This window comes from Trichomycterus rosablanca, chromosome 12 (genome assembly GCF_030014385.1).
Source record: "Trichomycterus rosablanca isolate fTriRos1 chromosome 12, fTriRos1.hap1, whole genome shotgun sequence".
NCBI lineage: Eukaryota > Metazoa > Chordata > Actinopteri > Siluriformes > Trichomycteridae > Trichomycterus > Trichomycterus rosablanca.
In genome coordinates, this window is record NC_085999.1 from 38,078,364 (window position 1) to 38,222,542 (window position 144,179).

The 144,179-nt window shown below is 41.7% G+C and overlaps 3 protein-coding genes and 1 long non-coding RNA gene across 6 annotated transcripts in view; 3 read left to right on the forward strand and 1 right to left on the reverse strand.

Moving 5' to 3' along the window:
* Positions 1 to 2,897: 2,897 nt before the first annotated feature.
* LOC134324622 (uncharacterized) lies at positions 2,898 to 7,076 on the reverse strand. The gene is made up of 4 exons (XR_010014201.1): positions 6,774 to 7,076; positions 4,472 to 4,580; positions 3,628 to 3,679; positions 2,898 to 3,547 (listed from the first exon to the last, which is right to left on the reverse strand). It is a non-coding gene; the product is annotated as an uncharacterized LOC134324622 (long non-coding RNA).
* Positions 7,077 to 25,403: 18,327 nt separating this feature from the next.
* Positions 25,404 to 102,119, forward strand: fstl1b (follistatin-like 1b). 3 transcript variants are annotated; one of them, XR_010014183.1, is made up of 12 exons: positions 25,404 to 25,487; positions 25,626 to 25,682; positions 50,582 to 50,683; positions 50,964 to 51,093; positions 51,231 to 51,263; positions 52,332 to 52,462; positions 54,714 to 54,832; positions 55,577 to 55,689; positions 57,114 to 57,224; positions 98,845 to 98,936; positions 99,481 to 99,597; positions 100,130 to 102,119. XR_010014183.1 is itself a non-coding variant. In XM_063006343.1 (11 exons), exons 2-11 carry the CDS (start codon positions 25,626 to 25,628, stop codon positions 99,520 to 99,522), a joined length of 930 nt encoding a protein of 309 aa, XP_062862413.1. In that variant the 5' UTR covers positions 25,404 to 25,487; the 3' UTR covers positions 99,523 to 102,119. The 3 variants fall into 3 exon arrangements, 2 of the variants coding, with proteins under 2 accessions (XP_062862413.1, XP_062862414.1); XM_063006343.1 differs by having other exon boundaries at positions 99,481 to 102,119; XM_063006344.1 differs by lacking the exons at positions 25,404 to 25,487; positions 25,626 to 25,682; positions 50,582 to 50,683 and adding an exon at positions 50,699 to 50,781 and having other exon boundaries at positions 50,905 to 51,093; positions 99,481 to 102,119.
* Positions 102,120 to 103,944: 1,825 nt separating this feature from the next.
* Positions 103,945 to 113,280, forward strand: lrrc58b (leucine rich repeat containing 58b). The gene is made up of 4 exons (XM_063005619.1): positions 103,945 to 104,505; positions 108,817 to 108,945; positions 110,246 to 110,523; positions 110,609 to 113,280. The coding sequence occupies exons 1-4, from the start codon at positions 104,048 to 104,050 to the stop codon at positions 110,800 to 110,802; spliced, it is 1,059 nt and encodes a 352-aa protein (XP_062861689.1). The 5' UTR covers positions 103,945 to 104,047; the 3' UTR covers positions 110,803 to 113,280.
* A 20,366-nt stretch (positions 113,281 to 133,646) lies between these two features.
* Positions 133,647 to 144,179, forward strand: part of gpr156 (G protein-coupled receptor 156) — a 12,253-nt gene continuing 1,720 nt past the window's right edge. The window contains exons 1-8 of the mRNA XM_063005722.1: positions 133,647 to 133,763; positions 135,707 to 135,834; positions 136,013 to 136,148; positions 137,100 to 137,210; positions 137,422 to 137,547; positions 137,769 to 137,864; positions 139,103 to 139,339; positions 141,019 to 141,180. Of these exons, the coding sequence (XP_062861792.1) occupies positions 133,647 to 133,763; positions 135,707 to 135,834; positions 136,013 to 136,148; positions 137,100 to 137,210; positions 137,422 to 137,547; positions 137,769 to 137,864; positions 139,103 to 139,339; positions 141,019 to 141,180 (1,113 nt within the window). The remainder of the gene's footprint in view (positions 133,764 to 135,706; positions 135,835 to 136,012; positions 136,149 to 137,099; positions 137,211 to 137,421; positions 137,548 to 137,768; positions 137,865 to 139,102; positions 139,340 to 141,018; positions 141,181 to 144,179) is intronic.

Genomic DNA, 144,179 nt, shown 5'->3' on the forward strand with positions numbered 1-144,179 from the left:
ATTTATTAGGATTTTATCGTCATGTTTTACACTTTGGTTACATTCATGACAGGAACGGTAGTTACTCATTACACAAGATTCATCAGTTCACAAGTTTAATGTCAAACACAGTCATGGACAATTTTGTATCTCCAGTTCACCTCACTTCCACGTCTTTGGACTGTGGGAGGAAACCGGAGCTCCCGGAGGAAACCCAGGCAGACGAGACCCGGACCGCCCCACTTGGGGATCGAACCCAGGACCTTCTTGCTGTGAGGCGACAGTGCTACCCACTTAGTCACGGTGCCTCCCAGCTTTATTAAGTATGAGGTTTTAAAGCAGCATGAGTAAAATACACCAAAAAGGGTTTAGTAGTTTAATCGCACCCATTAGAAAGGAAAGTCTAGGAAACTCTGGGTGTGTTCGAAAAGCTAGTGATCTCTCTACATAGATGCATTTTACGTCATCCTACACGCTCCCGAAAAGGAGGCTGTTCGAAATCCTAGATGCCTTAATAAGCAGTCTACTGAGGCATCTTAAAATTTCAATGTTATTTTGACTCAAGAACGAGTGAGCATCGGAAGCGTCCTTAGTGATCAAGACAATCCCGGCAGCTCTTCTCTCACAGTTATATTCAAACGTAAATAAATTATTATTGATTTTTAATTTGTATAAAGGTGCACAAGTGTCATTTATTTGCAAGTTCGGGCTTGTCAGCCAGTGATCAGAGGGTCGTTGGTTCAAGCCCCACCACTGCCAAGTTGCTGCTGTTAGGCCCTTGAGCAAGGCCCTTAACCCTCAATTGCTCAGACTGTATACTGTACTGTACTGTAAGTCGCTTTCGATAAAGGCATCTGCTAAATGCCGAAAATGTAAATGTAAATGTAAACAAATGTCTGTCTACCTGGATATGTACACAGTTTCCTAGACCTGTCAATTACAATACATGTGACCTAGTCAAACTACCTTATCTATATAGCCACCGGATTGTCACCCACTGTAATTAATTAAAATCACAACTGAGTAATAAAGTGGCCACAAACTTTAATGAATAATTTAAGATTCTGTATGATCAGATTTAGTCAGATTTTTTTTTTAAACGCAATGATCATATTAAGAAATTCTAATTAAAAAAATATTTATCTTGGAAAACTTCCACCACCTCCAGGACCCAAGTTCAAGCCACCAGTGTAACTTGGATAGTTAACAGACACAGTTAGCTATCTAGTGGAGGGAAGGCTGGATGAGAAATCACCTCCTCCACTGCGACCTTGATCACTACAGAGCATGGTCCTTCGTACCAATAAAAAGAAGACAGCAGCTTGAATCGTGTCTAGGGAAGCATGTGCTGGCCTGCAGTACTTCTTGGCAACCGGCAGAGGTCACCACAGCGCACAGGGGAACTGAATATTGAGCACTGTAAATTGGGACAGTGCTAAAAGGGAAAGAAAATAATACATTGAATTTTAAAATATATAAAAACGCAATTCCTTTAGAATACCTAGATTAATATTCACATGCTCTCTTTAAATGTGTAAGGAAATTCTGTCATTCTTTTTAAGTATGATACATTCTTTCACACTAATCATGTTTTTCTTTTTGTTAGCCCAGCTCAGATGATGTTTTAGCACTGCAGAGACAAAACTAAACAGGTCACCAGTACATAAAAGGACACACACACACACACGCGTGCACGCACACACACACACACACACACACACACGGGCGGCACAGTGCCTATGTGGGTAGCACTGTTGCCTCACAGCAAGAAGTTCAATCCCCAGGTGGAGCGGTCCGGGTCCTTTCTGTGTGGAGTTTGCATGTTCTCCCTGAGTTCATGTGGGTTTCCTTCAGCTGCTCCGGTTTCCTCCCACATTCCAAAGACATGCAAGTAAGGTGAAATTGGAGATACTAAATTGTCTCTGAACTAAATCAGCACTACACAGAAGTACTTTCAACAAAAGACCAACATTTAAATTATTCATGCTAATGGATTTAATTAAAGGACTGGCTTAAAATGTGGAAACCACTGCAGCAAAATGATGTTATTGTTATTAACTGAGAGAGCACGTCAGCGGGAAGGTCCTAAAATACATCATGAGGTGCCATGATCCCAAAACGACTCCTGTCTTGCTATAACGGCGATCCGACTGGTCGCCACAATAATTATGTTACAGAGCTGCCAGTTAAAACATTAATATGAGTGATTAATATGATTTTGTGTTTTTGTGCAGTATTGAGCATGCATCAAGAGATTAATATGAGTGACATCACAAACTGCTTTTGCATCATGTAAGTTCACACTGCACTTGACTTGACTTTCATATTATGTGGGTGGGCAGATCATCCAATTATCGATATTATCGATACCAAGGTTGGTATGTGAATCGATCTAAAGTAGCTTGATGGGATCGATACTTTAGTTTCAATTTATATCCGCTATATTTTGTGCGTTTTTCTTGTTATATCAGAAAAAGACATTGTACCAAACCGTACGTGTATGATATTTATAGTTACTTTTTTACATTTTTATTTAAAGTTGTAGTTTTACTATTTATATATATACTGTATATATGTGTGTTTGAGTAAAATGAACATTTGTTTTTAGGGGTGGCATGATGGCTCGGTGGGTAGCACTGTCACCTCACAGCAAGAAGGTTCTGGGTTCGATCCCCAGGTGGGGCGGTCCGGGTCCTTTCTGTGTGGAGTTTGCATGTTCTCCCCGTGTCTGTGTGGGTTTCCTCTGGGAGCTCCGGTTTCCTCACACAGTCCAAACACGTGCAAGTGAGGTGAACTGGAGATACAAAATTGTCCATGACTGTGTTTGATATTAAACTTGTTATCTAATGAATCTTGTGTAATGAGTAACTACCGTTCTTGTCATGAATGTAACCAAAGTGTAAAACATGACGATAAAATCATCAAACATTTGTTTTTATTTTATAATCTACTGATGGTTAACAGCTGTTCTTTGTCTGTGATCAGTCAGAAATGCCTCAAGCTTACCGTATATAAATACAAACCTCATTTTTGGACAATTTGGGACATTTTGTGAAATATAATAAAGAATCTGTGATTTATTCATTCTAATTAACCTTCATTAAAGTAAAATATTTTCAGTTTTTAACAGGGACAAAACAAGAGTAATAAGTTTATAGAATGTTTATAGATGATTTCTCAGCATTTATAAACGTTCCACAATAACTGGTGAATTGGTAACACACTTTGGGACGGGAATCTTGACTGGTTATAAAAGTAGGATCCAGCAGAGCTTCAGTCTTTGCAAAGATGAATCATGACTCTTTATTACTGAATTGTTCATTCGATCATGGCATGGTGGATAAATGGGTAGCACTGTCGCTGTCACAGCAAGAAGGTCATGGGTTCGATCCCCAGGTGGGGTGGTCCGGGTCCTTTCTGTATGAAGTTTGCATGTTCTCGTGGGTTTCCTCTGGGTGCTCTGTTTTCCTCCCACAGTCCAAAGACATACAAGTGAGGTAAATTGGAGATATTAAATTGTCCATGACTGTGTTCAATATAATCTTGTGTAATAAGTAACGACCGTTTCCTGTCATGAAAGAAACCAAAGTGTAAAACATTATGTTAAAATCCTTATTAATAAGTCAGGTATCAATAAAAGTAACTCACAAGATCATCAGCTGTGTCTCTTTGATCAGATGCCATTTCCTTTTTTATTTTCCTATAATAATAAAACACAGTTTAGTGAAGTGTAGCGGACAGGATATTATTTAGGATTATTTAGTTAGTAATGTTATGGCTTGGAGATAAGGAGAAACCCAATCTGACCTTCCCTCCTTCAGACGTGGTCATGGACATCTCTGAGATTTTAACTCAAAAACTTAAGCTATTATCTGTTCAAATCCCTCTAATTTTTAACCAGTGATTAGTGTAACACAGGCTGATTAGCCACTAACACACTAGGCTGCTTGCTTTACCGAAATGAGAAAGGGTTATGATGTCATTTACAAGTCATTTAAATCTCATAAAGTGGGGCAGATTGGGTGGATCATCTGTCTAATGCATTAATCCACCACTGCAGGGAGTTTGAGTTCAGATCTCAGCAGTGCTATCAACCTGGCCAAGCATCCACCAGGCACAGATATGTCTGAGGAAGTAAGGTGGGCCTATGACGGGGTGGTGAAAACTGTGGTGAAAACGGCAAGAAAACTTCCATAGAGAATTAGACATGACTAGATTGTTAGAGAAAGTAAATTAATAAAATAAATTATAAATAAATAAAGGTGTAGAAATAATAAATAAAATAAATAAAGGTGTAGAAATGATAAATAAAATAAATAAAGGTTGCAACATGGACTGGAAACACTCCGTCTAAAAATCCGAATCTTAAACAGATTGCTGATGAGCTACAAGGCAACAGTGTCCTACTACAAACTGCAGATAAATCATTACACAGAAAAGTATAAATGATTTAATATTACTAATTAAAAAAACAAATGGCATTTATAATCACCTGTGAAAGCACACAGCCAAGACGATTAAGAGACAAACTCCTGTGCATGCAGAAACTGTGTAAAGCAGAACTGTATTGAGTGGAAACGAATCACCTGGATTAATTAGCACTGAAATTAGATGAATAATAATAAATATCTTGCATCCTCAATATACAGTGCCTTGCAAAAGTATTCAGCCCCCTTGAACTTTTCAACCTTTTGCCACATTTCAGGCTTTAAACATAAAGATATGAAATTGTAATTTTTTGTGAAGAATTAATAACAAGTGCGACACAATTGTGAAGTGGAACGAAATTTATTGGATATTTTAAACTTTTTTTAGAAATAAAAACCTGAAAAGTGGGGCGTGCAATATTATTCAGCCCCTTTACTTTCAGTGCAGCAAACTCACTCCAGAAGTTCAGTGAGGATCTCTGAATGATCCAATGTTGACCTAAATGACTGATGGTGATAAATAGAATCCACCTGTGTGTAATCAAGTCTCCGTATAAATGCACCTGCTCTGTGACAGTCTCAGAGTTCTGTTTAAAGCGCAGAGAGCATCATGAAGACCAAGGAACACACCAGGCAGGTCCGAGATACTGTTGTGGAGAAGTTTAAAGCTGAATTTGGATACAAAAAGATTTCCCAAGCTTTAAACATCTCAAGGAGCACTGTGCAAGCGATCATATTGAAATGAAGGGAGTATCAGACCACTGCAAATCTACCAAGACCCGGCCGTCCCTCTAAACTTTCAGCTCAAACAAGGAGAAGACTGATCAGAGATGCAGCCAAGAGGCCCATGATCACTCTGAATGAACTGCAGAGATCTACAGCTGAGGTGGGAGAATCTGTCCATAGGACAACAATCAGTCGTACACTGCACAAATCTGGCCTTTATGGAAGAGTGGCAAGAAGAAAGCCATTTCTCAAAGATATCTATAAAAAGTCACCTGGGAGACACACCAAGCATGTGGAAGAAGGTGCTCTGGTCAGATGAAACTTTTTGGCCACAACGCAAAACGTTATGTTTGGCATAAAAGCAACACAGCTCATCACCCTGAACACACCATCCCCACTGTCAAACATGGTGGTGGCAGCATCATGGTTTGGGCCTGCTTTTCTTCAGCAGGGACAGGGAAGATGGTTAAAATTGATGGGAAGATGGATGGAGCCAAATACAGGACCATTCTGGAAGAAAACCTGTTGCAGTCTGCAAAAGACCTGAGACTGGGACGGTGATTTATCTTCCAACAAGACAATGATCCAAAACATAAAGCAAAATCTACAATGGAATGGTTCACAAATAAACTTATCCAGGTGTTAAAATGGCCAAGTCAAAGTCCAGACCTGAATCCCATCGAGAATCTGTGGAAAGAGCTGAAAACTGCTGTTCACAAACGCTCTCCATCCAACCTCACTGAGCTCGAGCTGTTTTGCAAGGAAGAATGGGCAAAAATTTCAGTATCTCGATGTGCAAAACTAATAGAGACATACCCCAAGCGACTTGCAGCTGTAATCGCAGCAAAAGGTGGCGCTACAAAGTATTAACGCAAGGGGGCTGAATAATATTGCACGCCCCACTTTTCAGTTTTTTATTTCTAAAAAAAGTTTAAAATATCCAATAAATATCGTTCCACTTCACGATTGTGTCCCGCTTGTTGTTGATTCTTCACAAAAAATTACAATTTCATATCGTTATGTTTAAAGCCTGAAATGTGGCAAAAGGTTGAAAAGTTCAAGGGGGCTGAATACTTTTGCAAGGCACTGTATCTGTATGTAGATTACATTTACATTTTCGGCATTTAGCAGATGCAGAGGCAGGGGTGAGGCTTGAACCAGCGACCTTCTGATTACAAATCCAGTATCTTAACCACTAGGCTACAATGTCCCTTTACTACTAAATATTAAATATTACTAAATATTCATCATAAATAAACATTTTGCATTGCATTTGCATCAGACATATAAACCCTCCCTCCCCCAAAGGTGCTAGGCTGTCCTGCCTGCTAAAAAGTATTATCTGCCTACTGAATATTTAAAGCTTTTGGATTAAAATGTGTGGCAGCAATCTGAACCAATAAGATTATATCACAGAGTAAATTATTTTTTAATACTGTTTAATTATTGCTGTTCAGTTCCAGAGACGTGAAGAAGCCATTTCACCATGGACTGAACTAATAACTGAACTAACTGTACTAATGCTTTTTAATGCTGGTTCTCCCTTTAATTCATCACACATTTGTATGTATTTGTATGTGTTTGTTTTATGTCACTGTTATCAAAAAATATAAAAACATTCTGTAAATACTCTTCAGTTACCTTTTACAGTCACTCTGTACTGTGTTTTTCCTGGAAAGCATGAGTACAGTCCTGAATCTGAAGGCTGTGCATCAAATATTTGCAGTTTCATTTGATTTCTGAAATCAATCTGCATCCTGTTTGATGTGTAATTTCTTACAGTTCGGTTTATATGTGGACTGTGGTTAAAAAGTACAGTTCCATCTTTATGCCAGACAAAATCGGTTCCTTTATCTGTAGTGTCCTGGCTTACGTTGCAGTGCAGAACTACAGATTCTCCTTCGTTTATGTTGATCTGAGGAACAGGTATCTCATATGACTCTGTATAATCTGCAGAAAGAGAGACCAGACAGCAAGACATATTCAATATATAATTAAATATTTCATTTTAGAATAAAATATTGTTGTTAGAACCCATTTCCAGAAACTCTGGCACACTTAAATCACTCGAACTTTGTTACACTTACACTGATAAAAGTATGAAGAAAAATAAATACAAAAAACAACAAAATGTGATGTCCGCAAAACACAAAATAAGGCAAAGGTTATACTAGTAACTCTTTTTTTCCCTTTTTCTCCCCCTTTAGCGCATCCAATTGTTCAGTTTGCATCGTGCTTCCTCTCTGTCTATGCCGAACCCCGCCCTGACCAAGGAGATCGAAGCTAACCCATATCCCCTCCGAAACATGAGCAGCAGCCAGATGCACTTTTGCCACCCACACATTTATGAGTTTGGCGCCACCTAGCATTGCATGTGGAGAGACACACCCTAAGGGCACTCTTCCTCATCTCTTGTGCAGGCTTTTCTAATCAGCCGGCAGAGGTCGTAATTGCATTCTGGCAGAGAAAGACCCACATCCGGTTCTTTGTCCCGCCCCCCAACTGAGCAACCGGCCAATCATTGCCCATACAGCCACTTAGCTTCGAATCGGTGAAGCAGAGCTGGATTCGATACTACGTACTCAGAATCCAGCCCTGGTTTGCAGCATGTCTTTTTACCGCTGCACCACCTGAGCAGCATACTAGTAACTCTTAAAGGTTTTACAATTATCAGTTTAACTGATAACAGGTAAGGTTATCAAGATTAAGTATAATAGAGCATCCACCTCAATATTTCCGAGCCTGGATGGGTCATGGGCCAAACTTCATGAGAGAATTGTCAGTCAGTTCAAAGAATTTAAGTCTTTTACCATCTACAGTTCATAATATCATGAAAAGATTCTGGGAGTCAGAGAGAATCTCACTGCATAAAGGTCAAGGGGGGAAACCGCTGGTGAAACTAATTGACAAACTGTCATGCTACTGAGTTCTTCGGAAAATTATTGTCACCTAAGACAGTCCACCGCTGCGTCAAGAAACACAACCTGAAACTTTGTTATGCAAAGACGAAGCCAAGTATTAATAGTGCACAGAAACGCTGGTGAGTTCTCCCAAAGGCATCTGAGATGGAACAAACGCTATCAGAAATGTATTCTGTGCTCAGATGAGTCCACATTTCATACACAAGAAGAAAAAGACCATCCAGACTGTTACCAATGAAACGTGCAATAACCAGCATCTGTGATCGTGCCCACGTTATGAGTTATGAGTTGATCTGCATATGTGTGAAGGTACCGTCGGTGCGGAGGCTTATATTGGTGTTTTGAAGAAACATTTGCTGCCAGTTTTGCTGCATATGCTGCCACATACATTCGTGTGCTTGTAAAATTTAGGGTGCATCATGAAGAGGAGACTCGGACGAAGGTGACTACAGACTGTCAAGAAATTGAAGTCTCATAACTAGCAAGAATGGGTGGAAATTCTACTTGCAAAACTGCAACAGTTAGTATCTTCACTTGCCAAGCACATAAAAAGTATTATTATAAACAAAAGGTGATGGAACACAGTGGTAAACATTCCTCTTTTTTTTTATTTAATTTTTTAATGTGTTTTTTAATCTATCTATTCTATCTACGTCCCAACTTTTCTGGAAACTGGGTTTGTACCTAAAGAAGAACAATATTTGTGGTTTCTTAGTCTAAAATGAAATGAGCTAAAACGTTCTTGGTTAACCAGAAATAAATAAACTTGTAGCACAAAACCACACTCAAGTACATTTGATTAAGATTCCCACACTGATAAGCTAGAAGAGCTAGAATAAAACATGACTTGTCGTTTTGCTGAAGCTCATTTACATGCCACAATAATTCCAATCTCTCCTACATGCCTTCAGAAAATTTAGGATACAGATAAAACCTCCTTAAGAGTAAGCTGCTCCCTTTAATTTAAATGCTTTTATAATGCAGCTTATCTTAAAACACTTACATTAAAATGAATTATTAATATTTATTTACTTAGTTTAGTGTGCTTCAGTTTGAACATGTAAAAATACCACCATGAAATGAATAGTCTTAAAAAATTCATACATGCAAAGACCAAAGTCATATTTGTTTAACTAAGCCAGAAATACATTTTTAATAATCACTCCTTTAGGTTTCTTGCATGTTTACATTCCCCCTTAACTAATATTACAGTGCTGGATAATACCATCACTATACATTTATATCAAAAAGGTATAATAATAAATCTTAATAAGATATCTACAGGTCTCTAGTTTATCCCTTTATGAATAAGAACCAGAGGAAATAAAATCCAAACGCTTGACCTTCTACTGATAAAAGGGGTGAAGATTTAAGTACTACAACACCTACACTTACCTAGAGAGAAGTTTGCTAGGTTATACACAGCAGCATCTTGTGCAAACAGACACAAACAGATATTGGTTACTTTGCCCACACAGTCTAGAGTTGGTAAAGGTCTTCTCCTACAGCATTCTTTTGCCATCACTTTTTAAATTTACTCTTCAGGTGCTGTAGCATTTGCTTGTGTTATTATGAGGACTAATTCTACTTTAATAATCACTACTATCATATGTATTTTGGATAAGGGGAATTTTTTACAACTAGAAAAAGCTCAGATTTACCTTTAAAGACCATTTCACTTTTATGTAATAAATAAACTACACATTAAGTGCAGCAGAATGATCCCTGACTGTCTTTTTAGCAGACAACAGGTATTCATGCAGTTTTATCTTTCTCCATATTAATAATAATGCTCAGGACTCATTATACTTAATACTATATATCAAATATAGTGAATTAGACATCAGAGCTACTTTCAGAAACCATAAACAAACAGACTAGCATGTAAATTAAGTGGGCGAGTTGTTTATGTTGATTCTTGGAAGACTAAGTCCAATTAAGTAAGTGTGCATTAAAAATCACTTTTTACTGTATAAATGCGTTTTATTCACTGGTTTTAATTGTTGTATTAAATGTTTATACTCTATTTTACTGTTTTATGCTAAAGTAAATGCAAATACATGAAGATAAGATCAATCTGTACATAAAATTAGTCCAGCAGATGTATCTTGATTTTAAACACATTTAGCAAACTGCATAAAACTCACTGACCAATCTGTGTTTGCATATTTAATAGTAATATTTTAAATGTTTAATAAATGTACATTATAAATGACTGATTTGCTATCTTTCAAATTTGTAACAGTAAAATCATGATCCATTTACAAATGCACCACAGAAGTAAATCACTTAGATCTCTCAAAGCAGCATGAATAAATACCTTGCAGAGTTAGGATGATGAAATAAGGTCCCAGTTGTGAAAGTAATGCCATAATAATCGTGCTCTTCAGTCACAGGTTATTAATCCGAGACACAGATCTTCGTCTGTCTGGTGTCTTTATGCTGACTAGAAGAAGCAGCAAGAGGAAGTGGCTTTCAAAAAGAACAATCCACGTACATCCAAAAAAGTGTGAGTACTAATCAATTTGTGTGCAGTAACACGTTTTACTACATTTTATATCTCACAGTCAAGAATATAATATAGTGTGCAGGTCAGAAAAGCAGCTGTTAGGATTAAATGTGCATGAATTCTGCTAAATGTTTTTTTAAATGAATTTGAATGTGACAAAACAGGGGCACTTAAAGCACCCACACTCTTGTGTATCATTAAAGACCAGCACTGGGTTCAGATGTCAGATATGCACTGTTGATTGCATTATTGATTACATATCTTTAATATGCATTTCTGTTTAATCCTAAAACACACTCACAGTGCATCAGTCAGTAACACGGGTTTCTTATCATTTCTTAACATTTTAAAGTAAAATCAGGTTTTGAAAAGATGATTAACAACACTTAAACATATATTGTAATGTCCATATTGTATTGAATGCATTTGTTTTTAAAATGAAACACAATTAGAACATATAATATGTAAGTTTGCAAGTTAAACTTTGGGTATTCAATCTTTTTTAAAGCTTTTGCAGCCAGTTGGAGAAAAATCACATTTTTCTATAATATATAACATATAACACACCATAATTATTTACATAACATTAAAGAACAGTATGAAGGTAAACTGACTATGTGTAAAATATTAAACCTGAGTGTATAATAATGTTTATGAAATGCAGGTGTATGTTGTTTATCACAGAATTACCATAACAATAATAGAACATACTTAATATGGTTCTTATATCAACAGCTGTTAAGATTATATTTTAATATTATATTTTATTGGGTTGAGTTGAAAATACTTGGTGTTTTTTTTATTACAGCAACATGTCAATGTCAATACATTTCTGTAGTCTTTACTAGGGATGTAATGATGCACTCTACCCACAATATACCGATACCGGGTTCACAATATGATTTTTTAATCTAAAATTGAAAACAAATTATGACAAAGTTTCCTTTTATTATTTCTCTTAAAAAAGAAAATAAAACATTGTATTTGTGCTTATCTTTTCTATTATCTAAATAATAATTGAGGTTTATGCAAAACAATTTTCAATGAACCCCAATTTGGCAACCAGGCGTATAGCGCCAGTGACGTCAACCAGGTGAGGTGTAGCCAGCGCAGTGTGAATATTATTTTCCCCATGAGCATTTTCCCATTATCAGTACTCATTTGAGAGTAAAATTTAATGTACTAAGAATAAATAAACGCCTAATGCTTGTATTACCTTGTCAGTTTACCGTATTACTACTATTTGAGAGATTACTAAAGCAATATATATATATATATATATATATCAAGGGCCCAACAGCAGCAACCTGGCAGTGGTGGGGTTTGAACCAGCAACTTTTTGGTTACTACTCTGGTACCTTAACCACTAGGCTATGGCTTGTCCTACAATACAATACAATATATAGGAAAATACAAAACACAATTTTATCAAAAACACAATCTGATTTAGTAATAAAGAATAATATATAACACATCACCACTGTGAAAAAGTAATTGCCCCCTAAACATAACTGGTTGTGGCACTTTTTTGAACACTTCAGATAATTGAAGTTCAGTCTTTCACGTTGCTGCTCATTTGAAGGTAAAGTTAAGCCTTTAGATCACTCCAAAACAAAGTTGGGGAACCATGTCTTCAAAAAGTTCCACTTTCGACTCACATGTGAGATAAGCCTTTATGCTTTATGTGGTTAGCAGTGGTTTTTGTTCTGCAGCTCTTCCGTGGATATACCCCACTGTGGTTTGCAAGACGAATTTACAGTACTGTAATCATTTTAGTTCTTAGCTCTTCTGAAATTAATTTTGTTCATGGCATAGAGTCTGTGCAGGTCTGAAAGTAATGGAGACTTGGGGAGTCGAATCTACTTAAACCCAAATATCAATTCCATTTGGTTAAGTGTTTAATTAAGTAAGCACTTAAGGGGGCATTTATCTATATACATTGGGCCAGTTGGTTATTTAAATACCGACCATTTAAAGACTTTATTTTGCTTTTACTCTGATTATCTGCAATTATGATTATACACGCACAATTTCGGAGAGTGAGCAAATTACAACATGATCTACTTTCTGAAGAACAGTCTGCTTTAACATCTTCATTTTACTGTACACCAAAAGACCCGACATTTCCTTCGTGTTTTAATATGAGCATCTTACACCAAAAATAAGTGGTAAGTGGTAGCTGCCTGGATCATGGGGATGTAACCACCCAGGTTCCAGAGGTCTAGCTCATGTTGTAGACTTGTAATAAACAAAAATCAACAAGAAAACATGTTTCTACACTCACTATACATTTTATGTGTGTGGTGTGTTAGTGTGTTATGTGCTGATATGAGTGGATCAGTTTTTAAACACCGTGTCCACTCACTGTCCACTCTATTAAACACTCCTACCTAGTTGGTCCACCTTGTAGATGTAAAGTCAGAGACGATCGCTCATCTATCGCTGCTGTTTGAGTCGGTCATCTTCTAGACCTTCATCAGTGCTCACAGGACGCTGCCCACGGGGCGCTGTTGGCTGGATATATTTGGTTGGTGGACTATTCTCAGTCCAGCAGTGACAGTGAGGTGTTTAAAAACTACAGCAGCGCTGCTGTGTGTGATCCACTCATACCAGCACAACACACACTAACACACCACCACCATGCCAGTGTCACTGCAGTGCTGAGACTGATCCACCACCTAAATAATACCTGCTCTGTGGTTGTCCTGTGGGGGTCCTGACCATTAAAGAACAGCATGAAAGAAACAGATGGACTACAGTCAGTAATTGAACTACAAAGTGCTTCTATGTGGTATGGAAACAAGGAGGTGGTTTTAATGTTATGGCTGGCATTGTATGTGACACTATAGACACAGTAAGACCAAGTGGGGGATGTAAATACTGGTTAACAGTCCGTGTGCTGTCAGGTCTGTTAAGTATGTAATATGTTACATGTCATACATGTGTAATTATCTATACTATTATGTGTATTGTGTGAACTACTGTGTGGACTATTATGTGTATCACCAAAGCAAATTCCTTGTATGTGTAACATACCTGGCAAAATAAAGTGATTCTGATTCTAATGCAGATCACAATTAGAAAATATAGTTATAGTAGCCAGTAGCCAATTTCTAGTAGTTACTGCCCAGCTGACACAGCATGGTTAACTGCTGGTGTGCCTTAGCTGGTCAGTTTACCTGGTGGAGGATGTTGTTCTGCCGGCTGCAGTTAAGCGTCACCGTTGAGGGCACTGGGTTTGGAAGTGGCCCAATTGCTTACAGAGATACAAAATGAAGGTTTTGGAGTGGTTTAGAGAAAGCCAGTGAAATGCGGTGGCCTGACCTTAAACAGCAGCAGAACTGTGACATGTACGGTGTCATTTATAGAAGACAGCGACTCGAGATCAGCAAGAGGAAGTGAAACCAGGGTGAGAGTAAGTGTGAGGGTTATGTTGGTTTGCTGAAAGATTTCTACAGGAAGTCAGTTGTGATCACTGTCACTCTGATCTCTGAGTACCTGTATACTTTGTACAGTATATGCACCTAGATAAAAAAAAAGCTCATCTTAAAGATCTGATGAAAGGAGGAGGAATGTTTTTTACCTTAACAAGTGTATAAAATCAGTTACAACAAATAAATTGTACGCTTTGTACTGTATGGCATGGATGTCTTATAGTGGCTTGCAAAGCTCTGACCTCTACCTTAGTAAACACTCCCGGTAGGGGTCGCCGGCAGATCGTGATCCGCATTACTGATTTGGCACAGTTTTTACGCCAGATGCCCTTCCTGACACGACCCTCCCTATTTATCCGGGCTTGGGACCGGCACTACAATGCACTGATTTATGCATCCTAGCGGCTGGTGGGACAATTCTCCAATTAACGTGACTGCATGTTTTTGGACTGTGGGAGGAAACCCACGCAGACACGGGGAGAACATGCAAACATGCAAATTAGAATGTCGATCTGCGTTATAGTTGCCAGGGGCTGTGAACTACGGTGGCCGAGAAGTGCAAAAGAAAATTACAAAAAACAAAAACAAAATTACAAAAAAACAAAAACAAATTTACAACAAAACAAAAACAAATTCACAAGAGCTGAAACACTTTTACCAATGCCGAAACAAATTTACAGGAAGTGCTTGTTGCTTACATGCTGTCAATCAAACAGTTTCTCGGGGGTGAAGTGAACGGAGTTTGTGATGGTAACGCTAAACAACAGTGATGTGCAGATGAAGCCTCATTAAAGATTTTGAAGCTTTTTTCTGATTGTGCTGAAAATACCTGAGTGGGGGAGGAGGGGGGGGGGGGGGGGTTAGGGTTGCACCTATAAAAAAAATAATATAACGGGTCTTACACTGTCATGAGAACATTATCAAAATGTTTTATGTAGGGTGTTTAACATTTATTATTTTAATTCTTTATTATTTTCATTCTTTACTATATTTTAGGCAGAACAACGGACTCTGCCCACTGCGCTGCTCATACAGCGGTGTATTAAACAGGTTGTATTGCTGATATAACCTGCACACACACACCGTTACTAAGAATAAAAGTGAATACTACTTAATATAATAACCAAACGCTTCCTAATTCCCACGGTAGCAGCAGTTTCCTTCTGTTTCATACACATCACACCGTCTCCCATTGATAAAAATACAGAACAAAGCGTCCTGTATCAGTTTAATACAGAACGCGGCGTTTAGTCTCCTAATAAAGAATGATTCTGTATTTTATGGGATGGTTGGCAACCCTGGTTTGACTGTCTCTTATATAGTCAGTGAAATAAAACACAACACCAAAGCTTAGAATCAGTCCCGCACATTCCTGCTAGTTTAATACGAGCTCCGATACACCAGTCCAGTGTTACAAAAGTGAAACAAGCTTCAAAACCTCGGTATTAAATGTTCCGTCCCTAATAAACAATGTTTTGTCCATTTTGTGTTCATTATTTCAGCCAGTTGGCCGCTTTTGTTTTTCTTGTGGGAATACTTTAGATGTTTATAAGAGCGGACAGTAGATGCACAGGCCATGTTTAAACCTCTGCACAAACAATCTAAGAACTTCCCACAAGAAAAACAAAAGTGGGTCAGCTGGATAAAATGATTTCCACAAACTAGACAAAGCATTGTTTAGCATTACCATCACAAACTCCGTTCACTTTACCCCCGAGAAACAGTTTGATTGACAGCATGTAAGCAACAAGCACTTCCTGTAAATAGTGCCTACCCTTTCCGTCAGATCTGCCGTTTGTAAATTTGTTTCGGCATTGGTAAAAGTGTTTCAGCTCTTGTAAATTTTTGTTTTTTTGTAATTTTGTTTTCTAAAATGTTAATTTGTTTTGCACTTCTCGGCCACCGTAGTGAACAGATTTGTATTAACACCCATAGTCAAACAAGCTCGTGGTCAGGTGTCCACATGTGTGTGTGTGTTTGATTTTCACTGCTCCAGAGTCCAGTGGTGGTGTGCTTTACCCATGCCAAGAAGTTCCTGGTGCACAAAATATTTGCTGATGTTAAAGTCTGTGCAGAGTTTGCATGTTCTCCCTGTGTTTACATGGGTTTCCTCCCACAGGGCAGTTGTAGCCTAGCGGTTAAGGTACTGAACTAGTAAGCAGAAGGTCGCTGGTTCAAACCCCACCACTGCCAAGTTGCCACTGTTGGGCCCTTGAGCAAGGCCCTTTACCCTCGGTTGCTTAAACTGTATACTGTAAGTCGCTTTGGATAAAAAAGCGTCTGCGAAATGTAATGTGCATTTATTAGGTCAGTTAATTTAGAAAGGTCAGTTAATCCCTGCATCCTGCCAACGTGTCAAACGATGGTGGATAAATGCAAACCAAACATTCAGGACACAACAGTGTAGAGTTCATAGTGATTGTGCAATGATTATACAACCCCAATTCCAATGAAGTTGGGACGTCGTGTAAAACATAAATAAAAACAGAATACAATGATTTGCAAATGCTTTTCAACCCATATTCAGTTGAGTACACTATAAAGAAAATATATTTAATGTTCAAACAGATACACTTTATTGTTTTTTGCAAATATTCACTCATTTTAAATTTGATGCCTGCAACACGTTCCGAAGAAGTTGGGACAGGGGCATGTTTACCACTGTGTTACATCACCTTTCCTTTTAACAACACTCAATAAGCGTTTGGGAACTGAGGACACTAATTGTTGAAGCTTTGTAGGTGGAATTCTTTCCCATTCTTGCTTGATGTACAACTTCAGTTGCTCAACAGTCCAGGGTCTCCGTTGTCGTATTTTGTGCTTCATAATGCACCACACATTTTCAATGGGAGACAGGTCTGGACTGCAGGCAGGCCAGTCTAGTACCCGCACTCTTTTACTACGAAGCCACGCTGTTGTAACACGTGCAGAAGCTGGCTTGGCATCGTCTTGCTGAAATAAGCAGGACGTCCCTGAAAAAAACGTTGCTTGGATGGCAGCATATGTTGCTCCAAAACCTGTATGTACCTTTCAGCATTAATGGTGCCTTCACAGATGTGCAGGTTACCCATGCCATGGGCACTAACACCCCTCCCCCCCCATACCATCAGAGATGCTGGCTTTTGAACTTTGCGCTGATAACAATCCGGACAGTCCTTTTCCTCTTTGGCCCGGAGGACACGACGTCCATGATTTCCAAAAACAATTTGAAATGTGCACTCGTCAGACCACAGGACACTTTTCCACTTTGCGTCGGTCCATCTCAGATGAGCTCGAGCCCAGAGAAGCCGGCGGCGTTTCTGGGTGTTGTTGATATATGGCTTTCGCTTTGCATGGTAGAGTTTTAACTTGCACTTGTAGATGGAGCGACGAACTGTGTTCACTGACAATGGTTTTCTGAAGTGTTCCTGAGCCCATGTGGTAATATCCGTTACAGAATGATGTCGGTTTTTAATGCAGCGCCGCCTGAGGGATCGAAGGTCACGGGCATTCAATGTTGGTTTTCGGCCTTGCACAGATTTCTCCAGATTCTCTGAATCTTTTGATGATATTATGGACTGTACATGATGAAGTCCCTAAATTCCTTGCAATTGCACGTTGAGAAACGTTGTTCTTAAACTGTTGGACTATTTGCTCACGCAGTTGTTCACAAAGTGGTGAACCTTGCTTGTGAACGACTGAGCCTTTCGGGGATGCTCCCTTTATACCCAATCATGACATTTACCTGTTTCCAATTAACCTGTTCACCTGTGGAATGTTCCAAACAGGTGTTTTTTGAGTATTCCTCAACTTTCCCAGTCTTTTGTTGCCCCTGTCCCAACTTCTTTGGAACGTGTTGCAGGCATCAAATTTAAAATGAGTGAATATTTGCAAAAAAAACAATAAAGTTGATCTGTTTGAACATTCAATATCTTGTCTTTGTAGTGTATTCAATTGAATATGGGTTGAAAAGGATTTGCAAATCATCATATTCTGTTTTTATTTGTTTTACACAACGTCCTTTGTTGTATAAGACAATGACTGAAAGTGAGACATGTAAGAGTAAGTGAAAGTGTGTGTGTTTTGGTGCATAAGCAGGAAGAATATCAGTGTAATTATTTTGTAACATGGGTGTGAAAAAGACTGAAACGTGAAGGTCAACAAACAACGTGCAACACTAACTTCCCCAATACCAAAACACCCAGACTAAACAAATGAAGAACCGTCAAGAACAAGGAAACGGTGGATGGAACATAAACCTGCCCACGCATTCACACTAACAGACCCCCAGATACCCACAATCTCGGGGTGGGTGTGGCTTGTAACAAGGAACAACACACTCTCTACAAACACGTGAGCTGCAAATACTGAGCTTGTTTTGCCACCTCATTGTTTCTACACTCACTGTCCATTTTATCAGCTCCACTTACCATATAGAAGCACTTTGTAGTTCTACAATTACTGACTGTAGTCCATCTGTTTCTCTGCATGCTTTTTAGCCTGTTCTTCAAAGGTCAGGACCCCCACAGGACCCCCACAGAGCAGGTATTATTTAGGTGGTGGATCATTCTCAGCACTGCAGTGACACTGACATGGTGGTGGTGTGTTAGTGTGTGTTGTGCTGGTATGAGTGGATCAGACACAGCAGCGCTGCTGGAGTTTTTTTTTAACACCGTGTCCACTCAGTGTCCACTCTATTAGACGCTCCTACCTAGTCGGTCCACCTTGTAGATGTAAAGTCAGAGACGATCGCTCATCTATTGCTGCTGTTTGAGTCGGTCATCTTCTAGACCTTCATCAGTGGTCACAGGACGCTGCCCACGGGGCGCTGTTGGCTGGATATTTTTGGTTGGTGGACTATTCTCAGTCCAGCAGTGACAGTGAGTTGTTTAAAAACTCCAGCAGCGCTGCTGTGTCTGATCCACTCATACCAGCACAACACACACTAACACACCAGCACCATGTCAGTGTCACTGCAGTGCTGAGAATGATCCACCACCTAAATAATACCTGCTCTGTGGGGGTCCTGTGGGGGTCCTGACCATTAAAGAACAGCATAAAGGAGCAAACAAAGCATGCAGAGAAACAGATGGACTACAGTCAGTAATTGTAAAACTACAAAGTGCTTCTATATGGTAAGTGGAGCTGATAAAATGGACAGTGTGTGTAGAAACAAGGAAGTGCGTTCCAGCAGCTTTTAATTCATGTTGGTGCTTCTTGGATTGCATCTGAACATCCAGACCAATGTTCTTAAAGCATAAGATCACAGTTTAGGTTTTTCTTTAATAATAATAATACCAAAAATAAATAAAACAAATGCTCAAAGTACATTCCAGTACATCACAACAGTGTAGAGACGTGTTGTAGCTTGTTTATTCCAGCGTTTCATGCTGTAGACCTGAGAGTACACAGTGTAAGCTTAGTGCACTATGCAAGGCACAAGACACATTAACATAAAGTGAAAAGTGTGTGTGTGTGTGTGTAGATCGGGGGTCAGGTGAGTGGGTGTTTTCATGTCGGTTTTGTGAAAACAAACTTTAACAGGAAGTCGTTTTATCTCTGTGGTTTTATGAGTACTTTTACATGTATATACAGTATAAAGAAAGATGAAACCTTTGGGCATAAATATAAAGCTTAAATTGACCTCAAATTGTAGATAAAATCAGTCACTATAATATTATATTTAATCCTAAAATTTAGTACTGAAAAATAAAGCAAGCAAACTGTACTTGTTTAAAAAAAAAATAACATATAAAATTCATGAATTCATGAAAACTTTGGGTAACAACATAAAGCTTATATCTATTTTCTTAGAGCATTAGATGACAGTTCAGGTTTTCTCTTCAAACCCGTTCCAGGCAGTGTGGCTTTGACCATTATCCCACATGAGCTTACTAACAATTGTAATATAATTTTATATACATTTAAAGTTTGCTGCATTCATAATTGTTTAACTACCGCTGGGTGCACTTACTGCTGCAATTACGACCCCTACTGGCAGGTCAGAATCTCTCTAATGGGAGGGGGAAAAATGAGGTTAACCACATACAAATACAAGCAATGCTGAAAGATGAGCACGACTGTATGAGCTTAATTTATGTTATTTATTAGGATTTTATCGTCATGTTTTACACTTTGGTTACATTCATGACAGGAACGGTAGTTACTCACTACACAAGATTCATCAGTTCACAAGTTTAATGTCAAACACACTCATGGACAATTTTGTATTTCCAGTTCACCTCACTTCCACATTTTTGGACTGTGGGAGGAAACCGGAGCTCCCGGAGGAAACCCACACAGACACAGGGAGAACATGCAAACACCACACAGAAAGGACCCGGACCGCCCCACCTGGGGATCGAACCCAGGACCTTCTTGCTGTGAGGCGACAGTGCTACCCACTTAGTCATGGTGCCTCCCAGCTGTATTAAGTATGAGGTTTTAAAGCAGCTTGAGTAAAATCCACCAAAAAGGGTTTAGTAGTTTAATCACACCCATTAGAAAGGAAAGTCTAGGAAACTCTGTTTAGATCAAAATGCTCAGACAAGGTCATCGACACAAACAAATGTCTGTCTACCTAGATACAGTGGGGCCAAAAAGTATTTAGTCAGCCACTGATTGTGCAGGTTCTCCTACTTAGAAAGATGAGAGAGGTCTGTAATTTTCATCATAGCTACACTTCAACTATGAGAGACAAAATGAGAAAAAAAAATCCAGGAAATCACATTGTAGGATTTTTAAAGAATTTATTTGTAAATTATGGTGGAAAATAAGTATTTGGTCAATAACAAAAGTTCAACTCAATACTTTGTAACATAACCTTTGTTGGCAATGACGGAGGTGAAACATTTCCTGTAAGTCTTCACCAGGTTTGCACACGCTGTACCTGGTATTTTGGCCCATTCCTCCATGCAGATCTCCTTTAGAGCAGTGATGTTTTGGGGCTGTCTCTGGGCAACACGGACTTTCAACTCCCTCCACAAATTTTCTATGGGGTTGAGGTCTGGAGACTGGCTAGGCCACTCCAGGACCTTGAAATGGTCTTAAGCAGGGGGACACGCCTGGCACTGCAGGATTTGAGTCCCTCTCGGTGTAGTGTGTTTACTGATGGTAGCCTTTTTTACTTTGGTCCCAGCTCTCTGCAGGTCATTCATCAGGTCCCTCCGTGTAGTTCTGGGATTTCTGCTCACCGTTCTCATGATCATTTTGACCCCACGGGATGAGATCTTGCGTGGGGCCCCAGATCGAGGGAGATTATCAATGGTCTTGCATGTCTTCCATTTTCTTACAATTGCTCCCACAGTTGATTTATTCACACCAACCTGCTTGCCTATTGTAGATTCACTCTTCCCAGCCTGGTGCAGGTCTACAATTTTCTTCCTGGTGTCCTTCGACAGCTCTTTGGTCTTGGCCATGGTTGAGTTTGGAGTCTGACTGTTTGAGGCTGTGGACAGGTGTCTTTTATACAGATAACGAGGTCAAACAGGTGCCATTAATACAGGTAACGAGTGGAGGACAGAAGAGCTTCTTAAAGAAGAAGTTACAGGTCTGTGAGATCCAGAAATCTTGCTTGTTTGTTATTAACCAAATACTTATTTTCCACCATAATTTACAAATAAATTCTTTAAAAATCCTACAATGTGATTTCCTGGATTTTTTTTTCTCATTTTGTCTCTCATAGTTGAAGTGTAGCTATGATGAAAATTACAGACCTCTCTCATCTTTCTAAGTAGGAGAACCTGCACAATCAGTGGCTGACTAAATACTTTTTGACCCCACTGTATGTACACAGTTTCCTAGACCTGTCAATTACAATACACTTGGCCTAGTCAAACTAGCTTATCTATATAGCCGCAGGATTGTCACCCACTGTAATTAATTAAAATCACAACTGAGTAATTAAGTGGCCACAAACTTTAATGAATAATTTAAGATTCTGTATCATCAGACTTAGTCAGATTTTTTTTTAAGCACAATAAACATATTAAGAAATTCTAATTGAAAAAATATTTATCTTGGGAAACTCACCATCACCTCCAGGACCCAAGTTCAAGCCACCAGTGTAACTTGGATAGTTAACAGACACAGTTAGCTATCTGATGGAGGGAAGGCTGGATGAGAAATCACCTCCTCCACTGCAACCTTGATCCCTACAGAGCATGGTCCTTCGTACCAATAAAAAGAAGACAGCAGCTTGAATCGTGTCTAGGGAAGCATGTGCTGGCCTGCAGTACTTCTTGGCAACCGGCAGAGGTCACCACAGCGCACAGGGGAACTGAATTTTGAGCACTGTAAATTGGGACAGTGCTAAAAGGGAAAGAAAACAATAGGCTACATTGAATTTTAAAGAATCAAGGTTGTGAACACAAATGCAATTCCTTTAGAATACATTAATATGTACATGCTCTCTTTAAATGTGTAAGAAAATTCTGTCATTCTTGTTTAAATATGATAAAATCACGTTATATAATAGCTCAGCTCAGATGATGTTTTTGTTTTAGCAGAGACAAAACTGTCATTAATGTTTTTAATTATGCGAAGGTTTTTATTTTATTCCCAGTTAATTAAATGAATTTATTCATTTTCTGTTTTACCATTGATCTGATTCATATAGTGAACGGCATTAAACATGGGCACACACACACACACACACACGTTATCATGACAGTCTATGAATTAATGTTTTAGATCAAGTGTAGTCTTATAGTATTGTTTAACAAAATTATCAAGCATATAAAACAGTATTTGTGTTTAGTTTAGCTTGTGTTTAATACTGCTGTGTTGCGAAAACATCCAGATTTTGATGATTTAGGCTTTGTCGGTTAATAATAAATGTAAACTACTGTACATTATGGAAAGTTGTCTGCCAGCGATGCTATCAGCCTGGCACAGCCGCAGCAAGGATGCCTTGTGTTGCTGGTTGGCAGGGAGCTGTTGGTTGGCATCTCTAGTGAGTTAGCCTACGTTTGGGGGGCTGGTGTGAATGCAGTTAAGCTGAAGGTCAAAGTAAATAATAATAAGTCAGTAATAAATAAATAAGTATAGTATTTTGCTAGTTCTACTTCTGTTTAGTTCTGTTTAAATGCCGCCGGTGCACTGTGTTTGTCTTTACAGTGAGAATGAAATTCTGTTACACATATAGAAACAGTAACTGTCCTCTTTCTGATTGGTTTTGTTACTACTGAACCAATTAAATTAAAAAAGGTTTAGGAACAACTAATCCAGGAGGGCCAATTCATTCTAAAGGTCAGGTTGTACAGAAGTGCATAGTCAGAAGGGCAGTTGTAGCTTAGTGGTAAAGGTACTGGTCCAGTAATCAGAAGGTTGCCGGTTCAAGTTGTCGCCAGTGTTGGGCCCTTGAGCAAGGCCCTTAACCCTCAATTGCTTAGACTGTAGACTGTCACTGTACTGTAAGTTGCTTTGGATAAAAGCGTCTGCTAAATGTTGAAAATGTAAATGTAAATAGTCATACTGGAACAGGACGTGCATATAGTGTAGCTGTCTGTAGCTGCCTGTCATGTTTTTTTATTATAATCTTTTTTGTTTTTACTTAGACAAGCTTTATCTTATGTATCTAACTGCTTGGCAGCCTGGTGTGTATAATGTGGAAGATAGATAGATAGATAGATAGATAGATAGATAGATAGATAGATAGATAGATAGATAGATAGATAGATAGATAGATAGATAGATAGATAGATAGATAGATAGATAGATAGATAGATAGATAGATAGATTTGGATGAATGGATGGATGGATAGATTATTAATTATTATATATTAAATTACAACACTATGTAATTAAATAAATAGAATAAGTAATTGCAGTAAATATTATGGGATGAGATGTGTAATATGTAATATACTAAACTGTTGTAAGGTGTCTTTGCAGTAGTATTAACGAGAGTGTAATGTAATGTAGGCTCCATAAACAGGGAGCCAAATCATGCTCCATGAGTCCATCCTGATAGTGGCTCAGGGTTAAATGATGTCCCGACACAGTGAAGTGTTATACAGTGAGAGCGTTCCTTGCATGATTAGGGCAGCAATAGCTCAGTGGTTAAAATATTGGATAATTAAATAGTTGCTGCTGTTGGACCCCTGAGCAAGGCCCTTAACCCTCAATTGCTCAATCTGTGTTCAGTCGTAATTGTAAGCGTGTGCAAAATACCGTAAATGTAAATGGGAAGAGGTAACACATGCAAAGCCTCCTGATCAGTCAGGTATGATCTTTTTCTTTACAGATCAACAGCTTTTGGATAGAAGACCACAACGTTCACCTCTGGTTGTTTTTAACATGTCAGGACTCGCAGTGGGGTGTGAATCGTCACATTCTGATCTGACATGAGATAATAAAAAGCGTGCTTTGGAAGGGCGATCCTGCCCGGGGTTTATTACCTGGCTGCGGTCTACAATACACTCGATTGAAAGAGATTAGTACGGACAGTGAAACTGACCAGCATCAGCACTTTTATCAATTCTCTTCCATCAAAAATGATGCAACTGAGCATTAATCTGTAATATTGTGCTGCTGGTAACGCTGGATTTATGGCTTTCATCTAATAAAAAAGCTGAAGCATAAGCATAAAACAGGTAATCATATTTTATGGTATAAACTTTAGCCTTTAAAATGACCATATACACCGATCAGCCATATTATTAAAACCACCTCCTTGTTTCTACACTCACTGTCCATTTTATCAGCTCCACTTACCATATTCAGGACCCCCACAGGACCACCACAGAGCAGGTATTATTTAGGTGGTGGATCATTCTCAGCACTGCAGTGACACTGACATGGTGGTGGTGTGTTAGTGTGTGTTGTGCTGGTATGAGTGGATCAGACACGGCAGCGCTGCTGGAGTTTTTAAATACCGTGTCCACTCACTGTCCACTCTATTAGACACTCCTACCTAGTCGGTCCACCTTGTAGATGTAAAGTCAGAGACGATCACTCATCTATTGCTGCTGTTTGAGTCGGTCATCTTCTAGACCTTCATCAGTGGGCACAGGACGCCGCCCATGGGGGCACTGTTGGCTGGATGTTTTTGGTTGGTGGACAATTCTCAGTCCAGCAGTGACAGTGAGGTGCTTAAAAACTCCAGCAGCGCTGCTGTGTCTTATACACTCGTACCAGCACAACACACACTAACACACCACCGCCATGTCAGTGTCACTGCAGTGCTGAGAATGATCCACCACCTAAATAATACCTGCTCTGTGGGGGTCCTGACAGCATGAAAGAAACAGATGGACTACAGTCAGTAATTGTAGAACTACAAAGTGCTTCTATATGGTAAGTGGAGCTGATAAAATGGACAGTGTGTAGAAACAAGGAGGTGGTCATAATGTTATGGCTGATCAGTGTATGTTCGCGTGTGTTGTGACGTCACAATGATGGGCGGAGTTACGCGCCTCGTCCGGATTCCAGAGAGCTGTAGATAGATTTACTGTGTTTGTACAGCGGATTGTAACGGCGTTATTTGTGCTGCTTTCAGACTCTAAACATCGTGAGTATACTCAGATAAATACTACACACACTCGTTTACACTTAAATATCACTATTAATTAGGGTGTGTGTATTTAGAGACTCATTTTATCCCGTTCTTTTTCTCTTCTATTCTCTCCTCCTGGTTCGTGGGTTACAGATGTTGAGGAGCCTCACAGCTGTGCTTCTGCTGGCTGTACTTCACTGCCATGCTCAGGTAAGTCCTGAATCATGTTCTCATGTCTCGTATTCGCAGAAAGAAGTCTGATATTCTTTGCAAGAGATCGAGATGAGAGAACAAACCATCTTGCTTTGCAACTGGGTGAAAGTTGGTGTGTTTGCTCTCAGCCCCCGTGGGTAAACCCTAAATTCCTTTAGTTAACCCAATTTATGCCAATACAATCATCACTGCTTTGTGTACAATAATGAGAACACAAATGGCAGTGAAATAAGTCTGATACTTTAGTGTAGCGTGTTTAAAGAATCTATAAAAACTATAAAACTGTGAAATCCCTTAGTGCCAACAGTCTTGCCATCGGAAAGGGCAGAATCAGAAACATCTGGCTGCCCAGAGAGCACAGACCCTGTGCCCACTGCATCAAATACTTCTCCTTTTTTACATCCAAATTTGAAACTAGTGACCCAGTTTGAGAGCTGTCACCTGAGGATAAACTACCAGTCTCACTCGGGAAGGACACACAGCAGCACACATCAGCACTCGCTGCAAGATAATAACATATATTATATACCATCCCTCCCCTGCACACACACACACATACCTGACTATACCTAGTGCTCCTTTATCCCAAATACCTCCCCACATCCCCACCACAAATTGTATGTAATTGTTAGTCTTGTTTTTGCTTTTTTAAAAGGATTTTATTCTTTTTGTTTTGTTTCCTACAGTAGGTACAGTAGTGTTGGCAATATTGTACCATACAATCATGCTTAAAAAGTGTGTTGATTGATTGATACAACTGATATGCAAGCTCACCCACTATTACCCACCAAAATGTTCTCTTTGTAGTCCAACGTTTACATACACTGCTATTCCAGCTGGTTCCTATCATCCAATCACAATTCATGCACTGTTTAAACCTGAAGCTTAAATCCTCATTACTGGTACGTGATGTAAGATATTCTGTATATGTTTTTAATAGCTGTGCCTAAATTCTCTTGATGTTTGTTTGTTTATTAGGGTTTTAAGAGTCACTTTGGTTACATTCATGACAGAAACGATAGTTTCTCGTTACACAAGATTCATGGACAATTTACATTTTATCCTACTTTTATCCAAAGTGACTTACAGTACTGGGACAGTATACTCGTGTGCCCAACAGTGGCAACCTGGTAGTGGTGGGGCTTGAACCAGTGACTTTTTGATTCCTAATCCAGTACCTTAACCACTAGGCTACAACTGCCCATTTTAGTATCTCCAATTCACCTCACTTGAATGTCTTGGGACTGTGGGAGGAAACCCACACAGACACGGGGAGAACATGCAAACTCCACACAGAAAGGTCCCTGATCACCCCACCCGGGGATCGAACCCAGGACCTTTTTGAGCCAACGTGCCACCCAAATGCTCTTGTGGTTCTTATGAATTTGGATTGGGGTCCATGTCTGATTACTGTACTATATACTGTAAAAGAGTATTATTATTATTTGATTATTAATATTAATATTGTATCTGTAAAGGCACAGACCAGGTCATACCTTCCAGTCTGACATATCTGACATAAGACATACCGAATAGAGATAAGTAGATATTATTGTTGAGTTAGCTGCTGGTAATAGTTTTGTTCTACAGTGCTGATGTGTGCTGCTGTATAGTAGGACTGCATCATTATACACATGTTATGGTATGATTGTGGTTATATGACTGGCATCCAATCAGATTTAGTAATAGAAAGTGATGCTCTATTACTAAATGCATTACTAAAGTCCTCAGTGCATGGAAAATGAAGGATGTGATGTCATGCTTATATGATATAAAATAGAACATTTAATCTGAGACAAGGGCAAATGAATGGTGTCACTTCATCATGCCGTCCGTCCCCACACGCTTGGGGCACTTTAGACTCCTTACACTTTTCCCAGCTCTTGTTAGTCTTGTGAGTTGTGATGATCCATGTTGATTCTGATGCTACCACAGGATCTGAAAGGGTTTAGGCCCAAACGAAATACCCACTTTAATTTCCTCTGTGAGCTTAAATGGTTCCTGCTTTATTCCCAAATCCAGGGAGAGATGGCTTGTCAACTTTGGATAGAGAGAAAAGCAAACAGTGTGTGATGGAATGTAAGATCCGTAAGAAATAACTGAGGTCCAAGGCACCCCATAAGAGAATGGCTGCACATAGTGTAGTGCAATTATGTGCATGAGGGAAAATGGCTGCATGTTTGCTCAGAGGAATGGAATTCATTCATTATGGTGGAGGCTACAGCTTTAAAGTCTTTCAGAATGACAAAAACCCAGGAGTCCTTACATGGATGAGTAAAGAAATATAAATATAAAAGTGTCCAGAATGTTGTGCATCTAATATAATACAAGGATAGGATTAAGACACCATTGCATATTTAGACACAAACTGCTATTTAGACACAAAATCTCTGCTTTTCTACAGCAGTGTTGAATTAAGTGGTGAAATACAACATATTATAAAGTAGGGCTGGGTGGTATTTGTGAAAGAGATTCATTTGTCGTTTAAGCCTTGAAAAACATCTGTATAAACCGTAAAAGCAAGTAGGAAGAATAAATAAATCTGAGTGGATTGGGCTAGTGAGTTGGAGGTTAATAAATATTTTTTGCAATGCAGCGTGGGTATTATGGTTTGGTGTGGACGATAAGGTCACAAATACTGTAAAGCTTGTGTGTGTGCTGATGTATTCTGATAGAACTATATTATGCCCCTGTCCCACCATGGTTTCCCCTCACCCCGTAATTTGCGTTCTCATTGGCTGTAGTTCGACACCGCACTCGCTGCCACTCGCAACCTGCTCACAACGTCTTTCACACTACACAATTTTGAGTCGCCGACTGGTCCAGATATTTAACATGCTGGATATTTTTCCTGAGTCTGTGAGCCACTCGGATCGAGTCGTTGAACAGTTCACACATAGCGATCGAGAGCCGAGTTTCGAACGGCGAGTTGCCTCCGAGCCGCAGGCAAAAACTGTGTAGTGTGAACTCGGCATTAAACTGAGCTTTTCTTTATGTCTTTATAGTCATGCTGGAACAGGAAAGGGCCTTCCCTAAACTGTTGCAGCAAAATTTACACCTCTTAGCAATTATTGTGGTTAAAATACACAAATTCAATAACTAGTTTGAGTGTCTCAAAATGTTTGTCCATACATTGTACCTGTTTAAATGCTTTTACTTTTTGATGCTGTCCTTTACCAAGAACATGTTTTTGGATTCACTTTTTGTTCTCAACTGCGACTGCATTTCAGCTCTGGTTTTATTTAGATAGTTAAAAAATCCTTGTAAGTGTGTGTGAAGCAAGTCTGAGTGCAGTGCAGTGCAGACCTTTTATGCAGTAACGTTTTAAATTGGATTTCTTTTCTTGGAAATCTTAGAGTTGTTTTTTGGCTTCGTGACAGATTTGAGAATTCTGACCTTTTAAAAAAAGGAGTGAGATTTTTATTGCTGAGACATCACAACATCCATTAAATTATTTTAACTTTAAAAGTGCTTAAAATTAGTTGAAAATATGTTTTAAATATTAAGATCTATTTCTGGCATTTGGAGTCACAACATTCGTTTAGTTTGATGTGGTGAAAACAAGTCTGGCCACATTTGACCTACACAGACATAAATCTCCCAGAAACCTCTTGTTGACTTTTACTAGAAGCCCTCGGAGACGTTAGTCTGTGCTTAGGTCAGTGTTGGAGATGTTTGATTGAGCAGAAGAATACATTTCCTCCTGTTTGCTCTCAGAACTGCGGATCAGCTGGCCGGGGTTGGGATTCAGGCTGGAGCGAATGAGGTCGCTGCTCTCGGGAAGTAAATGTGTTTACATGCCGAGCATAAACAGGAAGCTGCATTCGTTTATTTCAAGCCGTTTTTGCCTGGCGTTTTGATTTAAGTCTATAATGAAAACTCAAGGCCATCGTATTGTAATGGGCACCGTGGCACAGATGATTGATGTGTCAGTTCCTCTTGATTGACGATCACCTGTACCTTTTTTCCTGAGGAAATAAATTCAATAAATAAATGAAATTATTGTTCAGAATAAAATAATAATGTTTCTGTATGGCCTTGTTGATACTTGCTTTCTATATCATACAAATTTTTATGTGAAACATACACAGATAGACCAATAGATACACAGACAGACAGACAGACGGAAGGACAGACAGACAGACACAGATAGCTAGACAGAACGATAGATAGATAAGTTAGTATGATAGATAGATAGATAGATAGATAGATAGATAGATAGATAGATACATTAGTATGATAGATAGATAAATAGACAGACAGACAGACAGACAGACAGACAGACAGACAGACAGACAGATAGATAGATAAATTAGTATGATAGACAGACAGATAGATAGACAGATAAATTAGTATGATAGATAGACAGACAGACAGACAGACAGACAGACAGACAGACAGACAGATAGATAGATAGATAGATAGATAGACAGACAGACAGCTGTGACTTTCCAGACTCATCATCATTATTAATCCAACATGATCCAGTCTGAAGTAGGTGGGAGGGTGAAGTGGGATTATAGATCCAACACGTCTTCTTAAATCTGACTCCGGTCTCTGTGTTATCTGTGGAACTTATTTTAACAACAGTTCCTACATACATCACTGAACGGATCAATAATGAATGACCGTGACAGTGTATGATTGAATGTTTTATCTTCATCATATACATTTTTCATGAGATGTGACACGTGTGGAGAATCTCGTTCTGTTCGAGCGTTCATTCAACACATAAATATTTGTACCGACTGAGAACTATAAATATTTAAATGTACTCCAGATCCAGCAGATGAGGACGGCTCTGTGTGTGCTGGTGAACTTGTGTATGAAATGATTTAGCATTAATATTCATGCTTTGCACCATGGCTGAGAGATTATAGCGTGTGAATCCTAATACACAACAGTACCTTAAAACTTAACGTCAGACGGTTCTGGGAGTGGTGTCGAGTTTTAAAGACGTTGAGTTTTAAGATATTTTTTCGCATAATGATGTTTGGGAAACCTGTTAATGTGTCCATGGACACGTAGAGCTGCAGATATTTTAGGCTCATGTGAAATAACGAGGATGTTTTTGACACTTATACACTGAAAATAACACAAATATAATATAAACACACTGAAATACAATAAAAGCTGCACTTTAGCTTTACTTCTTTATTGTTTCCTGATGCTTTTTAATGGTGAAGATGCTTGATGTTGGAATACCAGATTCCCTTCAGCACCGGCGCATTCACATGAGATGTGAAACAATGGCTTTTGTGCTGCTGTGCCGTTATTTCCTATAAAGTGTGACACTGCACAAAACTTGAAATTAAATAAATACATAAAAAAAAGGCGGACCACAATGAATTAAAGGGAAACGTCAAGTTTAAGGTTAAAAATTTCTCCAAGATTTCAAGGGGACGTCGAGTTATAAGGTACCGCTGGAATTAAAATGAACTGATAAGTTGCTCTTCATTTGTTTGTTTATTAGGATTTTAACGTCATTTTTTACACTTTGGTTACATTCATGGTTACACAAGGTTCATCAGCTCACAAGGTTATATCGAACACAGTCGTGGACAATTTTGTATCTTCAATTCACCTCTTTGGACTGTGGGAGGAAACCGGAGCTCCCGGAGGAAACCCACACAGACACGGGGAGAACATGCTAACGCCACACAGAAAGGACCCGGATCGCCCCACCTGGAGATCGAACCCAGGACCTTCTTGCTGTGATGCGACAGTGCTACCCACTGAGCCACTGTGACGCCCAAGTTGCTCTTCAGGAGTGGAAATGGGAGTCCAAAATGAATTGTGCGCTCAGATCCACCGATGCTTCATGCTAAGCTTGTGCCCAGTTGAGCTTACAGATTAATCTTGTGTGTAAAATGAACTTTTTACAGCTGTTTACTTAAAAATTCCAATTGTAATTGTCCATTTGCTATTTCTGGTGGTAAAACCAAACAACCGTCTACTGCACTTTATAGAGGTGCACCAATCTAAACAGCTGCTGACGTAACATCATGTGCAGGATTAAACAAAAATGTTTGTGATCTGCCAAATGAACAAAATTTTGCAAATCTTTTACTACCACACCAGCTAAAAGCTGGATCAGATGTACTGATAACATAACACTTATTATTAGTATTATTATTAATCCCAAAGGGAATTACAGATCTAATGGTAGTGATACACCATTAGCAAGGCAAGCGATTATTTTAACAGCACTCTTTATTTACAGCGTTTCTAACACAGACGCCTCGCAGCTCCACGTCCCATTAAATACGTTTCTATAATGCGCACTTAAAGAGGTGTGAACATGGAGAGAGTAACACTCCTGCCCGGGGCCTTTTCAGCTCTGTGCTCGCTGCAAGAGCCTCATTATAAAGATGTTTTATAACTGTGGTCCCTAGTGCAAAAAAACTGGGCATTGTGGAGAATGTGAGTTCATTCTTCAGCTAACTCCCATCATCCATTAGTGAGCCATTTTCCGAAATGCGACTTCCTCTGAGAGGGCCGCTTTCTGGGGAGCTCTCAGCAAGATTCCAGTCGAGAATTGGTTGGGGGCTTTTTATAGCCTGGGTACCAGTATGTCTAGTACCAGAAACTTTTGCATTTTTTATTGGCCTTCAATCCAGTACCAAGGTTACCTGTTGTTAAATGCATTTATTGTGGTTCCCAGTTTTTTAATGACTGGGCTGCAAAGTGGTTAAACAGTGGTTTACCCAGTGCAAGTATATCAAACTTAAAGAGGTTTTGTACCATCTTCTATCCTCCTTTGACACTATTTAATGGACAGTCATCCTCATTATCAATGGGTTTGACAGTTAAGATAACTGATTCCTGCTTTCTGTTCTCTTTATCCATGGCAATGTTGATTTCTTGCTGCTCTTGCAGCTCTTGCAGAAATCAAGAAATCTTCTAGATTCCACAGCCTTTATGCTGTGGAATCAATGAGTCTTGGCTACCCAACGACCTGCCTGTAGTTTAATGACTTGCCCCTTTTAGAACCACTGTTCCTTGCTTTTTTGAAGACACTCAAAATGTCTTTATGCTCGATTATCTGCTGCATTCAACACGTGAACTATGAGTAATCATATCAGGCCAACATTTTATAGATTCCTGACTGTGATATGCACAATTGCTATAAAATAGGCATTACCATGCATATTTTTTCACGTGATCCTAATGTCTTAAGTCAAATGAAGTCAAATATATATGTTTTCACCTTGTACGTTGCAGTGAACACTGTCTTAAAGCAGTTGTACAGAATCCAGGTCCAAATCCCATACTGAGCAACCTCATAGAGGCAGAGGCACGTGGCAGAAAACAGACTCAACAGATAGTTGGATTAACATCACAGTCAATAAAAGCCAGTTAACCAAACAACAGATCAGATAAGGGAACAATATCAGTCTGAGCTTTTTTTCCAGTGTTGAATCCCTGTAGTGTTGTCCCATCCTGATTTAACATTTACATTACATTTACATTTTCGGCATTTAGCAGATGCTCTTATCCAGAGCGATGTACAGAAGTGCCTCCATAGTAAACATTACCTTACTCTAGTAAAAGTAAACACCAGTTCAAGAACACAAATCTGCTGAAACCCTGATAGAACCAAAGTGTTTTTTTCTTTTTTTTTTGTTGCAAGAAATGAATGAGTGTTAGTAAGAAAGTAAGTACATGTCAGCTTAAGTGCTTAGTAAAGAGGTGATGAAGGTTTTTAATCATTTTTTAAAGACAGCGAGAGCCTTGATGCTCGTCTTCCTCGAGTCCTAGGTGGAAGATCAAGTCAAGCGAGACTAGAGGCTTGGAGGTTGCGTGGTACAGAGCGGGGTTTGATTAGACCACGAAGGTAGTTTGGAGCGGGTAAATTTTTGGCTTTGTAGGCGAGCATCAGTGTTTTAAACTGAATGTGGGCAGCTACAGGAAGCCAGTGAAGAGAACACCGCAGTGGGGTGATGTGGCAGTGTTTAGGTTGGTTAAAAACCAGGCGAGCAACTGCATTTTGAATGAGCTGCAAGAGTTTAATAGTGGACATGGGATCTCCTGCCAGGAGGGAGTTGCAGTAGTCCAACCGTGAGATTACGAGTGACTGCACAAGAATCTGAGTAGCTTCCATGGAGAGAAATGGCCGAATATTCCTGATGTTGTACAGGAGGAACTGGCACGCTCTCGTCATGCTGGCTACACATGGAGAGAAGGTCAGTTGGTTATCCAGGACAACACCAAGACTTCTTACATTATCAGATGGTCTAATCTGGGAGTCATCAAGGAGAAGAAGGTCTTTATTTGTCATTTCACTGCTGGGGTCAACTATTGTACAGGGCCTTGTTCAAGGGCCCAACAGTGGCTGCATATCAGAGCCTGGATTTGAACCGACCTATAGCCAAAAAAGCTCTACCCACTGGGTTACCGCTGTCTCCCTAGTCCTGTACTGTCTGTAGTTGAAAATAAAGTGGAACCATAACCATTCTTGTTAATCAATGTGTAGTAAAAAAGGACCGTTAAACAGACTGCGAGTTGCTAAAATGGCAGACGGATTAGTACTTCTGGCTAAAGAGAGAAAACAAGTGACAAAAGCGTGAGAGGATAAAAGCAGAGAAAGATGGATGAAGCCACTAAGAAAGATCGAGCAAAAGATTAAACATGGAAGGAAAAACTACAAGAGAATAAAATCTTGGACGGATGAAAAACGAGCGTGTAATTAAGCAGATTTGAAAGGAGGAAATATTGAGCGAGAGAGAGAGCGAGCGTCTCATTATCAGCCCACACTTTGGCCGCCTGCCTGTTGTTGGCTGTCTAAAACCCGACACCTAAACGTAGGCTGTGCGCGGCTGCACATTCAGACGAACGGCCTCCAGCTGGAACCAGGACTTTTAGATTCGTTTAGGGAGGCTGAATAGTGTTTGTCGCTTCTTTTTTTGTCTCTTGCCGGCAGCTGCTCTGTTTTTAAGGAGATTGGAGCAATCCAGATCCCTATTTTTCCAGATTTTTTTAGCACATCCAATTTTGTTATACTGGTGCTGACCCCCACCCCGATTGAGGAGAGCAAACTGCATCTTTTCACCTGCACAAGGACAGGTAAACAAGAGCAGATTAATGTAAAAAATATTAAAGCACAGGGATGTACAGTACATTGTCAATGCCCTCATCAACCCCTAAGTGTCCCTATCAGAAACTAAACTACACTGAACTCAACTCAACATGCACCATTAGGGGACTTTGTTTACATTCGCCTTCAACTTGATCATATTTAATCTGTTGTTTTTCTAACCGTCTACGAAGAATCATGTCTCTCTAATCCATCGTCACGCTGCACAAATCATGATTCTTCAGTCTAAACAACTCTGCTGAACCACTCTGAATCAGACTTTCCATTCTCTCCCACAGATTCATTCTGTCCTTGACGAGTTTTTTAGACAGCAAAGCCGTTTTAGCACATCACAGACAGAAAACCTCGAACAACCTCCTGCTTATTGTTCTCTCATTTTCTGAGGTCTTGGTTTCTGCTGACAGTTTCTTTAAAAACTGTGAATCTTTTCATGAAATGATGTTTGCGTATGAGAAGACTAAGTGACTGAACCCATTTCCAGCATTTTCCTCCCAACAGTTCACTGCAGCAATGAGAGGTGATGAGCAAATGATGGACCAGTTCCAATTCCAACTCTGAATCCTCAGGGTTCCTCATTAGTCGTATACAACGTCAATGCCCACATCAATCCCTAAGTCCTCTGTCCCTACCAGAAACTAAACCTTTACTTTCTCATAGATTTTTAAAGTCTTGACAAAGCTTAAGGCCTTCACATGCACCGTTAGGGGACTACATTTACCTTCGGCTTGATCATATTCAACCTGCTGTATTTCTAACCATGTCTATGAAGATGTTACGTTCAATGGTCCATCGTAGGGCTGGGCGATTTTGCAAAAAAAAAAAATCTCGATTATTTTAAAATTATAACCGATTGTCGATTACGATTTCGATTTTTTTTGTTCTTGCATAATGCAATTGAAACGTTCTGCTTCTAACTATATGGACTACAAATCCCATGCTCTCACGGACTGTCACGTGACTGTCACATGTCCCGGCCAGCCAATCCTGATCGCGCTCACCGGAGTTTTGATTCAGTTCAGCGGTGTTTGATTCAGTGAATCTTAATTAAACTCTTCTGTTTGTGTCTCGTTTTGCCGATCGTGTTTGCGCTCCTTATTACTGAATCGAACCGTTACCGTGTTATAATCCTTGTTGTCTTCCGTTTACTGTGTAGTTTATCCTCTGGTTTTGGACTCTGACCTGGTTTTGTACACTGTTTTCGCCCTTTTTATATTAAACTTTCCCTGATTTATATTCCGAGAGCGTCTGGTCAGCCTCGTGACATGTTGGTATTTTAATGAAAATATAAAGTATGTAAACAATCGCGATTGTCACATTCTAACATCGGGTGAAAACGCTCATGCGAATTAACCGAATTAATCGTGAAAATCGCCCAGCCCTAGTCCATCGTCACGCTACACAAATCATGATTCTTCAGTCCAAACAACTCTGCTGAACCACTCTGAATCAGACTTTCCATTCTCTCCCACAGATTCATTCTGTCCTTGACGAGTTTTTTAGACAGCAAAGCCGTTTTAGCACATCACAGACAGAAAACCTCGAACAACCTCCTGCTTATTGTTCCTCCTGAAAGACTCTTATTTTCTGAGGTCTTGATTTCTTTGAAAACTGTGAATCTTTTCATGAAATGATGTTTGCGTACGAGAAGACTACAAGTGACTGAACTCATTTTCAGCATTTTCCTCCCAACAGTTCACTGCAGCAATGAGAGGTGATGAGCAAATGATGGACCGGCTCCAATTCCAACTCTGAATCCTCAAGGTTCCTCATTAGCCGTATACGTCAATGCCCACATCAATCCCTAAGTCCTCTGTCCCTACCAGAAACTAAACTTTTACTTTCTTATAGATTTTTAAAGTCTTAACAAAGCTTAAGGCCTTCACATGCACCGCTAGGGGACTACATTTACCTTCGGATTGATCATATCCAAACTGGGCATGGATTTCTCCAAAGCTGCTTTGTGGCCAAACTAATTTAAATCGCAGAAATGTAACCTTGTTATGTATACCTCGTTGGTAGGTACCTCATGTTTATGTTTAATTCTAAGGCAGCTGCCAAAGTAGCTACATTCTTGAATGAATTCATCAAGCAACATCTCAACCGAAATGTAACTGTGGCAGAGAGACATTTGGGACATTTTATTGTCATAAAAAAGTCAGTAGAAATTTGAATGCAGAGCTAATTAAGGCCGACTAGCAAGTTATGCCACGTTCACACTCGGGAGTCTTTTAAGTCGGTGTATATTTCACACTACACGACTGATCGGTGATAGGGGGTCTCACACTACACCATCTACCACCAACTGGAATCGCATGCGCTGATGTGCAGCATAAAAACAAAGAGGAAAAATAAATGAATCTGAGTGGATTTGGCTACGCGAACAGCATGGATTGTTCTGTAGTGAGTTGGAGGTTAATAAATATTTTTGCAATGCAACGTGGGTGTTTTGTAGAGAACGATAAGGTCAGAAATACTGTAAAACTTGATTGTGTGCTGATGTATTATGATATAAACTATATTACGCCCCTGTCCCACCTGTTTACACTCCTCCCCTGCGTTTCCCCTAACCCCGTATCTTGCGTTCTCATTGGCTTTTAGACATAGCACTCATTGCCAGTCAGGCAAATCAGATCCAGATATCTAACAAGCTAGAAATCTCGCTTCGGTTGCCGAACGCCGAGTTGCTCCCGAGCCGGCAAGTCTAGTGCCGACCAGTCGCCGAGCGAAAATCCGGGCAAAAGTCGTGTAGTGTGAACTAGGCATAAGACAGGCAAGTTAGTCATGTTGTGGTTGCCAGATTGTTTGGCAGAACCTGTAAATTCATCTTTATTGTCACTGTACAAGTACAATAAGACGTTTGTTAACCACAGAACCTCTGTGTCTCCCCTTCTGAATGTTAAACAACCCCAACACCCCGAACCGTCTTGTTCCGGCGTGTAATAGTTCTCTTTTGGTCTCACATTCTCACTTACACATTATCTTCATCTATATAAACTCCCTCTTTCATACAATAAACTGGAAGCTTACTCATGACAAATGACACCAGAGTAGAAGATCAGAGCACCAAGATTGCTTGTTTGTGCTTTAAGAGAAACCGGTACGTCTCTTGTGTTATGAGGCCGTGTCTGTGGTAAAGGAGGACAATATAAATGTAGATATACGTTATAAATATACAGAATAAATTTGGCATTTTGACACCAAACACAGAATTTAGCCTCCAAGAAAAACAACAAATTGTCCAAAACTTAAAAGGCAGAGAGCAATCACAGCAGGATACGTTACAATCGAGTTTGACACCCCTGAGCTAGAGTAAGAACCTTATGGCAGATCATTACTGTAAAACAGTCCAATCCTACAACTCTTCCATTGAGCTGTTTAGAAAGAGTTGACCCACCAAAATCCTGACCAGGATGACCCAGGTTGTAGAAGTTAATGCATTCCTAATGTAATGCAGAAACAATCTGCAATAACGTCAACAGAAACGATAGAAAGACCATAAATCACAATTATTTGTATAATAATCATTTACCAAAATGTAATGACTAAATAGAATCCAGAGGATGAACATGAACTAGATGGGAAAAACCCAAATTCATACATTTTTATTCCATTCTGTGACTCTGTCCTCCTTTCACCTACTTCTCCCCCTCCACCCTTCCCATAATTCTCTCAATATGAAGCACATGTTTCGAATTTGGAGCAGCATTTTTGTGAAACACAATGACGCCCTTGTTGGGAGCGTTTACATCCTCCGTCAGTCCTGGAGTTTGGTCCCCAGGAGCAAAAAGAATTTTTTCATGATGTCACGTCTGTGCCTTCTCAGAACCTCCATTACCTACCTCCACTGACATCATTCTGTAGAACACATACACACTCGTCATGCTTCACCTCCAGACTTTACAGCCGGATCCAATTTCACTGCCTGGGCGTCCCGGCGAGATGGAGACAAAATGGCGTCTCTGCAGGACTCGATAACTTCAGTCTGTTGGTGTTTTACAGCAGGGGGCCTGAGGAGCAGATTGTTACTCAGACTGGCACAATTATCTCAAAATAAACCCGTTAGAGCTGTGGATATTAGAGCAGATTCTACATATTTTCACCGAGGGCCACGTCAGCATTATGTTGGCCCTCAAAGAGCCGATTGTAACGTATCCTGCTGTGATTGCAGTCTGCCTTTTAAGTCTTGGACAATTTGTTGTTGTTCTTGGAGGCTAAATTCTGTGTTTGGTGTTAAAATATCACGTTTATACTGTATATTTATAATGTATATCTACATTTATATTGTTCTCCTTTACCACAGACACGGCCTCATAACACAACAGACGTACCTCTTTCTCTTCTTGAAGCACAAACTTGTTTTCACTTTCACATCTTTCATTAAATTTCCTCTTTCTGCTTCAGTTGTCTCTTCTTGTACATTTTGGGATTATTTGTAAATATTTTTCAACATCACTTGTTGGAAAACTGCCTCAGTTAAACGCTGATGTGGAATCACTGCCATCTATTCACTCTGCGGGTCACAAAATTGGCATGCATTGTGGGCAAGGCAGTTCATGTAGGATTTTACACTGTATTTTTAGACAATCGCACGTCTTTTAAGCTCTTGCGGGCCACATAAGATGACGTATCGGGCCGGATTTGGCCCGCAGGCCTTGAGTTTGACACATGTGATCTCTTAAACTTAGTAGCAACAGTATGGGACAGGTCCTTTCCTTTCCCAGTATGATTGTGTTCCTGTCCACAAAATGAAAGGTCCATGAAGATGACAAGTTTAAAGGGAGTAAATTTCAGTAGTCGGAACAGAACTCTGACCCTAATATGATGGAACACCTTTTAAATTAACTATAAGATTAATTATAGTCTGGCCTCCTCATTTTATTTAGGTGCCATCGGTAGCTTGATTTTTGGACTAAATGAGCACAGGTTCCCACAGACACACCAACAATTTTGTTTAATGTCTTTACTGAGCATATCAGTGCCCATGGTTTTGAAATAGGATGTCTAACATCTCACGGTCAGGTGTCCACATACCTTTGGCCATATAGTGTACACAGAACCAGCATTAACTTCTTCAGCAGTTTGAGCTACAGTAGCTCGTCTGTTGGATCCGACCACACGTGCATCAGTGAGCCTTGGCCGCCCATGATCCTGTCGCCGGTTTACCACTGTTTTGACCACTTTTGATAGATACTGACCACTGCAGACCGGGAACACCCCACAAGAGCTGCAGTTTTGGAGATGCTCTGAGCCAGTCGTCTAGCCATCACAATCTGGTCCTCGTCAAACTCGCTCAAATCCTCACGCTCGTCCATTTTTCCTGCTTCTAACATCAACTCTGAGGATAAAATGTTCACTTGCTGCCTAATATATCCCCCCCACTAACAGGTGCCATGATGAAGAGATAATCAGTGTTATTCACTTCACCTGTCAATTATCATAATGTTATGTCTGGTCGGTGTATGTGCATGTAGTCTAAAAGCTCCATTACAACAGTGAGTTTGTGGCTAAAACACATGAATCTAATAATTGGAAGGGTTGTCCCAATACTTTTGTCGATATAGTGTGTTACAGTGAGATTACTCAGACAAATACAAGAAAGTAAAAGATGAAGTAAAAGAAACTAAAAAATCTAGCATTAGAATAAATATAGAATAGAATAATAAGTGTCTATTAAAATAATTATAAAGTTTCTGGTGCCAGGAGCGATGCTGGAGGGAAATTGCACAGAAAAGCTATTGTGCTTAAGGCTGTGTGTGTGTGTGTGTGCATATATGTGTGTGTATAAATCACAGTTCTTTTGTTTTGCTCGAGATGTTACAGTCACAGTTGAGATGTTATTGCACCTTAGGAGGTCGTATATGATATAAAAACAGTCGAGTGCAGTAGAATGTATTGCACGTAAGCATAGGCACACGTGGTATGAAGTATAAAGATGTTGTGCCTGGGGTGGGTCAGATCTTTGCAGATGTTCATTATTGTTCGGATGCAGCAACACTCGTGTAATTGTGGTTTAAGGCTTGGTCATGTCCTCATCCCTAAACTTATCAAGCCATATCTACATCAATACCCTTACCTCATATACACATGGTGTCTAATTACAGCCTAACACACGGCTCTCAGTTGTACTTCATGCTTGGTTAGCGCTGTGCTGTCTGCATCTGCATCTGCTTATTCAGTAACATTATCCTTCACTGATTTACAAACAGCAACAAGCTGAGTTTAATTCCCACTGTTTATTCAGGTCTCGACGCTGCACTGCTGGTGATGTTTCTGCTCAAATCTGGACCTTGACTCGGACATTCCAACACAATGAGGTTCTGCACATTGGTTTAAAACTCTAGTTTATATTTGGAAGTATGATTTGGGTCTTTGTCCTTTTAAAAGTTGAACCTTCAACCCTTCAAGTCTTGGTCTCAGCAACTTGCTGTAAGGCCAGAAACGTACATTAAGACTTATTAGACCAGAACCTCTTTACACATGATGACTTTCTTTCTGACACCCAGTTTTGTTGAGTTTCTGATCTGAACTGCGAATCTTCAGCATCAGAGTTGTACTTGGCTTCTTGGTTGCGTTTTTTTTTACTAATGCCATCGTCATTTGCCTCCTCATGGTTGTATTCTCGTTGTCTTGTTTGTTATTTAATCGTAGATTATAGTTGCTCATAATATCGTCGCTCATCCAAGCGACTTCTTCAGTCTGAGCTGGTTGTTCCATGGACTTGTTTTTAAAGGTTTTTGGTCCTCATGATATTCTTTATTCTTTTTTTACTTTAGCTAAGTATGTGACGTCTTATGGTGATTGGTTGCACCAGAACTAATTTGTGTACTTCATAGCAGTTGGGCTTAATACTTAGGGACTCACATTTTTATGTTAATTATTTGTCTTTATTTAATGCATTTTTCCCATCATTTCCAATCCCCTGATTGCATTTCACTTCCTCTACTGATGCAGACCTCTATTCCTGACCGAAGAGGGTCATAACTAACACACGCCCCCTTCAACATGTGTATTAGCCGACCGTTTTGTTTCACCTGCATGAGGCGGGTTCGTATGGAGAGCCGAATTGCACACGGAGAGTCATGTGCAGGACACATCTATCAGCCAGCAGAGGTCATAACTGCAGCAGTTATGAGGAATCCGTACGGATCCGTACCCTTCAGATGATCCAATCGTTGTCTGTATAGGTGCACGGCCTGCCAGTAGCAAAGTTTGTTAATTATTTATTAAATATTTATGAACTATATTGATTTTCCACTTCAGTATTATGAGCTGTTTTGTTTCAATTCATCACTCGGTCAAAATCAAGTTCTTTTTGATTTTCTGAGTGTGAATCCATACAATACAGAATGTTCCTTTTGCATTACTGTGTTTATATAAACACACACACACACACACATCGTCAAACTAGTGAAAAATGGTTTTTAAAAAATAATAAAATGGTATTTCCTGATCATCTCTGCATCTCTGATATTTTCTCTTCCCTTCTCTCAAACTAATGGGCATCAAAGGCAGGTCGTGCCAGTGTGGCATCACCATGGTAATTACAATGATTTAGTTTCTGACTGGAGTGTTTGTTGTGCTAATGATAGAAACCAGTGATACAGAAAAATATCATTATGCATTACTTTTACACACACACACACACAAATATGTGTATATATGATAAGCCAAAACATTAAAACCACCCTGTTTCATAACAATTGTGATGTCACGGTCAGAGATTTATTTCATTTTGTGCTGATGGTAGTTCATCATAGTTCACATGTTAAAAACAGCAGATCTGATCAGGCATAAAAGACCTGAGGGACTTTGATATTGGCTAAATCGTAATAGTCAGACAGTTAGATTGAAGTATCTCTGAAAGAGCAAGGGGTGCTTACAGGTAATCGTAGTAAGTACCTGCTGACAGTGGTCTACGAAGGGGCAAACCACAAACCATTGAGGTCAATGGTTTTTAGGAGACCAGGACTCAATGATGCCGCAGAACATGAAGGCTTTGTTGCAGACCGGTCAAAGTGCCCATGCTAACCCCAGTCTACCATTTGGGCACATATGCATCAGAACTGGACATTGAGGCACTGTAAGAAAGTTGACTGGTTCAACGAATCCTGTTTTCTTTTAAGAATATCAAAGAAAAAAGAGTATCAGGCTATCCCATACTAAGTTAATTTATTAAATTGTTTACTTCTTGCTAATTGTCTGACCAGTTTTTGCTATTGATACTCTTAAAAGTGAGTATTTTGCAATTTTTCTTTAGCCCATTTGTTGCCCAAATTATTATTATTATTATTATTATTATTATTATTATTGTCAAGTGCAATAAAGTCCTGGCATCCTGGATGTTTCTTTGGGTCTTCAGGCTTCTTAATGGTGTGTTTATAATTCTTTATAAATCATCTATCCATCTTTTGTTGGCCATCCTCATTCTCTTTTACCTTTAACTCTGCCAAAGATACTTGTCTTTCCTTAAGAAAATGAACAGGTACAACAAGGACCGGCCCACCTAAATTGAAAACCTTCCAACGTTCCTAATTCACAGCTTAGTTGACTGGTTAAAAAGTATCTTCACGAGTTCACCACATCTCTCTCTCCTCCAGTCCCACCTCATTTATTTATCCTCAGCCGGTACGTCTTGTCTGATTGTTGAGCCTGACAGTACACATGCTAAATATAAACTGTGCTGCGGCTCTGAGACAGCGAGGGAATGTTTGTGTTCTCGTAGTGTTCCAGTTATTGGGCTTGTCAACAAAATACAAACGTGGCTCTGTCTCCACAAGCTGTGTTTAGCCTGACATTTCCATTAAGCATGAATGCCATTGCTGAATATAAAGCTTATTATTATTATTATTATTGATTGTATTGTTATTATTATTATTCGTAGTAGTAGTACTATTAAACAAACGTCCTGTCTCTAAAATCCCAAAATACGTCCCCACATCAGTGGTACCTTTACACGAATGCAACTCACGCATGCTGTGGCTACTGGTGCACCCCTGTACCTTGACAGATTGTGGCTTTTGCACCTTTCGCTGATTACAGTCCCAATGGTTCTTTTTCATTACTGGCACAGAGAACATAACTTCTATACAGCACACAGCACTCGTTTCCACCATCTTTTGGTCCTCTTGAGATGAGCTCAGGTCCGGAGAACTGATGGACGGCTTTCTCTGTGCATTTCTCGATGCAGTGGTGGACTGTGTTAAGTGACAACGGTTTTCTGAAGCATTTCCAAACCCGAGTAGTAGCTTTAGTTTGGTTATCTGTGCTTTAAGCGACCGGTTGGGTTTATTTGGTGTAGTCAATCATTTATTCATTATTATGCATAAAGTATTCACACCCCTCGGCTTTTCCACACTGTATTGTGTTGTGGATTTGATTTGGAATTTTACTCATTAATTTACATTTAATCAGCCATAATGACAAATTAAACTTGTCGTTAAGTAACAAAAGTATTCATGATGCTTTTGTGGTCTGCATTGGTCCCGTTTTCATAAAACGTCCTGTCACATACTTGCGTATTTGCACCAGTATGACATTAGCAGTCATTTTTAGCTACAGATTTCCAGTTCCAGCTCCCACTGATGTCGATCTCCCGCACAGAATGCTTTTACAGACGGGTTAACATTTGGGCGTCTGTAATGGATACGTAAAAAACCCTGTGGCTGTCAAACATTTAAAATAGATGGAAGCTTTCTCCAACACTTACAGACTCGAACAGCTAACAAGAACTAACAGAAGACAAACTCTGATGCGGAAGGTCGCGCCTGGCTAGAGAGAGAGGGGGCGAGGTGGATCCCCAGGCGCCAAAAAGAGAAGAAAATAGAATCCATACACACAGATATTCAGTCCAGGGCAAAATAACACTGTGGCTAAAATGCCACAAAACTAAATATTAAAGGATCTAATTAATAAATACAAATAACAAAGGAATAATGGAACAAAATACGATACACGTTTCCACCATCTTTAGGTCCATTTAAGATAATTTCAGGTCCGGAGAACTTGCCGTTTTTTCAGAGTAGAATTCATATACGACTTTGTCTTACTATATATGGAACCCGCTACGAAGAAAGGCAGGTAGAAGAGGGATGGGTGTCGCAATATGTGTTGGACTAACATCCCTGCCGCCCGTGACAAGCCACCCGGTTTCTGGGCCTCAATTTTTTATTGATTAAAAAATAAAGTGCACCTAAAACTATTTAGTTAATAAATTGTCTAAATAATTGTTCTAATCCTGGTTTAACAATATAAGCACATTAAAATTACTTTGGCCATTATCATTCAGATCTTGCGCACATTGCATTGATGATAAAGATCGAGACACGTAGGTGATAATGATGATAATTACCCATGACCCTGTCGCCGGTTTATCACTGTTCCTTCCTTGGAGCACTTTATGGATAACATTATGGATATAATTCCCAAAGGAAACTCACACAATCACCATAAAAAGAACATGCGAAACTCCTCACAGTGGCTTCCCGGAACCCATGTTGCTCTGCAGTAGTCTACCTGCTGCGCAAGCACGTTCATAAAACACATTTTATTAATTTATTAAAGAAGCTCTAAGATGTACCCTGCTGTTTAAGGCTTCTTTTAATAAATCCGGTAGCTCTGTTATATTTTTATTTGTTTTATTACAAACAAGTCTGTGGCCCATGTGCACATACTGATGCAGCCCTCTTATTTCTATCCTGGCACGGGACCGGCATTGTTGGCTGTTTCGGCCTTATTTAGTTGTTTTACCTCATTACTAGCTCTAAACTGCCCTTGTCCCATCTTTTTTTCGAACGTGTTTCAGGCCAGAAATGCAGGAATGGATGCGTTCTAACAAATGAAATGTGAAATATCTGAGGTTCATGGGTTCATGCAAACTGTCTGCAATCAAATAAAAGTAAATGTAGGACATTTTTCATACTGTCCTAACATTTTCTGATTTGGAAGGGTGGTAAAACTTGGTCAAGAATGTCTTATTTATCCGGTAGTCACAAATTTGGTGTAAACCCTTAAAACCATCCAACAAAAGCCTAAACGTTGATGACTACGTATGATTTAATGCTGCTGACGCACCCCATAATCACCCCACACCAGCTCTTCAGTCCCGTTATCAGTCATCTGTACATTTCAGAATTGATTTGCGGTTCTTTGAATAAAATATCAAACACATCGGCGGTTCTGTGCACCAGAAAAATGAAATGGAGATATGATACGGTCCGACTCGATCACTCAGGTCATTAAACAGTAATAAACTGGTCATTTGTAAAACTCTGAAGCTGAGGAGCGGGGACACGTATATATATATATATACACACCGATCAGCCATAACATTAAAACCACCTTGTTTCACTCACTGTCTATTTTATCAGCTCCACTTACCATATAGAAGCACTTTGTAGTTCTACAATTACTGACTGTAGTCCATCTGTTTCTCTGCATGCTTTCTTAGCCCCCTTTCACCCTGTTCTTCAATGGTCAGGACCCCCACAGGACCACCACAGAGCAGGTATTATTTAGGTGGTGGATGATTCTCAGCACTGCAGTGACACTGACATGGTGGTGGTGTGTTAGTGTGTGTTGTGCTGGTATGAGTGGATCAGACACAGCAGCGCTGCTGGAGATTTTAAATACCGTGTCCACTCACTGTCCACTCTATTAGACACTCCTACCTAGTTGTTTCACCTTGTAAAGTCAGAGACGATCGCTCATCTATTGCTGCTGTTTGAGTCGGTCATCTTCTAGACCTTCATCAGTCATCACAGGATGCTGCCCACGGGGCGCTGCTGGCTAGATATAATTGGTTGGTGGACTATTCTCAGTCCAGCAGTGACAGTGAGGTGTTTAAAAACCAGCACAACACACACTAACACACCACCACCATGTCAGTGTCACTGCAGTGCTGAGAATCATCCACCACCTAAATAATACCTGCTCTGTGGGGGTCCCCTGTGGTCGTTCTGGTCTTCATATTTAAAAGCACCAAGCGCTGGTCATTTGACCATTGTGACCACCTCCTACAAACTACAAGTTGGTTTTAAACTACTTTTGGTATTGTTTCTTAGTGCTTTTGAGCTGGACTGTATCTCGACTAGTAATAAACTTCTGCAGCCTTTAGCCGACATCCTCCAGCCATGTCTGCCACTTTACATCAAACCTGAAATTGTATTAAAATGGCTTTGTGCTTCATGAACGTTGTACATATCTTTGGACAGTCTGGACCATAAATCCAACCTGTTTTAGTATTAAAACATCAGACGGAGTTTTCTGCATCAGTTTCTGTGTTGAAGTTCGGCAGCTCCGCATCGATTCTTCTTTCTTTTTCCTTCTCCGGCTCTCAATCTGTCCAGCATCCGCCGCTTTTAGTTGCCATGGAAACTCTTGCAGATCAGGGGTTCGATTTGGTTGAGCTAAAACACGTTCTCGGTCCCACTTAAGTTTTAGAAACATAAGAAACTCAGTCCTGTCATCTTTACAGAACGGGAAAATGTTCGGACGTCTTTAATAAGATGATTATGTATGCCACCTGCCTTCAGTTTGTACCTTCTGTTACCCCACTGTTAGTAAATTAGCCCAAAATATCCCCTTCATTGTCAGGACAAAAAATCAAGCCTTGAAGTCCAGAGAGTTGTCAGTGGATCTCTGTGGGAAGGAATAAATCATAAAACCATATCTGAGGTTTGTAAGTGTTCCCAGGATCTCAGTGGCCTCAATAATCCTAAAATGGGAAACGCTTGGCATAACCGAGAACGTTCTGGATTTGGTCATTTAAATGGAATGATTCACGCATTACACAGGGAGAATATGTCCAGAAAACACCCAAACACACCCATGAACACACAAAAGGAAGGAAATAAACAAGAGAAAAACAGTTTAACTGTGTGTTCGGGCAGCATAGATCTAGTGTAGATGCTGCACTGCTTCAGGACCCTGAGATCATTGGTGTGATCGTCATCTCTCATATCCATGTGTTTTCTCCTTCCACCTCCCAAAAACAGCTGTAAGTGTTTGAGCTCAGTCGTGCCGTGGGTGCGGGACACAGGAAACCCCTCGGATAGCAGGAGGGGTCTGTGCATGTGGGGAAGTTGCAGCAACATTCGAAATTTTTACTCCAGACTCAACTTGGCAGTCGGTGATTGGTGAGCATTTTTCTCACATGACCAGTCCAGTACACAGTGGGGGCTGGTCCAGCTCACAGGAGAAGGAAAGAAAGAGCAGAGAAATGAGGGGGGTAAGGAGGAGGAGGAGGAGGCAAGGGACTGTCTGGGATTTGTGTTCATGATACTGTAGATACTGATAATGTAGGACTGGAAACTGAAAATACAGGACAAAATGTTCATATAGAAATCCCACAGTGGAAGCCAAAAGAAAGGAAAAGATAACGGAGAGAAGGAAAAAGAACAAGCAGAGAAAGAAATAAAAGATTGAGTGCAGGAAAGAAAAAAAAGGAAGAAATGAATGAAGGAAGAAGAAAAGAAAGAAAAGAAGGAACAGGAAAGAAAGAAAGAGAAGAAGGAAAGAAAAGAAATGAAGGAAAGAAAGAAAGAAAAGAAAATAATTGAATCCAGGAAAGAAAGAAAAGAAAATGATTGAATGCAGGAAAGAAGGAAGGAAGGAAGGAAGGAAGAAAGAAAGAAAAGGATTGAATGAAGGAAAGAAAGAAAGAAAGAAAAAAAGAAAAAGAAAGAAAAGGATTGAATGCAGAAAAGAAAGAAAGAAAGAAAGAAAGAAAGAAAGAAAGAAAAGTATTGAATGCAGGAAAGAAAGAAAGAAAGAAAGAAAGAAAGAAAGAAAGAAAGAAAGAAAGAAAAGGATTGAATGCAGGAAAGAAAGAAAAGAAAGAAGGAAAAAAGAAAGAAAGAAAAAGGATTTAGTGCAGGAAATAAAGAAAAGGATTGGATACAGGAATGAAAGAAAGAAAACAAAAAAGAAAGAAAGAAAAGGATTGAACACAGGAGAGAAACAAAAAAAGAAAAGAAAAAGGATTGAGTTCAGGAAAGAAAGAGGAGAGAAAAGAAAGAAACAAACAAAGAAGAATAGAATTGAATGCAGGACAGAAAGAAATGAATGGAACAAAAGACAAGTGAGGAATAAAAATAAAATAAATAATAGATAATTTATGAAATTACAGAAATGTAAAATGCATGACAACAAATAAGAAAATAAAATGTATATAGAAGAAATGGACAGAACGGATAACAGATCTTGAAACAATTTAAAGAAGTCTGTAGATAAATTGTATTGGTGGCTCAGTGGCGCCATCTACAGTGCATAAGGTGTAGAAACATGCTATAGGTGGAGGAGCTGCCTTAAATTGCCACTAGAAGTGTGTGTGTGTGTGTGTTGTCCTGAGGATGAAGCAGTTATGAATGAATGCATGTCCACACACATCCATGTCTTACCTTAATTATACCTTGATTGATATTCTTTGCATTACATTATCATCCTCTACTCCTCACCTCCTACTCCAGCTCTGGGCTTCGGCTATTATATTTAGGGGAAAAAAAACACGTGTCTTGCTTTTAAAATGTAGAATTCAGTCGATTGATGATTCTTTTTAGATTGTCTTGCTGGTGTGTATTTTAAACCCTGTCTCTTCTGAACTGCTCCAGTAGTTCCGTTGCTCTGGTTAAAGGCGTGACCGCGCTGTGTGAGTTTAAGTCCTGGTTTCTCCCCTGAAGGGAAACATTTGTTATGGAGCAGCAGGGAAAGCGCTTCACACCACACTGGGCATGGCCTCGTTTTCAAGGAGAACTCGTCTCCTGTCAGGGTGACACTATATATATAAATAGAGATACACACAAGAAGGGGTTAAAAATTTATCTTCAACACACTTCAACAAAAGAAAAACCTGTATAGAAATTAGTTTTAATACTAAACTTAAAGATGGGGGATGAATATAAGTCATCACACTACAGACGGCTACTGTAATTCAGTTCAACTTTAAAGATGTGCACACATTTTTGGCCTCATCTGCCTCCCACCCTGGTGTGATAATGTCAAAAGGGCTATAAAATTGCCTGTTTGGAAAAATAAAAGGTGAAATTATGAAATAAATGTATTCATTTGTTCATTCATTTTCTTATCCGCGTATCCAGTTAGGGTTGTGGGAGGGTGCTGGCGCCTATCCCAGCTTTTCAATGGGCGCAGGGCACACAGTAACACCCTGGACGGGGCGCCAGTCCATCGCAGGGCAGACACATACACACACACTCATTCACCTATAGGGCAATTCAGTGTCTCAAATTAACCTGACTGCATGTTTTTGGACTGTGGGAGGAAACCGGAGCTAACAGAGGAAACCCACACAGACAGGGGGAGAACATGCAAACTCCACACAGAAAGGACCCTGACCGCCCCGCCTGGGGATCAAACCCAGGACCTTCTTGCTGTGAGGTGACAGTTCTAGCCACCGTGCCACCCTTAAAATAAATGTATTATGGTATTTTTAATCTGGGGAAAAAACCTATCAATGAATGAAACGAATAGAATAATAAAATAACTCTTATCAGACCCTGATAGAAATGTAAAAATGATTAAAAAAAATGAACGATCGAAATGGGATTGATGGCTCAGTGGCGCCATCTAAAGTACATAATCTGTATTCACAATGTATTGAAGGACCTCACTGTGGGCAGTTAAGCTTTGCTATGGTCATTATGGTTAATGACAGTTATTAACTCATTTATTACTCATTTATTTATTAGGTTGTTGTATCCTGACTGCAGATATAAGATTTGTAGGTTGGGATCTTTTTAATGTTTTGTGTGTGTGTGTGTGTGTGTGTGTGTGTGTGTGTGTGCAGGAGACTCAGAGCAAGTCGAAGGTGTGTGCTAATGTGTTCTGCGGTGCAGGAAGAGAATGTGCAGTAACAGAGAAAGGAGAGCCGACCTGCCTGTGTATCGAGGTAAGGAAGGCAGGCAGGAACCCCCTTCACCGATTCATCGCAGGGCTTCGGCCACCCCCACATCAGACACACTCATGAATATACACTCATGGCCAAAAGTATGTAGACACCCCTTCTAATTTATAAATAGTACTTCAAACAAGCTCATGATCAGATGTCTACATACTTTTGGCCATATAGTGAATCTAATATGAGTCTTTACCTACATTTTAACATTTCAGCTCCACTAAACTGTTTCTTACATGGAAGGGTTGACGTCCTGTGTGTCTCTGTCCTGCAGCAATGTAAACCTCACAAGCGCTCGGTGTGTGGCAGCAACGGGAAAACGTACCGGAACCACTGTGAGCTTCACCGAGATGCCTGTCTCACCGGACTCAAGGTCCAAGTGGCGCATGATGGACACTGCAAAGGTGAGATGAGTATATGAGTGTATGTTAACTTTTGGTTCTGACTTTACCTATTTTGTCCTTGTACCCAAGACATTTTACCAAGAGACTGTACATTTGAACTGGGGTTTATCTCTTGGACTTTTGTTTTTCTGTTGCAGAAAGAAAAACAGAGAAAGCAGCTGCCAGTCCAGGTAAGTGTGATAATAATAATAATAATAATAAAATAATAACAATAATAATAATAATGATAATGATAATAACAATAATAATACTAACAACAATAATAATCACAATATTAAAATAACAATAAAATAATAATAAAATAATAATAAAATAATAATGATTATTAATAATAATAACAATAATAAAATAATAATAATAACAATAATAATGATTATAATAAAACAATAATAATAATAATTATAATAATAATAAATTAATAATAATAATGATAATAAAACAATGATAATTAATAATAATAATTAATAAAATAATAATAATAATAATAATGATAATAATAAAACAGTAATAATAATAATGATAATAATAAAACAATAATAATAATAATGATAATAAAACAATGATATTATTAATAATAATAATAAAATAATAATAATAACAATAATAATAATAATAATAATAATAAACCAATAATAATAATAATAATAATAATAATACTAACAAAAATAATAATTATAATAATAATATTCTTATTGTTTTTATTATCATCAATGTAACTGCTATTCTTATTCTTATTATTCTTATTATTATTATTTGCAGTAGTAATAGTATTATAACTGCTATCATTATTATTATTATTATTATTATTATTATTATTTATTTATTTTATGGAAGTTTTTAAAAAAATAGTCGGAATAATTATGCTGATTATTATAACATGTATATTTATGGTAATATAAGTCAAAGCCCAGCGATGGGTTGGCACCCTGTTCAGGGTGTGCCTGCCTAGCACCCAGTGTTTCCCAGTGAAACCAGACCCACCACAACCCTGACCAGGATAAAATGATTAATAAAAATGAATTGAAATAAATAATAATAATAGGGCGGTACAGTTTATTACTGGGTAGCACTTCCACCTCAGAGCAAGAAGGTCCTGGGTAAAATTTCTGTATGTTCTCACTGTGAGCCTGTGGGTTTCAGGTGAATAATAATAATAATAATCATAATAATAATAAATATTGGTCCCCCCCTGTTAAACTTGTGTTTCTGTCCTGACCGTTTCATGTTTGTGCCTGCAGTGGTTTGCTACGTTGCCGACCGTAACGAACTGCGCAGTCGTGTGATTGAGTGGCTGCAGACGGAGGTCGTACCGGACGGCTGGTTCACTAAAGGTTCCCACTTCACCGACATCCTGCTCAAGTACTTCAAGGTGAGCGGAGGCACGCAACGAGCGGCTAATACCACTGCTGTCTTTATTTATTTATCAGATTTATCACACATATTAGATGCTGTTCAGGCTGAAACAACTGAATTAAAACATTTAGAAGGGGTGTCAGAACACTTTTATTCTTTTGGTGAAGATTATCTTGCACTATGCAACTCTGGACCTGATTTTGTCCCATAATTGCATTTATTAGGCTTGTTAAGATAGAATTATATTTAAAATTAAATTAAAATGTACTTAATTAGCTTAGTCAGGGCTAAATTGCTAACAAACTCACAGTGGTGGAGCATTTCAAGATAAAAGCACAGCCTTTATTTTAAGTGCAGACAAAAAACCTGCACTTTTTTATAGGTTAGTAGAGATGATGAACCTTCCTGCAGCTCGAGCTGCTGCGTCCTACTAATACAGTGTTACAGGTTTCTTTTAAAACCCAGTTTTTGTTTATTGTTTGCAGTTACATTACTTTATTATTTTCTCATAACGAGGTTTAATCTGCTTGTCTGATTTTCAACCTTCCTGTAGCCGCCCACATTCAGTTTAAACCAATGATGCTCGCTCACAAAACCAAAAATGGACCAGCCTTAAGCTACCTTAGAGAAAAAATAAAACCCAGAGCCACTGGTTTTGATCCTCCACCCAGAACTCAAGGTAGATGAGCATCAAGGCACCCAAGTGGTGGAACAAACTTCCCCTGTCCGTTCGTACATCTTAGTCTCTTAGTGTCTTCAAAAATCAATTAAAGACCTTCATCACCTCTTTATTAAGCACTTAAGCTGAGAACTAACATGTACAGGGGTTGGACAAAATAACTGAAACACCTGGTTTTAGACCACAATAATTTATTAGTATGGTGTAGGGCCTCCTTTTGCGGCCAATACAGCGTCAATTCGTCTTGGAAATGACATATACAAGTCCTGCACAGTGGTCAGAGGGATTTTAAGCCATTCTTCTTGCAGGATAGTGGCCAGGTCACTACGTGATGCTGGTGGTGGAAAACGTTTCCTGACTCGCTTCTCCAAAACAAAGTGGCTCAATAATATTTAGATCTGGTGACTGTGCAGGCCATGGGAGATGTTCAACTTCACTTTCATGTTCATCAAACCAATCTTTCACCAGTCTTGCTGTGTGTATTGGTGCATTGTCATCCTGATACACGGCACCGCCATTGGATGCACATGGTCCTCCAGAATGGTTCGGTAGTCCTTGGCAGTGACACGCCCATCTAGCACAAGTATTGGGCCAAGGGAATGCCATGATATGGCAGCCCAAACCATCACTGATCCACCCCCATGCTTCACTCTGGGCATGCAACAGTCTGGGTGGTACGCTTCTTTGGGGCTTCTCCACACCATAACTCTCCCGGATGTGGGGAAAACAGTAAAGGTGGACTCATCAGAGAACAATACATGTTTCACATTGTCCACAGCCCAAGATTTGCGCTCCTTGCACCATTGAAACCGACGTTTGGCATTGGCACGAGTGACCAAAGGTTTGGCTATAGCAGCCCGGCCGTGTATATTGACCCTGTGGAGCTCCCGACGGACAGTTCTGGTGGAAACAGGAGAGTTGAGGTGCACATTTAATTCTGCTGTGATTTGGGCAGCCGTGGTTTTATGTTTTTTGGATACAATCCGGGTTAGCACCCGAACATCCCTTTCAGACAGCTTCCTCTTGCGTCCACAGTTAATCCTGTCGGATGTGGTTTGTCCTTCTTGGTGGTATGCTGACATTACCCTGGATACCGTGGCTCTTGATACATCACAAAGACTTGCTGTCTTGGTCACAGATGCGCCAGCAAGACGTGCACCAACAATTTGTCCTCTTTTGAACTCTGGTATGTCACCCATAATGTTGTGTGCATTGCAATATTTTGAGCAAAACTGTGCTCTTACCCTGCTAATTGAACCTTCACACTCTGCTCTTACTGGTGCAATGTGCAATTAATGAAGATTGGCCACCAGACTGGTCCAATTTAGCCATGAAACCTCCCACACTAAAATGACAGGTGTTTCAGTTATTTTGTCCAACCCCTGTATGTACTAACCCTTTATAGCACCTTATATAAACAAACAACAATTTATTTGGTTTTAACAGGGTTTCAGCAGATTTGTATCCTCAGACTGTTGTTTAGTATGGTAATATTTACTGTGGAAGCGCTTATGATAAGATCTGGATTGTTCTGGATAAGATAATTTGCTAAATGCCAAAAATGTAAAATGTAAATGTTGTTTTGCAGAACTACGATAACGGAGACTCTCAGCTGGACTCGGCTGAACTGCTGCGCTTCATCCAGCTCAACGATTCAGCGGTGGAACTGCACTCGTACGCCGAGGAGGAGAACAATCGCCTGCTCAGGTAACACACCTACCTGTACGCACGTACACACCCACCAAGCATCTATTTATTTTTTTCACGGATTGACTATACACCTACCATACAGATGAACTGTGTGGGTATACAATTAGTGACTGTAGCCCATCTTTTACACTGTACACTTCCCTGTATCATATTCGTTAATCCAAAGGGACCCCCATAGCACCCCACTGACCATATGATGCTTGGGTGACTAATAAAGTTCTAGAGTCTTGGGGGAAACATACTGCTGGTGGAACATGGGTGACACTGTCTACAGTCAAGCCAGCATTTCAATATCATGGGGTTAGTTTGGCTTGCCTCAATATTTATATAAAAAAAGGGCAATTCTTTTATGTAAATTCTTAACTGCATTGCAACCTTTAGTTCCATGTTGATGTAAAGCATGATCGACTGTGGACACTGTCACTGTGTTCCTGTAGCTTCTTATTAATGTTAGGTTTGTTTTGACCATATGATGCTTTGGTGATGGGCCAGTCTCAGCCCTGCAGTGACATTAATGTGGTAGTGTGTGTGTGTGCTAGTGTGTGTGTGTGTGTGCTAGTGTGTGTGTGTGTGTGTTGTTGTGGTATGATTGTAGCAGGTGCAGAATTGTAGCTGCAGGTTTATTAATTCCATTTAAACAAACCGGTTTCTTTATTAGGAACACATAGCTTTAAGGCATTAAGGCACTGCAAATCTAGTATTGTGTTATTTTACTACTGTGTGTGTGTGTGTGTGTGTCAGGAGCCTGTGTGTGGACGCCCTGATCGAGCTCTCAGATCAAAATGCTGACTGGAAGCTGAGCTTCGACGAGTTCCTCAACTGCCTGCGTCCAGGATTCAACCCACCAGAGAAAAGTAAGAACACACACACACACACACACACACACTCACACACTATGGATATATCTGGGGGAGGCATGACCATGGCCTCATGATGGATTGGTGTTTTGTCCGGGGTGTGGTACTGCATTCACTCAGTAATTCCAGGAAAAACTGGACCAACTGTGACCCTGACGTGAAAATAAAGTGAAGTGAAACGATCCGCACATGTACACACACTCACACACTCAGTAAATCCTGATCCTCTGATGGTCTGAGCGCTGAACCATGTGCTGTTTTGCTTTTCCTGCCTGCAGTGAGAAAAGTAGGTGAGAGTTCAGTGGGAGTGAACTTGAGTTCCTCTGTACGTTCTGAGCTCAGGAACTCACCAAGCCTTCCTAATCACCTCCAGAGATCGTCGTGTTCACTTATTTTAGTGCCAAAATAAAGCTTAAAATAGCAGAATCATGAAAACACTGTAAAGAATAAGAGAGTCGCAAACATTCAGGTTCAGGTCAAAAGTTTGCATACACACACACACGTACAGTCTCGGGATTTCAGTTTCTTTGTTGTATTTTTTTTGTGACTGAATTGGAACACAGTGGGAAACATACTGTTGGTGGAACATGGGTGACACTGTCCACAGTCAAGCCAGCATTTCAGTACCATGATCTTAGGATGGTTGCTTCAATATCTAAAGGTTTGGTGTTGATCACATGATCAATAAATAAGCACTCGCTTACTCACTTTCTTAATCACTTATGCAATTAGGGTCGACCAGTCCTTTGCAGGGCAGACACACACACACACATACACACACCCATTCACCTATAGGGCAATTCAGTGTCTCCAATTAACCTGACTGCACGTCTCTGGACTGTGGGAGGAAACCGGAGCTCCTGGAGGAAACCCACACAGACACGGGGAGAACATGCAAACTCTGCACAGAAAGGACCCGGACCGCCCCGCCTGGGGATCAAACCCAGGACCTTCTTGCTGTAAGGTGACAGTGCTACACACCAAGCCACCGTGCCACCCTATAAATTAATAAGCATAATTCTTTTATTTATAATTCTTAACTGCATGGCAACCTCTAACCTCTCCACGTTGTTGTAAAGCATGCTTGACTCCGGACACCGTCACTGTGTTCCAGTAGCTACTTATTAATTGTTGGTTTATTTCGGACCATCCTGACAATTAGCCTTCCATATGTCTCAACTTGTTTAGAAGTTGGGGTCAGAGTGCAGGGTCAGCCCTTGTACGGCGCCCCTGGAGCAGACCAGGGCCCAACAGCGGCTGCATGGCAGAGCCGGGATTCGAGCCCACAATCTTCCAGTTGACAGCCCAAAGTTCCACCCACTAGACTATCACTGTCCCTAATAACACCCGTAGATTTGGAATGAGGTGTGCGACAAGCTGGTGGTCGAGCGTAGGTGTAACTTCTGTGCCATGTGTTGCAGAGTGTGCTCTGGAGGACGAGACCTACGAGGACGGGGCGGAGACTCAGGTGGACTGCAACCGCTGCGTCTGCGCATGCGGCAACTGGGTCTGCACGGCTATGACATGCGACGGTAAGATTAAAGTCACAAAATACAAATAAAGAAATTATTAATTAATTATTAAATGAAATATTAAAATGCAACACATTTTATTTCAAGTACTTTTGGTAGATATTTGTGTAAATAAATATTGTTTTGCAAAGCAGTTTAGCTCATTTGATGGGTCCAGAGTTAAATAACATAATAAAAAATGTCACATTTAATTCTGTTGTATTGTCAATATACTGATACAAATATAAACTAGAGATGTGCATTTCCGGAGAAAATGCGAGTGTGATTGCCGTGTGCCGGTCGGGCAGGAGCGTATCCTAATGCTTTATCCAACTCGGGGTTACATCAGTGAGCTTTACGATATAGAGTTGGAACGGCGTTGATATCTCGAACTTTTAAAAAATGAATGGAAGTGAATAGGCACAAAACCGGGCGTGGCAGTTGGGCGTGAGTTCGAATTCCCATGCTGTATCTGAGTCGGGGTTACATCAGTGGGCTTTACGATATAGAGTTGGAACGGCGTCGATATCTCGAACTTTCAAAAAATGAATGGAAGTGAATGGGGACAAAAACCGGGCGTGGCAGGTGGGTGTGGGTTCGAATCCCAATGCTGTACCTGAGACGGGGTTACATCAGTGGGCTTTACGATTTAGAGTTGGAACGGCGTTGATATCTCGAACTTTCAAAAAATGAATGGAAGTGAATGGGACCAAAAACCGGGCGTGGCAGGTGGGTGTGGGTTCGAATCCCCATGCTGTACCTGAGTCGGGGTTACATCAGTGGGCTTTACGATTTAGAGTTGGAACGGCGTTGATATCTCGAACTTTCAAAAAATGAATGGAAGTGAATAGGGCCAAAAACCGGGCGTGGCAGGTGGGTGTGGGTTCGAATCCCCATGCTGTACCTGAGTCGGGGTTACATCAGGGGGCTTTACAATTTAGAGTTGGAACGGCGTTGATATCTCGAACTTTCAAAAAATGAATGGAAGTGAATGGGAACAAAAACCGGGCGTGGCAGGTGGGTGTGGGTTCGAATCCCCATGCTGTACCTGAGTCGGGGTTACATCAGGGGGCTTTACGATATAGAGTTGGAACGGCGTTGATATCTCAAACTTTCAAAAAATGAATGGAAGTGAATGGGGCCGAAAAACGGGCGTGGCAGTTGGGTGTGGGTTCGAATCCCCATGCTATACCTGAGTCGGGGTTACATCAGTGAGCTTTACGATATAGAGTTGGAACGGTGTCGATATCTTGAACTTTCAAAAAATGAATGGAAGTGAATGGGGACAAAAAACGGGCGTGGCAGGTGGGTGTGGGTTCGAATCCCCATGCTATACCTGAGTCGGGGTTACATCAGTGAGCTTTACGATATAGAGTTGGAACGGTGTGGATATCTTGAACTTTCAAAAAATGAATGGAAGTGAATGGGGACAAAAACCGGGCGTGGCAGGTGGGTGTGGGTTCGAATCCCCATGCTGTATCTGAGTCGGAGTTACATCAGTGAGCTTTACGATATAGAGTTGGAACGGCGTCGATATCTCGAACTTTCAAAAAATGAATGGAAGTGAATGGGGACAAAAACCGGGCGTGGCAGGTGGGCGTGGGTTCGAATCCCCATGCTGTATCTGAGTCGGGGTTACATCAGTGAGCTTTATGATATAGAGTTGGAACGGCGTCGATATCTCGAACTTTCAAAAAATGAATGGAAGTGAATGGGGACAAAAACCGGGCGTGGCAGGTGGGCGTGGGTTCGAATCCCCATGCTGTATCTGAGTCGGGGTTACATCAGGGGGCTTTATGATATAGAGTTGGAACGGTGTCGATATCTTGAACTTTCAAAAAATGAATGGAAGTGAATGGGACCAAAAAACGGGCGTGGCAGGTGGGCGTTGGTTCGAATCCCCATGCTGTATCTGAGTCGGGGTTACATCAGTGAGCTTTATGATATAGAGTTGGAACGGTGTCGATATCTTGAACTTTCAAAAAATGAATGGAAGTGAATGGGACCAAAAAACGGGCGTGGCAGGTGGGCGTTGGTTCGAATCCCCATGCTGTATCTGAGTCGGGGTTACATCAGTGAGCTTTATGATATAGAGTTGGAACGGTGTCGATATCTTGAACTTTCAAAAAATGAATGGAAGTGAATGGGGACAAAAACCGGGCGTGGCAGGTGGGTGTGGGTTCGAATCCCAATGCTGTACCTGAGACGGGGTTACATCAGTGGGCTTTACGATTTAGAGTTGGAACGGCGTTGATATCTCGAACTTTCAAAAAATGAATGGAAGTGAATGGGGACAAAAACCGGGCGTGGCAGGTGGGCGTGGGTTCGAATCCCCATGCTGTATGTTAGTGGGGTTACATCAGTGGGAAGTGAGCGTGTCTAAATGCTGTATAGAAGAGCTGTAATGTGGGGTGTCGGGTGGGTGAAGACTCACAGGCGTCTCTATCTGAATCCTAGCTCTCGATTTGAGCCGAAGGCCGGTATAGGAACATGCCATTCTAAAAATGAATGGAAGTCAATGGGACCAAAAAACGCTACAAAAGCGGGCGTGGCACGTGAACGGGCGAGCGGATCGAAAACCTGTATACAAGCAGTCCATTCCCGTATGGGCCGGACGATTTGGCGCTGGAACGGGGTCGATATCTCGAAAACTGCGGACGAAGAAAGGGAGACAAAAAACGGGTGGAATAATAATAATAACAACTAGAGAGTGCATTTCCGGAGAAAATGCGAGTGTGATTGCCGTGTGCCGGTCGGCGGGCGTGCGCAGGTCGGGGGCGCGCATGCGTTTAGAAGTGGTGCGGTGCGTGGGGTGTGAATACTTTCTCCCAGACAGGCCACTGTATCTGTGCACAAGCTGTGGTGTGAGCACAAGTTCACTCTGGGTGTGTTTGAAAAGCCAAACCTGTAAAAAAATGCATTTCTGCACGTTTGTACTGCTTACAAATCAGTACTCATTCATTTACATGTGATTATCACTGCAGGGGCCATGGTATTGCGCAATCTATGATCGGCTGTGTGTCATTTACAGATTTCAGGCATAGTGCACTCAGACTTCGGTCCCTCTTTTAGCATTTAGCAATTCCCATTGATTTCAATGCATCCGTTAGCCTTGAAGCTAACGGATATAAATATCTTTGTTTCTGTTGCAGCGCGAACGATATGACGCTCACTGCAAAGTCTAACTGCACTATAATTTCATTCTGTGCAGCGTTTTCATCTTAAAAATCACTAATACTTTAGTTACAGACCAAAATAAGTCAGATTTTTTGGCGGCCGCCATTTTCTATTCTCAGAACGGCCTGAAGATGCCGTCTACGTCATCACGTTGACGTTCTGTGGAAAGCCAAAGGTGTCAAGATTTTTGTCCAAAAATTCGGGCAAAAACGGGCATAAATGCCACACGGATGGGCGTATCCGGATGATTTTTTGGATTTGGGCGCTAATTAATGACCCGGTCGATCAAGGGTTGGAACGGCGTTGATAGCTCGAAATTCATTTCAAAATGAATGGGAGTCAATGGGGAAAAACGGGCACCTTAAAACGGGCACTGTGCCCACAGTGTTGGTTCGATCAAAAAGTTGTATACAAGCGCTCTATTCCCGTATGGGCCGGACGATTTGGCGCTGGAACGGGGTCGATATCTCGAAAACTGCGGGAGAAGAAGCACGGACAAAAAACGGGCAGAATAATAATAATATATTGAAAACGAAAATAACAATAACAATAGTGTGCTTGCATTCTGCAATCACACTAATAACTAGAGAGTGCATTTCCGGAGAAAATGCGAGTGTGATTGCCGTGTGCCGGTCGGCGGGCGTGCGCAGGTCGGGGGCGCGCATGCGTTTAGAAGTGGTGCGGTGCGTGGGGTGTGAATACTTTCTCCCAGACAGGCCACTGTATCTGTGCACAAGCTGTGGTGTGAGCACAAGTTCACTCTGGGTGTGTTTGAAAAGCCAAACCTGTAAAAAAAATGCATTTCTGCACGTTTGTACTGCTTACAAATCAGTACTCATTCATTTACATGTGATTATCACTGCAGGGGCCATGGTATTGCGCAATCTATGATCGGCTGTGTGTCATTTACAGCTTTCAGGCATACTGCACTCAGACTTCGGTCCCTCTTTTAGCATTTAGCAATTCCCATTGATTTCAATGCATCCGTTAGCCTTGAAGCTAACGGATAGAAATATCTTTTTTCTGTTGCAACGCGATCGATTTGACGCTCACTGCTAAGTGTAACTGCACTATAATTTCATTCTGTGCAGCATTTTTACTTTAAAAATCACTAATACTTTAGTTACAGACCAAAATAAGTTCGTTTTCAAATCGGCAGCCATGTTGCTTTTTCGGAACAGTCCGAGGTGGTTGCCTACGTCATCACGTTGACGTGTTATGGAAGGCCAAAGGTGTAAAAATTTTTCTCTCAAAATTCGGGCAAAAACGGGCATAAATGCCACACAAATGGGCGTATCCAGATGATTTTTTGGATTTGGGCGCTAATTAATGACCCGGTCCATCAAGAGTTGGAACGGCATTTATAGCTCGAAATTTTTTTCAAAATGAATGGGAGTCAATGGGGCAAAACGGGCACCTTAAAACGGGCACTGTGCCCACAGTGTTGGTTCGATCCAAAAGCTGTATACAAGCAGTCCATTCCCGTATGGGCCGGACGATTTGGCACTGGAACGGGGTCGATATCTCGAAAATTGCGGACGAAGAAAGGGAGACAAAAAACGGGCGGAATGGCAATAATATATTGAAAACGAAAATAACAATAACAATAGTGTGCTTGCATTCTGCAATCACACTAATAACTAGAGAGTGCATTTCCGGAGAAAATGCGAGTGTGATTGCCGTGTGCCGGTCGGCAAGCGTGCGCAGGTCGGGGGTGCGCATGCGTTTAGAAGTGGTGCGGTGCGTGGGGTGTGAATACTTTCTCTCAGACAGGCCACTGTATCTGTGCACAAGCTGTGGTGTGAGCACAAGTTCACTCTGGGTGTGTTTGAAAAGCCAAACCTGTAAAAAAATGCATTTCTGCACGTTTGTACTGCTTACAAATCAGTACTCATTCATTTACATGTGATTATCACTACAGGGGCCATGGTATTGCGCAATCTATGATCGGCTGTGTCTCATTTACAGATTTCAGGCATAGTGCACTCAGACTTCGGTCCCTCTTTTAGCATTTAGCAATTCCCATTGATTTCAATGCATCCGTTAGCCTTGAAGCTAACGGATATAAATATCTTTGTTTCTGTTGCAGCGCGAACGATATGACGCTCACTGCAAAGTCTAACTGCACTATAATTTCATTCTGTGCAGCGTTTTCATCTTAAAAATCACTAATACTTTAGTTACAGACCAAAATAAGTCAGATTTTTTGGCGGCCGCCATTTTCTATTCTCAGAACGGCCTGAAGATGCCGTCTACGTCATCACGTTGACGTTCTGTGGAAAGCCAAAGGTGTCAAGATTTTTGTCCAAAAATTCGGGCAAAAACGGGCATAAATGCCACACGGATGGGCGTATCCGGATGATTTTTTGGATTTGGGCGCTAATTAATGACCCGGTCGATCAAGGGTTGGAACGGCGTTGATAGCTCGAAATTCATTTCAAAATGAATGGGAGTCAATGGGGAAAAACGGGCACCTTAAAACGGGCACTGTGCCCACAGTGTTGGTTCGATCAAAAAGTTGTATACAAGCGCTCTATTCCCGTATGGGCCGGACGATTTGGCGCTGGAACGGGGTCGATATCTCGAAAACTGCGGGAGAAGAAGCACGGACAAAAAACGGGCAGAATAATAATAATATATTGAAAACGAAAATAACAATAACAATAGTGTGCTTGCATTCTGCAATCACACTAACTAGAGAGTGCATTTCCGGAGAAAATGCGAGTGTGATTGCCGTGTGCCGGTCGGCGGGCGTGCGCAGGTCGGGGGCGCGCATGCGTTTAGAAGTGGTGCGGTGCGTGGGGTGTGAATACTTTCTCCCAGACAGGCCACTGTATCTGTGCACAAGCTGTGGTGTGAGCACAAGTTCACTCTGGGTGTGTTTGAAAAGCCAAACCTGTAAAAAAATGCATTTCTGCACGTTTGTACTGCTTACAAATCAGTACTCATTCATTTACATGTGATTATCACTGCAGGGGCCATGGTATTGCGCAATCTATGATCGGCTGTGTCTCATTTACAGATTTCAGGCATAGTGCACTCAGATTTCGGTCCCTCTTTTAGCATTTAGCAATTCCCATTTATTTCAATGCATCCGTTAGCCTTGAAGCTAACGGATATAAATATCTTTGTTTCTGTTGCAGCGCGAACGATATGACGCTCACTGCAAAGTCTAACTGCACTATAATTTCATTCTGTGCAGCGTTTTCATCTTAAAAATCACTAATACTTTAGTTACAGACCAAAATAAGTCAGATTTTTTGGCGGCCGCCATTTTCTATTCTCAGAACGGCCTGAAGATGCCGTCTACGTCATCACGTTGACGTTCTGTGGAAAGCCAAAGGTGTCAAGATTTTTGTCCAAAAATTCGGGCAAAAACGGGCATAAATGCCACACGGATGGGCGTATCCGGATGATTTTTTGGATTTGGGCGCTAATTAATGACCCGGTCGATCAAGGGTTGGAACGGCGTTGATAGCTCGAAATTCATTTCAAAATGAATGGGAGTCAATGGGGAAAAACGGGCACCTTAAAACGGGCACTGTGCCCACAGTGTTGGTTCGATCAAAAAGTTGTATACAAGCGCTCTATTCCCGTATGGGCCGGACGATTTGGCGCTGGAACGGGGTCGATATCTCGAAAACTGCGGGAGAAGAAGCACGGACAAAAAACGGGCAGAATAATAATAATATATTGAAAACGAAAATAACAATAACAATAGTGTGCTTGCATTCTGCAATCACACTAACTAGAGAGTGCATTTCCGGAGAAAATGCGAGTGTGATTGCCGTGTGCCGGTCGGCGGGCGTGCGCAGGTCGGGGGCGCGCATGCGTTTAGAAGTGGTGCGGTGCGTGGGGTGTGAATACTTTCTCCCAGACAGGCCACTGTATCTGTGCACAAGCTGTGGTGTGAGCACAAGTTCACTCTGGGTGTGTTTGAAAAGCCAAACCTGTAAAAAAATGCATTTCTGCACGTTTGTACTGCTTACAAATCAGTACTCATTCATTTACATGTGATTATCACTGCAGGGGCCATGGTATTGCGCAATCTATGATCGGCTGTGTCTCATTTACAGCTTTCAGGCATAGTGCACTCAGACTTCGGTCCCTCTTTTAGCATTTAGCAATTCCCATTGATTTCAATGCATCCGTTAGCCTTGAAGCTAACGGATATAAATATCTTTGTTTCTGTTGCAGCGCGAACGATATGACGCTCACTGCAAAGTCTAACTGCACTATAATTTCATTCTGTGCAGCGTTTTCATCTTAAAAATCACTAATACTTTAGTTACAGACCAAAATAAGTCAGATTTTTTGGCGGCCGCCATTTTCTATTCTCAGAACGGCCTGAAGATGCCGTCTACGTCATCACGTTGACGTTCTGTGGAAAGCCAAAGGTGTCAAGATTTTTGTCCAAAAATTCGGGCAAAAACGGGCATAAATGCCACACGGATGGGCGTATCCGGATGATTTTTTGGATTTGGGCGCTAATTAATGACCCGGTCGATCAAGGGTTGGAACGGCGTTGATAGCTCGAAATTCATTTCAAAATGAATGGGAGTCAATGGGGAAAAACGGGCACCTTAAAACGGGCACTGTGCCCACAGTGTTGGTTCGATCAAAAAGTTGTATACAAGCGCTCTATTCCCGTATGGGCCGGACGATTTGGCGCTGGAACGGGGTCGATATCTCGAAAACTGCGGGAGAAGAAGCACGGACAAAAAACGGGCAGAATAATAATAATATATTGAAAACGAAAATAACAACTAGAGAGTGCATTTCCGGAGAAAATGCGAGTGTGATTGCCGTGTGCCGGTCGGCGGGCGTGCGCAGGTCGGGGGCGCGCATGCGTTTAGAAGTGGTGCGGTGCGTGGGGTGTGAATACTTTCTCCCAGACAGGCCACTGTATCTGTGCACAAGCTGTGGTGTGAGCACAAGTTCACTCTGGGTGTGTTTGAAAAGCCAAACCTGTAAAAAAATGCATTTCTGCACGTTTGTACTGCTTACAAATCAGTACTCATTCATTTACATGTGATTATCACTGCAGGGGCCATGGTATTGCGCAATCTATGATCGGCTGTGTCTCATTTACAGATTTCAGGCATAGTGCACTCAGACTTCGGTCCCTCTTTTAGCATTTAGCAATTCCCATTGATTTCAATGCATCCGTTAGCCTTGAAGCTAACGGATATAAATATCTTTGTTTCTGTTGCAGCGCGAACGATATGACGCTCACTGCAAAGTCTAACTGCACTATAATTTCATTCTGTGCAGCGTTTTCATCTTAAAAATCACTAATACTTTAGTTACAGACCAAAATAAGTCAGATTTTTTGGCGGCCGCCATTTTCTATTCTCAGAACGGCCTGAAGATGCCGTCTACGTCATCACGTTGACGTTCTGTGGAAAGCCAAAGGTGTCAAGATTTTTGTCCAAAAATTCGGGCAAAAACGGGCATAAATGCCACACGGATGGGCGTATCCGGATGATTTTTTGGATTTGGGCGCTAATTAATGACCCGGTCGATCAAGGGTTGGAACGGCGTTGATAGCTCGAAATTCATTTCAAAATGAATGGGAGTCAATGGGGAAAAACGGGCACCTTAAAACGGGCACTGTGCCCACAGTGTTGGTTCGATCAAAAAGTTGTATACAAGCGCTCTATTCCCGTATGGGCCGGACGATTTGGCGCTGGAACGGGGTCGATATCTCGAAAACTGCGGGAGAAGAAGCACGGACAAAAAACGGGCAGAATAATAATAATATATTGAAAACGAAAATAACAATAACAATAGTGTGCTTGCATTCTGCAATCACACTAACTAGAGAGTGCATTTCCGGAGAAAATGCGAGTGTGATTGCCGTGTGCCGGTCGGCGGGCGTGCGCAGGTCGGGGGCGCGCATGCGTTTAGAAGTGGTGCGGTGCGTGGGGTGTGAATACTTTCTCCCAGACAGGCCACTGTATCTGTGCACAAGCTGTGGTGTGAGCACAAGTTCACTCTGGGTGTGTTTGAAAAGCCAAACCTGTAAAAAAATGCATTTCTGCACGTTTGTACTGCTTACAAATCAGTACTCATTCATTTACATGTGATTATCACTGCAGGGGCCATGGTATTGCGCAATCTATGATCGGCTGTGTCTCATTTACAGCTTTCAGGCATAGTGCACTCAGACTTCGGTCCCTCTTTTAGCATTTAGCAATTCCCATTGATTTCAATGCATCCGTTAGCCTTGAAGCTAACGGATATAAATATCTTTGTTTCTGTTGCAGCGCGAACGATATGACGCTCACTGCAAAGTCTAACTGCACTATAATTTCATTCTGTGCAGCGTTTTCATCTTAAAAATCACTAATACTTTAGTTACAGACCAAAATAAGTCAGATTTTTTGGCGGCCGCCATTTTCTATTCTCAGAACGGCCTGAAGATGCCGTCTACGTCATCACGTTGACGTTCTGTGGAAAGCCAAAGGTGTCAAGATTTTTGTCCAAAAATTCGGGCAAAAACGGGCATAAATGCCACACGGATGGGCGTATCCGGATGATTTTTTGGATTTGTGCGCTAATTAATGACCCGGTCGATCAAGGGTTGGAACGGCGTTGATAGCTCGAAATTCATTTCAAAATGAATGGGAGTCAATGGGGAAAAACGGGCACCTTAAAACGGGCACTGTGCCCACAGTGTTGGTTCGATCAAAAAGTTGTATACAAGCGCTCTATTCCCGTATGGGCCGGACGATTTGGCGCTGGAACGGGGTCGATATCTCGAAAACTGCGGGAGAAGAAGCACGGACAAAAAACGGGCAGAATAATAATAATATATTGAAAACGAAAATAACAATAACAATAGTGTGCTTGCATTCTGCAATCACACTAATAATATGACTAACGGATAACAATAGTATGATTGCCTTTAGGCAATCACACTAACTAGAGAGTGCATTTCCGGAGAAAATGCGAGTGTGATTGCCGTGTGCCGGTCGGCGGGCGTGCGCAGGTCGGGGGCGCGCATGCGTTTAGAAGTGGTGCGGTGCGTGGGGTGTGAATACTTTCTCCCAGACAGGCCACTGTATCTGTGCACAAGCTGTGGTGTGAGCACAAGTTCACTCTGGGTGTGTTTGAAAAGCCAAACCTGTAAAAAAATGCATTTCTGCACGTTTGTACTGCTTACAAATCAGTACTCATTCATTTACATGTGATTATCACTGCAGGGGCCATGGTATTGCGCAATCTATGATCGGCTGTGTCTCATTTACAGATTTCAGGCATAGTGCACTCAGACTTCGGTCCCTCTTTTAGCATTTAGCAATTCCCATTGATTTCAATGCATCCGTTAGCCTTGAAGCTAACGGATATAAATATCTTTGTTTCTGTTGCAGCGCGAACGATATGACGCTCACTGCAAAGTCTAACTGCACTATAATTTCATTCTGTGCAGCGTTTTCATCTTAAAAATCACTAATACTTTAGTTACAGACCAAAATAAGTCAGATTTTTTGGCGGCCGCCATTTTCTATTCTCAGAACGGCCTGAAGATGCCGTCTACGTCATCACGTTGACGTTCTGTGGAAAGCCAAAGGTGTCAAGATTTTTGTCCAAAAATTCGGGCAAAAACGGGCATAAATGCCACACGGATGGGCGTATCCGGATGATTTTTTGGATTTGGGCGCTAATTAATGACCCGGTCGATCAAGGGTTGGAACGGCGTTGATAGCTCGAAATTCATTTCAAAATGAATGGGAGTCAATGGGGAAAAACGGGCACCTTAAAACGGGCACTGTGCCCACAGTGTTGGTTCGATCAAAAAGTTGTATACAAGCGCTCTATTCCCGTATGGGCCGGACGATTTGGCGCTGGAACGGGGTCGATATCTCGAAAACTGCGGGAGAAGAAGCACGGACAAAAAACGGGCAGAATAATAATAATATATTGAAAACGAAAATAACAACTAGAGAGTGCATTTCCGGAGAAAATGCGAGTGTGATTGCCGTGTGCCGGTCGGCGGGCGTGCGCAGGTCGGGGGCGCGCATGCGTTTAGAAGTGGTGCGGTGCGTGGGGTGTGAATACTTTCTCCCAGACAGGCCACTGTATCTGTGCACAAGCTGTGGTGTGAGCACAAGTTCACTCTGGGTGTGTTTGAAAAGCCAAACCTGTAAAAAAATGCATTTCTGCACGTTTGTACTGCTTACAAATCAGTACTCATTCATTTACATGTGATTATCACTGCAGGGGCCATGGTATTGCGCAATCTATGATCGGCTGTGTCTCATTTACAGATTTCAGGCATAGTGCACTCAGACTTCGGTCCCTCTTTTAGCATTTAGCAATTCCCATTGATTTCAATGCATCCGTTAGCCTTGAAGCTAACGGATATAAATATCTTTGTTTCTGTTGCAGCGCGAACGATATGACGCTCACTGCAAAGTCTAACTGCACTATAATTTCATTCTGTGCAGCGTTTTCATCTTAAAAATCACTAATACTTTAGTTACAGACCAAAATAAGTCAGATTTTTTGGCGGCCGCCATTTTCTATTCTCAGAACGGCCTGAAGATGCCGTCTACGTCATCACGTTGACGTTCTGTGGAAAGCCAAAGGTGTCAAGATTTTTGTCCAAAAATTCGGGCAAAAACGGGCATAAATGCCACACGGATGGGCGTATCCGGATGATTTTTTGGATTTGGGCGCTAATTAATGACCCGGTCGATCAAGGGTTGGAACGGCGTTGATAGCTCGAAATTCATTTCAAAATGAATGGGAGTCAATGGGGAAAAACGGGCACCTTAAAACGGGCACTGTGCCCACAGTGTTGGTTCGATCCAAAAGTTGTATACAAGCGCTCTATTCCCGTATGGGCCGGACGATTTGGCGCTGGAACGGGGTCGATATCTCGAAAACTGCGGGAGAAGAAGCACGGACAAAAAACGGGCAGAATAATAATAATATATTGAAAACGAAAATAACAATAACAATAGTGTGCTTGCATTCTGCAATCACACTAACTAGAGAGTGCATTTCCGGAGAAAATGCGAGTGTGATTGCCGTGTGCCGGTCGGCGGGCGTGCGCAGGTCGGGGGCGCGCATGCGTTTAGAAGTGGTGCGGTGCGTGGGGTGTGAATACTTTCTCCCAGACAGGCCACTGTATCTGTGCACAAGCTGTGGTGTGAGCACAAGTTCACTCTGGGTGTGTTTGAAAAGCCAAACCTGTAAAAAAATGCATTTCTGCACGTTTGTACTGCTTACAAATCAGTACTCATTCATTTACATGTGATTATCACTGCAGGGGCCATGGTATTGCGCAATCTATGATCGGCTGTGTCTCATTTACAGATTTCAGGCATAGTGCACTCAGACTTCGGTCCCTCTTTTAGCATTTAGCAATTCCCATTGATTTCAATGCATCCGTTAGCCTTGAAGCTAACGGATATAAATATCTTTGTTTCTGTTGCAGCGCGAACGATATGACGCTCACTGCAAAGTCTAACTGCACTATAATTTCATTCTGTGCAGCGTTTTCATCTTAAAAATCACTAATACTTTAGTTACAGACCAAAATAAGTCAGATTTTTTGGCGGCCGCCATTTTCTATTCTCAGAACGGCCTGAAGATGCCGTCTACGTCATCACGTTGACGTTCTGTGGAAAGCCAAAGGTGTCAAGATTTTTGTCCAAAAATTCGGGCAAAAACGGGCATAAATGCCACACGGATGGGCGTATCCGGATGATTTTTTGGATTTGGGCGCTAATTAATGACCCGGTCGATCAAGGGTTGGAACGGCGTTGATAGCTCGAAATTCATTTCAAAATGAATGGGAGTCAATGGGGAAAAACGGGCACCTTAAAACGGGCACTGTGCCCACAGTGTTGGTTCGATCAAAAAGTTGTATACAAGCGCTCTATTCCCGTATGGGCCGGACGATTTGGCGCTGGAACGGGGTCGATATCTCGAAAACTGCGGGAGAAGAAGCACGGACAAAAAACGGGCAGAATAATAATAATATATTGAAAACGAAAATAACAATAACAATAGTGTGCTTGCATTCTGCAATCACACTAACTAGAGATGTGCATTTCCGGAGAAAATGCGAGTGTGATTGCCGTGTGCCGGTCGGCGGGCGTGCGCAGGTCGGGGGTGCGCATGCGTTTAGAAGTGGTGCGGTGCGTGGGGTGTGAATACTTTCTCCCAGACAGGCCACTGTATCTGTGCACAAGCTGTGGTGTGAGCACAAGTTCACTCTGGGTGTGTTTGAAAAGCCAAACCTGTAAAAAAATGCATTTCTGCACGTTTCTACTGCTTACAAATCAGTACTCATTCATTTACATGTGATTATCACTGTAGGGGCCATGGTATTGCGCAATCTATGATCGGCTGTGTCTCATTTACATCTTTCAGGCATAGTGCACTCAGACTTCGGTCCCTCTTTTAGCATTTAGCAATTCCCATTGATTTCAATGCATCCGTTAGCCTTGAAGCTAACGGATATAAATATCTTTGTTTCTGTTGCAGCGCGAACGATATGACGCTCACTGCAAAGTCTAACTGCACTATAATTTCATTCTGTGCAGCGTTTTCATCTTAAAAATCACTAATACTTTAGTTACAGACCAAAATAAGTCAGATTTTTTGGCGGCCGCCATTTTCTATTCTCAGAACGGCCTGAAGATGCCGCCTACGTCATCACGTTGACGTTCTGTGGAAAGCCAAAGGTGTCAAGATTTTTGTCCAAAAATTCGGGCAAAAACGGGCATAAATGCCACACGGATGGGCGTATCCGGATGATTTTTTGGATTTGGGCGCTAATTAATGACCCGGTCGATCAAGGGTTGGAACGGCGTTGATAGCTCGAAATTCATTTCAAAATGAATGGGAGTCAATGGGGAAAAACGGGCACCTTAAAACGGGCACTGTGCCCACAGTGTTGGTTCGATCCAAAAGCTGTATACAAGCGCTCTATTCCCGTATGGGCCGGACGATTTGGCGCTGGAACGGGGTCGATATCTCGAAAACTGCGGGAGAAGAAGCACGGACAAAAAACCGGCAGAATAAGAATAATATATTGAAAACGAAAATAACAATAACAATAGTGTGCTTGCATTCTGCAATCACACTAATAACTAGAGATGTGCATTTCCGGAGAAAATGCGAGTGTGATTGCCGTGTGCCGGTCGGGCGGGCGTGCGTATTCCAATGCTTTATCCAACTCGGGGTGTCGTAAGTCGGCTTTACGATTTAGAGTTGAAAGGGCGACATTATCTCAAACTTTCAAAAAATGAATGGAAGTGAATAAAGTCAAAAACCGGGCGTGGCAGGTGGGCGTGGGTTCGAATTCCCATGCTGTATCTGAGTCGGGGTTACATCAGTGAGCTTTACAATATAGAGTTGGAACGGCGTTGATATCTCGAACTTTCAAAAAATGAATGGAAGTGAATGGGGACAAAAAACGGGCGTGGCAGGTGGGCGTGGGTTCGAATCCCCATACTGTACCTAAGTCGGGGTTACATCAGTGGGCTTTACGATATAGAGTTGGAACGGCGTTGATATCTCGAACTTTCAAAAACTGAATGGAAGTGAATGGAGCTGAAAAATGGGCGTGGCAGGTGGGCATGGGTTCGAATCCCCATACTGTACCTAAGTCGGGGTTACATCAGTGGGCTTTACGATATAGAGTTGGAACGGCGTTGATATCTCGAACTTTCAAAAAATGAATGGAAGTGAATGGGGACAAAAACCGGGCGTGGCAGGTGGGTGTGGGTTCGAATCCCCATGCTGTATCTGAGTCGGGGTTACATCAGTGGGCTTTACGATATAGAGTTGGAACGGCGTTGATATCTCGAACTTTCAAAAAATGAATGGAAGTGAATGGGGACAAAAACCGGGCGTGGCAGGTGGGTGTGGGTTCGAATCCCCATGCTGTACCCAAGTCGGGGTTACATCAGTGGGCTTTACGATTTAGAGTTGGAACGGCGTTGATATCTCAAACTTTCAAAAAATGAATGGAAGTGAATGGAACCAAAAACCGGGCGTGGCAGGTGGGTGTGGGTTCGAATCCCCATGCTGTACCCAAGTCGGGGTTACATCAGTGGGCTTTACGATTTAGAGTTGGAACGGCGTTGATATCTCAAACTTTCAAAAAATGAATGGAAGTGAATGGAACCAAAAACCGGGCGTGGCAGGTGGGTGTGGGTTCGAATCCCCATGCTGTACCCAAGTCGGGGTTACATCAGTGGGCTTTACAATTTAGAGTTGGAACGGCGTTGATATCTCAAACTTTCAAAAAATGAATGGAAGTGAATGGAACCAAAAACCGGGCGTGGCAGGTGGGTGTGGGTTCGAATCCCCATGCTGTACCCAAGTCGGGGTTACATCAGTGGGCTTTACAATTTAGAGTTGGAACGGCGTTGATATCTCAAACTTTCAAAAAATGAATGGAAGTAAATGGGGACAAAAACCGGGCGTGGCAGGTGGGTGTGGGTTCGAATCCCCATGCTGTATCTGAGTCGGGGTTACATCAGGGGGCTTTATGATATAGAGTTGGAACGGCGTTGATATCTCAAACTTTCAAAAAATGAATGGAAGTGAATGGAACCAAAAACCGGGCGTGGCAGGTGGGTGTGGGTTCGAATCCCCATGCTGTACCCAAGTCGGGGTTACATCAGTGGGCTTTACGATTTAGAGTTGGAACGGCGTCGATATCTCAAACTTTCAAAAAATGAATGGAAGTGAATGGGACCAAAAACCGGGCGTGGCAGGTGGGTGTGGGTTCGAATCCCCAGGCTGTACCCAAGTCGGGGTTACATCAGTGGGCTTTACAATTTAGAGTTGGAACGGCGTTGATATCTCAAACTTTAAAAAAATGAATGGAAGTGAATGGGACCAAAAACCGGGCGTGGCAGGTGGGTGTGGGTTCGAATCCCCATGCTGTATCTGAGTCGGGGTTACATCAGGGGGCTTTACGATTTAGAGTTGGAACGGCGTTGATATCTTGAACTTTCAAAAAATGAATGGAAGTGAATGGGACCAAAAACCGGGCGTGGCAGGTGGGTGTGGGTTCGAATCCCCATGCTGTATCTGAGTCGGGGTTACATCAGTGAGCTTTACGATATAGAGTTGGAACGGCGTCGATATCTCGAACTTTCAAAAAATGAATGGAAGTGAATGGGGACAAAATCCGGGCGTGGCAGGTGGGCGTGGGTTCGAATCCCCATGCTGTATCTGAGTCGGGGTTACATCAGTGAGCTTTACGATATAGAGTTGGAACGGCGTTGATATCTCGAACTTTCAAAAAATGAATGGAAGTGAATGGGACCAAAAACCGGGCGTGGCAGGTGGGCGTGGGTTCGAATCCCCATGCTGTATGTTAGTGGGGTTACATCAGTGGGAAGTGAGCGTGTCTAAATGCTGTATAGAAGAGCTGTAATGTGGGGTGTCGGGTGGGTGAAGACTCACAGGCGTCTCTATCTGAATCCTAGCTCTCGATTTGAGCCGAAGGCCGGTATAGGAACATGCCATTCTAAAAATGAATGGAAGTCAATGGGACCAAAAAACGCTACAAAAGCGGGCGTGGCACGTGAACGGGCGAGCGGATCGAAAACCTGTATACAAGCAGTCCATTCCCGTATGGGCCGGACGATTTGGCGCTGGAACGGGGTCGATATCTCGAAAACTGCGGACGAAGAAAGGGAGACAAAAAACCGGCAGAATAATAACAATAACAACTAGAGAGTGCATTTCCGGAGAAAATGCGAGTGTGATTGCCGTGTGCCAGTCGGGCAGGCGTGCGTATCCCAATGTTTTATCCAACTCGGGGTGTCATCAGTGGGCTTTACGATTTAGAGTTGGAACGGAGTCAATATCTTGAACTCTCAAAAAATAAATGGAAGTGAATAAGGCCGAAAAACGGGCGTGGCAGGTGGGTGTGGGTTCGAATCCCCATGCTGTACCCAAGTCGGGGTGTCATCAGTGGGCTTTATGATTTAGAGTTGGAACGGCGTCGATATCTCGAACTTTCAAAAAATGAATGGAAGTGAATGGAGCCGAAAAACGGGCGTGGCAGGTGGGTGTGGGTTCGAATCCCTATGCTGTATCTGAGTCGGGGTTACATCAGTTGGCTTTACAATTTAGAGTTGGAACGGCGTTGATATCTCGAACTTTCAAAAAATGAATGGAAGTGAATGGGGACAAAAAACGTGCGTGGCAGGTGGGTGTGGGTTCGAATCCCCATGCTGTACCCAAGTCGGGGTTACATCAGGGGGCTTTACAATTTAGAGTTGGAACGGCGTTGATATCTCAAATTTCCAAAAAATGAATGGAAGTGAATAGGACCAAAAACCGGGCGTGGCAGGTGGGCGTGGGTTCGAATCCCCATGCTGTATCTGAGTCGGGGTTACATCAGTGGGCTTTACGATTTAGAGTTGGAACGGTGTCGATATCTCAAATTTTCAAAAAATGAATGGAAGTGAATGGAGCCGAAAAATGGGCGTGGCAGGTGGGCGTGGGTTCGAATCCCCATGCTGTACCTGAGTCGGGGTTACATCAGTGGGCTTTACGATTTAGAGTTGGAACGGCGTCGATATCTCGAACTTTCAAAAAATGAATGGAAGTGAAAGGGACCAAAAACCGGGCGTGGCAGGTGGGCGTGAGTTCGAATCCCCATGCTGTATCTGAGTCGGCGTTACATCAGTGGGCTTTACGATTTAGAGTTGGAACGGCGTCGATATCTCGAACTTTCAAAAAATGAATGGAAGTGAATGGGACCAAAAACCGGGCGTGGCAGGTGGGCGTGGGTTCGAATCCCCATGATGTTCCCATGTTGGGGTTACATCAGTGGGCTTTACGATATAGTGTTGGAACGGTGTTGATATCTAAAACTTTCAAAAAATGAATGGAAGTGAATGGAGCTGAAAAACCGGGCGTGGCAGGTGGGTGTGGGTTCGAATCCCCATGCTGTACCCAAATCGGGGTGTCATCAGGGGGCTTTACGATTTAGAGTTGGAACGACGTTGATATCTCGAACTTTCAAAAAATGAATGGAAGTGAATGGAGCCGAAAAATGGGCGTGGCAGGTGGGCGTGGGTTTGAATCCCCATGCTGTACCCAAGTCGGGGTGTCATCAGGGGGCTTTACGATTTAGAGTTGGAACGGTGTTGATATCTCGAACTTTCAAAAAATGAATAGAAGTGAATGGAGCCGAAAACCGGGCGTGGCAGTTGGGCGTGGGTTCGAATCCCCATGCTGTACCTGAGTCGGGGTTACATCAGTGGGCTTTACGATTTAGAGTTGGAACGGCGTCGATATCTCAAACTTTCAAAAAATGAATGGAAGTGAATGGGACTCTTATAGGTTAAATAAACGTTATAGAAATAACCATTCAACAACCATTCAAAGAAAATGAATGGAAGTCAATGGGACCAAAAATCGGTACAAAAGCGGGCGTGGCGGGTGAACGGACGGGTGGATCAAAAAACTTTTTTTCAATAAGTGACGCCAATAACGGGCCGGATGATCTAGAGTTGGAACGGCGTCGATATCTCAAAATTTTTTTGAAAATGAATGGAAGTCTATGGGAAAAAAAACGCTACAAAAGCGGGCGTGGCGGGCGAACGGGCGGGTGGATCCGAAAGCTGTATACAAGCCCGCGTCGCACCAACAGGCCGGACGATTTGGCGTTGGAACGGCGTCGATATCTCGAAAACTGCGGGGCGAGATAGCCGGCGACGAAAGTGGTGGAATAATAAAAAGAAAAAAAATAATAATAATATGACTAACGGATAACAATAGTGTGCTTGCATTCTGCAATCACACTAACTAGAGAGTGCATTTCCGGAGAAAATGCGAGTGTGATTGCCGTGTGCCGGTCGGCGGGCGTGCGCAGGTCGGGGGCGCGCATGCGTTTAGAAGTGGTGCGGTGCGTGGGGTGTGAATACTTTCTCCCAGACAGGCCACTGTATCTGTGCACAAGCTGTGGTGTGAGCACAAGTTCACTCTGGGTGTGTTTGAAAAGCCAAACCTGTAAAAAAATGCATTTCTGCACGTTTGTACTGCTTACAAATCAGTACTCATTCATTTACATGTGATTATCACTGCAGGGGCCATGGTATTGCGCAATCTATGATCGGCTGTGTCTCATTTACAGCTTTCAGGCATAGTGCACTCAGACTTCGGTCCCTCTTTTAGCATTTAGCAATTCCCATTGATTTCAATGCATCCGTTAGCCTTGAAGCTAACGGATATAAATATCTTTGTTTCTGTTGCAGCGCGAACGATATGACGCTCACTGCAAAGTCTAACTGCACTATAATTTCATTCTGTGCAGCGTTTTCATCTTAAAAATCACTAATACTTTAGTTACAGACCAAAATAAGTCAGATTTTTTGGCGGCCGCCATTTTCTATTCTCAGAACGGCCTGAAGATGCCGTCTACGTCATCACGTTGACGTTCTGTGGAAAGCCAAAGGTGTCAAGATTTTTGTCCAAAAATTCGGGCAAAAACGGGCATAAATGCCACACGGATGGGCGTATCCGGATGATTTTTTGGATTTGGGCGCTAATTAATGACCCGGTCGATCAAGGGTTGGAACGGCGTTGATAGCTCGAAATTCATTTCAAAATGAATGGGAGTCAATGGGGAAAAACGGGCACCTTAAAACGGGCACTGTGCCCACAGTGTTGGTTCGATCAAAAAGTTGTATACAAGCGCTCTATTCCCGTATGGGCCGGACGATTTGGCGCTGGAACGGGGTCGATATCTCGAAAACTGCGGGAGAAGAAGCACGGACAAAAAACGGGCAGAATAATAATAATATATTGAAAACGAAAATAACAATAACAATAGTGTGCTTGCATTCTGCAATCACACTAACTAGAGATGTGCATTTCCGGAGAAAATGCGAGTGTGATTGCCGTGTGCCGGTCGGCGGGCGTGCGCAGGTTGGGGGTGCGCATGCGTTTAGAAGTGGTGCGGTGCGTGGGGTGTGAATACTTTCTCCCAGACAGGCCACTGTATCTGTGCACAAGCTGTGGTGTGAGCACAAGTTCACTCTGGGTGTGTTTGAAAAGCCAAACCTGTAAAAAAATGCATTTCTGCACGTTTGTACTGCTTACAAATCAGTACTCATTCATTTACATGTGATTATCACTACAGGGGCCATGGTATTGCGCAATCTATGATCGGCTGTGTCTCATTTACAGATTTCAGGCATAGTGCACTCAGACTTCGGTCCCTCTTTTAGCATTTAGCAATTCCCATTGATTTCAATGCATCCGTTAGCCTTGAAGCTAACGGATATAAATATCTTTGTTTCTGTTGCAGCGCGAACGATATGACGCTCACTGCAAAGTCTAACTGCACTATAATTTCATTCTGTGCAGCGTTTTCATCTTAAAAATCACTAATACTTTAGTTACAGACCAAAATAAGTCAGATTTTTTGGCGGCCGCCATTTTCTATTCTCAGAACGGCCTGAAGATGCCGTCTACGTCATCACGTTGACGTTCTGTGGAAAGCCAAAGGTGTCAAGATTTTTGTCCAAAAATTCGGGCAAAAACGGGCATAAATGCCACACGGATGGGCGTATCCGGATGATTTTTTGGATTTGGGCGCTAATTAATGACCCGGTCGATCAAGGGTTGGAACGGCGTTGATAGCTCGAAATTCATTTCAAAATGAATGGGAGTCAATGGGGAAAAACGGGCACCTTAAAACGGGCACTGTGCCCACAGTGTTGGTTCGATCAAAAAGTTGTATACAAGCGCTCTATTCCCGTATGGGCCGGACGATTTGGCGCTGGAACGGGGTCGATATCTCGAAAACTGCGGGAGAAGAAGCACGGACAAAAAACGGGCAGAATAATAATAATATATTGAAAACGAAAATAACAATAACAATAGTGTGCTTGCATTCTGCAATCACACTAACTAGAGAGTGCATTTCCGGAGAAAATGCGAGTGTGATTGCCGTGTGCCGGTCGGCGGGCGTGCGCAGGTCGGGGGCGCGCATGCGTTTAGAAGTGGTGCGGTGCGTGGGGTGTGAATACTTTCTCCCAGACAGGCCACTGTATCTGTGCACAAGCTGTGGTGTGAGCACAAGTTCACTCTGGGTGTGTTTGAAAAGCCAAACCTGTAAAAAAATGCATTTCTGCACGTTTGTACTGCTTACAAATCAGTACTCATTCATTTACATGTGATTATCACTGCAGGGGCCATGGTATTGCGCAATCTATGATCGGCTGTGTCTCATTTACAGATTTCAGGCATAGTGCACTCAGATTTCGGTCCCTCTTTTAGCATTTAGCAATTCCCATTTATTTCAATGCATCCGTTAGCCTTGAAGCTAACGGATATAAATATCTTTGTTTCTGTTGCAGCGCGAACGATATGACGCTCACTGCAAAGTCTAACTGCACTATAATTTCATTCTGTGCAGCGTTTTCATCTTAAAAATCACTAATACTTTAGTTACAGACCAAAATAAGTCAGATTTTTTGGCGGCCGCCATTTTCTATTCTCAGAACGGCCTGAAGATGCCGTCTACGTCATCACGTTGACGTTCTGTGGAAAGCCAAAGGTGTCAAGATTTTTGTCCAAAAATTCGGGCAAAAACGGGCATAAATGCCACACGGATGGGCGTATCCGGATGATTTTTTGGATTTGGGCGCTAATTAATGACCCGGTCGATCAAGGGTTGGAACGGCGTTGATAGCTCGAAATTCATTTCAAAATGAATGGGAGTCAATGGGGAAAAACGGGCACCTTAAAACGGGCACTGTGCCCACAGTGTTGGTTCGATCAAAAAGTTGTATACAAGCGCTCTATTCCCGTATGGGCCGGACGATTTGGCGCTGGAACGGGGTCGATATCTCGAAAACTGCGGGAGAAGAAGCACGGACAAAAAACGGGCAGAATAATAATAATATATTGAAAACGAAAATAACAATAACAATAGTGTGCTTGCATTCTGCAATCACACTAACTAGAGAGTGCATTTCCGGAGAAAATGCGAGTGTGATTGCCGTGTGCCGGTCGGCGGGCGTGCGCAGGTCGGGGGCGCGCATGCGTTTAGAAGTGGTGCGGTGCGTGGGGTGTGAATACTTTCTCCCAGACAGGCCACTGTATCTGTGCACAAGCTGTGGTGTGAGCACAAGTTCACTCTGGGTGTGTTTGAAAAGCCAAACCTGTAAAAAAATGCATTTCTGCACGTTTGTACTGCTTACAAATCAGTACTCATTCATTTACATGTGATTATCACTGCAGGGGCCATGGTATTGCGCAATCTATGATCGGCTGTGTCTCATTTACAGCTTTCAGGCATAGTGCACTCAGACTTCGGTCCCTCTTTTAGCATTTAGCAATTCCCATTGATTTCAATGCATCCGTTAGCCTTGAAGCTAACGGATATAAATATCTTTGTTTCTGTTGCAGCGCGAACGATATGACGCTCACTGCAAAGTCTAACTGCACTATAATTTCATTCTGTGCAGCGTTTTCATCTTAAAAATCACTAATACTTTAGTTACAGACCAAAATAAGTCAGATTTTTTGGCGGCCGCCATTTTCTATTCTCAGAACGGCCTGAAGATGCCGTCTACGTCATCACGTTGACGTTCTGTGGAAAGCCAAAGGTGTCAAGATTTTTGTCCAAAAATTCGGGCAAAAACGGGCATAAATGCCACACGGATGGGCGTATCCGGATGATTTTTTGGATTTGGGCGCTAATTAATGACCCGGTCGATCAAGGGTTGGAACGGCGTTGATAGCTCGAAATTCATTTCAAAATGAATGGGAGTCAATGGGGAAAAACGGGCACCTTAAAACGGGCACTGTGCCCACAGTGTTGGTTCGATCAAAAAGTTGTATACAAGCGCTCTATTCCCGTATGGGCCGGACGATTTGGCGCTGGAACGGGGTCGATATCTCGAAAACTGCGGGAGAAGAAGCACGGACAAAAAACGGGCAGAATAATAATAATATATTGAAAACGAAAATAACAACTAGAGAGTGCATTTCCGGAGAAAATGCGAGTGTGATTGCCGTGTGCCGGTCGGCGGGCGTGCGCAGGTCGGGGGCGCGCATGCGTTTAGAAGTGGTGCGGTGCGTGGGGTGTGAATACTTTCTCCCAGACAGGCCACTGTATCTGTGCACAAGCTGTGGTGTGAGCACAAGTTCACTCTGGGTGTGTTTGAAAAGCCAAACCTGTAAAAAAATGCATTTCTGCACGTTTGTACTGCTTACAAATCAGTACTCATTCATTTACATGTGATTATCACTGCAGGGGCCATGGTATTGCGCAATCTATGATCGGCTGTGTCTCATTTACAGATTTCAGGCATAGTGCACTCAGACTTCGGTCCCTCTTTTAGCATTTAGCAATTCCCATTGATTTCAATGCATCCGTTAGCCTTGAAGCTAACGGATATAAATATCTTTGTTTCTGTTGCAGCGCGAACGATATGACGCTCACTGCAAAGTCTAACTGCACTATAATTTCATTCTGTGCAGCGTTTTCATCTTAAAAATCACTAATACTTTAGTTACAGACCAAAATAAGTCAGATTTTTTGGCGGCCGCCATTTTCTATTCTCAGAACGGCCTGAAGATGCCGTCTACGTCATCACGTTGACGTTCTGTGGAAAGCCAAAGGTGTCAAGATTTTTGTCCAAAAATTCGGGCAAAAACGGGCATAAATGCCACACGGATGGGCGTATCCGGATGATTTTTTGGATTTGGGCGCTAATTAATGACCCGGTCGATCAAGGGTTGGAACGGCGTTGATAGCTCGAAATTCATTTCAAAATGAATGGGAGTCAATGGGGAAAAACGGGCACCTTAAAACGGGCACTGTGCCCACAGTGTTGGTTCGATCAAAAAGTTGTATACAAGCGCTCTATTCCCGTATGGGCCGGACGATTTGGCGCTGGAACGGGGTCGATATCTCGAAAACTGCGGGAGAAGAAGCACGGACAAAAAACGGGCAGAATAATAATAATATATTGAAAACGAAAATAACAATAACAATAGTGTGCTTGCATTCTGCAATCACACTAACTAGAGAGTGCATTTCCGGAGAAAATGCGAGTGTGATTGCCGTGTGCCGGTCGGCGGGCGTGCGCAGGTCGGGGGCGCGCATGCGTTTAGAAGTGGTGCGGTGCGTGGGGTGTGAATACTTTCTCCCAGACAGGCCACTGTATCTGTGCACAAGCTGTGGTGTGAGCACAAGTTCACTCTGGGTGTGTTTGAAAAGCCAAACCTGTAAAAAAATGCATTTCTGCACGTTTGTACTGCTTACAAATCAGTACTCATTCATTTACATGTGATTATCACTGCAGGGGCCATGGTATTGCGCAATCTATGATCGGCTGTGTCTCATTTACAGCTTTCAGGCATAGTGCACTCAGACTTCGGTCCCTCTTTTAGCATTTAGCAATTCCCATTGATTTCAATGCATCCGTTAGCCTTGAAGCTAACGGATATAAATATCTTTGTTTCTGTTGCAGCGCGAACGATATGACGCTCACTGCAAAGTCTAACTGCACTATAATTTCATTCTGTGCAGCGTTTTCATCTTAAAAATCACTAATACTTTAGTTACAGACCAAAATAAGTCAGATTTTTTGGCGGCCGCCATTTTCTATTCTCAGAACGGCCTGAAGATGCCGTCTACGTCATCACGTTGACGTTCTGTGGAAAGCCAAAGGTGTCAAGATTTTTGTCCAAAAATTCGGGCAAAAACGGGCATAAATGCCACACGGATGGGCGTATCCGGATGATTTTTTGGATTTGTGCGCTAATTAATGACCCGGTCGATCAAGGGTTGGAACGGCGTTGATAGCTCGAAATTCATTTCAAAATGAATGGGAGTCAATGGGGAAAAACGGGCACCTTAAAACGGGCACTGTGCCCACAGTGTTGGTTCGATCAAAAAGTTGTATACAAGCGCTCTATTCCCGTATGGGCCGGACGATTTGGCGCTGGAACGGGGTCGATATCTCGAAAACTGCGGGAGAAGAAGCACGGACAAAAAACGGGCAGAATAATAATAATATATTGAAAACGAAAATAACAATAACAATAGTGTGCTTGCATTCTGCAATCACACTAATAATATGACTAACGGATAACAATAGTATGATTGCCTTTAGGCAATCACACTAACTAGAGAGTGCATTTCCGGAGAAAATGCGAGTGTGATTGCCGTGTGCCGGTCGGCGGGCGTGCGCAGGTCGGGGGCGCGCATGCGTTTAGAAGTGGTGCGGTGCGTGGGGTGTGAATACTTTCTCCCAGACAGGCCACTGTATCTGTGCACAAGCTGTGGTGTGAGCACAAGTTCACTCTGGGTGTGTTTGAAAAGCCAAACCTGTAAAAAAATGCATTTCTGCACGTTTGTACTGCTTACAAATCAGTACTCATTCATTTACATGTGATTATCACTGCAGGGGCCATGGTATTGCGCAATCTATGATCGGCTGTGTCTCATTTACAGATTTCAGGCATAGTGCACTCAGACTTCGGTCCCTCTTTTAGCATTTAGCAATTCCCATTGATTTCAATGCATCCGTTAGCCTTGAAGCTAACGGATATAAATATCTTTGTTTCTGTTGCAGCGCGAACGATATGACGCTCACTGCAAAGTCTAACTGCACTATAATTTCATTCTGTGCAGCGTTTTCATCTTAAAAATCACTAATACTTTAGTTACAGACCAAAATAAGTCAGATTTTTTGGCGGCCGCCATTTTCTATTCTCAGAACGGCCTGAAGATGCCGTCTACGTCATCACGTTGACGTTCTGTGGAAAGCCAAAGGTGTCAAGATTTTTGTCCAAAAATTCGGGCAAAAACGGGCATAAATGCCACACGGATGGGCGTATCCGGATGATTTTTTGGATTTGGGCGCTAATTAATGACCCGGTCGATCAAGGGTTGGAACGGCGTTGATAGCTCGAAATTCATTTCAAAATGAATGGGAGTCAATGGGGAAAAACGGGCACCTTAAAACGGGCACTGTGCCCACAGTGTTGGTTCGATCAAAAAGTTGTATACAAGCGCTCTATTCCCGTATGGGCCGGACGATTTGGCGCTGGAACGGGGTCGATATCTCGAAAACTGCGGGAGAAGAAGCACGGACAAAAAACGGGCAGAATAATAATAATATATTGAAAACGAAAATAACAACTAGAGAGTGCATTTCCGGAGAAAATGCGAGTGTGATTGCCGTGTGCCGGTCGGCGGGCGTGCGCAGGTCGGGGGCGCGCATGCGTTTAGAAGTGGTGCGGTGCGTGGGGTGTGAATACTTTCTCCCAGACAGGCCACTGTATCTGTGCACAAGCTGTGGTGTGAGCACAAGTTCACTCTGGGTGTGTTTGAAAAGCCAAACCTGTAAAAAAATGCATTTCTGCACGTTTGTACTGCTTACAAATCAGTACTCATTCATTTACATGTGATTATCACTGCAGGGGCCATGGTATTGCGCAATCTATGATCGGCTGTGTCTCATTTACAGATTTCAGGCATAGTGCACTCAGACTTCGGTCCCTCTTTTAGCATTTAGCAATTCCCATTGATTTCAATGCATCCGTTAGCCTTGAAGCTAACGGATATAAATATCTTTGTTTCTGTTGCAGCGCGAACGATATGACGCTCACTGCAAAGTCTAACTGCACTATAATTTCATTCTGTGCAGCGTTTTCATCTTAAAAATCACTAATACTTTAGTTACAGACCAAAATAAGTCAGATTTTTTGGCGGCCGCCATTTTCTATTCTCAGAACGGCCTGAAGATGCCGTCTACGTCATCACGTTGACGTTCTGTGGAAAGCCAAAGGTGTCAAGATTTTTGTCCAAAAATTCGGGCAAAAACGGGCATAAATGCCACACGGATGGGCGTATCCGGATGATTTTTTGGATTTGGGCGCTAATTAATGACCCGGTCGATCAAGGGTTGGAACGGCGTTGATAGCTCGAAATTCATTTCAAAATGAATGGGAGTCAATGGGGAAAAACGGGCACCTTAAAACGGGCACTGTGCCCACAGTGTTGGTTCGATCCAAAAGTTGTATACAAGCGCTCTATTCCCGTATGGGCCGGACGATTTGGCGCTGGAACGGGGTCGATATCTCGAAAACTGCGGGAGAAGAAGCACGGACAAAAAACGGGCAGAATAATAATAATATATTGAAAACGAAAATAACAATAACAATAGTGTGCTTGCATTCTGCAATCACACTAACTAGAGAGTGCATTTCCGGAGAAAATGCGAGTGTGATTGCCGTGTGCCGGTCGGCGGGCGTGCGCAGGTCGGGGGCGCGCATGCGTTTAGAAGTGGTGCGGTGCGTGGGGTGTGAATACTTTCTCCCAGACAGGCCACTGTATCTGTGCACAAGCTGTGGTGTGAGCACAAGTTCACTCTGGGTGTGTTTGAAAAGCCAAACCTGTAAAAAAATGCATTTCTGCACGTTTGTACTGCTTACAAATCAGTACTCATTCATTTACATGTGATTATCACTGCAGGGGCCATGGTATTGCGCAATCTATGATCGGCTGTGTCTCATTTACAGATTTCAGGCATAGTGCACTCAGACTTCGGTCCCTCTTTTAGCATTTAGCAATTCCCATTGATTTCAATGCATCCGTTAGCCTTGAAGCTAACGGATATAAATATCTTTGTTTCTGTTGCAGCGCGAACGATATGACGCTCACTGCAAAGTCTAACTGCACTATAATTTCATTCTGTGCAGCGTTTTCATCTTAAAAATCACTAATACTTTAGTTACAGACCAAAATAAGTCAGATTTTTTGGCGGCCGCCATTTTCTATTCTCAGAACGGCCTGAAGATGCCGTCTACGTCATCACGTTGACGTTCTGTGGAAAGCCAAAGGTGTCAAGATTTTTGTCCAAAAATTCGGGCAAAAACGGGCATAAATGCCACACGGATGGGCGTATCCGGATGATTTTTTGGATTTGGGCGCTAATTAATGACCCGGTCGATCAAGGGTTGGAACGGCGTTGATAGCTCGAAATTCATTTCAAAATGAATGGGAGTCAATGGGGAAAAACGGGCACCTTAAAACGGGCACTGTGCCCACAGTGTTGGTTCGATCAAAAAGTTGTATACAAGCGCTCTATTCCCGTATGGGCCGGACGATTTGGCGCTGGAACGGGGTCGATATCTCGAAAACTGCGGGAGAAGAAGCACGGACAAAAAACGGGCAGAATAATAATAATATATTGAAAACGAAAATAACAATAACAATAGTGTGCTTGCATTCTGCAATCACACTAACTAGAGATGTGCATTTCCGGAGAAAATGCGAGTGTGATTGCCGTGTGCCGGTCGGCGGGCGTGCGCAGGTCGGGGGTGCGCATGCGTTTAGAAGTGGTGCGGTGCGTGGGGTGTGAATACTTTCTCCCAGACAGGCCACTGTATCTGTGCACAAGCTGTGGTGTGAGCACAAGTTCACTCTGGGTGTGTTTGAAAAGCCAAACCTGTAAAAAAATGCATTTCTGCACGTTTCTACTGCTTACAAATCAGTACTCATTCATTTACATGTGATTATCACTGTAGGGGCCATGGTATTGCGCAATCTATGATCGGCTGTGTCTCATTTACATCTTTCAGGCATAGTGCACTCAGACTTCGGTCCCTCTTTTAGCATTTAGCAATTCCCATTGATTTCAATGCATCCGTTAGCCTTGAAGCTAACGGATATAAATATCTTTGTTTCTGTTGCAGCGCGAACGATATGACGCTCACTGCAAAGTCTAACTGCACTATAATTTCATTCTGTGCAGCGTTTTCATCTTAAAAATCACTAATACTTTAGTTACAGACCAAAATAAGTCAGATTTTTTGGCGGCCGCCATTTTCTATTCTCAGAACGGCCTGAAGATGCCGCCTACGTCATCACGTTGACGTTCTGTGGAAAGCCAAAGGTGTCAAGATTTTTGTCAAAAAATTCGGGCAAAAACGGGCATAAATGCCACACGGATGGGCGTATCCGGATGATTTTTTGGATTTGGGCGCTAATTAATGACCCGGTCGATCAAGGGTTGGAACGGCGTTGATAGCTCGAAATTCATTTCAAAATGAATGGGAGTCAATGGGGAAAAACGGGCACCTTAAAACGGGCACTGTGCCCACAGTGTTGGTTCGATCCAAAAGCTGTATACAAGCGCTCTATTCCCGTATGGGCCGGACGATTTGGCGCTGGAACGGGGTCGATATCTCGAAAACTGCGGGAGAAGAAGCACGGACAAAAAACCGGCAGAATAAGAATAATATATTGAAAACGAAAATAACAATAACAATAGTGTGCTTGCATTCTGCAATCACACTAACTAGAGAGTGCATTTCCGGAGAAAATGCGAGTGTGATTGCCGTGTGCCGGTCGGCGGGCGTGCGCAGGTCGGGGGCGCGCATGCGTTTAGAAGTGGTGCGGTGCGTGGGGTGTGAATACTTTCTCCCAGACAGGCCACTGTATCTGTGCACAAGCTGTGGTGTGAGCACAAGTTCACTCTGGGTGTGTTTGAAAAGCCAAACCTGTAAAAAAATGCATTTCTGCACGTTTGTACTGCTTACAAATCAGTACTCATTCATTTACATGTGATTATCACTGCAGGGGCCATGGTATTGCGCAATCTATGATCGGCTGTGTCTCATTTACAGCTTTCAGGCATAGTGCACTCAGACTTCGGTCCCTCTTTTAGCATTTAGCAATTCCCATTGATTTCAATGCATCCGTTAGCCTTGAAGCTAACGGATATAAATATCTTTGTTTCTGTTGCAGCGCGAACGATATGACGCTCACTGCAAAGTCTAACTGCACTATAATTTCATTCTGTGCAGCGTTTTCATCTTAAAAATCACTAATACTTTAGTTACAGACCAAAATAAGTCAGATTTTTTGGCGGCCGCCATTTTCTATTCTCAGAACGGCCTGAAGATGCCGTCTACGTCATCACGTTGACGTTCTGTGGAAAGCCAAAGGTGTCAAGATTTTTGTCCAAAAATTCGGGCAAAAACGGGCATAAATGCCACACGGATGGGCGTATCCGGATGATTTTTTGGATTTGGGCGCTAATTAATGACCCGGTCGATCAAGGGTTGGAACGGCGTTGATAGCTCGAAATTCATTTCAAAATGAATGGGAGTCAATGGGGAAAAACGGGCACCTTAAAACGGGCACTGTGCCCACAGTGTTGGTTCGATCAAAAAGTTGTATACAAGCGCTCTATTCCCGTATGGGCCGGACGATTTGGCGCTGGAACGGGGTCGATATCTCGAAAACTGCGGGAGAAGAAGCACGGACAAAAAACGGGCAGAATAATAATAATATATTGAAAACGAAAATAACAATAACAATAGTGTGCTTGCATTCTGCAATCACACTAACTAGAGAGTGCATTTCCGGAGAAAATGCGAGTGTGATTGCCGTGTGCCGGTCGGCGGGCGTGCGCAGGTCGGGGGCGCGCATGCGTTTAGAAGTGGTGCGGTGCGTGGGGTGTGAATACTTTCTCCCAGACAGGCCACTGTATCTGTGCACAAGCTGTGGTGTGAGCACAAGTTCACTCTGGGTGTGTTTGAAAAGCCAAACCTGTAAAAAAATGCATTTCTGCACGTTTGTACTGCTTACAAATCAGTACTCATTCATTTACATGTGATTATCACTGCAGGGGCCATGGTATTGCGCAATCTATGATCGGCTGTGTCTCATTTACAGCTTTCAGGCATAGTGCACTCAGACTTCGGTCCCTCTTTTAGCATTTAGCAATTCCCATTGATTTCAATGCATCCGTTAGCCTTGAAGCTAACGGATATAAATATCTTTGTTTCTGTTGCAGCGCGAACGATATGACGCTCACTGCAAAGTCTAACTGCACTATAATTTCATTCTGTGCAGCGTTTTCATCTTAAAAATCACTAATACTTTAGTTACAGACCAAAATAAGTCAGATTTTTTGGCGGCCGCCATTTTCTATTCTCAGAACGGCCTGAAGATGCCGTCTACGTCATCACGTTGACGTTCTGTGGAAAGCCAAAGGTGTCAAGATTTTTGTCCAAAAATTCGGGCAAAAACGGGCATAAATGCCACACGGATGGGCGTATCCGGATGATTTTTTGGATTTGGGCGCTAATTAATGACCCGGTCGATCAAGGGTTGGAACGGCGTTGATAGCTCGAAATTCATTTCAAAATGAATGGGAGTCAATGGGGAAAAACGGGCACCTTAAAACGGGCACTGTGCCCACAGTGTTGGTTCGATCCAAAAGTTGTATACAAGCGCTCTATTCCCGTATGGGCCGGACGATTTGGCGCTGGAACGGGGTCGATATCTCGAAAACTGCGGGAGAAGAAGCACGGACAAAAAACGGGCAGAATAATAATAATATATTGAAAACGAAAATAACAATAACAATAGTGTGCTTGCATTCTGCAATCACACTAACTAGAGAGTGCATTTCCGGAGAAAATGCGAGTGTGATTGCCGTGTGCCGGTCGGCGGGCGTGCGCAGGTCGGGGGCGCGCATGCGTTTAGAAGTGGTGCGGTGCGTGGGGTGTGAATACTTTCTCCCAGACAGGCCACTGTATCTGTGCACAAGCTGTGGTGTGAGCACAAGTTCACTCTGGGTGTGTTTGAAAAGCCAAACCTGTAAAAAAATGCATTTCTGCACGTTTGTACTGCTTACAAATCAGTACTCATTCATTTACATGTGATTATCACTGCAGGGGCCATGGTATTGCGCAATCTATGATCGGCTGTGTCTCATTTACAGATTTCAGGCATAGTGCACTCAGACTTCGGTCCCTCTTTTAGCATTTAGCAATTCCCATTGATTTCAATGCATCCGTTAGCCTTGAAGCTAACGGATATAAATATCTTTGTTTCTGTTGCAGCGCGAACGATATGACGCTCACTGCAAAGTCTAACTGCACTATAATTTCATTCTGTGCAGCGTTTTCATCTTAAAAATCACTAATACTTTAGTTACAGACCAAAATAAGTCAGATTTTTTGGCGGCCGCCATTTTCTATTCTCAGAACGGCCTGAAGATGCCGTCTACGTCATCACGTTGACGTTCTGTGGAAAGCCAAAGGTGTCAAGATTTTTGTCCAAAAATTCGGGCAAAAACGGGCATAAATGCCACACGGATGGGCGTATCCGGATGATTTTTTGGATTTGGGCGCTAATTAATGACCCGGTCGATCAAGGGTTGGAACGGCGTTGATAGCTCGAAATTCATTTCAAAATGAATGGGAGTCAATGGGGAAAAACGGGCACCTTAAAACGGGCACTGTGCCCACAGTGTTGGTTCGATCAAAAAGTTGTATACAAGCGCTCTATTCCCGTATGGGCCGGACGATTTGGCGCTGGAACGGGGTCGATATCTCGAAAACTGCGGGAGAAGAAGCACGGACAAAAAACGGGCAGAATAATAATAATATATTGAAAACGAAAATAACAATAACAATAGTGTGCTTGCATTCTGCAATCACACTAACTAGAGATGTGCATTTCCGGAGAAAATGCGAGTGTGATTGCCGTGTGCCGGTCGGCGGGCGTGCGCAGGTCGGGGGTGCGCATGCGTTTAGAAGTGGTGCGGTGCGTGGGGTGTGAATACTTTCTCCCAGACAGGCCACTGTATCTGTGCACAAGCTGTGGTGTGAGCACAAGTTCACTCTGGGTGTGTTTGAAAAGCCAAACCTGTAAAAAAATGCATTTCTGCACGTTTCTACTGCTTACAAATCAGTACTCATTCATTTACATGTGATTATCACTGTAGGGGCCATGGTATTGCGCAATCTATGATCGGCTGTGTCTCATTTACATCTTTCAGGCATAGTGCACTCAGACTTCGGTCCCTCTTTTAGCATTTAGCAATTCCCATTGATTTCAATGCATCCGTTAGCCTTGAAGCTAACGGATATAAATATCTTTGTTTCTGTTGCAGCGCGAACGATATGACGCTCACTGCAAAGTCTAACTGCACTATAATTTCATTCTGTGCAGCGTTTTCATCTTAAAAATCACTAATACTTTAGTTACAGACCAAAATAAGTCAGATTTTTTGGCGGCCGCCATTTTCTATTCTCAGAACGGCCTGAAGATGCCGCCTACGTCATCACGTTGACGTTCTGTGGAAAGCCAAAGGTGTCAAGATTTTTGTCAAAAAATTCGGGCAAAAACGGGCATAAATGCCACACGGATGGGCGTATCCGGATGATTTTTTGGATTTGGGCGCTAATTAATGACCCGGTCGATCAAGGGTTGGAACGGCGTTGATAGCTCGAAATTCATTTCAAAATGAATGGGAGTCAATGGGGAAAAACGGGCACCTTAAAACGGGCACTGTGCCCACAGTGTTGGTTCGATCCAAAAGCTGTATACAAGCGCTCTATTCCCGTATGGGCCGGACGATTTGGCGCTGGAACGGGGTCGATATCTCGAAAACTGCGGGAGAAGAAGCACGGACAAAAAACCGGCAGAATAAGAATAATATATTGAAAACGAAAATAACAATAACAATAGTGTGCTTGCATTCTGCAATCACACTAACTAGAGAGTGCATTTCCGGAGAAAATGCGAGTGTGATTGCCGTGTGCCGGTCGGCGGGCGTGCGCAGGTCGGGGGCGCGCATGCGTTTAGAAGTGGTGCGGTGCGTGGGGTGTGAATACTTTCTCCCAGACAGGCCACTGTATCTGTGCACAAGCTGTGGTGTGAGCACAAGTTCACTCTGGGTGTGTTTGAAAAGCCAAACCTGTAAAAAAATGCATTTCTGCACGTTTGTACTGCTTACAAATCAGTACTCATTCATTTACATGTGATTATCACTGCAGGGGCCATGGTATTGCGCAATCTATGATCGGCTGTGTCTCATTTACAGCTTTCAGGCATAGTGCACTCAGACTTCGGTCCCTCTTTTAGCATTTAGCAATTCCCATTGATTTCAATGCATCCGTTAGCCTTGAAGCTAACGGATATAAATATCTTTGTTTCTGTTGCAGCGCGAACGATATGACGCTCACTGCAAAGTCTAACTGCACTATAATTTCATTCTGTGCAGCGTTTTCATCTTAAAAATCACTAATACTTTAGTTACAGACCAAAATAAGTCAGATTTTTTGGCGGCCGCCATTTTCTATTCTCAGAACGGCCTGAAGATGCCGTCTACGTCATCACGTTGACGTTCTGTGGAAAGCCAAAGGTGTCAAGATTTTTGTCCAAAAATTCGGGCAAAAACGGGCATAAATGCCACACGGATGGGCGTATCCGGATGATTTTTTGGATTTGGGCGCTAATTAATGACCCGGTCGATCAAGGGTTGGAACGGCGTTGATAGCTCGAAATTCATTTCAAAATGAATGGGAGTCAATGGGGAAAAACGGGCACCTTAAAACGGGCACTGTGCCCACAGTGTTGGTTCGATCAAAAAGTTGTATACAAGCGCTCTATTCCCGTATGGGCCGGACGATTTGGCGCTGGAACGGGGTCGATATCTCGAAAACTGCGGGAGAAGAAGCACGGACAAAAAACGGGCAGAATAATAATAATATATTGAAAACGAAAATAACAATAACAATAGTGTGCTTGCATTCTGCAATCACACTAACTAGAGAGTGCATTTCCGGAGAAAATGCGAGTGTGATTGCCGTGTGCCGGTCGGCGGGCGTGCGCAGGTCGGGGGCGCGCATGCGTTTAGAAGTGGTGCGGTGCGTGGGGTGTGAATACTTTCTCCCAGACAGGCCACTGTATCTGTGCACAAGCTGTGGTGTGAGCACAAGTTCACTCTGGGTGTGTTTGAAAAGCCAAACCTGTAAAAAAATGCATTTCTGCACGTTTGTACTGCTTACAAATCAGTACTCATTCATTTACATGTGATTATCACTGCAGGGGCCATGGTATTGCGCAATCTATGATCGGCTGTGTCTCATTTACAGCTTTCAGGCATAGTGCACTCAGACTTCGGTCCCTCTTTTAGCATTTAGCAATTCCCATTGATTTCAATGCATCCGTTAGCCTTGAAGCTAACGGATATAAATATCTTTGTTTCTGTTGCAGCGCGAACGATATGACGCTCACTGCAAAGTCTAACTGCACTATAATTTCATTCTGTGCAGCGTTTTCATCTTAAAAATCACTAATACTTTAGTTACAGACCAAAATAAGTCAGATTTTTTGGCGGCCGCCATTTTCTATTCTCAGAACGGCCTGAAGATGCCGTCTACGTCATCACGTTGACGTTCTGTGGAAAGCCAAAGGTGTCAAGATTTTTGTCCAAAAATTCGGGCAAAAACGGGCATAAATGCCACACGGATGGGCGTATCCGGATGATTTTTTGGATTTGGGCGCTAATTAATGACCCGGTCGATCAAGGGTTGGAACGGCGTTGATAGCTCGAAATTCATTTCAAAATGAATGGGAGTCAATGGGGAAAAACGGGCACCTTAAAACGGGCACTGTGCCCACAGTGTTGGTTCGATCAAAAAGTTGTATACAAGCGCTCTATTCCCGTATGGGCCGGACGATTTGGCGCTGGAACGGGGTCGATATCTCGAAAACTGCGGGAGAAGAAGCACGGACAAAAAACGGGCAGAATAATAATAATATATTGAAAACGAAAATAACAATAACAACTAGAGAGTGCATTTCCGGAGAAAATGCGAGTGTGATTGCCGTGTGCCGGTCGGCGGGCGTGCGCAGGTCGGGGGCGCGCATGCGTTTAGAAGTGGTGCGGTGCGTGGGGTGTGAATACTTTCTCCCAGACAGGCCACTGTATCTGTGCACAAGCTGTGGTGTGAGCACAAGTTCACTCTGGGTGTGTTTGAAAAGCCAAACCTGTAAAAAAATGCATTTCTGCACGTTTGTACTGCTTACAAATCAGTACTCATTCATTTACATGTGATTATCACTGCAGGGGCCATGGTATTGCGCAATCTATGATCGGCTGTGTCTCATTTACAGATTTCAGGCATAGTGCACTCAGACTTCGGTCCCTCTTTTAGCATTTAGCAATTCCCATTGATTTCAATGCATCCGTTAGCCTTGAAGCTAACGGATATAAATATCTTTGTTTCTGTTGCAGCGCGAACGATATGACGCTCACTGCAAAGTCTAACTGCACTATAATTTCATTCTGTGCAGCGTTTTCATCTTAAAAATCACTAATACTTTAGTTACAGACCAAAATAAGTCAGATTTTTTGGCGGCCGCCATTTTCTATTCTCAGAACGGCCTGAAGATGCCGTCTACGTCATCACGTTGACGTTCTGTGGAAAGCCAAAGGTGTCAAGATTTTTGTCCAAAAATTCGGGCAAAAACGGGCATAAATGCCACACGGATGGGCGTATCCGGATGATTTTTTGGATTTGGGCGCTAATTAATGACCCGGTCGATCAAGGGTTGGAACGGCGTTGATAGCTCGAAATTCATTTCAAAATGAATGGGAGTCAATGGGGAAAAACGGGCACCTTAAAACGGGCACTGTGCCCACAGTGTTGGTTCGATCAAAAAGTTGTATACAAGCGCTCTATTCCCGTATGGGCCGGACGATTTGGCGCTGGAACGGGGTCGATATCTCGAAAACTGCGGGAGAAGAAGCACGGACAAAAAACGGGCAGAATAATAATAATATATTGAAAACGAAAATAACAATAACAATAGTGTGCTTGCATTCTGCAATCACACTAACTAGAGAGTGCATTTCCGGAGAAAATGCGAGTGTGATTGCCGTGTGGAGGTCGGCGGGCGTGCGCAGGTATCCCGACGCCGTTTCTAAGCCGGGAGCGGCATCGACGGGCCAGACGGGTCAGAATCGGAACGGCGTCGATCGCGGTGCGGCAGGTGGACGGGCGTGGCAGGTCGGGGGTGCGCATGCGTTTAGAAGTGGTGCGGTGCGTGGGGTGTGAATACTTTCTCCCAGACAGGCCACTGTATCTGTGCACAAGCTGTGGTGTGAGCACAAGTTCACTCTGGGTGTTTGAAAAGCCAAACCTGTAAATAAATGAATTTCTGCACGTTTCTACTGCTTACAAATCAGTACTCATTCATTTACATATGATTATCACTGTAGGGGCCATGGTATTGCGCAATCTATGACCGGCTGTGTCTCATTTACAGCTTTCAGGCACAGTGCACTCACACTTCGGTCCCTACTTTAGCATATTAGCCATTCCCATTGATTTTAATGCATTCGTTAGCCTTAAAGCTAACGGATATAATATCTTTTTTTCTGTGGTAACGTGAACGATATGACGCTCACTGCTAAGTCTAACTGGCTTATAATTTCATTCTGTGCAGCGTTTTCACCTTAAAAATCACTAATACTTTAGTTATAGACCAAAATAAGTCAGATTTTTTGACGGCGGCCATTTTCTGCTCTCAGAACGGCCTGAACAGGTCGCCTACGTCATCACGTTGACGTTGTGTGGAAAGCCAAAGGTGTCAAGATTTTTGTCCAAAAATTCGGGCAAAAACGGTCATAAATGCCACACGGATGGGCGTATCCGAATGATTTTTTGGATTTGGGCGCTAATTAATGACCCGGTCGATCAAGAGTTGGAACGGTGTTGATAGCTCGAAATTTTTTTCAAAATGAATGGGAGTCAATGGGGCAAAATGGGCACCTTTAAACGGGCACTGTGGGCACAGTGTTGGTTCGATCCAAAAGCTGTATACAAGCGCTCTATTCCCGTATGGGCCGGACGATTTGGCGCTGGAACGGGGTCGATATCTCGAAAACTGCGGGAGAAGAAGCACGGACAAAAAACGGGCAGAATAGTAATATTTTATTGAAAACGAAAATAACAATATCAATAGTGTGCTTGCCTTTAGGCAATCACACTAATAGTGTGCTTGCATTCTGCAATCACACTAACTAGAGAGTGCATTTCCGGAGAAAATGCGAGTGTGATTGCCGTGTGCCGGTCGGCGGGCGTGCGCAGGTCGGGGGCGCGCATGCGTTTAGAAGTGGTGCGGTGCGTGGGGTGTGAATACTTTCTCCCAGACAGGCCACTGTATCTGTGCACAAGCTGTGGTGTGAGCACAAGTTCACTCTGGGTGTGTTTGAAAAGCCAAACCTGTAAAAAAATGCATTTCTGCACGTTTGTACTGCTTACAAATCAGTACTCATTCATTTACATGTGATTATCACTGCAGGGGCCATGGTATTGCGCAATCTATGATCGGCTGTGTCTCATTTACAGCTTTCAGGCATAGTGCACTCAGACTTCGGTCCCTCTTTTAGCATTTAGCAATTCCCATTGATTTCAATGCATCCGTTAGCCTTGAAGCTAACGGATATAAATATCTTTGTTTCTGTTGCAGCGCGAACGATATGACGCTCACTGCAAAGTCTAACTGCACTATAATTTCATTCTGTGCAGCGTTTTCATCTTAAAAATCACTAATACTTTAGTTACAGACCAAAATAAGTCAGATTTTTTGGCGGCCGCCATTTTCTATTCTCAGAACGGCCTGAAGATGCCGTCTACGTCATCACGTTGACGTTCTGTGGAAAGCCAAAGGTGTCAAGATTTTTGTCCAAAAATTCGGGCAAAAACGGGCATAAATGCCACACGGATGGGCGTATCCGGATGATTTTTTGGATTTGGGCGCTAATTAATGACCCGGTCGATCAAGGGTTGGAACGGCGTTGATAGCTCGAAATTCATTTCAAAATGAATGGGAGTCAATGGGGAAAAACGGGCACCTTAAAACGGGCACTGTGCCCACAGTGTTGGTTCGATCCAAAAGTTGTATACAAGCGCTCTATTCCCGTATGGGCCGGACGATTTGGCGCTGGAACGGGGTCGATATCTCGAAAACTGCGGGAGAAGAAGCACGGACAAAAAACGGGCAGAATAATAATAATATATTGAAAACGAAAATAACAATAACAATAGTGTGCTTGCATTCTGCAATCACACTAACTAGAGAGTGCATTTCCGGAGAAAATGCGAGTGTGATTGCCGTGTGCCGGTCGGCGGGCGTGCGCAGGTCGGGGGCGCGCATGCGTTTAGAAGTGGTGCGGTGCGTGGGGTGTGAATACTTTCTCCCAGACAGGCCACTGTATCTGTGCACAAGCTGTGGTGTGAGCACAAGTTCACTCTGGGTGTGTTTGAAAAGCCAAACCTGTAAAAAAATGCATTTCTGCACGTTTGTACTGCTTACAAATCAGTACTCATTCATTTACATGTGATTATCACTGCAGGGGCCATGGTATTGCGCAATCTATGATCGGCTGTGTCTCATTTACAGATTTCAGGCATAGTGCACTCAGACTTCGGTCCCTCTTTTAGCATTTAGCAATTCCCATTGATTTCAATGCATCCGTTAGCCTTGAAGCTAACGGATATAAATATCTTTGTTTCTGTTGCAGCGCGAACGATATGACGCTCACTGCAAAGTCTAACTGCACTATAATTTCATTCTGTGCAGCGTTTTCATCTTAAAAATCACTAATACTTTAGTTACAGACCAAAATAAGTCAGATTTTTTGGCGGCCGCCATTTTCTATTCTCAGAACGGCCTGAAGATGCCGTCTACGTCATCACGTTGACGTTCTGTGGAAAGCCAAAGGTGTCAAGATTTTTGTCCAAAAATTCGGGCAAAAACGGGCATAAATGCCACACGGATGGGCGTATCCGGATGATTTTTTGGATTTGGGCGCTAATTAATGACCCGGTCGATCAAGGGTTGGAACGGCGTTGATAGCTCGAAATTCATTTCAAAATGAATGGGAGTCAATGGGGAAAAACGGGCACCTTAAAACGGGCACTGTGCCCACAGTGTTGGTTCGATCCAAAAGTTGTATACAAGCGCTCTATTCCCGTATGGGCCGGACGATTTGGCGCTGGAACGGGGTCGATATCTCGAAAACTGTGGGAGAAGAAGCACGGACAAAAAACGGGCAGAATAATAATAATATATTGAAAACGAAAATAACAATAACAATAGTGTGCTTGCATTCTGCAATCACACTAACTAGAGAGTGCATTTCCGGAGAAAATGCGAGTGTGATTGCCGTGTGCCGGTCGGCGGGCGTGCGCAGGTCGGGGGCGCGCATGCGTTTAGAAGTGGTGCGGTGCGTGGGGTGTGAATACTTTCTCCCAGACAGGCCACTGTATCTGTGCACAAGCTGTGGTGTGAGCACAAGTTCACTCTGGGTGTGTTTGAAAAGCCAAACCTGTAAAAAAATGCATTTCTGCACGTTTGTACTGCTTACAAATCAGTACTCATTCATTTACATGTGATTATCACTGCAGGGGCCATGGTATTGCGCAATCTATGATCGGCTGTGTCTCATTTACAGCTTTCAGGCATAGTGCACTCAGACTTCGGTCCCTCTTTTAGCATTTAGCAATTCCCATTGATTTCAATGCATCCGTTAGCCTTGAAGCTAACGGATATAAATATCTTTGTTTCTGTTGCAGCGCGAACGATATGACGCTCACTGCAAAGTCTAACTGCACTATAATTTCATTCTGTGCAGCGTTTTCATCTTAAAAATCACTAATACTTTAGTTACAGACCAAAATAAGTCAGATTTTTTGGCGGCCGCCATTTTCTATTCTCAGAACGGCCTGAAGATGCCGTCTACGTCATCACGTTGACGTTCTGTGGAAAGCCAAAGGTGTCAAGATTTTTGTCCAAAAATTCGGGCAAAAACGGGCATAAATGCCACACGGATGGGCGTATCCGGATGATTTTTTGGATTTGGGCGCTAATTAATGACCCGGTCGATCAAGGGTTGGAACGGCGTTGATAGCTCGAAATTCATTTCAAAATGAATGGGAGTCAATGGGGAAAAACGGGCACCTTAAAACGGGCACTGTGCCCACAGTGTTGGTTCGATCAAAAAGTTGTATACAAGCGCTCTATTCCCGTATGGGCCGGACGATTTGGCGCTGGAACGGGGTCGATATCTCGAAAACTGCGGGAGAAGAAGCACGGACAAAAAACGGGCAGAATAATAATAATATATTGAAAACGAAAATAACAATAACAATAGTGTGCTTGCATTCTGCAATCACACTAATAGTGTGCTTGCATTCTGCAATCACACTAATAACAATAGTGTGCTTGCATTCTGCAATCACACTAATAGTGTGCTTGCATTCTGCAATCACACTAATAATAATATGACTTTCGGATAACAATAGTGTGCTTGCCTACTGCAATCACACTAATAAGCATATTCCACTCACTAGCTTTGATAATGTTAGGATCCATAATTGCTCTCATCAGTTGATTTAACAGTAATGACCCCCCAGCACCCGTAGATTTGCCCCCCCAATATTCAACTTATGGCTACTGCATTGGGTGAGGGTATTTTCCTCAGGTTAACATTAAACCAATATCATCATCATCCTCATCATTATCAGTATACTAGTTTACTCTAAACTCTAAACATCAGCATGTTGCTCTTGATCTTCTCATTCATTGATTGGCTGATTTCATGAATAAAAACTGTATTTACAGAGAAAACTCCAGCGCTCGAGCCGGCTGACGGCGATCAGGAGATGACCGAGGAGGAATGGAGCCTGCGAGTGGCTGAACTCAACAAACATCAGGTTCTTTCATTGGCTGTTTCACACATCAGTCACATGTAGTCAATACACCTCAATTTTGTTTCTATATATTTATACACCCTTAAATGAGGTCAGAAATAACTACACAGGTAAATAAAATAAAGCAAGTACAGATATACAACCCCCCAACAAAACAAAAGGCAGCAAAAGAGAAAGAGTATTACACTACTTATTATAGTGACGATTACAGAGTAAGACAAAATTAGCCTAGAGAAAGTAAACAGATTAATAATTGGTGATTAATTCCTAATTCCTCTTAATTATCCTTGAAGAAGATTCTATCACCAGTATAGTCTAGAAAAATAGTCCAAATATCGTCATAGGTTACCTTCAGACCAGTATGTTTCAGAATTTCAGAATCCAGAAGTTGCAGAATAAGTTAGCAAACACAAAAGCTTCCTTTTTTTTATTTATCTGTGTATTTTAACTCAGTAAATTCAGGCCAGAATATCGACTGTTTAGCCAAAAACAATGTTTGAAATTAGAAGATAATGACACTGTTTTAATCATATCGTTTCTCCTTTAGGAGACTGTGGAGAAGATAAAGTCCAGCACTAAAGAGGCTTAAAGGAGCGAAGATGAGAAGGTTCCTCTGTAATCGAAAGATCAGGATTGCTTAATAAAACTAGAAGAACCTCAACATGTATTACTTTATCTTTTATTACTTTGCTGTGTAACCTTAATTTTTATCTATTCTTTGGTTGATTTGTGTGTAGCTCACATTAGCCTGTAGCTCAAGTCTTTATGTTTTATGTTTGTTTGTCACTAAGTGCTTCGTTTTATACTCGATATCATTTGAAGCCTCGCGAGGCGCCTCGGCACTTTGTTTGGGAGCTGTTTTGCATCGTTGTTTTTATTAATTGTCATTATTTTATTTGTCTTTTTAGATTTAGATTGTACATATATACATTACATGTGTTGCTTTTGATCGAGACAATGGCAGTAGATGAAGGAGACGAGCAGTGGAGGAAGACTGGCAGGACTGGCGAAGGTTATGATGATATGGTTTGGTAATCTAATCCAGGTAGATACGCTCCTTCTGTTATCAGGATAACAGCAGATTATAAAGTAGAGAGCAGCGCCGTCAGCTCAGTCTCCCTTCGCACAAGCTCTATCCGCAGTCATAGTCTTGAGACCTTTCGAAAAGGTGCTAATATGTACTTTTCTGTTCACAGTGTGATCCTCTTGCATCAGCATGCTATTATTCCAGGACTATTGGATGATTATTCTGCACTGAACTTTTACTACGCTCATTTACTTAGCTCTTATATGAAACATCTGTGGTTCAGCATCTTATTTCGGCTGTGTTCCATTTGGATGCAAAAAAAAAGTCTACCTGTGAATTTCTCCTGTGAACTTTATCTAGTCAGGATCAGAACCTGGTGCGTTGGATGCATTGTCATCTCAAAAGAGACCATTCACGATCGAGTGATCAGTCGATATCCTGTAATGGACTGGCGACGTGTCTAAGGTGTTTTCTATGTTTCACCCCATATATCTGACCCAGTGTGACCCTGAACAGGATAAAGAGGCAGTAAAACAGCCAATCAGGCAGTAGTTGTATTGATTTGCGGCGACTCTTCTTCCCCTACAGTGACAGGTGGACCCAAACCATGCCTTCCTGTCAACGTCATTACATTATTCTCCTCTTGCCATCTTGGATAAAGAGTTAATAATGTAATAGTCTGCCTGGAAATAAAAATCACTCATTAATTTAGGTTTAGGTAACATTTTATCAATAGGAAACAAATTCAGTTTGTTCAAATGTTCAGTTGGTCCACATACCAGACACCAGGCCCAGTTTTTAAGCCGGATACCTTTCCTGAAGCAACCCACCTATTTCTATCCATGCTTGGACCAGCACTGAGAGCGCACTGACAAGTGCGTCTTCCAATGGCTTGGCTGTTTCGGCCATCCACTGTCCTCGGACATTGGACCATCATATCCATGCAGACACCTGACTGACCAATAGCACTGCTGATATTCGAACTCTGGATCACCCAAATCTAGCAGTAGTGGGCTAGCATAATTCACAGCACTAGTCTGTCCATAAAATTGGTAAAACTATCTATGGTGTTAGATTTCTAAGTAGGGCAGCTGGTGGTGCAATGAAAAAACATTTACCCTATCGCAAGTTATAATCCAGACAATATCTGAATAATAGCTATCCACAGGAGGTGTGACGTTCCTTTTTTACGTGACCAGAAGAAGGTGGATGGACTCTTCCTCCAAGACTAGATGGGTAAAAAAAATCATGATTGTTAGCATCAGTTTAAATTGGTATCATCTGTCTTACTTTATTCATTATTGTTACACCTGAATTAATGTTCTTTAGCTATTAAATCTAAATTAAGATGCTTTAAATTGTCACCAGAAACGTTTTCCTTTTTTAAAGTGGCAGTTGTCAGCATTTCTTTCTGTAAAGACATGAATACTTTGACAGCACAGATGAATCTGCTTTGTTTCTTTTTATGTTAAGCTGAGCTGCTTTATCAGACGTAGTTAAAGCTTTATCGCTGTTTTTATATCGTCTGAGAAGACGAAGAGAAAAAGCAAAGTGATCCGACCAGCTGAACTTGTGCTTGAAAGCTCAGCAGTATTAGATAACGTGTGCAGGTTGATTCAGGATGATTGTTCTGTTTGATTGTGCTTCTTGGTACCAAGCAGATGGAGAGCAGTACGAAACCAAAGTCTAATGTGTAGAGCTTCGATATTATGCAGATCCTCTGGACCCAGCAACACCATCATACCTTTTATTTCAGAGTTCATCAGCTGTGACGTGTTTGTACTGACTGTACTGACCAGACGTGACTGCTGAGTGTTAATCTGTGTATGCTGTGAGACTTTGCGCTTGCTTTTCTCTTTTATATCTCTAACAGTGTATGATACTGAGTGCCTTAAATTTACACGTTTATACGTCTGCTGATGGACTCGCCTTTTCTTACGTCTAACCACAAATTGTAAGACTCCTTGACGAACTTTGCAGTATTATATAATGTACGCCTGAACTTGTCCTGGATGACTGATTGCACTCGTCATTTCATATCAGCTGGGAGAGAATTCAGTCATTTCAGTGAAAGACTATCTTGTTTTAGTTATATTTAAATGTACTTGTATTATTACTATTGGTTATGTACTGTGTGTCAATAAAATGTATTTCCAATAGTTTTGATCATTTGTGTTCTTTCAGTGTATTGTGGGTGTTCTGGAAATATTCTGGGATTAAATATATTTATACAGAAATGTAAAGAAATGTCAATAATGTCCTTCTTTGTTAGTGATAATGATTGACTATCCTCAGTGACGTCTCTCGCAGCAACATCTAGGCGACTATGTTCAGTTCATGTTTTAGAAGCTATTGGGGTTATTGGGGTTTGAATGGTCATTGGCTTAGCGTCTCCTATGCAAAGAAAAGAAGCCATACCCCAAGTTAAATCATTATTTTTAATATTTTGTCCCATTTTCATCAACCACTTTATTGTGGTCAGGGTTGTGGTGGGACCGGTTCCACCAGTAAACACTGTAAGCAAGGCAGGGATACACAAGCCAATCCATGACAGGTCTGTGGACGCCTACGCTCAGCCAATATAGCACAGTAATACTGAGATTCAAACCTGGATCTAACCCACCCTAGTGCCTCGAAAAACCCACAATAAACATTTTAGACAAATTATTATGTTTCCTGTTCAGTCACAGAGGGGCAATCTCAGAGATCACTAAAATCCCAAGACTACCATATCATGCATAACCTTACAAGTGTATGCAAACATCACTTTATAGTCATATATTAAATAATATGGCTTTTTTGGCTCTCATATGTTATCTGACCAAGTATAGGCATCATTTTACGCTCTATTTTATTGAAACCACACCCATGAGACACATTCACATTTATTACTGAAAATACTACAATAAAAACATCATTATCACTCCTGTGACTATCACAGCAATCGCTTTAAGATCAGAATCACTTTATTAACCATGTACACGTAGATGTACTGGAGAACGGACTTGGTGTAGAATTGGTGAACATTGATTTACGACATGTACAAAATGTACCAGTGCAAATAATACCAGACTGACTGTTCAAACACGCTGTAATTATGCTGATAACAGTACACATAATTCAATAAATATAATAAAGTAGTAGTAAAATGCATCTGTAAGAGTGTAAACATAAAAGTTTATATAAGCATATACATAAATACTTTTAGCTGATGCTTTCATCAAAATCAAATTACAATTAGACTAAATACAATGCAATCCCAGCTTTTCAATGGGCGCAAGGCACACAGTAACACCCTTGATGGGGCGCCAGTCCATAGCAGGGCAAACACACACACACACACCCATTCACCTATAGGGCAATTCAGTGTCTCCAATTAACCTGACTGCATGTTTCTGAACTGTGGTCACTGTAAGTCACTTTGGATAAAAAGCATCTGCTAAATGCTGAAAATGTAAATTTTGTGGCAGGACCAGCTATTTATTTACACATGGACTTGTAGATTTCTAGTAATACCACTGAAAGAAATAATACAGGTACAAATACAGGTTTTCTATATATATATTAGGTTTGCCTGCTGTGTTTGTTGGTGGTAAATTTAGATTCCCTAAAGTTAGAAACTATCTTACATGTGAAGTGAGGGGTAAGACTGTCGACCTGTTGCATAATGAAATCTGAAGCATGTGGCTCCCAACTAAAACCCGATCTCATGTACTTTAAAACCTGCTTTAACTTCATCTTTTGGACATATATGCATCATGGATATGTTTGCTTTTAATATATATATATATACATATAACTGCTTTTTAGTATATTTACTTTAGAAATCCAGAAATGACTGTACAGTAACGAGTTAAACGACTTGTAGGCGTGATTATGGCGTGGGCTCAGCCCCGGAACCTGGATTACACAAGTGTGTAGGTTACATTGAGTGTGTGGTGCGGGACTTATACAGCTTTCGGCGAGCACTCGTGCTGTTGAAGAAAGCAGCCTGTGTGATTTAATGTGAGCGGATAATAAGAGGATAACCGACCTACAGCATGATTTAAACTGTACAGAAGGACTCGTTTAGGGCTAATCATTAAACATGGAGTGTTCCGAAGGAGCAGACGGCGGTGAAAGAGTGTTGGATTTATCTCACTTGGGTTTAAACAGTGTGAATGTGGACAGTGTGGCTGAGAAACGCAGGGCTGAGACCTCATATCTTCTCCTCTGTTATAACAGACTGACAGCCCTGCCGATCTCCATCCATCTCTTCACCAACCTCCAGTTCCTGGACGTGAGTAATAACGCCCTGACCGACCTGAGTGAGGCCATCACCGGCCTGAGCAACCTCCAAACCCTGCTGGCCAAGAACAACCGACTGGATGAGTTCTCTCTGCCCAAAGACTTGAGCTCTCTCCAGCGGCTGGAGGTGGTGAACCTGAGTGGGAACAGATTCGAACAGATCCCCAAACAGCTGCTGCACCTACCCCGCCTCCAGTCCCTGTCCTTCGGGGGGAACCGACTTAAACATATACCTGCTGAGATTGACTGCCTCAAAAGGTATTTATTATCACAGTATATCTGTCACATCTATCAGCACTAAGTCTTCTCCTATAACACAAAGTTGGAGAACAGAGCAGAGCATTTGACACAGTTCCTCTCCACAGAACCTCTCTAGATAGTTCAGGGTCAATCTAGATGGTTGCATTCTCATCTTTTGCTGACCCTACAGGTTTTCTATTCTATGGGGTTCAGATTGGGGGATTGGGATATTCATGGCAGAAGCTTGGTTTTGTCTTCAGTAAAGCTTTTTCTTTTGATCTGGACATACTTTTTGGGTTTTCTTGAGTTTTTTTTAGTGTAAGATCCATTGACGACCCACTTCAATGGGTTTCTTGGAAGAGACAGAAAGATTCCTGGTAGTTCATGACAGATGTATATTCGTTATTCATATGTGCAACAATAATAATGTAAGTATTTTAATTTTTAATTATTTAATTATGTGTGAAATAACTTTTTAAGTTCTATTTGCAAATTTTTCTTATTTTTTCTTGTCTCTTGTTTTAGAGTGTTTATTCTTCTACATAAATGGGTGCTACTGTAAGAACTGCAATTTCCCTCTGGGATCAATAAATTATTTCTGATTCTGATTCTGAGTCTTTAGGCTAGAGTCCGAGTCAAGTCACGAGTCAATATAATCTACACAAAGCATATATTGGAAATGTAGCGTAGAAATAAATAACCTGTAAGTTCAGATAAAAAACAACAACAGATTAGCGACTGTATGTTGCCGTTTTACTTCGTGCCTTTACTTTCCTAGGTACCAGTTAAAAGCTTAAACTGACGTTTTGTTTTCATTACAGAACAAAAGCGCTCGATAAATCACGGCACAGCGGCCCAAATCCCAAACACAGCAAAAAAAATCCATAATACTGCTCACCTTAACTTATGTTCTGACAGATGCTATTACATTTATAAGCGTGTGTCGCATTAGGAATAGAATCCGTTATTTTGTAAATGTGCTTATAATTAAAAACCTCCAAACTTTTCCCGGTCGTGAAGTAAAACAGGAAGTCGTTAGAAAGCCGATCGAGCATTTCATTACCGCGTCATCTGTGTGACGCAAACTGAATAAATGCAAATAACGGCATTTCATACTAACAATTACAATCAGAAGCTCTGATTGGTTCAACCATTAGCGCCAATTCTGTAGGAGCGTTCCATTAACCCCAGCTGTGAAGTGAAGTGCACTACGTAGGGTATTCCACCATTTTAAGTGAGATTCCAAAGGTAGGGAGCAACGCTTCATCGCTACGCCGGAAGCTGGCTGGAACATTTACCCATTGCGTTTACCCAACACATGCTGACGCTGGGGACTCTTGTTGTGCACGAGTCATTTTTTGCGAGTCAGAGTCATTTGAAACGAGTCCGAGTCGAGTCAGAAGTCGCTGTGTGTACCATCTCTGGTTCATGATGCTGTGTACCCTAACAATGTTCCTAGAACCTTTGGAGCAAGAACAGCCCCACAACTTAAAAGTTGGCATCGGCTTCTTTTTCAGTGTAGTCGTCTTTCCTTTCACGCCAAACCAACCATGAGTGTTTGTTCCCAAAAAGCACAATTTCTGTTTCATCTGACCATAGAGCATGGTTTCATTTGAAGTCCCAGTAGCAAACTCCAGATGCCCTTGTATGTGGTTTGATGACAGAAAAGCCTTCTAAATAATCTGTTGGCATAAAGGGTTTGGAGACTTAGCGACCCCAAGAGTGAACCTTGTGGATTTTTGTGTCTTTTACCATACTTGGCACTGTGTGTGGGTCCTCACCCAGGCAAGTGTGTCACAGTTTCAGTTGACTGGAGCATTGTATTTAGTTTATTAACATTTTTATAGCCATGACTTTCCCATAATTTAAATGGTGCATTCTCCTGTCTTGCTATGCTAAAGAATGACAAAATGAGCTTAACCTACACACCCCAGTGAAAGAGGGAGCCATGGATTACTGCTTGAAAGTTTCTAGATGCTCCGATCAACCTAAAAGTCAAATAATAATAAAAAATGCTAAGAATTTTAGTGGTGCCAATAATTGTGGCACATGCAGTTTTGTTTAAAAATTATTTCCTAATGAGGGTTTTTTTTCTCTTAATAAATTTACCTGAGTCAACCTAATTCACCAAAAGGCTCTTGAACAGGGGTGTGGACCTTCTCAGGAATGACCAGCCTATCAATTTGTCACTAGAAACTCGTCGACAACTGATCCAGGAGACACAGACTTCAATTAAGCTCAGTGTAAACGATTGTACTGTAGTAAATCTATTTTGACACTTCAGCTTCCCTTCAGTAATATTCATCCCTAATATTCATTCCCTTCAGAATCAATCAATCAATGCGACGTGTCTTGACCAGTCTAAAGGCCTCTGATTGGCCGTTTTTTAGACCAAAGTTCAGCAACTATTCGTCAATATTACACTTCCACTGTTTCCTCTTTAGAGGACGTTCATCCTCGGTGCGAAACGCTAAATCAACGTTTGTTTATTTATTAAGATTTTAAAGTGATGTTTAAAGACTTTGGTTTCAATCATGAGTTTTATTCCATTCATCAGTTCCAGTTCAGTGTTGAACACCTCATGGATAATTTCGCCCTACATACACGTCTTTGGACCTTCTAAACGTAAAGTAACACCCAGCGTTTCCTGATTGTTCTCTGATCGTGTTAGTGATCATGTGTTGCTCCAACTCCGGTCTGTAATCAGGGACTCGTGGTCCTGTCGTCAATATATTGATTTAGGGTTCTAGACAGTCAGTATTGCACCATATAAAGAATTAATTTAATTGTTTCACATTTGGAAAGTTCTACAAATCTTCTGTATGAATGAGTTAAAAGCTTCCTGATTTTATTTATTATTATTTTGCTGATTTGTTAATGTAGTTTTCAAATAAGTAGAACATGTAGAGAACATCAGAAGCAATGAGTTTTAAATAATAATTCAATGTATTAAAGGAAAAGATTAGGCAACAACTACATCACATAAGCATTTATTGAGTCGAGGTGATTTACCCACAACCACAGCTTGGCAGCTGTATAAAATTTAACATGCTGAATATGTTTTAGCCACAGGCAAGCTAAACTTCCCCCGATCTAGTCGTTTCCAGTTACTTTTATTGCATTTATCAGGCGTTAAAATCCTAAAAAATAATTGCATTTGTCTTCCGCTACTGCTGCTGGCCTTCATTCTTGACTAAGCAGGGTTGTTACAATCACACACCCCTCCCATACGTGGACAGTAGCTGACCGCTTCATTTCACTTGCATGAAGCAGGTTCATATAGAGATCCATATTGCGCACGGACATTATCCGTCTCCATTATCCCGCGTCTTATCGTGCAGCGCCATCGATCAGCCAGCAGAGGTCGTAACTGCAGCGATCGTTCTCTGCATAACAGAGCTGAGTTTGAGACGTGAACTCTGGTGCGCTCTTATCCTTTACCGATGTGCCACCCGAGCACCCGTGTCAACATACTTTTGGCCATATTGTAAGGCTTAAAAAATGGAATATAATAAAAACTTTCCCATCTAACACCAGGCAGCCACAAGTACCAAGATTCACCAGGTTGGCTGTATTCTAGGGATGTAACGATGCACCACAGGACAGTTCATTACCGATTCAAAAAATTCCACGATTCAAACTGGTCGAGATGTAAAATGAATCGATATTCACTTTAAACAGCAGAGGGCGCTGGTGCTATTCACCTCGCCTGGTTGCCAGGTTCGAGCTTTTCCAGCCAAATTGGGCTTAATTCAAAATTGTTTTGCAATTTTTGAGAAATAAATTTATTTAGATAAATAAAAGATAATCACAAATACAGTGTTTTATTTTTTTTTTAAAGAGAAATAATAAAAGGAAAGTATCGTGAATCGTATCACATCGTGGGTAAAGTGTATCGTTACACCCCTACTGTATTCCAAATTCCAAAGAAGTGTATTAAATAGTATGCCAAGTAAAGGCACCACCCATGGTGTCTGAAGTAGGTTATTACATTCTCAGCAGTTTATTTAATCCTAATAAACATTTCAGTATTAACGAAAAACACTGACTGTGTGTGTGTGTGTGTGTGTGTTCTGTTTTATTCTATAGGATCTTACACATATATACACACACACACAGACGTGGCCCTGGTGACACGGTACACATTGTGTCGGCACCTCAGAGAACTTTCTCTCACTTTCTCGGGGTCCTTTTATTCTCTCTGACTAAGGCTTTGATTGTTGAGGCTCGACTTGATTCGCTCTGTGGGAAAATGGGAATACACTCCAAGTCTCTAAAGATTTAAACTGTGTGTGTGTGTGTGTGTGTGTGTGTGTGTTCTCTCTATAGTTTGGAGCTGCTCTATCTGGGAGGGAACATGATCTCGTCCATCCCGGTTGAGCTGGCTAACCTGCCTGTACTCGGTTACCTGGCGCTGTGTGATAACCGCATCCAGAGCATCCCGCCTCAGTTCACCAGGTACGCCTGCATACACGCACAGCTTCGTTATCAAGTATTCGACACCCTGTGGACACCCAGTGGCTTGCTTCTATGGATCTGGGTCCATTTTTAGCGGAGCTGAGAAAACAAATTCTAAAATCAGCCTGGAAATGTTAATATGTAATTCTGAGGCTTTAGGACTCCACCAAACCACAGTGAAAGTTATCTTCCAACAGGAACTGTAAAAGAAACCCTTACCCCTTACACAAGAAAATACAAGAACAGTCCTAAACGTCCTTGCAGCTGTAAAAATAAACAAACATGGGGATAAAACTTAAATAAAGAAATATCTTTCAACAGAGGTGGTGAATCTAGACAGAAGTGGTCAGACTGCTTCATTTTCCACCAAGGGCTTACCAACAGTTCATCCAGGAAACCATCTGAAGAACTACAGACGTCTCGAACCCCAACTAGGGCCACACTAAGCATACATTTTAACAAGGGTTTCCAGTCAGGTAAAAAACATTTAATAGTGAGAACATTATACTAACAAACATCGGTTCTATTAAAAAAAATAAATTATGATTGATAATGAATCATATAGTATAAGTAAATATAAAGTAAATAAGTAAATTTTTATGTAGCCAGAATATTTCCTAAAAGTTAAGTTTGTGAACCAGCAATTATTATTATTATATTTTAAATTATTAATATTGTATTATTATAATTTTTATTACGATTATAATCATAGTGTAAGTACATTTATAGTAAATAAGTAAATGTCTATTATTTTTGTCTAATATTCCCTAATAGTTCAGTTTGTGAATCAGCAAGTGCACATAGTGAACTTTATCACAATAATTAGTAAAATGTATTACGATTATTATAATTATTATAAAATGTAATATAAATGTTTATTTGATTTTCTGGCGCCCTCTAGCGTCTCAGTGCTGCAATTGCATTTTGATCATGACGCTGGAATTTCGTGCTTCCACCTTTATACCGTGATGAGTCTTTTTCTCTTTTATCACACCAACAAACTAGTAGCCAGCTGGTTATATTTATAAAATAAAACATATTTTCAAACATATTTGAAAACAAAATGCTTTTAAAAATATATAAGGTAAAAACCAGGTGCAGGGATGGCGAATGTTGGCATCGCTGGGTGTCCTCACAGACATGAATGGCGTCTGGGGCGGGACGGCCGAAGCCCTGTGATGGATTGGTGTGCTGTCCAGAGTATTCCTGCCCCGTGCCCAGTGTTTCTTTCATTTATTGTCCTTCAGCTTCTCTTTCATGCCATCACTCGGTCACGTCTCTCTCTTTTTCCTCTGTTCAGGCTTCACTCCCTGCGTTCTCTCAGCCTCCACAACAACCTGCTGACCTACCTGCCGCGGGAGATCCTCAGCCTGGTCCAGCTCCAGGAGCTCAGTCTCCGCGGCAACCCGCTGGTCGTACGCTTCGTTAAGGACATGACCTACGACCCGCCGTCGCTGCTGGAGCTGGCGGGCCGCGCCATCAAAACACGCAACCTCCAGTACTCCACACGGGACATGCCAGCACACCTCATCAGGTACCTGGACCTGGCCAGCAAGTGTCCCAATCCCAAATGTGCAGGTGAGACTACAGTCTAATGCTGCGTTCACAAACACAAAATAAAACGTCCTCCTCCCCACCTAACGGCGTGTCATTTCCTCCACAGGCGTGTACTTTGACTCGTGCGTGCGGCACATCAAGTTCGTGGATTTCTGTGGGAAGTACCGGCTGCCCCTCATGCACTACCTGTGCTCTCCGGAATGTTCCTCACCCTGCAGCTCCAACCCCCAGAGCGACGCCGACTCGGACGACGACCAGTCCGTACCGGCCGACCGACTGCAGAGGGTGCTGCTGGGATAATGCTACACACACTCATGCACACACACACACTCATGCACAAACGCAGAACATGTGATCACTGGTGCTGCTTCGGCAAATCGACTGAACTCTCCGGCCTGCACGGGTCGCGTCTCTTTAATGTTATTGGGATTAAGGTGCTCCAGTAAACTGGTCTAGATTATTAATAGACTATTGTAATCCTGTTCTTCCTATTTATTTGCTTGAATTAAGTAAACAAGGCCTTGCAAGGATGGGGATTCTTTGTTAAACAAGTAGTACGATGTAAAAATGAAAACAAAATTAAGGTTAGCTTAAAATAACAAATAAATATTAATACACACAGTATACTGTAGCATGGGGGTGAATTTATAAGAGTGAGTTTAAAAATCAGTCGGGTGGAAGAGCTGTAAACAAAAGCACTTCTTTGCTCCCGGAACAGTGAACCCATGTTATGGAATGTTATAAAATATATTTTTCCTTTACTGAACAACCAAAAATAACCTTTAACAATTAAATACAGATTAGATTTTATTCTATAGAGTTTATATTCAGGTGATGACTTGGCGCAGTGAGTAGGAATAAATTAAGAATGAAAGCACTGACTGACACTGAGTTTAAGTTTTTGGTTTCTGTAAACAAAAAGCCATAAGTAAAAATAATAATAATAATATTAATAATAATAATGCTCATAATGGTCATTTATTAAAATATTTAACCAGATTTGATTGTTTAACACGAAGCACTTTGACGTAATTGTGTTAATAATGTTAAGAATATAAACTGATGCTTAAATTTAGGGTAAATTTGTGCATCTTTTACTGATTAAAACAACATGTTGTCTTTAGTTCGTATATCCAGTACTGAGCAAAGCTGGTAGCTCATGAGCGTCTCTGTCTGCATCCTAATTCACTTAATACATTTAACGGCATTAAGCCGACGCTTTTATCCAACACGACTTGTACACTTTGAGCAATTGAGGTTTAAAGGTTTTGCTCAGGGGTCCAGCAGTGACAACCTGGCTGTGGTGGGTCTGATTACTAGCCCAGTACCTCAACTGCTGAGCCATCACAAATACACAAATATGCCGATGGATGGTTGGAACGTCCATGCCAAATTGCCATAGTTTTATTTTATTTAACCTGTGCATCTGCAAATGAATGAAGTGTTGTACCTCTGTTTAATAGGTACAGAGGTTTAGTAAAATATTTTAAATATCTCTGAAATATTTAGGAATAAACCCAAGTGCCTTAATCATGTGCTACCAAGCTCTTCTAATACTGGTAACTAAAGAAATGTGATGTTTTTAGTGTTTTATATATATTTTTTATTCTAGACAGTACCAAGGTGCATTGGTGTATGAATAAATAATGTTTGATGTGCTTTACTTTTTTAAAACGAGTTGTTTATTAACATACGTGTTCAGATTAAAACTGTGAATAAGAGGAAGGTAAATGTACAGATCTGATACCGAGTCTTTGTATTGAAGTTGATTCTGACCCGATGTCCCATGCTGGAATGGTTTTAGATCAGATCTGACCAGTTTTCCCAGTTTTATACGGTCCAGTCATGACGTTTTCTTGTTATTTTGAATTTTTAATGATGGGTTCAGATTTGATGTCTGGTCGGGCGGCTGTTACACCGTTTCGGAGGATGCTGATGTGAGGAGAGAGTAGAAAGTGTTAGAGATGTTGATATTGAAGTCGGGCGGCACGGTGGCTCGGTGGGTAGCACTGTCACTTCACAGCAAGAGGGTCCTGGGTTCTGTGGGGAGTTTGCATTTTCTCCCTGGTTTCCTCCCACAGACCAAAAACATGCCATCAGGTAAATTGGAGACACTGAATTGCCCTATAGGAGAATGTGTGTGTGTGTGTGTCTGCACTGCGATGGACTGGTGCCCCGTCCAGGGTGTTACTGTGTGCCTTGCGGCCATTGAAAAGCTGGGATAGGCTCCAGCACCCAACCCCGCGACCCTAACTGGATAAGTGGTTAAGAAAGTGAGTGAGTGAATATTGAAGTCATCATTATTAGAAGATAATATTAAGGGTGGCGCTCAGGTGCTGGATTGGCATCCTGTCCAGGGTGCGTGGGGAAAACCAGAGCCAATGAATATACGCTGTTATCTTTTTTTCTAATGCAAAGCAGAACATACAAATAATGGCAATAATTAATGCAAAGAAACACTTTTGTTTATAATGCTTATAATTTTTTACTAATGATCAGCTTTCTAAACATTTGGTTTCTTTGAAAACTTGCATTTTTATATATTAAAAAAAAGCTGAAATATTAGGCTGTAAGAAATAGTTGAATAGTGAATGTAGCACCTCATTTCACTTTGCGTTGAACTTCTTAATTTGTGTTATTTTATTTTATTTAATAACTGTTAACTATTAATGTGTGATTTGTATTTGACTCTGTATTAAACATGTATTCATGTGTATTGCTTTTTAAAGAGGTGAATACCCTAATAAATAAATACAATTTATTTTTATTCAAATAGAATGAAGGAGGAATTCTGGTCCTCACTGTTCACCTCTAACAGTTTGTAAAATGCACTTCGCTCTCTAATATAGAAAAGCATAATAAAGTCATATATTTAAAAAAAAAAAAAAAAAAAAGCTCCACAGTCGTGCTCTGTTGTGATGTTTATGTTTTGCATGCGTTACAGACAGTGGTGGAGGTGCTACCGTGATCAGGGAGGTGGTTCGTCCAGCATAAAGCCCATCTTTTGTGCTATGGATGTGCTAATCGTCCATATTTTGGAATCTGAAGTTGTTTTAAAGTCACCGCTGGTAGAAATAAGCTAGAATTTGTTAAAAACAATTGCATTATAGCTGGATGGTGGCGAAGTGAGTAGCGCTGGAGCCTCACAGCAAAAAGTACTTTGGTTCAAGTTTGTAAGTTCTTCAAGTGTCTGTGTGGGTTTCCTCCGGGAGCTCCGGTTTCCTCCCACAAGTCAGCTTATCTACCGGCTCGGTCGCCTCACAGCAAGAAGGCCCTGAGTTCGATTCCCAGATGGAGCAGAGCGGATGGAGTCCTTTCTGTGTGAAGTTTGTATGTTCTCCCCCGTGTCTGTGTGGGTTTCCTCCGGGTGCTCCGGTTTCCTCCAACATTCAGCTTAATTAGAGCTACTAGGAGTTGCCCTAAGTGTGAATGTGTGTGTGTTTGTGTGTGGGTGTATTTCCCCTTTGATGGACTGTTGACCTGTCCAGGGTGTTTCCTGCCTTTCTCCCAAAGTATCAGACCCACAGCAACCCTGACCAGGAAAAAAATCAGTGGTAAAACAGACAATGAATGAATGTATTAAAGCTGGAAGCTACAACCACGAGGTCCAAGTACTGGATGACAAGTTGCACTTACGGCTCGTTCAGGCACACTATGTGGCCAAAAGTATGTGGACACCCCTTCTATTTATCCACTTTATGTGTTTCAGCCACACCCTTTTACTAACAGGTGCATAGAATTGATTATATAAGGCCGGCTCAGTTGCTTCACAGCAAGAAGGTCCTGGGTTATCAGTATCGGACCCACTGCGACCCTGACCAGAAAATATCGGTGGTAAAACAGACAATGAATTAATGAACGATTGTTGGAAGCTACAACCATGAGGTCCAAGTACTGGACTGTCATCCAGGTCTGCACTTATGGCTCGTTCAGACAGTCATGCTTTATAAACTTCATATGGCCAAAAGTATGTGGACACCCCTCCTAATTATTCAGTGTATGTCTTTCAGCCACACCCATTTGCTAACAGGTGCATAGATTCGATTCCCAGGTGCAGCAAAACCAAAGTGTGTAAAATGTGACGGTAAAATCCTAATAAATAAATAATAATAATAATAACTGATTATATAAAACAGTTGAAATACTTTGTGTCTGCAGTTGTTGTTGTTCTGAGCTCCTGTATACTTTGCGAGGGCCGTAAAGAGTTCCCTGCATTAGCATGTAAATGCCAAACAAGATCTTTTCACCTCAGATCTTCATCTGCAGCTCATTACGACACTTTTTTTAGTTTGGAATCCTTGCAGACGCCGTTCACACAGTTCTAAACAAGTTCCTCCGCGTTCTTTTTACCTTCCCCGTGTGTTAAAGCTCTTCTGAGAGGGCCGTCTGCGCTTTGACGGCTTTGTTGGACAGGTATGTTGTTTGCTCTGGGAAAGGACGACGTGTGAAAGGAGACGTGTGATCGAAGCTCTGAGCCCCCGGTGCCCCCCTGAGCGTGGAAGATGAGTTTTTGTTTCCTTTATTTTGTATCTGTGTGGGTTAGTGAGAGTTTAAGCTCGGTGATGAGTGATTTACCCAACTGTGCAGCTGAGTCTATAAATTAAGCCTGTTTACACAATGGAGCCTGAAAATCACAGAGACCTACAGGTGACACTTTGCTAGTATCACATTTATCTTGACAACAAAAAATGTACACTGATCAGCCATGACAATAAAACCCCCTCGTTGTTTGTACACTCACTGTCCATTTTATCAGCTCCACTTACCATATAGAAGCACTTTGTAGTTCTACAATTACTGACTGTAGTCCATCTGTTTCTCTACATGCTTTGTTAGCCCCCTTTCATGCTGTTCTTCAAAGGTCAGGACCCCCACAGGACCACCACAGAGCAGGTATTATTTAGCTGGTGGATCATTCTCAGCACTTAGTGTGTGTTGTGCTGGTATGAGTGGATCAGACACAGCAGCGCTGCTGGAGTTTTTTAACACCTCACTGTCACTGCTGGACTGAGAATAGTCCACCAACCAAAAATATCCAGCCAACAGCGCCCCGTGGGCAGCGTCCTGTGACCACTGATGAAGGTCTAGAAGACAACCGACTCAAACAGCATCAATAGATGAGCGATCGTCTCTGACTTTACATCTACAAGGTGGACCGACTAGGAAGGAGTGTCTGATAGAGTGGACAGTGAGTGGACACTGTATTTAAAAACTCCAGCAGCGCTGCTGTGTCTGATCCACTCATACCAGCACAACACACACTAACACACCAGCACCATGTCAGTGTCACTGCAGTGCTGAGAATGATCCACCACCTAAATAATACCTGCTCTGTGGGGGTCCTGTGGTGGTCCTGACCATTGAAGAACAGCATGAAAGGTATGTAGTATGTAGAGAAACAGATTGACTACAGTCAGTAATTGTAGAACTACAAAGTGCTTCTAACGTCGCCCAAAGCATCACACTGCATCCGCCGGCTCGCCTTCTTCCCATAGTGCATCCTGGTGCCGTGTGTTCCCCAGGTAAGCGATCTGTCCGAGGTGTTTAAACCACCTGCTTGACTTTGATGGTAAGGTTCTGATTAATAATGTAGGGTGTTTCCTAACTTCCTCACAGACCCACTGTGACCCTGCCCAGGAGAAAGCGGTGGTAAAACAGACAGTGAGTGAATGATTAAAATAAAGAGATGTTATGTAACACGCTGTTGTTTAACCATTTTCACTTCTTAATCTCACCTTGTGCAGGCGTCTACCTGCACACGGCAGCCAGGATGCCTGACCACAGGAATGTTCCACCATACTGTAATGTTGGTAAACATGGGCGGCACTTTCATTGTTTTGGGAAGCTTTACTCCTGAAAGAACACTGGAGATAACCGAAGACTCGAATAAAATAAAACCCATTACCATTATTAGTGTATAACAGGTATTATAACGTTATTTTAGTTGATTTAGTGATTTCCCTTTTTCTCCCTGTGTGTATATTCACCAGACCCACCCCACTCTACAGGGGAGAGGTGCTGCTTGTGCCTCCCTGGAAAACCAAAATCACTAAGCAACTGCTCAGGGTGTGTGTGGTGCGCCTGCTATCCCTCGCAACCTGAGCCGAGCAGACACATGGAGGACGTCTGGATGAAACCGAATCTTTCATGCCTGGTGAAACAAGTGACACGCACGGTGATGTACATCCAGCCGTCAGCAGGAGGGATGTTCACTGATATGTTCGTGAGAAGATCCTGGATGATGCACAGCATCTGAAAGTCTCTATCTGGAGCAGACCACTCTCTCCTGATGTTACTCATGGTAAGTCAATAATAAAAAGCAATTTATTTACAATATTAGCTGACAGCGGGCAAACTCTTTTGCATTGTCTTTTTGGTTCCATGTTGTTCTGTCCCACCACAAACATACCAGTAGGTGAACTGGCTGCTCTAAAGTGCATCTAGGTGTGTGTGAGAGAGAGAGAAAATCTGACAGGTTGTTGACCTACAATGAATTGTTTCTAGGTGGCGCCACAACCACCAGAAATTCGACAAGGACGAATCGATTATTGAAAATAAAATATAATAAATTATTATTTTCATTATTGTCATTATTTATTATTATTATTATTTATTATTATTTATTTTGATCATTAGTTATTATTATTATTTAGTATCATTATTATTATTAATAATATTATTATTATTATTATTATTATTATTATCATCATTATTATTATTATCATTATTTATTATTATTATTATTATTATCATTATTTTTATTATTATCATTATTTTTATTATCATTATTATTATCATTATGATCATTATTATTTATTATTATTATCATTATTTTTATTATTATCATTATTTATTATTATTATTATTATTATTATTATTATTATTATTATTATTAGCTTTTTAAATAAATGCTCTGTTTTTATTGGACCTAAAAATAATTCATATTTTTTTAATAAGAAATTAAATTAAATGTTATAATTAATAGCAGCTTATGTGAACAAATTCCAGACTTAGTTCAGACATCCAGATATTTACTTTTAATTAAATTTAATTAATTTATTAATCTAAGTGCCAACTGTGTTAAAAATATATCTATAGTAGTAGGTGAACGTTTGTTAACACCATGGAACTACCAACCAGTTCAAAATCATATTTAAATCAAATTTGGTAACCTGATGCATTTATACAATCAAAGAACTGATTCAAAGCTTAGATTCCTGAGAGGAAAATTCCCGATACTGTATTAACGATAATATTATTAAATATTATTAGTATAAATATTCTCCTGTGCTTAGAAACGTTGTTCTGAAACTGTTGGACTTTTCACCCTGCAGTTTTTTATAAAGTGGTGAACCTCGCAGATCCTCGCTTTTCAACAACTGAGCCTGAACCAAATCATGGCAGCATCACCTGGTACCTTCGACCTGTTTACCTGTGGAAGGTTCTAAACCAGGTGCTCTTGATTATTCCACATACAGAATTTTCCAGTCTTACATCGTCCCTGCTGCAGACATTAAATTAACAAATGTATCATGCTTGGGTGGTGCAGCGGTAAACAATACAAGCACATTCTGCTACTAGTAGGTTGGGTTCCTATTTGGACAAGGATTGGCTCGTCCAAGGGTGGAAGCTTCAACCACGAAGGTCCAAGTACTGGACTGCAATAGAAGTTCCCAAGGTCCCACCCTTGGACGAGGGAGGGGTTCCTCACAACTGCTGCAATTATGACCTCTGCTGGCTGATTGAGGGTGCTTTCTGTACGCGATACAGATCCCCATATGAACCCACATCATTTGGGTAAAACACTGCATGTGTCAAAAGGCGTGCTGATTTAAGAAAACTGGGGGAAAATATATAAATAAAATAGAAAAAAATAACAAATCTTCACAGAACCCAAATAAAGTTGATTTTTTATTAAATTAGAAACCCAAAACTATAAATATGCTTTCTGTGTTTTACCTGTATTATATCTGTGAGTTATAATGACTTTGGCAGCTGTTATTCTTCTATATGACACCGTCTACGTCAAAATTCATTAATAGGTCCTTTAAAAGTTTATTGTATGTTTTCTGAAAACATGCAGGGTTGTGAATAGATCCCAGACTTCCATGCCTCCTAATTGCTTGTTAGTTTTATGACTACATTCATTAAAAAGCACATAAATAATAAATAATGGTTTAGAAATAGAACTTAAACTGTCACCTTGGTGTTCTCATGGTCATTAATAATCCACGAAACATCAATAACAGGTCTGTAAAGAATCCGAAGCAGCTGAAACGCAACAAACACTGTCAAGTTATCAATGTTGACATCAACGTGTGCTTAGAGCTGCCACGCAAGATACAAGCTCCTCAAAACACATCAACGAACTCAAATTTGGGATTTTTCTGAATATTCTACCACAGGAAAATAAAAATCCACACAGTACCAAAGCTGCTGTGAAATTTATCTTACTTACAAGTGTACGCAAACTTCTGACTTCAACTCTAGCACGATACAGCATGTCGTGTCTGTACAGCATGTTTTATGTCATTTATTATGCTTTCGTGTGCACAAATGTGATCAATATGAATAGAAACGCTTATAGCTCTTGCTCAGTTGCAGGCGAGAACTTTTCTTTTCTTTTTTAAGCATAACTGCATCTTCTTTCAGCTTTTTTTGATAGGAAATGCTTTTGATGTGCATGTAAAAATTGCTTTTATGTTTAAATTATTCTTATTACTATCATCATCATCACTGATGTTTTTATTTGCAGACGTTATTTTTCCCATAAGTACTCAATAAGGCCCCATTTCCATTTCCCTCATGGTGGATCGTCCCACTTCGGACACCACGTTTTGTGTCGTTTCATTCCATTTCTGGTCGCTCGTGACAGCATTCCTGTTATAAAAACAAAGCTAGGTGTAAAAAAATAAAAAATACGCCACCCAAGACGTTCTGCTTCGTTGAGAGTCGATTGTTCGTACACACGCACCTTACTGACTGTTTGTCTGACTGTCCGAATGAACCAACCGCCCAACACTGCATAAATTCAAGTATTTAATAATAGGGGGGTGGGATGAGGGGTCAAAAGTCTGACACTCCTGGTAAAAATGGTCCTATTTAGCATTTGAACTCTACTATACGGGATGGCATCTTCAGCGCTCGGATCAGGTTAAACCCAGAGCAGGTGTAATGCGTCCGCGCTCAAGTACAAAAGCTTTGTTTAATATTAAGTGGGCTCTCAGTGCTGTAGGAAAAAACTAAGATTATAAATTAAATTGTTTATCAACGAGACAAAATTAATCTAGACTCAAAAACAACATGTGAGTGAACTGAAGAATTTTATCATAAAGCAGACCTGATATGTTGTTTGTATGAGACAATAAATTAAACCCTATTAAAATTTTACCCTGGAGTTCCAACTGTGGTTTTCTAGATTGTTTGTTTGTTTGTGCAGGCTTTGGTTACCATCCACGTTCTGCTCATCTTTACTAAATTGACCTGCTAATGTGCACTAATTCTAGGTTCCGAGTTCTGTTACTACCTAGAGAGGTTCAGGTTACGTGCAGTTTGCATAAACACTCAGCCTTGATCACGCTGATCGTGTTGCTCATGCTGTTATTGAGGACTGAATGAGCTTATAAGGACTTTTTGCCCTCATAAAAGCTTTAATCCTTTCAATCTACTGTAGAACAAGAACGCCTTTATTTGTCATATATACAGAAACATGTACAATATAATGAAATTCTTGTTGGAAGCTGGGGTAAGAAAGCATGGTCAGCCATGGTACGACACCCCTGGAACAGACAGGGTTAAGGGCCTTGCTCAAGGGCCCAACAGTGGCTGCACAGCAGAGCCTGGATTTGAACCAGCAATCTTTTGATTGATAGTCCAAAGCTCTAGCCACTAGGCTCCCACCGTCCCTGCAGTCATATGGCTTTGTAACTCGTCGTATCCAGTTACCCAATCGTATTTCAGTTTTATTGCTGCAGACCTCCGGTCCTAACACACGCCCCATCCAACACGGCTGTGAATTATTTATGGCCCTACCCTATAATGTTACAGTATTTAGAATAAAACCTCTGTCCTCTTTGGTATGTTACACTATAGCTGTGTAAGTTTTACCCTCTGTATAACGAGTATTTGCACTAAATGACACACGTGTAAGTCCTAACCCCTGAGAAAACAGAACATTCCACATTTCCTGTGGGGTTGAAGGTCTAAGGAAGCGCACCATTTCCTAATCCATTGTACTTTAGGAACAGGAGAGTTTAGTTCTGCAGAAAGTGCTTTGGGATTGAGCGGCCAAGTCAAAGTCCTGACTTGAATCCCATTGAGATGTTCTAGAAAGACCTAAAACCTGCAGTAGATATTCTTCTTCACAAATTCTGCCAAGAAGAGCGAGCCAGGAATTCTCTCTTCTATCACAAGGACGTATCACAATTATTCGCAAACAATTGCAATCTGATTTAAGGAGACATTGCTTATTTACATGGGTCTTTAGCTTTAATAAATTGACGGATTGTTTAAAAGCTGCATTTTGTGTTTATTCATGTCGTCTTTATCTTATATTAAAATTACCTGGAAGATATAAAAACAATTAAATACAGAGGTACCTTAAAACTCGACATCAGTTGGTTCTAGGAGTAGCATTGAGTTTTAAAGATGTTGAGTTTCAAGGTATTTTTTCCCATAAGGATGTTTGGGAAACATGTTAATGAGTCCATGGTCCTGTAGAACTGAATCTATTTCATGTGAAATAATGAGAATACCGTATTCCGTTCAGCACCGGCGCATTCACATTTACATTACATTTACATTTTCAGCATTTAGCAGACGCTTTTTATCCAAAGCAACTTACATGACAGTTATAGTATACAGTCTGAGCAATTGAGGGTTAAGGGCCTTGCTCAAGGGCCCAACAGCTGTTGGCTTAAACAAGTGACCTTCTGATTAACCACTAGGCTACAGTGACAAAACCGATTTTGTGCTGCTGTGCTGTTATTTCCTATGAAGTGTGACGGCGGTTAACGTGACTTATTGTAGTAAAACAGCGAGTGAGGAACGTGATTAGTGGAGGAACTTATGAGCAGTAATAATGAAGAGAAGTTTAGTGCTCCTGTCTCCTTCTTTTACTACATTAAACCACGTGAAGCTTTATTTTGAACCAGAAGCGTTTTAGACTCTGGGAGAAGCTGATTCTGATTCTCACCACTTCTCAGAAGCTGGAGCTGTAACACAAGTTTAAAAGTGAAACAGGGAGGAAAATCCAGATAAACACATATACATGTGGAGCTGTAACCCTGGATCTGATTATTATTACACACTGATGCAGATTCAGCTCAGATTCACACTTTGATGACGAGTGCTGAACACATGTGAATACATGTGTAGAACGTATTAATTGATTTTGACCTAGTTTATGAATTTATTATGAAATACTATTAGAAAGTCTTACCCCCCCCCCCCCCCCCCCCCCCCCGATATTAAAGGTCATATAAATACCAGACATCATGCATTTGTTTGTTTGTCTGATGAATCATGGGACCTGGAAGCCACTTTTCAGAGCGAGTACGACGACACTCCCTCATGAGGAAGCTCACTGGCATGGAGCCGTAAATCACTTTGAAGCTTTAATAACACCTTAAGGCTGCCGGGGTGGAACGGACGAGGGCTCAGGTACGAGAGATCAGCCGGTGAATAGAAGCCCTCTGTACTTGGGTGGATTCACATGTGAGGCCGGTCTCGCACACAAAGAGTTACACACTGATCTCCACATTCCTCCACTTCAGGCGCCTGGGGCTACTAACCAGGGTCCTTACACAGCAGCAAAGACCCTGCATCCTTTTCAGTCCAGTCTTTTCCCACCCAGCAGACTAGTGGCCAGTTTCGTCTGCTGCAGGTACTGCTGATTGTGCTCGCCGGGGAGCGCCCAGCCGACCGGTAGCAGAGCTGAGATTTGAACTCGTTCAGAATCTGTTTGGGCAAAGTAGGTCCTGAGGACCTGGATTCAGTCCTCGCCTCTAGGGTACTGTTTGTAAAAAATTTTTGGCATGCCCCTCTTCCCCCAGTTCCTGCCCCAAAAGGTTTTAGGGCATTTGTAAAGTGGTAGATAGGGCTCTGGGCCAAGGCTCTTGGTATTAAGGGCAGTTGTAGCCTAGTGGTTAAGGTACTGGATTAATAATCAAAAGGTCACTGGTTCAAGCCCCACCAACTTCATTTCATTTATAATATACCTCCATTCCTGCATTTCAGGCCTGCAACACATTCCAAAAAAAATTGGGACGGGGGCAATTTAGGGCTAGTAATGAGGTTAAAAAACTAAATAATGATGTGATTCCAAACAGGTGATTGTGATCATAATTTGGTACAAAAGCAGCATTTGGATAAAATGGACGTCGTGTGCTCCAGACCAAAGACGAAAAGGACCATCCAGACTGTTATCAGCAACAAGTCCAAAAGCCAGGGTCTGTCATGGTATGGGGGCGTGTCAGTGCCCTCGGTAAAGGTCATTTACACTCTGAGATGCAGCATTAATGCAGAACAGTTAATTGAGATCTTAGAGCAACATGTGCTGCCTTTAAGACGTCATCTTTTCCAGGGACAACCAACATTTTTCAACAAGACAAAATCACCTGCTGCGCACATTACAAAGGCGCGGCTGTGGAAGAAGAGGGTACGGGTACTGGACTGGCCTGCCTGCAGTCCTGATCTGTCCCCAATAGAGAACGTGTGGAGAATTTTAAAACGATGACCCCCCGTACTGTTACACATGTTAAGACATGTTTGCAGGAAGAACGAGACAAAATAAAAGCTGAAACACTAAATCACTCGGTCTCCTCGGTGCCACAACCTCTTTTAAGTGGTAAAAAGGATCGGCAACATTACAAAGTGGTAAATGCTTTACTGTCCCAACTTTTTTGGAATGTGTTGCAGGTCTGAAATGCAGGAAATCCTGGAAATGTTGAGCAGATAAAACATGAAATATCTCAGGTTCATCCTGTCTGCAATCAAATAAAAGTCAAAGTAAATGTAAGAAACTGCATTGTTTTTGTTATTTGCATTTTCCATACTGTCCCAACTTTTTCTGATTTGGGGTTGTGAATAATAATAACAATAATAATAATAATAATAATATAGATTACACTGTCAGCTGTTGTCTCAGTGTAGTTGGCTGCATTCTCTCTCTCTCTCTCTCTCTCTCTCTCTCTCTCTCTCTCTCTCTCTCTCAGTGTAGTGTGTAGAGTAGTGTAGTTGGCTGCATTCTCTCTCTCTCTTTCTCTCTCTCTCTCTCTCTCTCTCTCTCTCTCTCAGTGTAGTGTATAGTTAGTTGGCTGGAGTCTCTCCTCGCGTTCACACGCGTTACAGACAGTATGAGGTGAATCACACGCTGACAGTGATTATAGAGAGAAATGACAGTTCGTTACATGAGGATTTATGCTGTTGGATGAACCGCTGATGGACTCGTGTGACCGGGACAGTTCGTTTAACTTTCTAAAGGTTCCAGGATGGAGGGGAGGAGAGGAGTGAAGGATTTGGGATGAAATGACATTTCACACATTCGCTGCAGGTTTGATTTTCTGTCTGCATGTTGATTCACTCGTATTTACTAAAGTAACTAACCCCAGTTACCAGTTTACAGTCCAGCTACAGTTTAATATCGATTTTTATAGTGAAGAATGAATGTAAAATCACGTCTCCTCTATTATTCGAAATGCACAATCATTTAAATATTTTATTCAGGGTTTAATGTTTAGTGTTTAATAAACTTTAACTGTGTTAAATTAACCCTCAGTTTGCTAAATTAATACAAGCAGGCTATAATCTTGCTTTTAACGATGTGTGCATGTATGTACAGGTGCATTCAGAAATATTCACCCCCCATGGTGTTGTGAATAGAATTGAATGTAAAATCTACAATAGGAAGACTCAGTGAACAAAGAAAGAATGATTATTGATATTTACAAGCAATTTTGAGAGCATCATTTGACATCATTTCGAGTTTGAATGAAAAACATCACGTTCTCTTGACATTGTCCATGTGCAGTCTCAGTGTTGGTGGAACATCCATTTCTCCGATAATCTCTAACAATAACAAGCTTCTGACATCTCTGTTGAGGAATCTTCGTGCATTCTTCTCAAAAAGCTTCCAGCTCATTGAGGTTTGATGGCAATGGTTTCATTTAAGTCCTACCAAAGATCTTCTATGGACTATATATCTGTAGACTGAGAAGATCCTCCCCATGATATTCCAGGACTGATTCCTTAACCAAGCTTTGTTTGACTTGTGTGTTTGGGATCACTCTCTTGCTGGAAAGTCTAATTATCACCAAGGTTCAATTTCAGCACAGAAAGCAGAACGTTCCTCATCATGATGCTTTGGTACTTCTGTGAATCCATGATGCCAGTCATACGGTCAAGACTGCCAGAGCTACAAACATCTCCACATCACCACTGACGGCACACTGATCCACTTGGCCAAAGACTTTCAGTTTTGATTCGTCACTCCGTAGATTTCTTAGTTGGTATTGTAGTTGACCTTTATTGTGGTTCTTATGGGTCATCCAACACTGAAGTCATTGGTTATGTGATCTTGCCCCAGCCTTTATCAGGTCATTCTGTAAGTCTTTGGCAGTAACGGCATTGGATGAAATTTTGGGCTTTCTCCAACACCCAGACAGGTTTTGAAACTTCTGAACAACGCTCCTTATACCCAGAGCTTTTTAGGTTGGGGCAGTTGTAGCCCTTGAGCAAGGCCCTCAACATTCAATTGCTCTGCTTGAGCAGTTGCTTCAAATTGCCAGTATTTGTAGGAAAGTTGTAGCCTAGCAGTTAAAGTACTGGACTAGTAATCAAAAGGTCACTGGTTTAAGCCCCACCACTGTGAGGCTGTCACTGTTGGGCCCCTGAGCAAGGCCCTTAAACTTCAATTGCTTAGAGACAATGTACTGTGGATTTGGATAAAAAGGGCCTGCTAAATGCCGAAAATGTAAATGTGACAAGCCAAAACCAAAGAAGCCTCTACAAAGAATTGAGTATTGAGTATGAATAAGAGATTTCAGTTTTTATTATATTTACTAAACAAAAAACTCCTAACAATGTTTTACCTGTGCATTATGGGTGATTGTTCAGATTAATGGGTAAAAAGTCAATCACATCCAGTCAAAATTAAATGAACAAGACAATAACAATAAAGTGCACTATAGGTCAAGGGGTCTAAATATTTTCTGAATCCACTTAACAGTAACTTATACATTAGGACATGGTTTTAAATTTACATTTAAAGATGACTGAGACTCAAGTCATCACTGGGTAAGTCATCACTGGGTATGACATCGTTTGATATCATGATACCTACAAACATCAGCAAACCACATCCAGCTGTGGTGAGAAGCTGCAGTTTCGACGTTTATTAATCATCCATAATTCAGTAGTTCTGAACGTAATAAGAATCGTAAATCTAACAACACTGCTGGTGATGTGACGTACCGTGTTGATCCACTGCTTTTCACTCTCAGTTTGGGGATTAAACCCTCGACAGGGGGTCACCAAACCTGGCATTCTTTATTTAAATCAGCTTATGAAGCTAAACGGATTATCGGGTGAGGAGGAATGTTGGAATATTATTGCTCAAACAGTGGCTATGCTTTATTCTCTGAGTTTAATCAGGACCCCAGAGTTTAGTGTCAGGGTGTGGGGTGTGGACGCCTGACCGTGAGCTTGTCGGACATCCCACTTCAAAAGCAAATGGTCAGGACCCCCACAGGACCACCACAGAGCAGGTATTATTTAGGTGGTGGATCATTCTCAGCACTGCAGTGACACTGACATGGTGGTGGTGTGTTAGTGTGTGTTGTGCTGGTACGAGTGGATCAGACACAGCAGCGCTGCTGGAGTTTTTAAACACCGTGTCCACTCACTGTCCACTCTATTAGACACTCCTACCTAGTCGGTCCACCTTGTAGATGTAAAGTCAGAGACGATCGCTCCTCTATTGCTGCTGTTTGAGTCGTCATCTTCTAGACCTTCATCAGTGGTCACAGGACGCTGCCCACGGGGCGCTGTTGGCTAGATATTTTTAGTTGGTGGACTATTCTCAGTCCAGCAGTGACAGTGAGGTGTTTAAAAACTCCAGCAGCGCTGCTGTGTCTGATCCACTCATACCAGCACAACACACACTAACACACCACCACCATGTCAGTGTCACTGCAGTGCTGAGAATCATCCACCACCTAAATAATACCTGCTCTGTGGTGGTCTTGTGGGGGTCTTGTGGGGGTCCTGACCATTGAAGGAACAGGGTGAAAGGGGGCTAACAAAGCATGCAGTGTAGAAACAAGGAGGTGGTTTTAATGTTATGGCTGATCAGTGTAGTTATTATTTGTGCAACTTTATGATGTAAAATTGACCTCTGAACGTGTGAAGCATCAAACCAAAAGTAAAACTCGAACAAAACCAAACCTGTTGAATAGATCAGACTAATTTTTAATTGCAGTTTCTGCATGTACATTAAACGCCTCCTTTTCACCCGGGGCCACATTTGCAGCATTGCTTTCTAATGACGGTTTAATTCTCTTCTAAAGGCAGCGCCACGCCTCTGTCGTCATGAACGAATTCCATCAATACCACTGTGTAAGCACAGGTGCATCAGTGCCCCCGCATAGCAAGCATTGCCCAATATTTGGGTTCACATTCATCACAGTTGGACGTCTTTATGCCTCATGGTTTATTGAATAGATCGTGTCTGGACTAGACATGAAACTTCTTCAGGTTCAGATGGAACAATACACGTTATTACCTCAAGTAAATGTGCTTCATTTCACGGACCTATCACTCATAAATTGAATGATAGAATAAATAGAATCTACGATACACAGCACAGCGACCTTTAATGTTGAATGTAAACCTCGAACATCCAGCGACGGTGCGAGGCTTCATGTTCTGTCTCAAGGATGAATTCCAATTCCGCGTCCACAGGATTGGTTGTTCGTTTTCCGATTGCTAACTGAATTGCCGTAGGATTGCTAGGACGCCTCATAGTGCAGATTAACCAGTAAACGTCAGGCACTTGAACGCTACACGAATGAAGTGTTAAATCACATTATTAGCATTTAGCAGACGCTTTTATCCAAAGTGGCTTACAGTTATGACTGAACATGATTTTGAGCAATTGAGGGTTAAGTGCCCTACTGACATCACTAAACACAAACATTAAATGTAGAATTTCACATCAAATTGTGTATTACATGGGAAGAGGATCAATAGGTAGGGCCTTACATACCACCCATCTAACCCATCTCAGTGGGTAGCACTGTCGCCTTACAGCAAGAAGGTCCTGGGTTTGATCCCCAGGTGAAGCGGTTTGGTTCTTTTCTGTGTGGAGTTTGCATGTTCTCCCCGTGTCTGTGTGGGTTTCCTCCGGGTGCTCCGGTTTCCTCCCACAGTCCAGAGACGTGCAAGTGAGGTGAACTGGAGATACAAAATTGTCCATGACTGTGTTCGATATAAACTTGTGACCTGATGAATCTTGTGTGATGTTTCTGTCGTGAATGGAACCAAGGTGTAAAACATGACGTTAAAATCCTAATAAATAAATAAATCAGTCAATTTAAACTGGACATGAAACTGTAATCAGGTACAAACAAGGGCGTTCCGGTCGTCTCTGAGGACCCGGGTTTTGGAAACACCGCGGTTGATGATCGACCTTTGCAGACCCTTTTCCTCTGCTGTGTGTTACAGAACTCATGGCATGTTGGAAGGTGTGACGTTTGCTGAAAAATGAGCGGAAATGCCTTTCTGCACCGCTCAGGCCTGCAGGAAACCCTAAACTGCAGATCTAAATTTAACGAAGGTGACGACAGCGTTTCATAAAGGAACTGTATGGAAGAATTTCCAAACCACCCAGAACAAAAATCAGAGATATCTTGTTTTATATTGTAAGATTTTTGTGCCATCAGGTTATGTATTTATCATATCACGAGGCAGCAGAAACACCGCCCGACCTTACGCCCCTCAGACATTCCCAAATGTGTCTGTAGGACGCCCAGCCAGGTCGGGTACAGGTCTAGTTACAGGCAGTATAAGAACATGCTCTCTGCTGTCCATTTTTGAAAGGATAAAACCTGGTATCACGAGGTATCATTAAACCCCTCGTCACTTCTTGGTGATATTTCTCGTCTGAGATTCCTCCTGGTGATAGATGGTGTGAGATATTCCACTAGCACACCAGCGCCGAGATTCTGAGCTCATAAGTTTGAACCATCATTTGAAAGAGTTTTTGCATGGTGGTTTACCACATGGTTCACCACAGGAAGCTGTGACCTTAAAATCTACATAAGGATCGTTTAGCTGGTTAGGATTGTTTGCTCAGTTATATAACATGCATTTTTGTGCACAAGTCTAGTATTAAATTTAAAAAATATCCAATTGCATATGACAGTAATAATTATATAATAATTGTTTATGTTAACACAAGGGCTGTGGATTAAACTAGAATATGCTAAAGTGAACATTTTACTATTCAATATAATATTACTAATATTAATCAAACAATATTAGTAAAAAAATGTAGCTTGGCATGATTTTATATTTATAATAATTTGGATTGCTCTATGATATATACTGACCAAGGATAACATTATGAGTACTGACAGGTGAAGTGAATAACACTGATTATCTCTTCATCACGGCACCTGTTAGTTAGTATATATTAGGCAGCGAGTGAACATTTTATCCTCAGAGTTGATGTTAGAAGCAGGAAAAATGAGGGCCAAACTGTGATGGCTAGACGTCTGGGTCAGAGCATCTCCAAAACTGCAGCTCTTGTGGCGTGTTCCTGCAGTGGTCAGCATCTATCAAAAGTGGTCCAAGGAAGGAACAGTGGTAAACCGGCGACAGGGTCATGGGCGGCACGTGGGGAGCGAAGGCTGGCCCGTGTGGTCCGATCCAACAGACGAGCTACTGTAGCTCAAACTGCTAAAGAAGTTCATGCTGGTTCTGATAGAAAGGTGTCAGACTCCATGCCTCGACGTGTCAGGGCTGTTTTGGCAGCAAAAAGGGGGACCAACACAATATTTGGAAGGTGGTCATAATGTTATGCCTGATCGGTGTATAGTAGGGAAGCTCTTTTAGTTTTTATATTTTTTTAGCTGTAAATGATGCCATGGGGGGTGGCACAGTGGGTAGCACTGTCACCTCACAGGTTTAAATCCCCAGCTGGGTGGTCAGGGTCCTTTCTGTTTGGAATTTGCATGTTCTCCTTGTGTCTGTGTGGCCGAGTACAGTCATGCCAGAACAGGACGACCTTCCTCATACTGTTTGCCACAAAGATGGCAGCAAATCATTTTTATATCAGTGATTTTACACCCAAGGGCATGGGTGGAACACTTGGGCTCAATAATTAGGAGGGGTGTCCACAAACTTTTGACCATATAGATAGATAGGTTATATAGTATATTTACATATTCATTTGATTATATTGTATAGCCTTTATATAGGTGTCACCATGGTGGCACAAACTTGGCACAGTTGGTTTCTATCTGGGCTTGGGACCAGCACTGAGAGCACACTGACAAGTTTACCCTCATATTGCTAGATTGTTCTGTCTGTCATGTCCATACAGACGCCCGACCGGCTGATAGTAACTCTGAGATTGGAACCCTGGGTGCCCAGATCTCAGCAGTAGTTTACCACCGCCCCACCCAAGCACCCACAGTCGATTATATAACGGTAATGATTATTATTATTATTATAAGCGTTTTCCACCTAGTGATACGTCTGTGCTTGTGCTGCTGATGTAACAGACAGCAAGAGGCGGAGACGAAGCCTCGGGCTTTATACCGCCGTTCACACTGAGAGTGACACAGATTCAGACCATCAAGTCATCGAAACTCATCGTTCTACAAACAGATAACAAACGCTTATTCATTCTGAGTTTAAACCTTCTTACTGACAGGAACACTTCACACACTTCAGGTTATTTTATGACATTAACAATAGAACGTATTAAACTCTATTCTGTAGGCCCCACATAACTGTTAGAACTTCGTTCTGTATTAATAACAGTTAAATAAGTTATGTTATTTATGTGGGAACTACAGAATAGATAGATAGATAGATAGATAGATAGATAGATAGATAGATAGATAGACAGACAGACAGACAGACAGACAGACAGACAGACAGACAGACAGACAGATAGATAGATAGATAGACAGAAACATAGATAGACAGACAGAAAGACAGACAGACTGACAGATAGACAGATAGATAGATAGATAGACAGACTGACTGACTGACAGACAGATAGATAGACAGAAAGATAGACAGATAGATCGATAGATAGATGGATAGTTAGATCAATAGATAGATAGATTGATAGATAGACGGACCGACGGACAGATAGATAGATACTTTATTTATCTCGAGGGAAATAGAATTTAATAAGTTTTATTATTAATGTGGAGGCAACAGAATAGATTGGCTGCTGGTGGATCCCTGATTGCAGGTGAGGTGGGTATATCGCCGCTCACGCCTCCCCCGACCCACGCTCAGCCCTTAGCGGAACCCTTTTCACCTATGCATTCTGTACAGGCGCCTCTATCTGCTAATCAGGGTCTTTACACAGCGTTTGAAGACCCCACCCACATAGTCCGGTTATCCCGCCCTAGCAGAAACGTGTCTTCTGCAGGCACTGCCAATTATGCTCGCGAGATGGCACCCAGTCGACCGGTGGCAAAGCCAAGTTTTCAACCGAGGAGCTCAGAATCTCGGTGCTGGTGTGCTAGCGGAATATCCCGGATACGCTTCTTAAATGTATTTGTGAATTGTTTTATATAAGCAGCTCTGTTTTGCTCTTATCACACTTACAGTCATATAACACATTTGATTTGAGATGAGTGACATTTAAAACACACTCATGTTCCAAAACTATGTCCCCCTTCCTTATTGTTGCTATAACAGTCTCCACTCTTTTGGCAAGGCTGAACACAAGTTTGTCTGTCTAAACTTAATAAGCAAACACTGGCCATATAGTGTATAGGGCAGGGAATCAAACCCAGACCGTTCTTGCTGTGAGGCGACAGTGCTATCCACTATGCCATTGTTCCGCCCCGTTTTGTAAAATAAACACCCTACTGCTCTGTGGCTCAGTCCTTATATGATTATACGTTTAACTCTCTATTTACAGCATTAAATCTGATACAAGTGACTTCCTGAAGTGCTTCACATTTAATCTCAGTGGACGTTTCTCACTGTCGTACAAACACGCGGCATTAAAAACAACTGTTAGAAGTAAATCTGGATGAAGCACTTGGGATAAAATACGGAGCTTTTTAGTCTTTGTTTTGAGAAAGCAAGAGGGAACTTAGTTTACCTCCTGGGTGGCAGAAACAAGCCAAATATTTGTCTTATCTGAATGTCGAGTGATCGGGATTGTGGCTTGAATAGTGTGAGCTACAGGATAGAGTTTAATAAGTTCTATTAGTAATGTGAGGGCTACAGAATAGAGTTTGAAATGAGCTAAAACTACGCCTCTGTGTTTTGTACAGCCTCTGTCCAGATGTTTTGGGTTCCGTTTGCTCGTTTCTTTTCCAGTTTGTGTCGAGCTTCTCTAAGCGCGTACGTGTGAGAGCCTCGGCCCGGTGTGATGTTTGTACGCTGGAGCAGGACTTTTACCCTCTCTCTACTCTCTCATTTAGGTTCCGAGGCTGCAGTGTTTATGTATTTTAAGCAGAGGTGCAATTATGTCACTCAGAAAAGGGTTTGGCTCCCGAAAATTACCCCGCTTACAATCCTAACAGAGGATCCACTTCCAGGCTCTGTGTATTACTGTCTGTCATAACAGCATCTTTGTTTTGTTGTGATGAACACTATAAAACAGGAGTTCTGTGCTCCTGGTAGGAGCGTAGCGTAATACCACGGTGTGTTAGACTGACCTCGTCTGGTCAGTTTCTGCTGTGGTTGTTGCCTGAAGCTTCAGGAGAGTCATTGTGTGAAGTTCAGGTCTAGTCTAGTCCAGGGTGGGAGAGAAAAATACCTACAGTACATAAAAATTAAATACATGAATTATAACAGCCACGAAAACACAAAATAAACTTGTGCACGACTGCCCCCTTGTGGAGGCTTTACGTTACATTCTGTAAATCACAGTGAGACCAGATTGCCGCCATTGTTATTAGTTAATTTAATTTTGTGTTTTGTTTTAATGCGTTGTTTGTGTTGCCTGGGTCATGGACAAATTGTGGGTCTCACTGCTGCATGTCATGAGTTATTAAATGTGAATGTGACAGACGGCTCTGTTCAGCTTGTTATATTATTATATGTCATTTATTCATGGATGTCACATCATGTTTACAAGATTAATAGTCTACAAACAAAACAGTCAAAGTCAGCCTTACCAAACTATGTGTGCTCCAGTACTGACTTGATGATGGACGGAAAGTCCCGGCTAGCGATTAATCGACTGTGCAATGCTTTTTAGACTTTTTAAATGCCCATAATGCTTGTGACCATCTTAAGTGAGTGTGTTCAAAGTAGTCCTGCTCGTATGGGCACAGAGTAGTCGCCAGCCGTACTAAATCAGATTCATTAATGAGAAGTTAGAGGAGAAAGTTTCACCTGTTTGCTGCTCCCTGGTGGTGGAGGAGAGTAATTACACACAACCCGTTTCCATAATAGTTGGGACGTTTTGTAAAACGCAATAAAATAGAATCTGTCATTTCTGATTCTCTTGAATCTTGAAAGTTTGTAAATATAAACATATTTAGAATTGGACGTTTGCGACATTCTCAAATAAAGTTGGGACAGAGGCGTGTTTCATTTTAACTTAAGAATGTAATTCTGCGGTGCGACCGCAAGAGGGCAGTAAAAGCGCCGCATAACTTATACAGAAATACATAATAATAACGATACATTAATAATAATAATTAATAAACCTTCATTTTGTGATCTTTGTTTTATATTAAATTTAGTTTGAAGATCTGAAATATTTAAATTTGACCTCTGCAAAAAATTGGAAGATTCGAATGATGCAAACATGTTCCACATGATTTTATTTATTGATTTATTATTTATTATTATTATTATTATTATTATTATTATTTACCCTCTGATGATGGCATGTTTTGCTGGTCAGGATGTGGGTGTGTGAGCTGTAGGACGTGATGGAGATCAGTCCCAACTGCAGTGCCGACTGCGACTCTGGATCCTGCTTCATCCATCCTGCGGTCAACAACCAACAGAGCCGAGACGTCCTGCTGAAACTCTGCACTCTGTCCACGGTACACACACACACACACACACACACACACATATATATACAGTGTATCACAAAAGTGAGTACACCCCTCACATTTCTGCAGATATTTAAGTATATCTTTTCATGGGACAACACTGACAAAATGACACTTTGACACAATGAAAAGTAGTCTGTGTGCAGCTTATATAACAGTGTAAATTTATTCTTCCCTCAAAATAACTCAATATACAGCCATTAATGTCTAAACCACCGGCAACAAAAGTGAGTACACCCCTAAGAGACTACACCCCTAAATGTCCAAATTGAGCACTGCGTGTCATTTTCCCTCCAAAATGTCATGTGATTTGTTAGTGTTGCTAGGTCTCAGGTGTGCATAGGGAGCAGGTGTGTTCAATTTAGTAGTACAGCTCTCACACTCTCTCATACTGGTCACTGAAAGTTCCAACATGGCACCTCATGGCAAAGAACTCTCTGAGGATCTTAAAAGACGAATTGTTGCGCTACATGAAGATTTCCAAGGCTACAAGAAGATTGCCAACACCCTGAAACTGAGCTGCAGCACAGTGGCCAAGATCATCCAGCGTTTTAGAGCAGGGTCCACTCAGAACAGACCTCGCCTTGGTCGTCCAAAGAAGCTGAGTGCACGTGCTCAGCGTCACATCCAACTGCTGTCTTTGAAAGATAGGCGCAGGAGTGCTGTCAGCATTGCTGCAGAGATTGAAAAGGTGGGGGGTCAGCCTGTCAGTGCTCAGACCATAAGCTGCACACTACATCAAATTGGTCTGCATGGCTGTCACCCCAGAAGGAAGCCTCTTCTGAAGTCTCTACACAAGAAAGCCCGCAAACAGTTTGCTGAAGACATGTCAACAAAGGACATGGATTACTGGAACCATGTCCTATGGTCTGATGAGACCAAGATTAATTTGTTTGGTTCAGATGGTCTCAAGCATGTGTGGCGGCAATCAGGTGAGGAGTACAAAGATAAGTGTGTCATGCCTACAGTCAAGCATGGTGATGGGAATGCCATGGTCTGGGGCTGCATGAGTGCAGCAGGTGTTGGGGAGTTACATTTAATTGAGGGACACATGAACTCCAATATGTACTGTGAAATACTGAAGCAGAGCATGATCCCCTCCCTCCGGAAACTGGGTCGCAGGGCAGTGTTCCAGCATGATAATGACCTTAAACACACCTCTAAGACCTCTGTCTGCTTTATTGAAGAGGCTGAGGGTAAAGGTGATGGACTGGCCAAGCATGTCTCCAGACCTAAACCCAATAGAACATCTTTGGGGCATCCTCAAGTGGAAGGTGGAGGAGCTAGAAGTCTCGAATATCCGCCAGCTCCGTGATGTCGTCATGGAGGAGTGGAAAAGCATTCCAGTGGCAACCTGTGAAGCTCTGGTAAACTCCATGCCCAAGAGAGTTAAGGCAGTTCTGGGAAATAATGGTGGCCACACAAAATATTGACACTTCAGGAACTTTCACTAAGGGGTGTACTCACTTTTGTTGCCGGTGGTTTAGACATTAATGGCTGTATATTGAGTTATTTTGAGGGAAGAATAAATTTACACTGTTATATAAGCTGCACACAGACTACTTTTCATTGTGTCAAAGTGTCATTTTGTCAGTGTTGTCCCATGAAAAGATATACTTAAATATCTGCAGAAATGTGAGGGGTGTACTCACTTTTGTGATACACTGTATATACACACATTCACACATGTACACACAAACACACTTACTTATATATACGTATATATATATATACACACAAACATGTATACACACAAATACACACACAAACACAGATTTATACACACAAACACACACAACACAGTCATACACTCACTCAAACACATACACACACACACATATATAAACACACATCCATTCACACACACGAATAGGATAAAGCGGTGGTAAAACAGACAAAATAAAAAAATAATTGTGTGTGTGTGTGCGCAGAGGGTTGTGGAGGTACAGAGCAGATCTTTGTCTCCGGTTCTGTGTGCCGTGGTTTGGACGCTGCTCTCCTGTGGGATCCTCCTGGCGTTCCTCTTCCTCATCTTCACCATCCGCTACAAAAACAACCGGTAAACAAGAGCATCCTGCATACATAATAACATACTTAATAACAATACAGTTATTATAATTGTCTATTATTGTTTTAGGCTTTATTTATACACTTTATAGACGTTCATTGTGGCATCTCTGACTTCCCATAAATACCTACAATATAAATTCATCTGCTATTATTTTTAAATGTTTCAGAATAGTGAAGATGTCGAGTCCGAACCTGAACATTCTGACCCTGTTGGGGAGCGTTCTGACGTACACCAGTGGATTTTTGTTTGCTGTTGAGGACAGATCACCTTTACTGGGAACGGGTGCACGAGCGGTGCTGCAGGTACACACACACACACACACACACACACACACACACACACACACACACACACACATGTTCATCTGGGGCAATCAGGGGTTTTTGGTCAGTAGGTCCTGGAGTCTGTGAAGTTGCTTTGAGATGATGTTCATTGTAAAAAGCACTATACAAATAAAATTTACTGGACTTGACTTGACAAATCCATAAGTAAGGGAACGTCTATAAAAATTAGCCACACACGTGTCGGAGGGGGCGTGTGTTAGTTTTCGATCAGGAGTTGAGATGTGCAGCGGTGGAGAAGAAGCGAAATGCAATCAGGTAATTGAATACGACTAGATTGGGAGGAAAACTGGGGGTAATCATTGGGTTTAATTGCTGATAGTTGAGCAATTTCTTAGTTTATTCACTTTGAAACAAGGCCGTGGGGTTACTTATATTTAGTTACCTGCAATTATTAATTTGGGAGATGGGAGCCATCTGACTTATTTGCTTTATTAACTTTAACTGCATCATTTTGTGGATACCTTAAGAGGTCACTTGGTTTATTGGATATCATTTAGATCCTTGGAAGTCCACTTAAATATCGTTGCTTACATTTGTTCATTTGATCGACACCTTTATCTGAAGTAGAGATTTCAGCTCATTATTCGAGGGTTTATTATTCATTATTTAACTGCTGCTTTATTAGGTCTGACAGTTTAACAGCTACGATGTTGGGTTTATTAGCTACGACTTTAAAGGTCATTGGGGTTATATGCTATGACTCCAAAGGTCACCGTGTTACTGCTATAACTCAGTAAGTCATTTGGTTGTGTTTTGCTAGAACACTAGAGGTCCTTGTCATGTTGTTGTTGTTTTGCTGTACTTCAGCTTCAGGAGGTTATTACATTTATAGTCTGTAACTGAAGAGCTTGTTGAGATTTTGGGCTATAAGGAGGTTTAATTTATAATATTCTCCTTGTTATGTTTTAGATACGAGTCTGGACGCTGTGTATCGGCAGCACTCTGGTGTTTGGACCCATCCTGGGGAAAACGTGGCGCATCTACAGGGTCTTCACCCAGCGCATGCCCGACAGACGAGTGGTGAGTTTAATGGATAAATAAATCTAGTATCACACACACCTTTAGTGCATGTTGGATGTTTGCAGACTTAATTTCTAATCTGTCTCATTTTCAGCTGTGTTTACCATAATTTATTCATAAGTACCTTTTGATAAACACAAACTCAAACCCCCACTAAAGCTGAGCTGGTCTACTTCAGAATGATGCCACATTTATACTTGTGTTGTTTCAGATCATTCGTGATGTACAGTTGATGGGTTTGGTGGCTCTGCTGGTACTGGTGGACGTGGTGGTCCTGGCTGTGTGGGGTCTGACCGACCCTGTTAAGTGTTCTCGATCGGTCAGTGCTGTTGTCAAGGTAAAACACCAGTATAAGGCTGACGTAGTGTAACTAAAGGGATTCGGAACATTTGTAGACACATGCTTGGAGGCCACAGTAGTGTAGTTACCTCTACTACTAAATAAAAAAACAAGGTTATTTCTGATATATGTCACAATAAAAGAGTTTATATTAAATAAAAGAACCTGTTATAGTGTTTATGTGGAAACTCTTTATGGAGACGTTTGTTTGTTTATTAGGTGCTTGAGTTTGATGTTCGGTACACGTTGTCCCAGTTGGACTCCTGCTCCTCTTACTACACAGACTTGTGGTTTCTTCTCCTTTCTGCAGTAAAGGTAGGAACTTTATTCTACTGCACGGCCTTTAAATCAGTCTTTTTTTTCTCTTAGACTCCCTGGTGTTTAAAAAACGTGAGCAGACATTTGTTTGCCTTCTGAGAGACCTTTCTTTGGTGCTCGGTGTTGACCTGCATTTTATTTTGATTGGCTATCGCTGCTATAAACAACCACATATTTGTTCATGTTCAAGACCTAGCCTCTTGAGACCCTGTGGTCACGTATGTGGACTTTACATTTTGGCTTTGCTATGCTGTATACCTCGTTTTGCTTATGAATGCGTCAAAAGAACAGCTCGTATTTCATTGGTTTGAAGCCGCCACTTTCCGTGAGGACGTCCACCACTTTATTGTGGAACGTCCGGTCATGAAATGCTGGGTTGCCAGTTTTCAAGTCAATTTTTTTTCACCTGCCTGATTCCAGAGGTTGGGCGGCACGGTGGCGCGGTGGGTAGCACTGTCGCCTCACAGCAAGAAGGTCCTGGGTTCGATCCCCAGGCGGGGCGGTCCGGGTCCTTTCTGTGCGGAGTTTGCATGTTCTCCCTGTGTCTGAGTGGGTTTCCTCCCACAGTCCAAAGACATGCAGCCAGGTTAATTGGAGACACTGAATTGCCCTATAGGTGAATCGGTATGTGTATGTGTGTGTGTGTCTGCCCAGCGATGGACTGGTGCTCCATCCAGGGTGTTACTGTGTGCCTTGCGCCCATTGAAAAGCTGGGATAGGCTCCAGCACCCCCCCATGATGCTGATTGGATAAGCGGTTAAGAAAGTGAGTGAGTTATTCCAGAGGACAAATATGTGTCCGTCCAGGCATTGCACCGGACTGCGGACAAATGAAAAACTGGTTCACCCTAAAATCTAAAATGGGACGCATGGACAACCTACGAACCAATAGGCTTTTAGCATACAGCAGTTCTTGTGGTGTCAACTCTAGCCTCTTCAGACCCGAGCTTTGCTTTGTGTATGCATTGTTCATCTTGTTTTTCCCTTATGTGATGTCTAGTACTTTTGCTACCACTAGATGGCAGACAAAAGTGTCCACTAACGAGGACAACAGGTCTAAGTTAAGCAGAATGAGGTATACGGCATAATAAAGCCAAAATGTAATGTCCTCATATGTGACCGCAGGGTCTTAAAAGGTTAAAATAAACAAGCCTATCCTAGCAACTGGACTGTGATTACAGCCCGGCGTTTATTCCATATTTTTTTAAATGCCCATTTTTCCTCTCTGTGTTATAGGCCAGTCTGATGTTATATGGTACATATCTGGCTGGACTGACCAGTAACGTCAGCCTGCCTCCAGTCAACCAGTCCTTGACCATTATGGCTGCTGTATGTCTGGTCAGTGTGTCCTCCGCTGTGGTCCTTCCTGTCTGTCGTTACCTGTACGCGTGGCCCAATCTGGTCTGCGGCGTGATGTCTGGATCCATCTTCGTCTGCACCACGACTATCAACTGTCTGATGTTCGTGCCTCAGGTGAGAGCTTATTTCTACATGACATTGTCTATAATTTGGATATACCCAATCTCTACCTGCCAGACAGTACACCATCTTGGTCTGTTGAGCAACCAATTAGATTGGAAATCAAACCAAACCGCTTCTAATCTTTAAATTTAAAAAAATGAAATTTGAATTTATTAATCAATAAAATGAGCTTAAGATTTGTGGACTCATGGAGCCGGCGTGTCCAGGCCTCTGTGTCAGCGTGTAAAGGACGTTGCTGATGTCAGCGTATTGACAGAGAAGCTTTGGCTGGTATCACTGCACCGGCGCATTAGTAGATAGTGCTGAGCCTCACTACTGATAGTGAAGCTTCTGGTAATGATTCATGAAATTACTGAAGCAGTTTCAGTACCAGAGATCCCAGTCCGCACCACAGGGCTGCTGGCTGTCCTTGACAAAAGACACGTAACCTTATTGCATCCTTGTCTCTCTTTTTCTTAGCGGAACATGATCAGGAACAAGTTTATATTTATTATTTTATGGATTTACTGATTTAATACTTTTTACTGTTTACTGTTTGTTTATAACACAAAATCTTGAATAGATCTGACTTCACTTAATAAAATATTTTAACAAAACTCAGATTGAACATAAGATTTTACCACCATCTAATGTTTTATAGTGAGTCAGATTTAAAATATCAGTTCTGGATCAGAACATACTGGGTATTTCCCAGATTAAATACAGGTATTATAATAAAAATCTGAAATTCTTTTAATAAACGGAACTATTCTACTACCAATAATAATAATAATAATAATAATAATAATAATAATACCAATAATAATAATAACATACTACTACCAATAATAATAATAATAATAATAATAATAATAATATACAACTACCAATAATAATAATAATGATTCCAATATTAATAATAATAATAATAATGCCAATTATAATAATACCAATAATAATAACATCCTACTACCAATAATAATAATAATAATAATATACAACTACCAATAATAATAATAATGATTCCAATAATAATAATAATAATAATAATAATAATAATACCAATAATAATAATAATAATAATATAGTAGTATCACCTCCACTAATAATAATAATAACAGTTTTTTAGAGGTAGTATATTATTACCACTGTTATTATAAATAATAATAATAATAATAATAATAATAATAATGACATACTACCACTAACGGTAATAATATACTACCACCACTAATATTAGTGGAGCGGTCCGGGTCCTTTCTGTGTGAAGTTTGCATGTTCTCCCTGTATCTACATGGGTTTCATCCTGGGGCTCAGATTTCCTCCCACAGTCCAAAGACGTGCAGTCAGCTTAACTGGAGCTACTAAAATGCCCTGGGTGTGTATGTGCCCTGTGATGGACTGGCATCCTGTCCAGGGTGTTTCCTGCCTTTTGCTCAATGACTCGGACCCACCGTGACTTTGAGAAGGTGGTAAAACGAATGACTGAATGAATAGTTTGTCTTGTGGTGACACCAAGGGTCAAAATTCTATCAAAAGGTTATTTCTGTATCTAAATTATTTTACTTTTTTATAAGCTCTCCAAGTGTCACAGTTCAATCTGCCCACAGGCTGCAGGCTAAAACCCTCTGCTATATAAAGTTGTTCCTTTTTTAGTTGTAAATGCTCTCCTATATTCAATTTCTTTTAAGTTGACCGAATGGAGGCAGTTTGAAGAGGAGTTGAACCCTCACGCTGGTCAGATGGCCAAGTACTTCAGCAGCCCCAGCCGAAGCATGCGCTCGCTGTACAGCGAGGACGAGATCTACTACCTGCTGGGAGAAAACAACTCCATGAAGAGGTTAATCAGCGAGGTACAAACACACCTCACATCTATCTTCATGGGGTACAGCTGGGAGGCTCGGAGCTTCACTCCTGCCCCCGTCGTAAAACCACACCTGGCTCTGATGTTCTAGATGTTTCTGCAAGACATGATGCAGGAGAACATGTGGGTCTGATTAGAAGCTCTGCAGGACGTTTCACAACTTAGAATTAAACCCCGAGTTCATGCTGCATACATTCGAGATCTTAAGTTTAGAACCTCTCGTAAGAGACGTGGACGTTACAGTGGATATAAACACAATCAAATAATGTGGTTGCATATGTGTGCACACCCTCGTATATTAAATAGCGGTTTTACCAGAGCTGAAACTTCAAACTCGTCTGTTCGAATCTCAGCCCTGCCATCCGGCAGGCTGGGCACCTCCACGAACAACGACTGTCTTGTTATTCATTCAGGGCGGGTGCCGGACGGGACCTCTTAACTAATGCAATTACGACCTTTGCTGGCTGATCGATGGCGCCTGCACAGAGACGATAATGGGATAATGCATTGATCAGGGTGTGACCCTTCATACGCAAAGCTGATCCGCATATGAACTCGCCTTGTGCCGGAGAAAAGATGCAGTCGGGTACTGCAACGTGTCTCCTCGACCAGGGTGGAGATCAACATCAGTAGAGAGAAAGTTTAATGCAGTCAGGTAATTGGATACGACTAGATTGGGAGGAAAATTGGAAAAAAAGCAATAAAAAATAGTAGTTTTAACAGTGACTCTGATGAACCTCATATAAAGTCAGGATCTTCCTAACATTTACCAAGCTGCAAATGAATCTCATTGTGGAAAGCTATCAGTCAGATGAAGGGTACAAATAATGTTCAAGGAGTTGCATACAGTATTCCATGGAACACAATGTAGACTGTCATCAATGAGTGAATAAAAGATGGAACAACGGTCCCAATACCAAATACTGGCAAGATAAAAAACTGGTCTGAAAGAAGCCAAGAGGCCCACACCGACATTACAAGACCTGCAGGAACTTCTGGCAGTAAAGGCAATCACCCATATTCAAAAAACTACATCAGATCTGCATGTCACGTGGGGTTTAGTGTGGCTCTCCATATGTGATTGGGGTCTTTGTGGAAACCCAACACTGGCAGGTGATAAGAAGTGGCCGCAGACTGGACACATGTGGTCATCCGATCAGGAATTGGAACTGACTATTGGAATGACTAGATTAGGAGATAAAAAAATGATTTTTGCCGCTCAGGTGGCGCAGTGGTAAAACACACGCTGTTCACCAGAGCTGAGATCTCGAATACATCGTATCGAACCTCGGCTCTGCCTTGCCGGCTGAGGATGAGCGGCTACGTGAACAACGATTGTTGTTCAGATAAGGGGCGGGATTAAGCCGGATGGGGACTCTCTCTCAGACTGGTGCGATTACGACCTCTGCTGGCTGGTTGGTGGCGCCTGCACGGAGATGGGGAAGGAGTGCGGTAGAGGGTGTGGCCCTCCGTACACAGCTCTGTACTGCACTGCACTCGTCAAGTGTAGGTGATAAGATGTTCGACTGCTGTGCACGTGTCGGAGGGGGCGTGGAGCAGCCTCGTCCTCCCCAATCAGGAGCAGGGACCAGCATAAGTGAGAGGATGATTGATGGGTAGAAATTGGATGCACTAAAGTTTACAAAAATACAGTATATTTTAGAGTGCAAAGAACTTTAATGTACTTGTGTGTGTTTATAGACAAGAGCTTAGAGATCTAGAGTTAACTGGATCTAGTTCTGTAATCTCAACACTATGCTGTTAGTTTAACATCAAATAAGTCGGCGCGGTAAATACAAGCTTGTGATTTTCTTGGTTATTGCAGTTTAAACAGTTCAAGTAAAAAGAGCTTTCTAGTCTTTAATCTCATCACCAAATGAGACCAAATGTATGATTCAGCTTTGTCACTGAAGCGTCCGTTACCTCTTTATCGTTCATGTACTCAGATCTGGAGAGGTGATCTGAGGTCGGATGATGATCATCTACGTTAGTACAGACAGATTCTTGAGCTGGGTGTGAGGAGCTGTGCTGAACTTCAGTGGGCCATATCAGGGGCTTTGCTCTTTTGTTCCACATTTCCCTGAGGCATTTCTTTAAGATCTCACATCCTGTTGGTTCTTCCTGCTCCATTCATTCCCTTGCACTGATCTTTATCTGTGTGAGAAGCTTGTGCTGTATGATTACTCCGCTCACTGACTGTACGCACCGAGAGAAGGTTTCAAATTTAGGGGCCACCTAATACATATAAAGGTGGCACAACAACCCCCTACAATTACTGACTGTAGTCCATCTGTTTTTTTTTGCATGCTTTGTTACCCCCTTTCACCCTGTATTTCAATGGTCAGGACCCCCACAGGACCACCACAGAGCAGGTATTATTTAGGTGGTGGATGATTCTCAGCACTGCAGTGACACTGACATGGTGGTGGTGTGTTAGTGTGTGTTGTGCTGGTATGAGTGGAGTTTTTAAACACCTCACTGTCACTGCTGGATGGAGAATCATCCACCAACCAAAAATATCCAACCAACAGCGCCCCGTAAGCAACGTCATGTGACCAATGATGAAGGTCTAGAAGATGACCGACTCAAACAGCAGCAATAGATGAGCGATCGTCTCTGACTTTACATCTACAAGGTGGACCGACTAGGTAGGAGTGTATAATTGAGTGGACACGGTATTTAAAAACTCTAGCAGCGCTGCTGTGTCTGATCCACTCATACCAGCACAACACACACTAACAAACCACCACCATGTCAGTGTCACTGCAGTGCTGAGAATGATCCACCATCTAAATAATACCTGCTCTGTGGTGGTCCTTTGGGGGTCCTGACCATTGAAGAATAGGGTGAAAGCAGGCTAAAAAAGTATGTAGATAAACAGATGGAGTACAGTCAGTAATTGTAGAACTACAAAGTGGTTCTATATGGTAAGTGGAGCTGATAAAATGGACAGTGAGTGTAGAAACAAGGAGGTGGTTTTAATGTTAT

Excerpts from the sequence above, each read along its gene's own strand:
- fstl1b (XM_063006343.1), top strand. The coding sequence starts at position 25,626 with ATGTTGAGGAGCCTCACAGCTGTGCTTCTGCTGGCTGTACTTCACTGC. Across the intron at positions 55,690-57,113 it reads ATTCAACCCACCAGAGAAAA|AGTGTGCTCTGGAGGACGAG; the intron begins GTAAGAACACAC and ends CATGTGTTGCAG. Across the intron at positions 57,225-98,844 it reads CACGGCTATGACATGCGACG|AGAAAACTCCAGCGCTCGAG; the intron begins GTAAGATTAAAG and ends CTGTATTTACAG.
- lrrc58b (XM_063005619.1), top strand. The coding sequence starts at position 104,048 with ATGGAGTGTTCCGAAGGAGCAGACGGCGGTGAAAGAGTGTTGGATTTA. Across the intron at positions 108,946-110,245 it reads ATCCCGCCTCAGTTCACCAG|GCTTCACTCCCTGCGTTCTC; the intron begins GTACGCCTGCAT and ends TCCTCTGTTCAG. Across the intron at positions 110,524-110,608 it reads TCCCAATCCCAAATGTGCAG|GCGTGTACTTTGACTCGTGC; the intron begins GTGAGACTACAG and ends TTTCCTCCACAG.